We start from the raw sequence: 144,179 nt of genomic DNA, 5'->3' as shown, positions 1-144,179 counted from the left end.
AAGCCTACAGAAAATTTGCTATCAACCAAATCAGCTTTTAAGGTTTGTGAAAAGTAAAGACTCTGTGAAACTCTGGGGCATTACTGTCCAGATGTACTTGTTTTTCCCAAGCAAAAGATACTGGCTATCCTTATCAACCGGAATAGTAAAAATGCGCCATGCGTATCACTGCTTTCAGTGGGAATGGATGTCAGTAGCTTACGGGGGCTAGGAAAACAGGGTGTCGAGGGATAACTGTTATTTACTGCTCGCAGGTGCAGGACAAACCTCCATCCTCAGCCACTAGACTCTCTCACAAGTAAAATGGGGTGTTACAGGGATTAGTGCAGGGGATAAGGAGGCCCTGGGCTTTGTAACCTTCTATATAGGCTTGCTGTTTTTGAAGGGCTTCTTTTAGTTACAGGGTATTAATTAATTCTGGAAAGAGGTTTTCAGTAATCTGTTCGAATCTTGATGGGAGGTGCACAGTGGATTCCGATAGCAGTTGAGGATTCCGCCCATAAAGAGGATGGTAGATGATCCAATAGGAATAAATGATCAGTGTCCCTAGACTCAGCTACAGCGCCACATCAGAGACAGAACAAAGATGTCAAAGGGACATTTAATTCCCCCTAGTTGGCTATTTTGGTTACTATGATCAAATTCTAGAATTATTGTCCTCTTTTGGGAGAAAGAAATTCTGGCATGGTACTTTTCTGAGAAATCTTGGCCCAGGGGTGCTGCCTGGGTGGCTCAGTCAGTTAGGTGTCTGACTTCGGCTCAGGTCATGATCTCATGGTTCACAGTTGAAGCCGCGTAGGGCTCTATGCTGAGAGCTTGGAGCCTGGAGCCTGCTTCAGATTCTCTCTCTCTCTCTTTCTCTTTCTCTGCCCCTCCCCTACTTGTTCTCTCTCTTTCCCTTTCTCTCTCTCTCAAATAAAAATTAAAGAAAGAAAGAAATCTTGGCTCAATAAATGAACAGGTACAGAGGAACTAAGGAGAAAAGGATACGTATCTTTCAAAGGGCCTAGACAAAAGGGAATCGATTCAGAGATATGAACCTGTTGAGGTTTGTTAGAAACCCCCAGTATTTGAACTGTGTTACTACTCAGAGCCAGGGGGCTGCTTTATAGCAGTGGCGCTGGGCACTGAGAGCATAGCTCCAGTGTACATAGGGAGAGAAACAGATTCATTCTTAATCTGGAAAAGGGTTTCTCCAAGCCGATTAAGAGTGAGAACTGGGAAGTTCCTCGGAGCCTGTCACTGGGAATTGCGAGGACACTGGAAAGACTGAGCACAGGGCTGAAGGTGTCTGGAATGCTTAGGTTGGCTAACATCTCAAACCAGTGCCCTGGCTCTTTGTAATAATAGGAGAAAGTAGAAGGCCTTCAGTTTTGTTTAAGGCCCTTCATCTCCTGGAGTTAAAAAACAGAGAATTTTAGCAGTCTTTTAGCTGACTCGTCTAGGATATGAGCAAGCAGTTTGCCAAATTAACTAAATCTGAAGTGGACAAAATTTCCAAACCTATCCTGGTCCATTGGTCTGATTCTTTCTGGAAGTGGTCTGTTCCAAACAGAAGAAGAAACCAACTCAGCCCATCATTAAACACAGTTTGGGGTGTCTGCGTGGTTAGTTGGTTAAGAGTCAGACTTCGGCTCAAGTCGTGATCTCACAGTTGTGGGTTCGAGCCCCGCGTTGGGCTCTGTCCTGACAGCTCAGAGCCTAAAGCCTGCTTCAGATTCTGTGTCTGCCTCTCTCTGCCCCTCCCCTGCTCATACTCGGTCTTTCTCTCAGAAATAAATAAACATTAAAAAATTTTAGTAAATAAGGGGCGCCTGGGTGGCTCAGTCGCTTAAGTGTCCGACTTCGGCTCAGGTCATGATCTCACGGTTCCTGGGTTCAAGCCCCGTGTCAGGCCTATGCTGACAGTTCAGAGCCTACAGCCTGTTTCAGATTCTGTGTCTCCCTCTCTCTCCAACCCTCCCTTGCTCACGCTGTCTCTCTGTCTCAGAAACAAATAAAACGTTAAAAAAAGATAAAATTTTAGTAAATAAATAAAAGTAAACACTGTTAAATGTTACTCACGCTGGTGTATTCAATATTAAAGGAAGACCAGAATTTTCTTTAAAGGCAATTTGGAGTTGGTTCTAATAGTCATGAACAGGTTCATCAGGCTTTTATGTGCAAGCTTGAACTTGGTTCCAATCGACAGACTTAGAAGAAGCTACAGTAACTGTTCAGTGGTGATTTCCAGTGAGCATTCTAGCATCTTGCCAAATTTAGGGGTTTCTCTAAAACCCCTTCAGGATGTTCCTACTGGGCTAGTTTTATCCACTGTTGGCCTGGCCCTCAGCAACAAGCATGTAGGCTAATTTATAGAAGTCTGAGAAAGCAGGTTGGGAAGTCTGGATAACTACGTTAAATTGCTGAGCAAACCTATGGGAATCCTCAACCACGTTAGGAAACTCCTGAACTGTGGCTGCAATTCAGTCTTAGTCCAGGGAACATAAAGATCTGGAGGGGTATGGATTTGGATTCTCAAAAGACTTAACTTTGAAATTTTTTTAATGTTTTATCCATTTCTGAGAGAGAGAGAGAGAGAGAGAGAGAGAGCGAGCGCAAGCAGGGGAGGGTCAGAGAGAGAAGGAGATAAAGAATTTGAAACAGGCTCCAGGCTCTGAGCTGTCAGCACAGAGCCCTACGCAGGGCTTGAACCCACGAACCATGAGATCGTGACCTGAGCTGAAGTCGGTGGCAACCGACTGAGCCAGGCACCCCCAAAAGACTTAAGTTTGAAAGGGAGGTTTTAACAGGTTCAGGAGAGGAGGGAGCAGGCGGGAGGTTCAGAGGAAAAGGGAAGCTGAGCAGAGAATAGAGGAAAATGGCACAGGAACCCAGGCCTGAACAAGGGGTGGCTGCCTTGTGTCAGGAAACACAAGAGAAGGGGGAGGGGGAAGAGAGGCCTCAGAGCCATTTTGACTTCTTTCAATTGTTTGTTTGTCTCAGTTAATTTAGAAATAACGTACCATTCTTGAAGGGATGAGCACTAGGTATTATATGGAAACCAACTTGTCAATAAACTATTTAAAAAAAAAAAGAACGTACTATTTTGCAAAGAGGCAAACTTTGAATCCTGAAAACATTTCAAAGCCTCAAGTTACCATTTAAAATAGGTGCATTCAGTTGTTTGTTTTTATTTTAAGAGCCACAGCTTCCTAATTTAATTTTGAGTAAAATAAGTTTGGGGAGATGGGAAGTTCCCCATAATGGCCATTGATGTTCTAAATTACTTTTGGTTAAGTTGGTCCATTTCATTAGAAATGTGCATGAGGAGGGACCATAGTTTTTGAACATAAAGCCAGCACTGTCCCAGTAGGAGGTTACCCTCAAGCATTTTGATGACTTGGATCCCATTTTTTTTTTCAAGTAGGCTGCATACTCAGCCTGGAGCCCAACACAGGGCTTGAACTCAGAGCCCTGAAATCAAGACCTGAGCTGATACCAAGGGTCAGACACTTAACTGAGCCATCCAGACGCCCCAACTGGGATCCCATTTCTTAGTAGTTTTCTAGAGCAAAGAGAAAAATTCCTAAACAGCAGTTTCAACAGGAACAGCCTGTTTCCAGAGGTTCCAGACCAAAGGCCAGCACAATTCCAATGGGCACAGTCCGGTCCCAAAAAGGACTCGGACCAAGAGCCAAACAAGGACCCCGAGGAAGGACAAAGCTTTAAATAAAGCCTGTAGAGCTTGGACACAAAGAAAGGAGAGTTGGAAATCCAGGAGGAAACTTACCTCAGACTCCAGGGTCCCCGAGAAATCAGTGAGCTCAGTTGGCTCCGTGGGTGCCGGCACCTGTCGGCTCACCAGCCTCAGAGTTGTTGAGGGGTCTTCTCTGGATCCCACTCTGAACACTAACTAACATTAACCTTAAAATAAAATGGCCAGAGGCAGTGGCGCCTGAGTGGCTCAGACTCTTGATTTTGTCTCTGGCCATATGTTCACAGTTTGAGTTTTGAGCCCTACGTGGGGCTCTGCGCTGACAGCACGGAGGCTGCTTGGGATTCTTTCTCTGCCCCTCCTCAGCTCACGCTCCCTGTCTCTCTAACAAAATAAATAAATAAACTAAAAAAATAAAACAGGTACTTTATCATCAAAAAGAAGCTTATTCAAGACAAGCAAGCTACTGCACGTTGGCAAAACTAAGGAGAGGTGCTTTTTTATAGAGGAAAGGGGAGGCGTTAGAGGGGGCTGTTATAAACAAAGAGTCCATTGGACTAAACTGGGAGTTCTAAGTACAGTGGCTTCTCATTGGCTGAGTTGTGCGAGTCTCTCATTGGCTGTGCTGTTGCCAGGAGAGGAGGCAAGCCTCTCTTCCTCCCTCAGCCGTAGGGAAATAGTACCCCTGTACCAAAAAAAAAAAAAAAGCATCTCTTCCTCGTGGGTCTTGTGGGTCGGCTGTTGATAAGAAGTGATAGGGCGTGAGAACTCTCCCTGCCTTCTGATTCCATGACCCCATTCTAAAGAAGATTTCCTTTTGGGGTGCCCTGGTGGTTCAGTACGTTAAGAAGCCAAGTTTGGCCCAAGTCATAATCTCAAGGTTTGTGGATTCGACCCCCACATGCTGACAGCTCACAGCCTGGAGCCTGCTTCAGATTCTCTCTCTTTCTCTCTCTCTGCCCTTCCCCTACTCTCTCTCTCTTTCTCTCTCTCAAAAATAAACATTAAAAATTTTTTTAGCCTGCTTCAGATTCTGTATCTCTCTGCCCCTCCCCCACTTTCTCGCTCTCTCAAAAATAAACGTTAAATTTTAAACAAGGTTTTCTTTTAGTAATTTTCACACCCGTCAATGATTTCCTGTGATACTACGATTATATATATTTTGGGGTGTCTCCGCGGTTCAGTTTACCATCCAACTTCAGTTCAGGTCATGATCTCACAGTTTGTGAGTTTGGGCCGGTATAGGACCTCTGCTGTCAGTGCAGAGCCCATTTCAGATCCTTTGTTTTCCTCTCTCTGCCTCTCTCTCTCGTTTGCTCTCTCTCTCTCTCTCTCTCTCTCAAAAATAAATGAGCATTTTTAAAGAATTTTTTAAGAAAGAAATATATATTTGGTCTTGTCCCATTCCTAGCACAGAGCTCCTAAAACCCTTGGAATTTCCTAAATGATGAGAGCAATCAAGGTATCTTTTGTTATGTTAATGAGGTGGCAATTGGCCATAGGGGAGGGGGGCTGGTTGCCAGGAGAACCGGCTCTGTGCCTACCTCCATGGAGAAGAGAGGGGCTGGAGGTTGGATCAATCACCAATGGCTGATGATTTCATCAATTGTGTTCTTGTAATGAAGCCTCCATAAAAAAACAAAAGGACCCGGTTCAGAGAGCTTCTGGGTTAGTGAACATGTAGAGGTGCCAAGCTCAGAGAGGGTATGGAAGCTCCATGCCCCTTTCCCCGTATTGTGCCCTACATGTCCCTTCCATCTGGCTGTTCCTGAGTTATATCCTTTTATAATAAACCTGTGATCTAGTAAGTAAAATGTTTCTCTGAGTTCCATGAGCCACTTTAGCAAATTAATCGAAGTTAAGGAGGGGTTCCTAGGAACCTCTGATTTTTAGCCGTTTGATCAGAAGTACAGGTAAAAATTGGGCTTGAGACCAACATCCAAAGTGATAGGGGAGGCAGTCTTGCAGGACTGAGCCCGTAACCTGTGCCATCAGATGCTAGCTCCAGGTAGATAGTATCAGAATTGAGTTGGATTATAGGACACCCAGATTATTTTGTAAAATTGCTTTCTGGTATGGGAATACACACACACACACACACACACACACACACACACACACTGGAATTGGTACCAGAACTTACTTAGTTCCTCAGTGCTCCTAAGTGTGTTCAGATTTTAACATACCAACAAATGAATCAGGATCTGTCATTCTCAACTCCAGTCTGCAGAAGCACTTTCTTTAAGTCTTGTACACTTTGGAGAGGCTGAAAGAACTCACAGCTTTTCTGCAACATCCGTAATGGTAACTGAAGGACCTTGAGTGGATATATGTCCTGTATTCCGTTAGCTAGTAAGGCCCTCCGTGTAAGTCCAGTGGTGGAAGAATGTGTTACCACATTGTTTCACAAGGGGGCTTTTCACTCCCTCCTATGGGTGAAAATTCTGTTCAATATTCAATCAAGAGGTTTGGGATTTGTTTTCTGGAGAGGCAACACACTTGTTTAAACAAGATGAACATAATATTATGCTTGCATTTTGGGACAAAAACTCCTCAAAAGACCAGCATTTACGGCACTAGACAAGACTCCTTTCAAGATTTTTGGCTGAGTCTTTGATGACAACGGAGACAGTAATGAGGCATGTGACGTCTCCACCAAAGGAAGGAAGCCATGTGCTGTCAAGCAGACCAGATGCTCCCTTCCATGCCTGGATTTTTTTTCCAGTTAAAGTTATGCCTGAAAAAAAAAAATTTCAGCCATTAATGTCTCCAAAGGGACCCACCAAAAGAAAATGTTTCTTCTGATGACACCAGAGGGCGAGTAGTAGCTCCATATTGAAAAGTGTAGGCATTTTTGTGCAATTGCAGGCTGAGGGAAAGGAATAGCTGTGATTTCTGCTTTCAAATATCAGGAAGAAACGTCTGTCTCTTAGGGCAAGTGAGGTTATTGGATAGAGACACATCTCTGCTCCAAGTCATAAACTGGCTTGATCATTGCAAGGGCACAGGTTTCCCCCCAAGACGTCCCCTATTGCACAGATACTCTGTAATTTGGCAATATGAGAGGCAGAGTTGTAGAATGGTCCCACATCTGCCTTTGGGGCAGGGGCAAAGGCAGTTCAGGGGGAGTTTCATCCTTTTCAAATCTAATCTTCTCAGGAAATATACCCACACTGCAAGATACTGTATGGGGATGCTGAGAAAGAATGTGCTCTTTCAGCTTTGTTCCATGCTCCCACTGACAAGTCATTCTTATTCCAAAAACTATTATGGCTTTAGTGACCCATTATGTTCAATAATGAAACTAGAAACAAGGGCTACAGAAGTTGCATCCTGCTTTCATTTCATGATACTTCCCCAATGAGCTAAGCTTATGCTTTCCTTAAGCATTATGGCAAGGTAAGCCTTCTTTAATTTCTATCAGAGAAATTCATCTAGGTATTGATATGTGACAACCATAAATTTAGGATTAACTTATTGAGCAACCATCCCATTCCATAGCACAATTGTTTGGAATGAAATAACACCTTCCTTATATCATTTGAACAGAAATGAGGTCTCTTTTTTTTTCAAAGAGGACTTCTATTCAAAATAACAGACAGAAAACTGGAAGAAAATCACCATGCATGTATCCATGCACACACATGTATGCCTGCACGTGTGTGTGTGTATGTGTGTGTCTGATTCAAAGATCACTTGCTTGTCCACAGGCCCCGTATCTGGCCCTCCCTTCTCCTCTGTCCCAGATTAAGAAACTCCGCAATTAATATTGACTGGCCTACTGCTCATACAGATAATCGAATGGGATTGTAGTGAGCCATTCTGGGCAACCAGACCAAAGGACAGAGATTATAGTCAATATGTATCTCAAGCCCAAAATGGCCTATATTTCCCACACTTCCTGTCATTTTTGTATGACAGAGCCTTGAAGGAACTCAGCAAATGCAGCCCAGAGCAGCTCAGCTCAAAGTGCAAGCTAGCCAGCAGGCAGCACCTTAAAATGCATGCTCTCCAGTGGGCAGCAGAGCCAGTCTGCAAACCAAAGCAAGAGAATAAAGACCCTCACTGGTGGTGGGCATTGCCTAGATATCCTGCTAATAGCGCCACTTCTTGTCGTCACCGTGAAGCAGTGGGATGGAGTCCATCAGTCACAGTTAGGTTCATATGCACACACACACAAGAGGGCAGGACAAGGTGTATTCTTCAAATAACAAGGCTTTCTGGGGAGACAGCAGGCCAAGCTTCCCAAGTAGGTACAACATGTCTTAAAAGACCAAATGGAGACTGTCTTGGCTTTTATGGTGGTTAGGGAACATGGCTGGGGTGAAGGCTCCTGTCCACATGCCAGGGTTAATGTGGTGTGCATGTCTTGCTGTCACCAAAGGAAGGAACACCCAGGCTCTCTTATCATTTTGCTGAGATGTGGGTCTGAAGCAGAAGGGGAAAAGGCAGAGTTTGAAGGCTCTCAGCAGTGTGAAAGCTATCAGCATATTACATATGTGTTATTTCCTTTAATTTCCATTTTTACAGATGAGATAACAGCTTTATAAAGGTTAAATAGGTCACATAGCTCTTAAAGAAGTAAAATAAACAGGGGATCTGGAAGCCAAACTCTTGCCCATCTGACTTTCAAACCTGTTCGCTTGACCACTAGGCTACATTGCCTTTCTGGAGGAAAGTAAAGAATCCTACCTCTAACAATCTGGGCATCTCAAAGGTCACAAAGGGAGTATCAGTCAACACTGGAGGCCCCTATATGTCAACCTAAGTCAGACGTTTTAGTAATAATTGGCATTTAGGGACAGGAGCATGGGATTGGGGCTCTCCTTTAAGTAGCCCTGGGTCGTGTGTCTTGGCCTGGACCCATAGGTGTGTCTCAGAGTGAACTGTGTCTCCATTCCAGCATAAGCTATTACTGCCGCTAGGTTTAAGGGAATGGCTCCTACACTATGACCACTGTGTGTGTCTTAATCGGTAGTCCCCCGGAGGGCTCAGGTGAAAGACTGATACCCTATACAATATGCATGCCCTTTGGGTGGTCACTTATGTGGAAGAACATGCTGAAGTCATACCCCTAAATATGCTTGGACCCTCAAAATGCTTTTACTGCTGCCTTTGCCTCTGTCACAAGTTTTGACCTCACAGTTATAGGGAAAAGCACTCATGGCACCCCCATGGTGCCAAGGGTTAAATCAAATACTATATAAGCTATAGGTCCTACAACTCAATAAAACAATCATCTCCGTGGGGGAGGTCCCTAATCCTGACAATACTAATTTGAGGGTCTCTGGAAGAAGAAATGTCTAAATATTAGCAGAGTAGAGATGACCCACTCCCCACAGTATAGTAACAACCACCAGATAATGAAAATGATAACGGTGATGGTGGTGATGATGGTGATGATAATGACAATGACAGTGATAGTGTTGGTACCATCTAGATAGAGAAAGAAACAAAGCAACTGAAACAGAGATTTGGCCCATTTGGAAATCCAAAATTTACAAAAAGAATTTATAGAATAAAAAGGAGTAGATTGGCTTTTACAACCTTCCAGCATAGGTTCTGAATTAACTTTGGTATCTACTGAGATACACCAGTTAGATGACCTTCATGGCCTTAATCAACACTGAGACTCAAACTATACTTATACCTGAAGATCCTACTCAAATTATAGCCATACCTGACATCCCACTAAATTTAAACATGGTACTCCCAGGGTGCCTAGGAGGGAAGGGTTGTGAGTTCAACCCCCATGTTGGTATGGAGATCTTAAAAAATAAAATATTTTTAAAAAATAATAAACATGATACTCCCTATAATCTTATGAGAGTCACAGAACATAAAAGACAAGACCAACATGCCTCTCCTTACCATCAGAAATATTGCCTTGCCTAGATTCCCCATAGTCAAAGTGCCCATTGCCCTAAGATATCCCATAGTGGGCATGGACACTCTGATTCAAATTGTGATAAATTAAATCTTTGCCACTTACAATCAACTTAACAAAAATGAGCCCCATAGGCCTCCCTGCCCCTGGTTAAAATATTTAATAAAACCCAATATAAATCAAAACAGGGCATTTAAGACTGAAACACATTATCCAAGATCTATTTAAAGAAGGGAATGATTATCCCCATTACTGTTCCATTTAAGAATCCAAGTTGGCCTGTTATTAACCTAGGAAGGAATGAATAGTACCTTACCATAGATACTGCAATCTTAATGTCACAGTCACACCCACTGAGGCCCCCATATCCAGTATTATTTAAACTACTGACTTCATCCAATCAGCAACTGGTAAATACTCTACAGTCATAGGTATGACTGAATCTCTCCTATTCAGTGCTTATTTTAACAGCCTGTCATTCACAATTTGTCTTTGTCTTCACCATCAAAGGAACATAATACAGCTTTACCTGGCTACCCATAGAGTACCTCAAAGGCCCTGCCTTTGGACACAATGTTTGCAGGCAAGATCATAACCACAACCAATGTGATGGAACATGCTAGGAAGCTACTGCTTTCCATCCCTAATCAGGACATCCCTAAAAAAGAATGGGACCCAAGGGTCAGCATAATTCACTGAACTTCAGAAAGTTATCTTAGCACTGAATGCCCTGGCTAACACTCAGCTCTATCTGCACATGGACCATTGCCAATGGTCTGGCACTGGTCTTGCCAATGGCAGAAACAATTCCTTATCCAAGGTTGCCCCTTTGGGGTAAAGAACTCCTTGAATCTCTTGCTTCACAGATCCTCAAAATATAAATCAAGGTCACACATGTCTCTGTACATACTAAAGTCACAGTATAAGTCCTCATCAAGCCTTTTTTAAAAATCTCCTTTCAAGTTTTGACCAAAGCATTCATTTCAATTCTCAAAATACTCAATGCTGGGCTCTGTAATGATTCATTCAAAGGAAATTTTTATCTCCCTTACTGCTCTCAAGATATAGGCTCATAGAGAACTATTATTGCTTAATTAAACAAGCTCAAACTCAATTTAATGAAACATAGCACATTTCAGTTACTAGTCAGACATCAAGGGCGAATTGCAATGAACAGTCTGCCTCCATTTCTGAGGTTTGACTGATGACATCTTCCAAACCTACCCCTCCCTCTTCTACTTCTGCCCCAAATCTGAGCAAGGAAGACTAGATGCTCTCTCCTTTAAAGCCAGAAGAAAGTTCCAAGCCTACCCAACACACAAGACCTCTCACTCCAGCCTCACCCCTAGCCACCGTAAATGCTAAGTCAGTCTCCTATTCCTGCTCCATTAAGCCATTTTTGGACTGCTTGAAAGTCTGCCCTGCTCTCCCTAGAAAGTCTCATGTTGTAAGAAATACACCTCTTCCTACCCTCTTTGTACACGTATGGCATCATCAATCTTAACATCTGAACTAAATTGGGCAGCAGGTGGAGGGAGGTAGTCCATGTCATCTTTGCTAGGTGATCACAATAGTTTCTGGCATATTGTGTGTTTAATAAATGGAAATTAGTGGTGTTTTTATTTCTCTATGTAAATTGATGGATATACGTAAACCTGACAGTTTCATATTTATGCTTGGAAAGAAGAGAGACAATGTATTAGTCTAAGTGGTATCTTTGATGCCAGAAATGTCAGAAAACTTCTTTGCCAATGGCAGATCCCTCATGTCACAGGATGCTAAGAACTCCCAATAAAGAGCACTGAATGAAAGCTTAGAGGATAAGTATCTCCTGATCCAGGGAGAAGGTGGCACACCCTGGGCATTCAATAAACATATTTTGAATGAATGAAACATTTTTTGAATACGTGAAACATTTTCTGAATGAATGGACCCAGGATGTGGGATTTAAGAACAGTTGCACATACGGGAGAGAAAAGGAACAAGTCAAAAGTAATTCAGAACAAGAAAGTCACCCTGATGTGCTTCATCCAGGGGCACTTGGCAAACTTCGGTGATTAAGAGAGTAATGTTTTTAGAAAAAGTTTTGGCAGTGAGATACTCAGGAAAACCTATAAAAAAATAGCAAGCCTGGTCCTTTTTAAGACACTGTGTAGAAAGAATTCCAAAAAGATTAAAATCAGTGCAGAAACCAAGGAACCATTTTTTTTTATATCGTATTGATCATTCCAAGTGGAACTGTTAGCTATCTTAGAAAAATTGTGGTTCCGAATTGCTTTGCCTCTAACTCTGGACCTCTGTTCCTAAAGGATTGTTTCCTAAAGGAAAACAATCAACCAGAAAATTTTAGCACATCAGAATCTCTCTACAGATTAAGAAGTCTGTGTGGGACTGACTGTCTAAATTGAAAAGTTTTTGCTGTCACACTCAGGTATAAATGAAATAGTTCTTCATATCCCCTTCCTTTCTGTCTGTAGTTCACCTCTGTCAACTTCTCTCTCAGAAGTGAAATAAAATTAAAGCCCATGACACTGAGTGTCAGTCATGGAGGGACATGTCCCCAAGTCTGCCTCTACTAAAGTGTTTCCAGAGACACCTGTCTCACACTGTCTCCACTGAGACACTGAGTCGCTTCTGCTCGACTCATTTTCACATAATCCAAAAGTCATATTTCAGATGCACAGTTCCCAATGAGGTAAGCTCATTAGGCCTGGCCACCTCTGTAACTGTTTGAGAAGTCTCTTGCTTGAATGATTAGTCCCCCTCTCCAGACTGTGTGGGTTGACTTTCTCCCCATCTGGGATTGCTTGGAACAAAAATAACTACCTCAACTCCTTGTCACTAAAGCAAGAGGAGGTAGCGTTAGATTTCTCAGAACCAGATGTCATTACAGGTTTTCCTTGTTAGCTACAGGTAAGACATTTGAGTGGTCCTCCTTCTACTGACCTTGCTACACCTTCCTCCCACGTCTGGCTTCTGACCTTTCAAGGTACCGCCAGAAAAGGAGTCCGGTAACTTAATGAGGATGGAATGCAGGGATCTGGGGCCCCAATTTAAGCAACTCCCCCGGTTTCTTTTGTGCACCTTTGCTTCTAGGTAACTGAGGGAAGGCCATTCAAAATGGTGGTCAACTAGGCACCTGGGTGGCTCAGTAGGTTAAGCGTCTGAGTCTTGGTTTCAGCTCAAGTCATGATCTTGCCTCTTCGTGGGTTTCAGCCCCTCATTGGGCTCTGTGCTGGCAGCATGGAGCCTGCTTGGGATTCTCTCTCTCTTCTCTTCTCTTCTCTTCTCTTCTCTTCTCTTCTCTTCTCTTCTCTTCTCTTTTCTCTTCTCTCTCTCTCTCTTTCTCTCTCTCTCTCTCTGCCCTTCCCCCACTTACACTGTATCTGCCTCTATCAAAACAAATAAATAAACTTTTTCTAAAAATGGTGGTCAACCTTCTTGGTTGTTGGTTGACCTGACTGTGTAAACCTCATCCTCCAAATCCAAAACAAAGTTAGCTATTGGCTGGACTTCTGGTGCTGTGGAAAGGCCAGGTTTGGCTGTTAACTCGTACCCCTCAATCCTGGTAACATCACACATAGACTTGGAAATGCAAGGGAATGTGGGAAATCTGACTTCATGGATTTCCTTATTGTCTCTCCATCTTCATTCTTCTTTGGAACTAAGGTAATTTTCCTGCTTAAAGAGCTATTTTATTAGAGTAATGGGCAAAATGGGCATGTCTTCAGTACTTTCAAACTTTCATAACCATCTTCACTATTTTGGCTGGGTACCATTTGTTCTATGACTTGCTTAACATTGTTCTTTGAATCACTTCATTCTTAATTTGTTTTTTTAATCTTAAGCAATAATATCTAAAAGCTAATGAGTTTGGTGTGTTATTTATACACTTCTTTTCATAATATACATTATGCTACATACCCATTCAAATATTTTTCAAATGTTCAACTTGGTACCATTTAAAATAATCTTATGCACCATATGTAACAGTCAAGATTCAGGCAGGACCACAGAAACTGCACAAGTTTATCTTAGAATTTTTTAGATAGTATGGGAGAACTAAAAATGCAAAAAAGGAATGCTTGAGTTAACACAGAAATAGTAACTGCATGAAGCAGTTACTGAAGGAATAGAGGGAGGAGCACAGGATTATGAGAACCCAGAAGCTTAGAAAAAGAACACCTTAGAGCTGGGACTCAGACCTCTGAGGCAGAGATGATGCCCAGACAATGCTGGTCCCTGTGAATGGGGCTCCTGAGGCTGGTTCTGGGAGTGCGGGGGATGAAATGGGAAACTGGAATGACTGCCAGTGTAACCACATGCCCCTGGCAGGGTACTGCTGAGGGATGATACCCAGAAGAGCAAGCAGATAAGAGGAAAGCATCCCTTCTTCCTCCTTCTTCCCTCCAGTCTCCCTATTCATGGAGCATCCAGCTGGCAAAGGAAAAATGTAGTTCACAGATCCCCAGCCCCAGCATCAGAGCAGTGTCTAGAAGCATGGGTTAGTTGAGGGGCAATACCCTACCAACCAGCACTCCACACTTGGCAAAATACAGTAGCTCCCCATTCTCTGGGCTTTCAGTTACCTGTGGTCCAGAAGCAGACAATCTTCCTTCTGATGTATCATCAGGTCAGTACAGCCTAACACCATGTCACGATGCCTACATTCAACCTCACTTCGTCTCATCACATAGGCATTTTATCATCTTGGATGGCCACAAAAAGAAGGGTGAGGACAGTACAATAATATATTTTAAGAGAGGCTACATTCACAGAACTTTATTATTATTATAGTACATTGTTATAATTGTTCTATTTTATTATTAGATATTACTGCTAATCTCTTACTGTGCCTGATTTCTAAATTAAACTTTATCATTGGTATGTACACGTAGGAAAAAAAACCATAGTATATACAGCGTTTGGTACTATATATGGGTTCAGGCATCCACTGGGGGTCTTGGGACACGTACCCCACAGATAAGGGGGACTGTACTTCCACCAAAGATGCACAGAAGAGAAATGCGTGATTGGGCATATACGCTTGTGTGTTATAAGAGAGAGAAGTTGGAACAGGCTTTCCAGACCCCCTCAAGGCCCAACAAACAAATTATAATTTAGAAAAGTCTGGGATTCTTCACAGCTCAGCTTGTGGTGAGGGTATTAGCTTCGCAACTCCAAACAAGCTAAGCCGTCTGTACAAAACACCCTCAACAGCACCTCACTGGGAAGCCTGGAGGTGCTGAAAACATAAAGCTTTCGATTCTTGTTTCCAGCCACGGGGCGTTGAGCTGGCAGATGGGCTCTATCCAGCCCCGGAAAAGGATACCACAGACTTTGCATCCAAAGAGATCACAACCAAGATGGTAAGACATAAACTCTCAAAAGTTCCCGCAGCAGTGCAGTACAACTTACCTTGGTCACGTGCCCTGTTATTGCTAGTTGCTGCTTAAAAATCACCCATGCCTTCCAATCATACAAATTCCTTTCTTGGTTGCAAAAATGCCCTCAATTATTCACCCCTCTCCATCCCCACTCTTTACAATGTGACTCTATAGCTCCTGTCATGAGTTGGTGTCTATTTCCTCACCCCCTGGGCTGACTGTGTGACCTTCTTTGGCCAACAGAATGTGGCATAAATAATGGAGTGCCAGTTCTGAGTAAGTCCAGAGGTCTTGTGTGCTTCCACTTTCTTTTAGAACCCTCCCATCACATGACCAAGTCCGCCCAAGCCAGCCTGATGGAGGATGAAGGACCAGATGGAGGACAGCTAAGATTCCTCAGCCAGCAGGCAACCTACCCCAGAAGCAGAGGCACCTGCTGACCTGTAGCTGACTAGAGACACAGAAGAAAGCTCAGCCTAGATCACAAAACCACCCAGCTGAGTCCGGCCCACATTGCCAACCTGCAGAATCATGAACCAATACATTCCCATCATTTTAAGCCACTACATTTTGAAGTAGTTTGATATGCAGCAACAGCTTACTGTGACACATAGTCAGTGACACTGTAGAACTCTCCTGCCTCTCCCTCTCTAGCCACATTTCATTTCTCTCCCCCTCATTCATTGTTCTAATCCTTCTACCTAGACCACTCTTCCCCCTCCATCACCTACCAGCCAACTCTGACACATCTACTCTTTGGTCCCCATTTAAATAGGACTTCCTCTAAGAACTCTCTCAATCTCTAATATAAATTAAATACCTATCTCATACTTTCCCATAGAATACTTTTTCCTCCAAGGAATGTATCAGAATTTGTAATTATATGTCTAGCTGTAAGGGTGTTTGGTTAACATCTACTTCCTTCAGTCTCCTGGAAACTCTGTGAGTACCTGTCCATGTTCAGCACTAGGCAGTGCCTGGCACATAGCAGGTGCTCTGTTAATCTTTTGGAAAGAAACTATTTGAAGGATCGAAGGAAAAAGGGATGCTGCCTCCTTTTCCTAACTGTTCTGCCCATTCCTGGAACCAGCTCAGAACATTTGGAAGGGATGTGACTAATTCCATATGCAGAAGTGCCTTTCATGGACGTGGATTCCTCCTGTCTATGAACCCATGTAGCAGAGATAGCTAATTATTCTCCAGTATCTAGCCTTCGTTCCTTTTATACTTCTCCATGTGGCTTTAATGGGGCACATTGTTATCCTACTGGAATCTTACTTCTCAGCAACTGGATATGGCAATGTAACTAAATTCTCACCAAGGAAACGTGAGTGCATCTGAGTCCTCATCATTTTCTTAAAAGGAAATTTCTGGTCCTCAACTCCCTTTCTTTCACCTTTCCTATGAGCTAGAACAAGCTGGTAATTCAGCCTCACCCACACGATTCAAGGCAAAACTTCAGAGGATAACAAAGCAATAAGACAGAAGGAACCCAAGACTCAGGATGAGTTCATAGAATCAAGCTGCCTACCCAAACTTGGACCAACCCAAACTGGAACATGGGAAAGAAAGAAGATTTTATCATGTCTGAAGCACTGTATCTTAGGGCTTCTTTGTTATAGCAGCCAGCCTACAGTCTAATCAACACACTTCATCAAACCTCATGTTCTTGGAGAATCAGGACAGGAAAATGGATGGAGAACATCAAGTCCACTGGCTTTGCTCTGTGAGCAGAGTTCAGGATCCTACAATGTTCCTTTACATTCCCTCACCTAGCTTCTGTCATCAGACAGAATAAATTCCCCACTGGTCCTTCTTCCTCACAGCTTTTACATTAGAAATGAGAGCTTGGGGCACCTAGGTGGCTCAGTCAGTTAAGCATCTGATTTCAGCTCAGGTCATGCTCTCACGGTTGGTGGGTTCGAGGTCCGCATCAGGCAATTGTGCTGACAACTCAGAGCCTGGAGCCTGCTTGGGATTCTGTGTCTCCCTCTCTCTCTGTCCTTCCCCTGCTCGCACTCTGTCTCTGTCTCTCAAAAAATAAATAAATGTTAAAAAAAATTAAAAGTTAAGGCACTTGTGGGGATGAGCACTGGGTGTTATATGGAAACCAACTTGACAATAAACTATTTGTAAAAAAAAAAAAAAAAAATTAAGAGTTAAAAAAAAGAAGTGAGATGGGGCGCCTGGGTGGCTTAGTCGGTTAAGCATCCAACTTTTGCTTAGGTCATGATCTCGCGGTTCGTGGGTTCGAGCCCCGCGTCGGGCTCTATGCTGACTGCCAGCTCAGAGCCTGGAGCCTGTTTTAGATTCTGTTACTCCCTCTCTCTCTGGCCCTCCCCTGCTCAAGCTGTCTCTCTCTCTCTCTCTCTCTCTCCTAGAAATAAATAAAAAACAAAACAAAACAAAAAAAACAAACAAAAAGAAATGAGAGCTTAATTTTCACTGTCCTGGGTCCTGCTAAGACTCATTCAAGAAAGCAGAACACAAAACCATTGCTAGCATTACATTTTACGTTGCTGAGGCTGACAGTTTAACAAACGGTAGGAACTAAAATATTCTAATCTCCAACTCATGACAAGTCACACAACAAAATTCTTTAACTCATTAGACATTTTAAATCAAAACATACTTAATGTCTTAACCTAAACAGATTCAGTACCCTGAAAATCCCATATGCAGATGGACATCTGCTCTCCTGAATTTTAAGAAAATCTCCCTTAAACCAACATGCAGGACTTTTCAAACTCCTGTCAGAGTTCCTTTAACTACCAGGAAAGAGAATTTGTAGTCAAAGATGTCGGGATTTAGCATAAAGTAGCATTCCACAAGCACAGGATTTCTTTAAAGTATTATATTTTACTTTTAAATTGTAATGCAGATTGTTTGCGCTCCACTTATTTTTCTAAGTTTACTTATTTATTTTTCAGTAATCTCTACATCTAACATGGGGCTCAAACTCACAACCCAGAAATCAACAGTCACATGTTCTACTGAGCCATCCAGGTGCCTCAACACTCCACTTATTTTAATAGGAAACAATGTTTTCATTTGCTTGCCATCATTTTTAAGTAGTTGGAAGATATGTTCGATCTCACTCATAATAAAAAGAAAAGCAAATTAAAACTATGACGACATAACACTTTTCACCTATATAATTGCAGACATTTTAAAATGTGATCACTCTGTTGACAAGAGCGTGAAAAATCATTCTTTCCTGCCTGCCTGATGGGACTGTAAACTGGTACAGCCTCCCAGGAGAAGATGGTAGTCAGATGATGTGTAGCAAAAGATCAAATAAAAAATTTAAATTGATCTGCCACCCAACCTCTGGGATTTGCTTTCCAGATACTCTTGCATCTGCATGGAAGGACAGGTGTGCAAAGATTTGCATCCAGCATCACCTGCGATAGCAAGACTGGAGACACCCTGGCTGTCAATCAGTGGAAGACCGGATCCGGAGATGTAGAATGCGAGTATGTGTTGCGTGGGGTCTCCGAGAAGCAGACGTTGAGACAGAGTACAGGATGTATATCGGGGAGTTACAGCTGTGAAGGAAAAGGAGAGGAAATAAAATTGGGTGAGGAGGGCTGCCAGTAGAACAGAGTTCAGAGCTAACAAAATGTCCTCCCATCCAGAGGGAAGCAAAGATGACCTGTTTGGGAAATAGCCAGGCCCACCTTGCTATCACCTGTCCTACCACCCTTTGCCCAGCCATGGCATGCGGGCTGCCTTGAGAACACTGGCCAACTCACCAGCTGAAGGGGGACCCTGGAAAAGCTGCCAGCTTCCCAGTCCTCAGCGAGGCAGTGAGCCCTTTTTATAAGGAGAGTCTAAACAACTTATTCCTGGGTCTGACATAAGAGTCGCCCATACAATAAAGGGATAAATCTATATTACTTGCCTTGGAACAGTCTCCAGGATATATGTTAAGTGAAAAATAGATAAATAAAGTGCAAAAGAGAGCACAGTGTTTTGGAACTAGAGGTGATAGTTGCCCCACAATGTCTATGTACTGAATGCCATGGAATTGTATGTTTTAAAACGGTTAACTTTGTTGTGTGAATTTCATGTCATTTAAAAAAAAAAAAAAAAAAGGACACAATGGGGGTGCCTGGGTGGCTCAGTCGGTTAAGCATCTGACTTCAGCTCAGGTCATGATCTCACAGTTTGTGGGTTCAAGCCCCACATCGGGCTCTGGGCTGACGCTCAGAGCCTGTTTCAGATTCTGTGTCTCCCTCTCTCTCTGCCCCTTCCCCAATCATGCTCTGTCTCTCAAAACTGAATAAATGTTAAAAAAAATTTTTTTAATAAAAAAATAAAAAAAGGACACAATGTGCTACCATTGTGTTAATAAAAAAGGAAATGCATTTATGTGCATGCATGCGCAGAAAGGCATGGAAAATCTCCAGAAGGAGCCGTGAAACCCTGGTGCTGTGGCTGGCACCGAGGACAGAGACCTGATTTTCACTGAACACTCTTGGTACGGCTTACATTTTTACCACATGCATGTCATTACACCCTCTCTGAAATGCACCATCATCAACAATGTTACTTAATTGTTCTGATGAATGAATTACTTGCCATCAGGAAAAATAAATGAAAAATTCCCTGCCAGATTACTATTAACAAGACACTATTATATTGGTCTTCCAATTTCAGAAAATTCAGCCACTGTCAAGGTGCACGGACATCACATATCAGGTTCCTTTCTCTCAGGGTCAGAGTACTTGAGGAACACAGACACAGTAAATTTCTGGAACCACATGGTGAATATCGATACTTGCTAGAAAAGGATGAAAATTATATCTTACTGAAAATTCCTTCACCAGCTGCTGTATCATGCAACATTGAGCAAATTAGCATGCCTTCACAGACTTCATTATTTTAAAGATGGTAAAACGGCCAAGTCACTGACGTTTCCCCTTTCATCAGAACGTCAAGGCCCGGCTGCCTCTGGGTCTCTCCACCAATTGCTCAAGCACGTCTTTTGAACCCATTTGATGGTGTCACTCAAAAAGGGCACCTTTTTCAACTTGGCTGCCTCTTTTAGACCCAAAATAATTTCAACCATTTCAACAGCTCCAGGCTCCACCAGGTTTTCTATTATTACATGCACCTTTCACGGTGATTCTGAACTGACCTTGAATGAAGAGACAAACACTTTTTTATCTGTTTGTTTGATTGTACTTCTCAGGTATTGCTCCAAGCCAAGACTCTTCTGAGTTGCAAATAAACACAAGTGCTTTGCCTCTAAAGTCACACAAGGGGCTTTCCAATGTCTCTGTGTTTTGTTTCATGCAATCAGGGCTCAGATTTTTCTTGATGGAGAGACATATGGTTGGGCCCTTTTTAGCAACTCCATAATAAAACCAATTACAAAAATAAGTGTCTAAGAATATCTTATGCTTTTAAGATTGACACCACTGCTCATTACTCAATTGCTAGTTGTGGCTGGCAGTTCATGAAATGTCTTTGTGGTCAAGTTCACTGTGGCAAACTCAGAGGCAATGCCATTTCATAGCTAAGGGACTTTGGGTTGCATGGGATCCATTCATTATGCGGTGCATGTCCCTGATTTCAGGCTTTCGCTTCAAATTTTTAAAGCTTCTGGCTAACGTACAACTGTAAGCTTACTGCTCTTTAAGAAAGTAAATAGGGGTGCCTGGGTGGCTCAGTCAGTTAAGCATCCAACATTTGGCTCAGATCATGATCTTGTAGTTTGTGAATTCAAGCCCCACATAAGGCTCTGTGCTAATAGCTCAGAGCCTGGAGCCTGCTTCAGATTCTGTGTCTCCCTCACTCTTTGCTCCTCTTCTGCTTGTTTTCTGTCTCTGTCTCTCAAAAAATGAATTTTAAAAATGTTAAAAAAAAAAAAAAGTAAATGAAAACTGATACTAAAATCCAAAAAGTCAGAATTATCAGTAATCTTAATATATATATTTTTTCATTCATTCATTCATTCATTCATTCATTCAGCAAATATTTAGTGAGTGCCTATCTGCATGCTAGGATCTGTGTAGGGCCCTGGAAATACAGTGGTGAGCCATAAGGACAAATTTCTCACAACATAGAGCTTATGATTTAATAAGAGACATAGATGCTAGATAAATCATCAAACATATAATTATATATTGTGAAAAGTGTTCTGAAAAATGTATATTACTCTAAATGAATATAGGAGACCTACTTTAATTTGGAGCAGTAGAGAAGGGACATTTAAGGCAAGACCTTGTCTTTGTCTGTTTGAGCTACTGTAACATAACACCAGACACTGGGTGGCTTATAAACAACAGAAATTTATTTCTCATAGTTCTAGAAATTGGAAGTCCAAGTACAGGGTGTCAGCATGGTCAAGTTCTGGGGAGGATCCTCTTCCAGGTTAGATATGGCCGACTTCTCCTTGCGTCCTCACATGGCAAAGAGCAGGAGAGGAAGCACCCCCTCTCATCTAATTCACCTCCCAAAGGCCCCACCTCCTCCAAATATCATCACATTGGAGGGTAGGATTTTAACATATGGATGGGGGGGGGTACATTCAGTCCATAACAGATAGGTAATTTCACAGATGCGAAGTGGAAAAGTGTTTTAAGCAGAGGGAACAACCCAAGTGAAGATCCTGGGGGAGGAAAGAGAGGATGTAGTCAAGGAAATGGAGGAGGGTTGGGGACACAATGACTGAGGAGGGTGAAGAAGATACTACCAGAGAGGATGGCAGAGACCAGACTGTGTGGGGGATGTGGGCCACAATGGTAACTTTGAGGATGCCTTTGAAGGTTGTAATGGAGGGACTCGCTTTAGTAGACATGTGTTTGTTTGAGGTTCCTCTGACTCTTGTTTAAAGAACAGGTGAGGCGGGTGGCAAAGAAGAAGTGTGGGGGTACAGTTGAGACATGATGGTAACCTAGAGTGAGGACAATGGGATGGAAACAAGTGGATGAATTAGGGACCTGTTCTGAAGGTAGAACAGACAATTTGGAAAGAGAGTAGCTGCTTCAGAGCAGAGGGAGAGAGGGAGAGTGTCAAGACTGTCAGCAGAACAGGGGCGCCTGAGTGACTCATTCAGTTAAGCATCTGATTCTTGATTTTGGCTCAGGTCATGATCTCATAGTTCACGGGTTCGAGCCCCATATTGGGCTCTGTGCTGACAGTGTGGAGCCTGCTTGGGATTCTCTCCTCTCTCTCCACTTCCCCTGCTCGTGCTGTCTCTCTCTCTCTCTCTCTCTCTCTCAAAATAACTTTTTTAAATTAAAAAAAAAATGTCAGTAGAACAACTAATCACACTCCTTTTAGAAACTCAGTCTTCAGTAACCATCTCCAGTGTCATATATAAGCCTCAATTTCCTCCTCTATGAAACAGGAACACTGCTCCTTGCTACTTACCTTTTCAGGTTGCTGTGCTGATTGAAGGGGTCAATGCATGGAAAGCATTATGAGCAATGTTCGAAATGGCCCTCCTATAATTATCCCCTTTTTGCCCCGTATCTTCATCTTTGCCCTTTGGTAATAATGCTATTCTTCAAGCAGACCAGATGTTGTCCTCTCTTTGCTCATCCACTTACCTCCATCTAAATTTTCTTTCTTCCTTTCGAGCAAAACAGAGGTTACCCCTTCTCAGTCCGTGAATTCTCCAAGTCGTCAACTTTTAGGTCCACAGCAATTTCTTCTGCAATGCTGATCAAGAAGCTGGGGTCTCTTCCACTGTCCGCAGGTACTATGCTCTATTTAACAGTCTCAGCTTTTATTATTTTTTCAGGCAACAGAGTCAGCTGGATGGTTTTCCTAGTCTTCAACATGGTTGCTAGAGCATTTGCTCCAACAGATCAAGAATAAATGCCCTCCAACGAGATCTTGTGGACGTGCTCATCACCCGTACACATGGTTCTCAAGGAAGAACAGCCATGATGGGGAAAGTCACCTTGGGGCCCTCCCAACAAGGTGATGTCATCAAGGAAACTTCTAAAGTATAAGCGGCTAGCTGTTCTCACAGAAACTAACTGCAACTTCTTGGGCCAGGAATTCCAAAGTTTGTGGTAGCTGCTTCCGGATAACATCCCAACTAAGTCAATTAAGGATTTAATAAGTAAATGAGGCTTAAAAATCAATTGGAATGGTATCTTGCCAACATCAATCTCCTGGTTTTAACAATGTAATACGGTTATGTGAATATCACTGAGGGAAGATGGGTGATGGGTACACAGAAAATCTGTAAGTCTTGTTCATCTTACACTATTTCAAAATAAGAGGTTATAATTTTTAAAAATCAAATGCAACTCAAAAGTTAATTATGGCAATCAGTTTTGAAACGCTCTATGATTGTACTTCTACATGCTTTAAGGAAGAACAAAATGATTCACGAGTCATCAAAGCTGCAGAAGCAGAATGCAAGTCATGTGAAAATTCAGGGAGACACAACACTATAAAAATACCTCCATTGACAGAGTCTGAGTTTCCAGACAGTTATCCCAGAAGCCCAAGTGTTAGTGGTGCTCTCCAGCTCTTGTGACGAGGTTATCCCCTATCCCGGGGGTGAGGGGTGGTCTCTCAGGACACCAGTACAAGGGGCTTCCACCAAGCCAGCCAGCCCTTGGGCCCTCCCACCTTCCTTAGACTAAATCCTGAAATGTTCACTGGGACAAAAGGTCAACCACATATTTCTCCTCCCATAAGCCTTGGCACAAATGTCCTCAAATATGCCCAATAAGCTTGTGTGCCATACTGAGAATAACAATAGCAGCTAACATTGACTGGATACTTCTTGTTTTTAAATTTTCTTCTTTTTTGAGATAGACAGACAGATAGAGCATGAGTGGGGGAGGGGCAGAGAGAGAGGGAGACACAGAATTCCAGGCAGGCTCCAGGCTCCGAGCTGTCAGCAGAGAGCCCAACTCAGGGCTCAAACTCTGCAGCTGTGAGATCATGACCTGAGCAGAAGTCAGATGCTTAACCGACTGAGCCACCCAGGTGCCCCTCCACCTTCATTTCTAACTCTTCTAGAAAAACCCTGCTCCTCCTCCTCCGAGGTTGAAAAATTTGTAAGTGAAAAATGACCCCATTTTTCTCAAGGGTGGAGGGAGAGGAACAATCACAGTCGCCTTCAACCAAAAGTGTGGGGGAAAAAAGCATCACCAAACCTGAGACAGACTTTTTAATGCCTTTGAAAAGATGTACAAATCAAATAGCTTTTGTCCATCTCTCTGCTCTTCAGAATTACCGTGCCTGCACCTGAAGTTTAAGCAAAGAAATCCATTAAACAAACCTAAAATCATGAAACCCAGATTTAGAGATGTATCCCCTTGCTCTAATGAATGTCCAATTCAAAACACCATTTTGTCTTCAAAGAGCCCTGAAGGTTCTCATCCTTATCTTTCTGTTCTGGTAGCAGAAATATTACATCTTTGAAAAGAAAAAAAAAAAACATTATTCTGAGAGCTAAAACAGAAAAGGCTTTGAACTATTTAGAGATAAATCAACTCATAGTTACCAATAAACCAAAAAGAAAAAAAGAGACTATTTCAAACCAAGTAGGCCGCTGTTACATATATTCAAATGTTAATTTCCAAATCAGCCTTAGACTAATATGCATTCACATTCTGCTGAAATGTCATACAAGCCCCCATTCAATCAGTTCAACAATTAAATTCTTTCTCTGAGGAAGGAACCAGGTCGCCAGAGAAGCAAACCTCAGGTAAAGCTTCTACACCCTGATTCAGGTAGCTATTACCAGGCACATATAACCTCTTTCCACTGGATGGCATTCCTTAGAACTCATACACAAATTTACCTTAACTTCATTTAAATTTTAAAATTCTTCTTTCAGCTGAGTTGCTGGGTTTTGTAATGAGGAGGAATAGCAGTTGCCCTCAGGGCCTCCAAGGACAGTGGGGCTGTGTGTGTACTGTACAAAGGCACTTGGCCAAGGTGATGAGCTGGGACAGAAATCCAGTCCTCCCTCTGATCACTAGTTAAGCCGTCTGGCCCGGTCCAAAGGGCTTTAGACAAAGGAAAGGATGCCTTTTGGTAATTTGCCCTCCTCCACCATCCTGAGAAGGCACTTCTTAAAATTCGCCTTTATGGAAGTGGCATTTCTTTGTAAACCACCTAAAAAAAACTAGAGGAGCCAGTTGTGGTTCTAGACATCACCCATTTGTGGGGCTGTATCCTTAAGATGATCTACATACCACTAGAAGGTAGATCTGGGCTTTTGTCCAGACTTCCTCAGCTCTCAGCTGTGGCCCTTCCCTACTCATATCCCTCAGGCTTCACCTTTATTTTTTTCATTTATTTTTAATGTTTATTTATATTTCAGGGAAGGAGAGAGACAGAGAGACAGAGAGAGGCAGTGGGAGAGGGACAGAGAAAGATGGAGACAGAATCCAAAGTAGGCTCCAGGCTCTGAGCTGTCAGCACAGAACCTGATGCAGGGCTCAAACTCACTAGCCATGAGTTCATGACCTCAGCCAAAGTGTGATGCCTAACTGACTGAGCCACAGAGGTGCCCCTTTCTTAAAGTTTATTTATCTTGATAGAGAGAGAGAATGAGCAGGGGAAGGGTAGAGAGAGGGAAAGAGAGAATCCCAAGCAGGCTCTGAGCCTTCAGCACGGAGACTGATACGGGACTCGAACTCATAAACTGTGAGATCAAGACCTGAGCCAAAATCAAGAGCTCAACCGACTGAGCCACCCAGGCGTCCCACTTCATCCTTATTCCTTTTCCATACATTGCAAGTACAAGACCCATTCTTTCTGATTCTTAATCTTACCTAGAAATTAAAGTACAGATGTTTCCTGGAATACTGAACCTTGATACATATAGATTGTTTTATAAAGCACATAATGCTATTTCAGGGATAAAGAAAATGTTGCATCACAGATGAACACTATAGAACCTCAGTATCAGTAAACTGAATTTATTCTTACTCAAAACTGGATAGTGCCTGGCTAATCTGGCAACTCTACAAAATTCAAGTTTTTCCATACATGCCTTCTCTTTTAAATGGCTGTCACTGAAATACAATTTGCACACCATAGAATTTACCCATTTAAAGTATATAAGTCAATTTTTCTGTGTGTGTATTCAGAGTTGTGCAACCATCACCACTACCGAGATTAGCACATTTCCATTGGCCAAAAAAGAAACTCTGTACCTATTAATAGTCATTCCCCATTCTTCCCTTCCCCACCCCCCAAATCTTGGCAGTCACTAATTTACTTTCTATGTGGATTCTAAACATTTCATAGGAATGGATTCATAAAACAGGTGGTCTTTCATGACTGGTTCCTTTCACTCTACGTACTGCTTTCAAGATTCATCCATGTTGTAACAGGTGTCAGTATTTCATTCCCATCATATGGATGTACCCCATTTGTTCACCCATTTTCAGCTAAGGGACATGTGGGTTGTTTCCACCTTTTGACTATTATAAATAATGCTCTGACTTACCTTTGTAAAGGCTCGTTCCAATTGCTGTGTTGAAAACAGAATAGAATGGCGCATCTGAGACAGTGAGAACAGCAAGGATGTTCTTGCAGGGATCTGGGTGAGAGTGGTTGGTGGCTCACACTTGGGTAAATATGTCAAAAATGGCCACTTTCTGGTGTATTTTTATATAACCTGCTTCTGAAGCTTCCCCTGCTTCTTTTTCTTTTTTAAACCATCACTACACTTACTTCACTGCGTTTTTGCCGACTTACGGGATCACAGGTATAACACCTTGATGTAAACACTTACAATTATCTTTTTGCTGGGTATGTATTAGATATTTAACAAAATCTTAGCTCTCCCAGGGTTTGTCTGCATGAACCAACCAAATCAAAATCTGCAAAATGACAACTCTCCAGTGTCTCTACAGTTTTGCTGTAAAGATTTCACAGCCTCAGCCTCTAAAATTATTTCATCAAGTTCAATGGATATGTGTTCAATTCTTTGCTAGCCCATTTTTTCCAACAATGTTGCTAACAATATTTCTGTAGCAGCCTTCTTGTCTAATGTACTAGTTGAAATGTCAAAAAGCACAGGGTTTAAAAGCTTTTCTCCAATGGAATATACTCCTTCACATGTGACATGGCAATGTGATCCAAACAATGTCGTAAGGGCATTTTCTTGGTTACATAAAATTTTGTTTGCATGCATTTTTCGATAGCTTTCAGCTACTGAATAGCAATATATATAAGAAGCAGCTGAGAGACTTATGTAATCATATTTTGTATGTCCACAAACATCACAGCTCCCTGAGAAAGCTGATCTGTGATAACAGAAAGGACCTTACTCTGCTGGGCACCTGGACAAGTCTGTCAACAAGTTTGGGAGTAGAAGTCAGAAAGAGCTAGAATTCTTAGCAAAATGGACAGAGAAAGAATTGAAAACCCAGAGGAAGATAATAGCCAATGAGAATGGGCATCACAAAATTGAAGAGTGAATTCAAGAAAGAGCAAGAGCAAGGGACAGGATCCCTCTCCGGAGCAGAGAGAGCTGAGGATGTACAGGAATGCCTGCTGGATAGGTTAGTCATTTGTTGTGAGGCGTGCAATACCAATCCCACTTTGGTCTCCCTACTGGAATCATCAGTGAAGTCTAGACTGTTGTATCCACTATCTATTGCTGCATAACATGTTACCCCAAAATGTAGTGGCTTAAAACAACCATGTTTATTACGTGGGTTTACGTGGGTCATAAATCTGAGCATGGATTAACTGGTCCCTTTGCTTCAAGGTCTCTCCCAGGTTGCACTTAAGGTGTCAACCAAGTACGAACGATGCAACTTCATGACGTCAATAACAAACTTGATCAGATAAAATAGGGCAGCATTAATTGACTTGACTCGGGCCCTGCTTGAAGTGGATAACTATCTCAAATCAAAGGGATGCTAGAGAACCTTCTCTAGGATTCCCCTTGCAGTCTTTGGAGGGTGCATTCTTTCATAGATATTTTTAATGGAACAGTCAGGTCCCAGGAGGAAATGGATGGCACACTCCAATGAGGCTATTGAGGACAATTTAATGAAGAAATTATACAGAGGTGTGGGCAGGGGTAAAAGAAAACTAGAAATGTGAAGTACCCTAGAATTATCAACAGTGGGAGCCCTTACCACTCACATCTAAGAGGGAAAGGAGGGGTGCCTGGGTGGCTCAGTCAGTTAAGTGTCCAACTCCTAATTTCGGATCAAGTCATGATCTAATGGTTCAGTTCATGAGATTGAGCCTCATGTTAGACTCTGTGCTGAATGTGTGGAGACTGTTTGGGATTCTCTCTCTCCCTCTGCCCCTCTCCTACTCTCTCACTCTCTCTCTCAATAAATAGATACACCTTTTTTTAAAAAAAAAAGGGGGGGGGAGGGATGCAAGAGGTTTCTGGAACCCAGGAAGTGATAGCTGTAAGAAAGTGCTATTTTCTTCAAGGAGGAACACACTGCTAAATCTCAGGCTAGCTCCAAAGAATTGGGGTGCTAGAACTTTAAAAGCATGTTTACAGGGTTCAGCATCATTGTATATCATTTCCAAGCTTCTGTTCTTTCATTTCTATAACTAAGCAATTGACAACACCAGTGTGGGTGTCTGATTATGGGAATGGTCATGGGCGAGACACCAACAAAGAGAAAAGCCCCCTGCACCTGTGCAGAGATCAGAGGAGTCCTCACAAGAAGCCCTATGACAAGGCATTGCTGGGCACCGCTTAGAAACTGAGACTTGGAAAGAGCGTATTGCTATGTGAGCAACACCAGACTATTCAAGGGGACTACAGGTCCCTCCCCACATCCCAGAATTCTTGCTCTGCATGATGCTAAATCAGGAGGAAGAAAAGCAGGAGCCCATACTGGCTGCCCTGGGGGGACAGGAGGCATAGGCCCAGTTGGACAAGCAGAGTCAGGTACCCAGAGTCAGTTGGGTATGACTCAGTCTCCCTGAAGCCAAATTCCCAAACAAGGAAGGCCCCTGGAGGGCCAGAGGATCAAATCTCTCATCCCCCGTGCCCCATAAGAGTCATCCCCAGAACAAGCTCAGGGCTCAAGGAAAAAGTCTTAAATATTATTGTGCTATTTTGTCAGCTGTGTAAAGACAGTTTTCAAAACCACGGTCCCTGTAACCCATCAGGCCCACAGGTGCATCTGAGTTTGATTCAGGGTAGTGTGGTGCTGTCTGGGGCCCTGTGGAGCCAGGATCTCTACTCTACTTGTTACAGAGAAAATAGCACTTTATGATCAGCTGCACTTCAATACAAAACAATTTTCAGATGTCCAAAAATTAAGACTAGCAGAGAAGAGAAGCCATTCTAACCAGCTGAAGGTATCAGAAAATCCAACCCAAATTTGTTCATGTAACTGAATGGACTGAGGCAGATCTATAGGTATGGTTTGATCCAGGCTCTAAAAGCTTTTACCAGAAACTGGTTTTGCTCACACCTTTTTTTTGTTTACTTATTTATTTCTGAGAAAGAGTGCACAAGCGGGGAAGGGCAGAGAGAGAAAGGGAGACACATAATTTGAAGCAGGCTCCAGGCTGTCAGTGCACAAACCCACAGACCATGAGATCATGACCTGAGCCAAAGTCAGAAGCTTAACCAACTGAGCCACCCAGGTGTCCCTGCTCACACCATTTCTTAATTCCATTCCTTCACAGCTTCTCTTCTTAGCATTTCAAGATGGCTGGACAGTTCATGTCCAGAAGGAAAGCAAATCTGTTTTTCTCCCTCCCTTCCTGTCTCTATCTCTGCCTCTCTATGTCTTTCTGTCTCTCTCCCTTCCCCCTCCAATAATTGAATAAAAATCCATGGCCTGGGAGTACCTGGGTGGTTTAGTCAGTTAAGTGTCCATCTCTTGATTTTGGCTCAGGTCATGATCTCAGGGTTCCTGGGTTTGAGCCCCACATCAGGTTCTGCACAGAGCCTGCTTGGAATTCTCTCACTCCCCCTCTCTTTGCCCCTCCCCTGCTCATGTGTACCAGTGTGCATGCTCTCTCTCTTTCCCTCTCAAAATAAAAAAACTTAAAAAAAAAATCCATGGCCTGGCTGTCACTGGCCCATCCCTCAATCAATCCCTGTGGTTTAAGGAATGTGTTACACTGATTGATTTAAGAGAATCAGAGCCCAACCCTGGAGCTGAAGGTGGGATTCATCTCACCTAATCCACATGAGTGACAGCCCCAGAGGGATGTTTCCCCAAAGGGAATTCAGTCTTGTGGGGAAGGAGGAATTGATGCTGAGTCATTATAAATGGCAAGTGTTAAAGATAAATAAACATACCAGGCCTCCCTCTTCACAAAAAGTAAAAGATCCCCTAGGGAGAATCAAAAAGGAATAGGACACCCATGCAGAGAAATGTTAGGTTTCCAGGCTAAGCTTACATTCCAGAGCTAGACTGTTTCAGCCAAACAAGGCTGCCTGTTTCTCAGCTCCTCATACGTGGCCGGCATTTACCTACCCTGCACTCATTTCCCCTTATTCTGTGTATTTACAGTTCGGGAGGTCAGAGGTCTGAGCAGGACTCAGCTGGATCCTCAGCTCAGGGTCTCACTGGTGAAAGCATGCTAGGGCTGGGGTCTCATCTGAGGTTTGGGACCCCTTGCAAGACTGCAGGCTGCTTTCAGACTTTACTTCCTTATTATTGTATGACTGAGGTCTTCACTCTCTTGCTGGCGGTCAGCCAGGGACCTCTAAACTCCAAAGGTCCACGCTAGGTCCTTGCCATGTGCCCCCTCCACAGGCTCTCTCACACTGAATACCTCTGACTTCAGGAAGGGCCTACTTCTTTTAAGTAAATCTGGCCCTGGTTAAGTCTGGCCCACTCAAACAATCTGGGTTTTTTTTTATGTTTATTTATTTTTAATTTTTTAATTATTTATTTATTTTGAGAGAGACAGAGAGAATGTGAGTGGGAAGGGGCAGAGAGAGAGACAATCTCAAGCAGGCTTCATGCAGTCAGTGCACAGAGCCGAATGTGGGGCTCAAATTCATGAAACCGTAAAATCACAACCTGAGCCAAAGTTGGATGGTCAAACAACTGAGCCACCCAGGTGCCTCAATGTTTATTATATATAGAGACAGACAGACAGACAGACAGAGACAGAGACAGAGACAGAGCGTGCATGAGTGGGGGAGGGGCAGAGAGAGAGAAAGAGACACAGAACCCAAAGCAAGCTCCAGGCTCTGAGCTGTCAGCACAGAGCCCAATGCAGGGCTCGAACTCATGAACTGCAAGATTATGATGTGAGCTGAACCCAGAAATGAGCCCACCTAGGTTCCCCAATCTACCTTTTTATTAAATCAACAAGTTAGTAAAAACTAATAGTCTAAGACTAAAGTCAGGAGTGACATTCCATCACACCCACAGGTTCTGCCTGTACTCAAGGGGAAGAGATTACACAGGGCGTGCACACCAAGGAGCTTAAGGCCACACTAGAATGCTGTCTAACACAGTTTGGTAACTGAACTCTTCCAGAACCATCCATTTCCTATTCAGCCAGTATGACTTGGGGTAAAGTGTATCATCTTGCAATCCACAGCATGGGACCAGCACTGTACAAAGGAGGGCATGTTGAAGACACGATGTATACGTTAGCTTTGGCTGCAGTAACAAATAACCCCAAATTCTAAATGGCTTCCCATAACAAGTATTCATTTCTTGCTCCTGAGTATTCAGTTGGCTGTGGCTCTGCTCGGTTCTGCTGATCTCTGTGTGGCTCCAAGCTGCAGGATGGGTTCATGTCTATTCTATATGTCTCCTCATCTATACATTGATGCACAGGGAGAAGCAACTACCAACAGGTCAAGCCAAATAATGTGAGCTCATATAAGACCACCGCTGGTGGAATCTATCATTTCTGCTCACATTCCATCAAAGCCCAAAGTCAGCAGTGCTGAGACACGTGGATATATAACCCTAATAAAGGGAGTAATCAAAGGAGTTGGGGATGGTCATCTAGTCCACCATACATGGGAATGTTCCAGAGGGTTTCATAGACTGAAAGCAATTTCTCAGTCTTCTCCTAAGGACAACCCTCTCTCCAGATTTTATCAGCATATGTCCAGTCTGAGTCATCAAAGGCCAGGATGGAGGTAAAAGTCAGTAAGGTCTTCACCTGCAGACAAGTTGCAGATCTCTCCCCAAAGGTCAGACAAGCCCATGATGCTTTCTGAAATAATCAGTGATGGAGGCAGTAAAGGCAGAGAAGTAAAAAATGAATCCCCGGGTGGCTCAGTCTATTGGGTGTCCAACTTCAGCTCAGGTCATGATTTCACCATCTGTGAGTTCGAGCCCCATATCGGGCTCTGTGCTGACACCTCAGAGCCTGGAGTCCACTTCAGATATTGTGTCTCCCTCTCTCTCTGCCCCTTCCCCATTCACACTCTGTCTCTCTCTGTCTCTCGAACATGAATAAACATTAAAATTTTTTAAATAAATAAAATAAAATAATAAATAGAATGAATCCCCTATGGTGGCTGAAAATCCCAGGAATCACTGGATGCCTGGGATGGATTTATAGAGAGGGTATTCACCCTAAGACACACTTTGTAGATGTCCCGCCTGTTCACTCTATGACCTGGAAATTCTGCAGTGTTTAGTTTTATTTTTTCTATTATACATATGTTTTCCATGGAAACAATACAGACGTTTTTAAAGGTAAGAATGGGCAACAGACTTAAGGACAAAGGAATATTGAATATTTAATACTAAGTTCTTTACTGTGTTATCATTCTCCATCATGACAGCATTTTTAAAATAAAGCCAGGAAACCACACACACACACACACACACACACACACACACACCAAGACACAGCCACCTTTCCTTGGTAATGGAACCCATCTCCAGCAACTGTGGTGACTCCCTGGGCACCAGGACTAGAGAGAATGATGTATTTCTAGGTCCCACTGAAGTTTCAGGAAGACTTCCAGCCCCCACAAGCTATGCTCAGCATCTGGAGTGGACCTGAAGGTGGGGTGATATTCAGATATCTGACAACCAATACGGCATAGGTTCTGACCAATCAGGACCATGGCCAGCACACCACCATCACGACCTGTGTGCTAGTGACTGTGATCCCTGCCTCCAGCTGAGGGGCAAGTTGTAGAAGATGGAGGCTGGGAATGCAACGGCAGGGTTGACATTGAAAGGTGAACAGCAGCAGCACCTGCCAGGGTGACCCGCTGCTTCCCTGCACGCAAAGGACTGCACATCTCAACCTGAGACCCCAGGGGTCCTGCAGGGCATAAGCTGGATTTGTCTTCCTGCCTGAGGCAATCACCAATTATAAGTGCTGTGAGGCAAGCTGGCCTCCCGCCAGAGGAGGAGGTGAAGGGAGTTACAGAATCTCTCTCTGATCTAACTTATTGGAGAAATTAAAAGATACTCCTCCAGGAGACAGCACAGTGCGAGGTAGAAAGTCAAGACCCAAAAATCTTCCTATCTGCAGGGTCTTAAACCACAGTTCTTTAACCTCTTGGGCTCAGTCCCCTCATCTGAAAATGGGAATCATAACTGCACCCAACTGGCAGTGTCGTGACGACAACGAAGTGAGCTAATGATACAGGCAAAGCCCCTAGAGCAATGCCAGATGCAGAGCTGGCCCTCCAGACATCACTGTCACCATCCAAGATGGGAGGAAGGGTCCAGGAAGTCCTTCAAAACCAAATGATCAGAAGGGAAGGTGAGACACAAAAACTCCACGACATTGACAGCATGACGCCTGACTCAACGGGAAGTTGTTTTTATTGCTGTTCCCCAGGAAAATTCATGGCCGAAGGAAAGCGGGTCCTGAGCTGGATCCGAGGCTGCTTGGACCCAACCAGAACCTGCACAGACCCATTCTCATGCAACGCCCCTCTCCAATCAGCCAGTCTGGTCCTGCTACACCGGGGGCTGGTGCTGTTGCTAACAAGATTGATGATCTGTGATTGAGAAGCAACACGAGCTGCCATTTCCCCACCAGGATGAGAGAAGAACCAAATCAGACCCTAAGTAACACCTGCAGGTCCACACCTTCCATATGCCAGCCTTTTCATTTTCTATAATAACTGCATGTGACATCTGAAAATACATCAGTCTCTATAACACCTACCCATACTGCATTTTAAAATCCACCCACCTCTCATGGAACACCAGAGATTTTTGGAAACTCAGGCAGGCTTTTCTTCTTATCTCCAGATGAGATGTCTACTGTGGATATGCATGACCAGGAAGAGGATGCGGGGCGTGCTGGTGGCGGAACAGAAGTGCCCAGGGTGTCTAACTTGCTCCCTAAGGGATGTCATGAGAAATGACTCTGATTGCTATTTCTGAGACGGCATAACACCTGGGAGGTAGCACAGCACACCACCATTGCCCTTCCTGAGCCTGAGGCCAAGAATATCCTGCAAATTTCCAGAAGTAACTCCATCCCAGCCTTCAAAAGTATTGGGCCAGTGGGCTGACTTTGCTCTGCTGTGCTATAATCACATGCGTGACTGACTTGCACTATATATTTCCTTTTATTTCAACCCATCCCCAAAGCCCAGAGCAACTTAAAACCGGAAGAGCCACCACCTTTGTCACAAAAGGAATGTTTTAAAAGCTTAACGGATAACTCCACAGCCATTCATTCAACTGACTCCCAAAGAAATGGAAGGCATCTGGAAAATGTATTTAAAAATTGATTTAACGTTGAGCCATGTTAAATGTTTTAATTTCCAGGCAATGCAATGCCCACCAAAACATCAATTAGTCCCAGCAATCAGGCAGGAGTATTGGCTTCTGTTGAGGGATTCATTTATTTCAGCTCTGCTAAATATCTAAGAAGGAGAAATCCAATGTAGCCTATAGCTCTGAGGAAGAGACATTAAGCCAGAGAAGAAGCTAGATCAGGCCCTGGATAAAATGGTACCATTGCCAGCACCCGCCACTCCTTACATACAAGTTACCGCCCTCCCTCCAGAGAGAGATGCCAGGAACTTGTACGTAAGGTCCTCATGCCCTTGATAGAAAATACCCTCCCCTCCTCACAGCTTCTCTGTCTCCAAGCTGGAAAGCAAGCGAGGCTGAATCGGGGCAGAGAATGTCTCTCTGCTGATGAGGACACAAAGCAGCTGAAGAACTTTTAAAATCATTTTTAAGAATTATTCTTCCTTTTTGTGCCTTTGAAATTTCAAGGCATGGGGTCTCCCCATCCCAGTGGAGGCTGTGGGTTGGGGTAGGAGTCTCACAGTCTGAAGTGCCTCTGTTTCCACACACCCTGGGCCGGCTGCTTGGACGCTTAAGGGCAATGTGCACACGCCGCTCATCACACGATCTCGGCCAGAAGAACCAGCAGAGGACAGCCGAGCCAAAGACCCCAGGCGTCAGGAGCTCCTAAAATGAAACAAAGGTGCACAGGAGGCCTCAGCAATCTGCAGTGGGGGGAGGGGGACGTGAGGGGCACATGCATCATGCCCAGCTCCCCGAGTCTCCCTCTGGCCCATTCATGTGATCCCCCAGAATGCTGTTTGCTCTTCTCTTCCTGGGAATTATGACCCCAAAGCAGGGAGAAGTGAGAATTCAATGTCATTATGTGAATCAGCTTGTACCAGAGTTTCCTCAATCCTAAGAGTCACCTGGGGAGATGGTTAAAAATACAAATCCCAGGATCCTCCCCCTGGAGATTGTGATTGAGCAAGTGTGGGATGAGGCCCAGGAATCCGTATTTTAAGGATCCCTCCCAAGTGATCCTGATAATGAAGCAAGTTTAGGAAATAAGAGAGTAAGGGTATTCCCCTCAGGAAGGGGCCTATGGGACGAATGGAAGGAGAAAGGCATCTGAGGTCCCACAGGGACACCGCTTTCTGACACTGTGGGTTCAAGGAAAAACTGGTCCTGCCTCTCTTCAGGAGATTTGGTAATATCTATCAAAATTACAAATGCACAGACCCTCGGGGCACCTGGGTGGCTTAGTCGGTTAAGCCTCCGACTTTCGCTCAGGTCATGATCTCGCGGTTTGTGGGTTCGAGCCCCGCATCGGGCTCTGTGCTGACTGCCAGCTCAGAGCCTGGAGCCTGTTTCAGAGTCTGTGACTCCCTCTCTCTCTGACCCTCCCCTGCTCACGCTGTCTCTCTCTCTCTCTCTCCTAGAAATAAAAACAAAAAAACAAAAAAACAAAACAAATGCACAGACCCTCTGACCTAGCAACCCCACTTTGAAGACTTTAACCTGGAGATATACTTGAACGGATGCAAATGATAAAAAGGTTATTCCCTGCAGCCTTGTTTGTAAGAGTTAAAAAAAATAATAAAAAAGAAAACACTGAACTATCCATCTGTAGAGATCAGGTTAAATGAAGTTATGGTGCAACTGGAAAACCAACAACTGCCTGGTCCTATGTACAGATACAGAACTGTCTCCAAGGTATATTGTTAGGTGAGATATGCAAGGTGCAGAACAAAGGGTATAATTACCCTTTTTAAAGCGCAGAGATAATCAATGGATATGTGCCGGCTGATGATCTCTGGACAGATACACAAGAAGCTGGTAACACCACTTGCCTCTGGGGGAGGGAAGGTGATGATGGGACAGGGGACAGACAGAGGGAGACATTTCAGTGCATTCCTTTTTAGACCTTACCTATTTTGAACCCCGTCCATTAACTCTTGTGTGTATTACATAAAACACACAAAACACAATATTTAACAATAATTTTTAAATGTATGCACATTCTATTTTAACGAAAAAATTTTCAAATAATAATAGTACATCAAAGGAGTGCCACCTCTGGCCACTTGTGGCTGCAGAAATTGGGAATCCCCCAGTTCTCCATCCCCAAGGGAAGGCTGGGGTGGACGGAGGGAGATATTCACACCAGGAAAAGGCAGAGTGGAGGTCTTGAGCACCAAGTTCTCTTTGCTCTCTGGGTATTTGCTCACGCTGCTCCCTCTACCTGGGACACTGTCCGTGGGGATGAGTCTATAGTCTCCCCAGTCTGGGCTGCAATTTAGACATTACTGTTTTTGGGAGGTTTCCATGGGCACTTCCCGATACCCTCAAGCCTATGTCAGCTGTCTCGCCCATGTGTTCCCTCAGTGCCTGTGTTCCCCATCACAGCACCTGTCATTCTGCCTCATGGTCGCCTGGCTACGTAGGTCCTCCCTCACCTGCATGCTTGACTGACAGCTCAGTGAGCATGGAGGACACATCTGGCTTGCTCACGGCTGTCTCCCCAGAACCCAACATCATGCTCAGTCCAGAGACGGTGCTTAGTACAGATAGGAGGGGTCACAAAGAAGTGACAGAGTGAAGGGAAAGGAAGAGATGAGTAAAGAAAGGCAAGAAAAGCCACACACCTCTGACCCCCTTACCCTAGCTCAGCCCTAGTCACCATCACCTCCCTCTGCCTCCTTCCTTCCCTGGTCTTCCCAGATGTGAAATCATCGTGTTCATTTCCAAGACAGCCTTAGCTGTCTGGCTCACCTCCATGCAGGCTTGATGCACAGAAGGTGCCCAATATATACTGGTTGAGTTTACTAATTAATACGACTTGGTGAGAAGAAGGCAGGCTCCAAAGGAACAGGTGAAATGTATTTACACTTGAGAGATTCTGATTCAACGAGTTCTGGGTGGGGTCAGAGAAACTGGCTGTTTTCAAAGTTCCTGCCAGGCACCTGGGTGGCTTAGTAGGTTAAGAGTCCCAACTCCTGCTTTTTGCTCAGGTCAGGATCTCCCAGTTAGTGAGATGGAGCCAGTTGTACAACGGCTCTGCGCTGGCAGCATGGAGCCTGCTTGGGATTCTCATTCTCATTCTCTCTCTCTCTCCCTCTCAATAAATAAATATATAAACAAATAAATTAAAAAAATTTTAAGTTCCCCCAGGTGACCTCAAAGCACAGGCAGAGCTGAGGGTCATTTACAGACACCTGCTAGGGGACTTGGGATTTTTCTACGAATGTAGAGTCTCGGAAGACTGTGAGAGACCCCACTTTGAATCTTAGGACCCTCCCCGCCCAAGAAGAGGGAAAGGGGCTAAGGGGGACCAGGCAGAGTGCCGCCCTGCTCACCTGGAAGAGAACCAGTGGAGGCGATCCGGGTGGGGCTGGCGCTCGGGGGCGTGTCCAGCCAGGAACGAGTCTTGGCGCCATCTAGCGCCCGCTGGAGGCTCTGCAGCTGCAACATGCTGAGCTGCCGGCGCTGGGCTGGGGTCACCGCCGCTGCGTTCTCAGGACCCAAGGAGGCAATCTGCTCCGCGGACAGCTCCTGCAGCCGGGCGGGGTGGAAAGGGACAGCGCCCTCAGTGGGTCCCCTCCGCAGGTCTCCCAAACCTCGGTCACCCGCCCAGGGCCCCGCACAACTTAGCCATACCCGTGTACCCTTTCTGCTCCTCTTGAGGATCATTCCCTAAAATCGCATCGCTCTTTCACTATTAGAATAAATTTATTTTAAAAATGGAAAATTTTAGGTGGAAATTTCCAAAAATGGAAGACCAGAGTGACTTGCCACCGGTAACCATTAACAATAAGGCCAAAGAAATGAAACATTACTGAATTCTAGCTAGACTTGTTGATCAACAATGTCTGAACCATGGTCTCTTAAAAAATAATAAAAAGGAGACTTTAAGTGATGTAGAGGTGTTAAAGACCTTTTAGCTCCACACTGAGACTTCCTCCTTGAAGTAATCAGCTTTAACAGAGTGTTGAAGAGAGTCATGATTTTCTCACTGTGTGACTTAATGTTGTTTAATTCAGTGCAAGGTGCCTCCTCCGGGGCTCAGGTCCCTCACCTGAGAAACACTGATGCAGAGAAGAAAACACAAGCCTAAAGGCTAAAGATCTGAATCTGTGTCCCAGTTCTGCCATGTACTAGCTGTGTGACCTTGGGCAAGTTTCACAGCCTCTCTGGGCTCTGGACTAGATGTGGAAAGGCACAGAGAATTCATCTCTTGTGTGGATTCTGGTCCTTTGGCATGACTGCCCGCACACCATGGGGGTGGAGACTTTGAGTGCTCAGTAGAGGAAAGGTGTGGTAATCTATTAGTGACATCTGCCATCGACGCTGGAAGTGGGAATTTCTCGAAGGACACCAGGTCTTTGAGGACCCTGCAGAAGATGTTTTCTGGTCACTTCTAGCTCAGAGGTCATGGTGGCTGGTTCCAGTGGGTCTGGAATGAGGTGGGATGGTGGGATTCTGAATTCGTAGAGGGGCTTCTAAAGTCATACTGCTTATTTTCTAAGGACCCCAAAGATTCTGGGAAAGGGGTTATGCCCCCTCATCCCCTCCTCTTCTTTCCTTCACCCTCTTCTTATTCCCTGAGGAGATGCTTCCCTGGAATCATGTGGTTCCCTTACTTAGAACCCTTCCCTGCCCTCCACTTCCAGGACACAGTTCTGGCTCCTGAATGTGGCAATGGGGACTTCACACTCTGGGCCAAGCCCAACTCTCCAGCTGCCTCCCCCACCTCTCTTCATTGCAGGAGAATGAGCGCCTATATTTGTAACCCTCAGGAAAGCCCCCTTTCCCTGCCCGTCTTTCTGCATGCCACACCGGTCCTCCCTCTGACCTAGCTGACCTTGCCGCCCAAGGTCAGCATAACCTCCTCCCTCAGACACACGGACACACCCAACACAGGTACTCCTCTGGCTTACACCTTGCATCTACCATTAACAGAGTCTGTACTATAGAAATTATCTATCTTTCCAATGGGGTTGACCTGCAACCCACAGGCCACACTGAATCTCTAGGGCTAGTGGGTTCTGTTTAAAAAAATAATAATAAATTCAAAGTGATTGCCAACATTTACTTATCAGGAGGTTTCACATGAAAATGGAGACCTCAGGAATCTGTAAAATAAAATTTTTAAAAAGGGAGATCTGGTAATAGTGGGCCCAGATTGTCACTCTGCACTGATGTGCCAGAGATGAGGCACAGCTTCCCCGTTTAGACAGGGCTAAGCTTACACAGTTCACCTGGGGCTTTACCCAGGCCACTGCACTCTTTCATGTAACCTTCTGAGGCCCTGCATGCACTGGGTTACACCCCAGGGGCACCTCACCTGGAGCCCATCACAGGGGCGATAGTCAGTAGGGATTTCTGAAATAAATACCTGAACAAGGAAGCAACCACAAAGCACACCCCAAACAAGACAAGGAGAAAGTGCTCAGCAACGTGCCAGCATCCAGAACCAAGCTGCCTACCCCGTGCACAGTCCCCCAGAGGGGAAGCTCTGTAGCCCAAAGGACTCCAATTAATTTCCCAAAAACAGCTGGGGAAGTGTCAATGCTGGGATCTGTCCTGTGTTCTGAAGTCATTCGAGGTCTGCCATCTGTCTTGAAATGAACCAGTGAGGTGGCATCGCGGGAGTCTGTCCAGCTTCGTTTGTGTGCCTTACACGGTTGTGGTGGACAGAATGTATTTCCAAGTTACCCAGCAAGCAAGAGAACCAGGGCCACTCCTCATCAGAGCACGCTGTCCCCTCCAAACACTCCCCTAATCTTGTACGAGGACACGAAGCAAGGGACCCTCACTGACTACTCTGCTACAGTTGACCCAATGACACCCTATCAACTTTTTCCATAGCATCGTCACCTGTCCTTTGAGGTTTTCTTCTTTTTTTTTAAGTAATTTATTGTCATATTAGCTAAAATACTCCTTTGATGTTTTCTTAACATGTTTCCTTAAACCAACTAAAATACTTTTACTTAAATTTATTCAATAGGGAAATGTTATGGGGTGCCTGGGTGGCTCAGTCGGTTAAGCATCCGATTATTGATTTCGGCTCAGGTCGTGATCTCGTGGCTTGTAAGTTTAAGCCCCATATCGGGCTCTGTGCTGACAATGTGGAGCCTGCTTGGGATTCTCTGTCTCTCTCTCTCTGCCCCTCCCCAGCTTGCAATCTCTCTCTCTCTCACTCTCAAAAATAAATAAATAACCATAAAAATAAATAAACAAAGAAACAAATAAATAAATAAATAAAAATAATAAGGAAATGTTATATAGGTCCACAATCATTGTGGCAATTCCAAAATCCAAAAAAGTCTCAAAGCTGAAAGTGTTTTCCAAACTTTAAGACAAATTTCTTTGCCTGTAAAACCTGGATTGATAGAAGCCCATTTAGAGTCTCTATTCCAATTAATGTGATGTCGTTGATTTCTTGGCAGAAGTATTAACGCGTAAGGTGCTTCCCCAGACACTGCTGGGGGTGTTAAGTTACATAGTGTAGATTCACAGAGTGATCTTTTATAGAATCTGGAAAATTCTGAACTCTGAAATATATCTGTCCCCAAGGGTTTGGGATTAAGAAATATGAACCTGTCATACCATCAAAAATAGAAAATCAATACCACTTGCTAGGAAGGGAAGAAAACCATAAAAATAAGCACAATTAAAACATAAATTAAAATTTTAAGAATAAAGTTTTTTAACCCAGAATTATTATGTGACCCATTCATTGCTGGCACACAGCTCCCCTCTGGCCCTTTCCACAGAAGCCTGGTTGCAAGCCTCTAGAATCCAAGGCCTGCCATCTGTTCTTCTCTGTGATGTGAAATGGGGTCAAGCTCCTATTCTCCTTGAAGAACTGAGTACCTACTTTGAATATCTCATCAGGAAGGCATTTGATTGCTGATGGCTGGAAATACGGCATCAAATCCTTGTCCAGCATTTGGAGCTCTTCCTTAGTTAATCCAGCTGGGGAGGAAAAGGAATCATGAGGGTTTAGATCCAGCCATTGGAACTCTACTTGCTTTATTAATGGTGCTGCCTAATATACAGATCTGTCTGTTCTGGGCAAGCTGCATTCCTTCCCAAAGGCCCTGAAAATCACACTGGAGGATCAAGTTCCTTAATCAACTCAAAAAAAAAAAAAAAAGAAAAGAAAAAGAAAAGAAAAGAAAAAAAGTGGGTCACAGTAGTCCTGATTGGTCTCCTACAAGGAAATGTATGCCCAGAAGCAACTTCACTTTATGCAATTTCAGATTGTGTATGAAACTAGTTAGGAGCCAATTAAATCACATCCTAAACGGATTTAGTGTGCACAAGAACCACTAAGAGAGCCCTCTGCAACTTCAAGTCATGAACCTAGGTTCCACTGTAACGTTAGAGATGTCCACTACACACAGCCAAGGATTCTATTATTATTATTATTATTATTATTATTATTATTATTACTATTTGCTTTTGTCCACAGGTTTAAAGTTACAAAGGGAGAGAAGGCATGTTCAAGGTGCCTCTTACCTGCAATGGTCCCGAGCTCCTGCAAGACAGGGCCAGACCACTTGCTGGGATCCCCAAATACAACTTCTGCCTTCCTCTTAAACTCGGCCAAGACATGGGTGCTACAGAGCAAGGTTCCGATTCTGGCCAGCACCACCCTAATTAAGAGGAAGGATATAGTGTGAGCCTGGGAGACTCTTCAGACACAACGGATGTGCAGAAGGTACGTAGGCTTGGGCATCTGAGCAGCTCAGTTAATAAGCATCTGACTCTTGGTTTCAGCTCAGGTCATGATCTCATGGTTCGTGGGATCAAGCCCTGTGTCAGCACGGAGCCTGCTTGGGATTCTCTCTCCCTCTCTCTCTCTGCCCTTCCCATGCTTGCTCTCTCTCAAATAAATAACTAAACATTAAAAAAGAAGAAGAAGGTATGTAGGCTCAGCATCCAGAAAGGATCCAGCTGATTCCAATCCTTGTTTTAACCTAGAAAGGTGGCAAAGCATCAGGAAGCAGAGAACATCTTGCTGAATGAATGAACTGGTCAATACATCATTAGCCATTGTGCACACTACTGGTTTGGTTACCTGAATTCTGAGATTTTTATAAGTGAGATTTCAGTGCTGTTCATAGTACACAGGGTTGTACCAAGTCCTACTAAGTGGAAACTCTTCAGATCCTGGATACGATAGCCTGAATCCTCCAGGAATCCTTGCAGAATGGATTTAGCCTATAAAAATAAGGAAGAATAAAAGATGAACTATCCAGAGATTAGGAAGGCCTGAGGGAATAACAGCTAGAGCAGTAGCCTCCGGACCAATCCCCCACCCATACTCCTCTGGACACACTCCCATTCCAAAGCACCCTAACCACTGCCTCCAGATTCATGTCCCTAAGGTGCTTCTTCTACTGAGTGTGTCCCTTGATCCAGGCAGTGTCTTCTGGCAGTGAAATGCTTGTAACCTTCACCAACATTAAAGGAACTGTGTCCCGTATCTGTGTCCGCTAGCTTATTTTCTTCAGTCAGTCATGACCTTCAGATAATTTGCTCACTTAAGTTTTTCTGTATTGGGTTCCAAACTTTTCCAGCATCTGTTTCCAGCACTTTCTCACAAACCTTGTAATATTCTGCTCCTTTGCCTTTGCTCAAATAAGTCCCTCCATCCGAAATGCAATTCCTGCATTTCCAACTGTTAAAATCCAACCAGCTTTTTATTTGGAGGGGGTTCAAGTCAAATGTTACCTTCTTCATGAAGTCTTCCCTGAATATCTTGACCATAGGGAATTTTCCTTTCTCTAAAGTCCTACAGAAATAGGTTTGTCCCTCTTTCTTCAATTCCAGAGAGTAGTATATCAAATGCTTTGGTGTTGAAAACCACAGAGAGATGTCTTTAGTAAGCTTTGATTCAAAGGGGCTGATGTGGATGTGTAGGGCTCCCTGAAATTCTTCCGCAGTGGCCATTTATTGTTCACAACTTTCCCTGGAGAGCCACCCCTCCCACACTCTTACTTCACATGGTTCATCTGAAGCTAACTGCCTGCTGAGTTCCAGAAGTGATGATATGGCCCAGTCCTGACTAGTCACATCATCCCTTAGCTTGGCTGCCATGATTTGTTCTAGACTGGTCATGTGATCCAGTCAAAACCAACCAGGACTTTGGCTGGAAAAATTAGGGATGTCCTAACTGAAATAGGGGAATAAGGCAGTCTTTCTCTGGACTGGACCTTGGAAAGATAAACACCTGAATCTGCTAGAATTCACCTCATGGAAGGAACCTGACTGAAGCCAACACAAGGGAAAGTAGGGTCAAAAAAGGGTGAGAGACAGATTCTTTACAATATTGTTGAAGACTCTGGATCTAGCCATACCTTCACTCTACACTTGAAACTTTTCAGTTAAGGGAGCCAATAAATTCCCTTGCTTGGTCAAGCCATTTTGAGTTGGTTTTTCTGCCACTTGTAACTAAATGAACCCTGATTCTTTTGTTCTACCTATATTGGACCTGAGGAATGATTCAAGTCAATCTTTTGGAGATTAGCTATATAATAAAGTCTGGATCCCTCAGTGCTCATCAGGGCAGGAGCAAAAGATTACAAGAGCTCACAAGGCAAAGAAGGGGAGGAGACATCCAAGGACAAACATCTGAAAGGGAGTGAGGTTCACATGGATATAGTGAGTCTTCCCATCTCCTTTTCTTTTACTTTTTTTAAAAGTAGGCTTCACACCCAGCATGGAGCCCAATGTGGAGCTTGCACTCATGACCTTGAGATCAAGTCCTGAGCTGAGATCATGAATTGGACACTTAATCCACTGAGCCACCCAGATGCCCTATCCCTTTTTAATGTCAGTTCATCCCTATCACACAGTAAGAATCATTACAGTGTTCAGAGAAAGGGTTGACAAGGATTGTGAAATGTTGCAGTGGGTTTCTACTTTTCATGTCTGCTGCCTCCCCATTCCTTAGGTCTGTTTATTTATTTTATTTATTTTGAGAGAAACAGAGAAAAGTGCGAGCTGAGGAGGGGTAGAGAGAGGGAGAGACAGGATCCAAAACAGGTTCCATGTTCAGTGCAGAGCCCAATACATGGCTCGATCCCACAAAACCTGAGATCATGACCTGAGCTGAAATCACGAGTTGGACACTTAACCAACTGAGCCACCCAGGGACCCTTCCTCAGGTCTGCTTAAATGCTACCTCTTCCCCTGATTCCCCTATCTCAAATAGCCTCCCTCCTTGACTCTTTCTATGAACACGTTGCCCATTTTCTGTTATCAATTATCATCATTTTATTTTTTTTAATGTTTATTTTATTTGTGAGAAAGAGAGAGAGAGCATAAGCAGAGGAGGAGCAGAGAGAAAGGGAGCCACAGAATCCGAAGCAGTCTCCAGGCCCTGAGCTGTCAGCGCAGAGCCTCACATGGAGCTCAAACCCACGAACCAGGAGATTATGAGCTAAGCCAAAGTCAGACGCTTACCTGACTGAGCCACCCAGGAGCCCCATCTATTATCACAATTTTAAAACATTTGTCACTATGACAATAAACTATTTGTAAAAAAAAAAAAAAAAAGGAAACCAACTTGACAATAAACTATTTGTAAAAAATAAAAAATAAAAAAAATAAAACATTTGTCACTGTGCTCACTTTTTTGTCTGTGCCACCAAGTAGAATCACCAGAGACACACAGCATATCCAGCTATTGTATCCCTGCCACTTGGCACAATGCCTGGCACACAGTTCGGTTCAGTAAGTACTTTTTAAATGAATGAATGAATATCTGAGTGAGTGATCTACAGAAGTTGTAGGCAATAGGTATCCCCTTTGAAGTGGCATCAGATTGGGGCACCTGGGTGGCTCAGTTGGTAAAGCATCCAACTTCAGCTCAGGCCATGATCTCACGGCCTGTGAGTTCGAGCCCTGCATCAGGTTCTGTGCTGATAGGTCAGAGCCTGGAGCCTGCCTTGGGTTCTGTGTCTCCCTCTCTCTGCCCCTCCCCTGCTTGGACTCCATCTCTCTCTCTCTCTCTCTCTCTCTAATACAAATTAAAAAAAATTTTTTAAATTTTCAAATGGCATCGGATTGCTGCCTTCATGTGATGGACTGGTTTCAGGGAAATTTCCCATGTTCCTGCAAATGAGACTCATGAGGGTCTTCATGAAACTGCCCTCAGTGATTACCAAGCTCACAGGTTCTGTAGGGGAATTTCGATAATATCACACTCAGACTTAAAATGTCTCTGACTAAATGCGAATGTGTGTCCTAAATAATAATAGCTAATATTTACTGAATGTTTGCAGGTACCAGCACTGTACATACACCATCTCATCTGGCCCTCACAACTGCCCTATGAAGTATTAATTGTATTCTTTTTCTCACAGATGAGGAAACGAAGGCACAGAGAAGTAAAGTAACTAAGCCAGGGCTACCCAGCTGGTAAGTAACGGTTATAGGATGAAAACCCAGGCGGTCGGACTCCAGAGCCGGTACTCATAGCCTGTGAAGATGTCTGGGTAGGAAGAGAAGATAGACATTCCAGGTAGCTTTTGAACTTTTCCTATTAAGGCTTCCCAAATCAGGTTTCACTAGTTGACTCCTAACAATGTGTGCTCCTCAACGATCAGGCGTGCCCATTTTAAAATGAAAGTGCGAAAATACAATTCAAATAAAATTACCTTGAAGATGCAGTATTAAATTGTCCTCACCACTGGAATCTGGAAAATGCAAGCTCAGCTTGCAAGGTGATAAGCCAAAATATATTTACTTGAATGACTGGACTAGTGTATCTGTAATGATTCCCAGACAATTAATACTAACACTTTGAGGCAATATTAACCCTCTGAAAAATGAATAGCTCTAAGATTTCAATCTCCCTGTTCATCCCTCTGGCTTCTCTAATAGTTTTTTTCCCCTTATATTGGTTTTTAAACTGAACTCTGTTAATGTAGTTCCGCCAGGTCTGACTATTAATCTAGAAACATGCATTTAAGGGTTTGATTGGGAGCGAAAGTTGAGGAACTGACTGCAAATGATCTATGCAAATGTTAGGTTTTCATATCCTCCTCAAACATATTGATAAATCTCACTGGCATCCATGGGAATTAAAATTGGTGCAAAGGGAAAGAGATACTCTAGTCTCTATGCTGGATATATTTTTCTGTTTTCTCCCAGACTGCAAATAGAAGGATTTTAATATCTAAAGGCTGACGTGGCACTTCCCAAACCAGTCAAAACCAGTCATTATGGAATGTCAGGATAGAAGGGACCTCTGATTGCTGGGTTTAGATCATCTTGGAAATGAGAACTTATTTTTTTCTTGTCTTTTTTTGAGGCAACTTTTAAACTTTCAGAGAGAGGAAGTGTGGTGGTGGTGGTGGTGGTGGTGGTAGTGGTGGTGGTGGTGGTGGTGGTGATGATGATGATGATGGTGGCATCGGCGGCCATGATAATGAAAACAATTACTTTCTGGGCCACCTGGGTGGCTCAGTTGGTTAAGTGTCCAACTCTTGATTTTGGCTGAGGTCATGATCTCACAGTTCTGGGGTTCGAGCCCCATGACAGTGCAGAGCCTGTTTGGGATTCTCTCTCTCCCTCTCTCTCTCTGCCTCTCCCTTGCTTATGCTCCTCTCACTCTCTCAAAATAAATAAGCATTTTAAAAAGTGCTTTAAATTTTTTTTAATGTTTTATTTATTTCCGAGAGAGAGAGACAATGTGAGCAGGGGAGGGTCAGAGAGGGGGATACAGAATCTGAAGCAGGCTCCAGGCTCTGAGCTAGCTGTCAGCACAGAGCCCAATGCAGGGCTCAAACCCACGAACTGTGAGATCATGACCTGAGCTGAAGTTGGGTGCTTAACGGACTGAACCACCCAGGCACCCCTAAAAAGTTCTTTTTACTGAATATATGCCAGACATTGTTCAAAATGTTTGCCATGTATTGACTGGTGTAATCCTCACGGCCAGGACCTCCATGCTGCCCAGCTCCGGAGTGGGGTTGATGCAACTCACGCTGGGTTCTGTTGGAATGGTGCACTCAGAGTAGGGGACGTGGCAATCCTGATTTCAAAAAGCTCGTGCAACTACGGGACACGCAGTGTATTTACCTGCCCAGCACCCATCCTCCCTTTGTTTGAAAACACCATGCTTTGATGAACTCCCCTGTATTTGTTTCCTCTTGCTGGTGGAACAAATTACCAGAATCAGTGGCTTCAAACAACACAAATGTATTCTTTTAGAGTTCTGGAGGCCCTAAGTCCTAAAATGGGTCGGCAGGGTGTGTTCCTCCTGGAAACTCCAGAGAGAATGTATTTCCTTGCCTCTTCTACCTTCCAGAGGGTGCCTGTAGCTGCACCCTCCCTCTTCAGAACCAGCAGCCTGGGGCCTTCAAGTTTTTTCTCTGTGTCCTTCTGTATCTGTGGCCTCCTGTCTCCTTATAAGGACCCTTGTGATTACGTTGGGCTTACCAGGAGAATGTTCCCACGTCAAGATCCTTAAATTAATTATCTCTGAAAAATCCCTTTTGCCACATTGAGGGAACACCTTCTAAGGTTCCAGGGATTAGAGCATAGATGTCTTTGGGAGCCTCTAGGCAGCCCCCACATTCCCATTCCCCACTGTCGGTTCATAGGGTCATGTTGAGATGGACTCCATCCCTGATGCATGCCTGGTCAACAACATGCTCTCCTCCTGACCACAGTGACTGGGGTGGGCAATTACAGTCAATGCTGGGTTATTTTTCAAAAATTAATGACAAAAGGGGCACCTGCATGGCTCCGTTGGTTAGGTGCCTGACTTCGGCTCAGGTCATGATCTCTCGGTCCATGGGTTTGAGCCCATGTCAGGCTTTGTGCTGACAGCTCAGAGCCTGGAGCCTGCTTCTGATCCTGTGTCTCCCTCTCTCTCTGCCCCTGCCCCACTCGTGCTCTGTCTCTCTCTCAAAAATAAACATTAAAAAATTTTTAATGCAAAATAGGCACTTTCTTATGGGGTTGTTAATTAGGTAATATGTGAACCTGGTGTTGGAAATGACCACTGAGGGAGGGCTGCCAGAGACTGAAGACACCACAGAGCAGCTAAGCCTCCCCTTTCTAGCAATCCAGTGGGTTAACTTCCCGCCCAGCTGAAGCAATTAAATTCTGGGCAGAACTTCTTCTTTAACCCATGAAGGATTAACTGACACAGGATACACCCTCCCTCCATAAACAATGAGAACACTGAACAAATACATGAAACAATTGTATTCAGACACTGGACAATGGAGAACATAGGACTATAATCCTGAAAGAGTGAAAACAAATAAGGAGAGCCCGAAAGTCGCCCTTGCTTACTGCCCAGAAGTAGTTTGCAGTCCAGGGAGCAGTGAAGGGAACACAAAAAAATCCCAGTGGCCCATCTGAGTTGAAAATACAGAGATCCAAGATCAAGGAGGGCACCTGAAATTTGTGGGGGAAAGTACTGGAGAAAAAGAAACTTCAGAGAGAGAGAACACCAGAAGAGAAACCTCACAGAAGAGAAAGAGGTCTTCTCCAGTCTGGCTCAGTACTGACCTATCTATACAGGCCAGGAGTGAAATCCACACAAATACCAGGAAGAGGCATCAGAAAGCAGCAGGCTGAACAATTCTCAGGCTCATATGGAGTTAGAAAGAGAACACACATTCCCACCAGCCAGAGCAGAGAGGTCTTGAAATACATACAGCATTGGACAGAAGAATCTTCCCCAGAAGAATCATGTCTGAGTAATGGAGACAAATTAACTACATAATTAAGGTCACTCTGGAATCACCCTAATCACGCTCAAAAGGAAGCCTCAAAAGGACCAAACTGATTTGAAAGTAATTTAAAGGTATACCAGAACAAAGCCAAATACTCTTCAAAGGAATACAACTAAATCAAGAACTCAGTAAGGTAAAATTCACAATGCCCATCAGCCAGTCAAAATTACTAGCCTTTCATTTAAGAAAATAAGAATACATGAGCTATAACTAAGAGAAATATTAGCCCATAGAAACAAACTCAGAAATGACTGATGATGTAAATTTAGCAGCAAAGATTTACAATTTTTTTAATGTTTATTTATTTTTGAGAGAGAGAGACACAGAGCACAAGTAGGGGAGGGGCAGAGAGAGAAGGAGACACAAAATCTGAAGACAGGTTCCAGGCTCCGAGCTATCAGCACAGAGCCTGACACGGGGCTTGAGCCCATGAACCATGAGATCATGACCTGAGCCAAAGTTGGACGCTTACCTGACTGAGCCACCCAGGCACCCCTGGCAGCAAAGATTTTAAAACAGTTATTATAAATACTGTATGTTCAAGGACATAAAGGAAAATATACACAAAATTAAGATAAAAATGGGGTATTTAAAAGATCCAGCAACATCCACCTACCTGTCCTGGGGTCCATTCTGTCTGCTGGCTGAGGGAAGCCACAGTGTCAATGGAGCTGAGATCCAGCTGCTCCAGCTCACTCTCATTCAGAGCCAGAGCAATGCGCCCCAGGGAGACAATATGGTACTCTTGCCAGTAAGAAGGCTTGTCCCAAAACTTCAAGCCAAAAAAAAAAAAAATCCAGATTAGACTGACCATTACTAATAGTATTTTAAACAGACATAGGGTAAATCTCTTTAATATATAAAGTTCTCTTATAAATCAACAAGAAAAGATGACCGCATTTGTTTTACTTAAATATATATATATATATATATATATATATATATATATATATACATGCAAAAGACATGAAAGGAACAATTTTATATCACAGGAATGGATTGGTCTGATTTCTTGGCCCTCATCTTGAATTGNTATAAAGTTCTCTTATAAATCAACAAGAAAAGATGACCGCATTTGTTTTACTTAAATATATATATATATATATATATATTTATATATATATATATATATATATAATATATTTATTATTATATATATAATATATATATATATATACATGCAAAAGACATGAAAGGAACAATTTTATATCACAGGAATGGATTGGTCTGATTTCTTGGCCCTCATCTTGAATTGGCCACATATAGGGTCCTTGGCCAGTGGACTAAGGCTTTGTCTAAGATGACAAAGACAGCTCAGGGGAGGTGGGAGAGAGTGCTCTTATTTTCCCTGTTGTAGTTAGAGGTTTTGATGTTTTCTGGGTAAAGAGGCCATTTATCTTGTAAACACAAGACATTTTTGCTTCCTCTAGTTTTCTCTTAATAGTGAAGGAATAGAAGCAAAGTTTTGCTGACTTTTGGGGAAAAAAAAAGATATGAATGAGAAATTCACAAAAGAAGAAACGTGGGAAAAAATTCAGTCTTAGTCATAACCTTTTAAATTGTACATTAACAGCAATCAAAGAATACCATGTTAGCTGATTATATTGACAAGGAATAAAAAGAATGATCATATATGGTGTTGAAAAGATAGGGGATAAAGGATACCCTCATTTGTGGATGTTGAGAATATAAATTGGTATGTAATTTTTGGAGATGAATTTGGTCACATGTGTCAATACCTTTTAAAATATTTTATACTCTTTGACCCAAAATTCCACCTCAGGAATTTAGCCTAAGTAAGTAATGAGACAAGGATCCAAAGAAATATGTACAAATATGTACTTTGAGGCATTAAACAAATATAAGCAACCTAAAAGTCTACCAGTTTGCTAAATAAATAAAGACCAGGGAAAAAAGGGCCAGCCATAAAATGAAATATTGTATAACTATTTAAAATGCTGATGTTAATTTATATTTTTGATAAAGAATAATATGCATATATACTGTTGGGTGTGGACAGCAAGTTATTGAATAGTGACTGAGCATGATACTATTTTTTGTAACATATATGTATAAGTATACATGAAATATATGCACAAAATACATAAATACATAGGGGCGCCTGGGCGGCTCAGTCAGTTAAGCATCCATCTTTGGCTCAGGTCATGATATCGTGGCTCATGAGTTCAAACCCCACATTGGGCTCTGCGCTGACAGCTCAGAGCCTGGAGCCTGCTTATGATTCTGTGTCTCCCTCTCTCTGACCCTCCCCTGGTCACTTTCTGTCTCTCAAAAATAATTAAAGATTAAAAAAATAAATATACAAATATATATTATACACATATACAGAATACTGGGAAGCTTCAGGTGACTATACCAAAATATTAACAGTGCTTATCTCTGGGTAGAGGATTATGACTGATTTTCTTCTTTATTATTTTCCCACCTTTCTACAATAAACTTGGGTCATTTGTATAGAAAAAAAGAGTTATAAATATAATTTTAGGGAATTTAATGTCTTAACTCTACAAGGGTAACTAGATATTCCACAACCATCCTAATGGCTGAAATGAGCTACTCAAAGGGACCTTTTTATAAAGATGGAAAATGACTTCTAGTCATTTTTTTACTCCTTTCTGCTGTTTTCAGACAAATGTGTACGGACTCTGAGAAAACCTGCTGTAAGCAGCAATCGAGGTCCTCCACATGGAGAAAGAAAAGGCACCATTCCTGGAAACTGTCTCAGCCAGAGGCACCAGGACATCCACAGAACTTTTTACTGAGTGTCCATTAGATGCCAAGACACACGTCAGTTCTCTGCCACAGCCCTAAGAGAGAAGAACTAGAAATTTCTCAGATGCAGAGAGCACATCTATGGCACTGGGTTTATATGGAGAAACTGCAACAAGATAATGCCAAGTGCAAACCCCCTGAGGTGGGCTCTGTGCACAGAAATGCTGGGACCATCCTTCTGGGATTTTCTCTCTGCTGAATGCTCTGACCCTGAGGTGGGCTTTACCTGTACTGCCTTCTCCTTCAGGATAATCAGCTGAGGCTGGCTAAAACCCCTGACGGCCCCCAGATGCTCCACGTTCCTGATGAATGTGTGTTCCTCCATGCAGAGCAGGTCCCCCGGGGCCCAACAGGCATTGGCTTCGGCCAACGTGAAGATGTCACCAGAAGAAGGAGCCACGACTCTGTGGCAGCCTGAAGAATGGGGAGAAACAGAAAAGAGAGCTTCAGGGATGTCAGTCTATTTCTTTATTGAAAAGAGTAATCTTCTCCAGTCGGGTTTATTCACGAGAGGCAGCTCAGCGGAGACACTGGGAGCAGGGACGCACAGAGCAGCTTGGAATCCCACTTCTGCCACTTCTTGTTAATTACCTGATAATGAAATCACGGAAATGCCAACTTTTTGCACACCACATGCACACCATAGGAGCTCTGCAACATTTCAATGGGGCTCCAAACTGCCTAGAGGACAGTAGGAACTGGTAGTGAACCATTCTGGGTTCAGATTCAAATCCAAAACTGTGTAACCCCTCTCTGTCTCAGTTCCCTTTTCAATAAAATAAGGATAAAATTACCTCATGGAACTTTTGTGAGGACTAAATATATTATTATATCCGAGGCACTTAGAATAATGCCAAATATACGGAATAGCTCAATACATGTTAGTTATTTTTATTAGCTATGTACCTGCAGCCACCATTGCATGCATTTGAGTTAGCAACCCAGAGTCAAAGCTTCCAGTATTATGAGGAAGGAGCACTCGGTTCTAAGTGTGGGAAGGGAGGATGATTTGACGTCCATAAAAATCATTGTGGAGGCTACGGCCTTCCCACTTCCTCAGAGAGAGGAGAAATGGACCTGTTGCATTTTCCTTCCCAACAGGAGAAATGCATCCATTTCAGTCTTGGAATAAGATGACATCATCAACACGCAAATGAAATATGTCTCCTAGATATGCCCAACCTGGGAGAAAACTGCATGCTCCTTGTCTTTTTTTAAAGGATATCCTCTCTCTCTTTTTTTTTAAGTGTTTTATTTATTTCTGAGAGAGAAAGAGAGAGAGAGAGAGAGAGACAGCGGGAGCAGGGGAGGGTCAGAGAGAGAGAGGGAGACACAGAATCCAAAACAGGCTTCAGGCCCTGAGCTGGCTGTCAGCACAGAGCCCAACACGGGGCTTAAACCCACAAACTGTGAGATCATGACCTGAGCTGAAGTCAGACGCTTAACTGACTGAGCCACCCAGGCGCCCCATCTCTCTCTTTTTTTTTAATGTTTATTTATTTTTGAGGCAGAGAGAGACAGAGGATGAGCGGGGCCAGAACAGAGAAAGACAGGGAGACACAGAATCCAAAGTAGGCTCCAGTCTCTGAGCTGTCAGCACAGAGCCTGACGTGGGGCTCGAACTCACAGACTGCAAGATCATAACCTGAGCTGAAGTTGGATGCTCAACTGACTGAGCCACCCAGCCATCCCTCCTTTTTTTTTTTTTTTTTTAAGTTTATTCATTTGCTTTGAGAAAGACAGTGAGCTGGGGAGGGACAGAGCAAGAGAGAATCTGAAGTAGGCTCCACACTACCAGCAGGGGCCCACTGAGGGGCTCAAACTTATGAACTGTGAGACCATGACCCGAGCTGAAATGCAGAGTTGGACACCCAACCAACTGAGCCACCCAGAGCCCCCAAGGCTTCTTGTCTTAAATCCCAGATTTCCTGTCTTTGCAGCTGTCCATCCCTGGGGCTCACAGACTCACCAGCACCACCCTGGCCAGGGCATTCCCAAGCCCTGTGGCCATTCCCATACCAATGGCAACTCACTGGACTCCAGTAAAGAGGGGAAATCAGACCAGATCAAGGGCACTACGTGTGGTCCTCAGGCATCTTTACCACAAAAGACACCTCCTTCCTAGACTCCCCATTCCACCCCATTTTCCCATGAAAACAGGATCCAGTAATAGTACAGAATTAGAGAGGAGCAGAATGGTTAAATAGTGCAGGAAGGACTCGCTTTTATCATTGCTGTCTTCCCAGCCTGGCACATAGTAGGCATTTGGCAAATATTTGTTGAATGAATCAACACACACATATAAATTAACTAAAATAGAACCAAGTAGTAAGTCTGCTAATCCATAAATTACTATAAGCACGGCAGTAATTGATACCCAGAACCACTAAAGAAAATTCCGATGGTGCGCTGGTAACAGAGCCCCTCCCCAGTGTGTGACACGTCTTACTTTCACACACCCACGCGCACAAAGTAGGAGCCTTGTCTCATGACAACTGCATTGCTAGGTCATAAGGGGGGAGGACGATCACCACCGGCTCTGGGTACAAATCCAAGAGCTGCCATTACTCACTCCATGACTTTGGCCAAGTCTCTTAATCCCCCTCTGAACCTCAGTTTCCCATGTCAAGAAAATGGGAGCAAGCACAGCACTCACATCATGGTACAGAGGTGAGGATGAGACAGGGCACGGAGAGGACCACCCGAGGTGAACATACATCAGATCGTGACACTTCTTTGCTTGATACCCTCATGAGACCCCACACCAAGGAAAAAGACAAAGTCCTTAGGGCTTCCCTTATATGGCCCTACGTGGCCTTGCTTCTCGTGTGCTCCAGCCACACTGGCCTCTCATTTTCCATTCCTTCCCGCTCCTGTCTATTTGCCTGTAAGACTCCAACGCTACATGTCCACACAGCCCATGCCCACACTCCCTGGGTCTTTACTGAAATGTCACCTTCTCAGTGAAACCCATGTCCACCGTTCTTTTTTCAAATTATAATCCCCCACCCCACACTCCCTGACTCTCTTCCTTCCCTTGCTTTATTTTCTTTCTTGGCACTCATCATCATACAGTCTACTACGTCTTTTACTTACTGTGTGTGTGATTTATACTTTTGGGCACCTGCCCTCGCCCCAGGCCCCTTGAAAGCAAGCTCTGCCAGGGCAAGGATTTTTGTCTGTTTTGTTCACATAGCCAGCACTCAGCAATTATTGTTGCAGGAGAGAAAGCAAGCTTTGACTGCCAACGATTATTATTACAATTATGATTGGGTCCGATTAACCTTGTCTCCTCCTGCCTGGCACAAGTCTGTGCTTCGTGGGTGCACAAAAATCATAAACATATCTAACACTTACTGAGCACTTCCTACATGCCAGGCACTGTTGTGAACATGTTTACAGGTTTAAATCCATTAACTCTCATAATAACCTAATGAGGTAGAGACTTTCATTGTCCCCATCTTACAGAGGATGAACACTGAGGCACAGAGAGGTTAAAGGACTCACCCAAAGGCACGCGGCCAGTAAGCAGCAGATCCAGGGTTCACACCGGGCCAGCCTGGCCCCTGCAATGCAATGCAGTCACTCAGCCATTTAGACCCTTTAAGTCAGTCTTTTTGAAATGTGTGTTGCACAGGTTCACCATTTAACCCACTGTCCTGGGTAAGGAGTGCAGGATGTGATTCCAAATCACTTTACCATAGGTGTAATTCTTTGGTCTGTGGCTTTTTGCCACGCCACTGCTTTGCAAACAGTTCATCCAGTCCCCTGGACAAGGAGGGCTCTTGATGCCAGGGACTCAGCCCAAACATTGCCGACATAGCTCCAGCTCAGACACCCCGGAACACACTCACCAGGGCTGGGTTCAGAGCTGAGGCTCTTCTCACTGCTGTTCCGGACAGATTCAAAGACAGCCCAGAGGAATTCTTTGGGGACCAAGGTCCCAGCCATCTTGGAAGCTGTTTGTTGAAGGAGATCAGGAAACTGTGTGGGTGGGGGGAGAAGAGGAAGGAGGAGGAACAAATATTAATTAAAGCACATTAAACACAGACTTAAACTGTGATACTACTTACTCCCTCAGGGGCTGTTTTTCTTTTATAGCAACTTCTTATATAAATTTATCTCCTGGCTGAACTAATTTGGTCTCTACAAAGAATCATATAAGATAATACTTAACCCCAATAGCATCCAATAAATGTTCAATAACACAAGTATATGTTGTTTTTCACCCATCAGACTGCCAAAAATAAAACAAAGCGATATTACCTAGGGAAGAAAAAAAAGATAAAGTGCTAACACTTAATGCTGAACAAATGCAGGAAATACACACCTTTATTTTTCTATGGGACTGTTAAATGCTGCATCATTTCTGGAGCATACCTGATAATTTTTATAAAAAATGTACGTGAGCCTACCCCATTTTGATCTGGTACTGTTTTTAAATATTTACTAAACTTTCTATTTATCATTAAAAAAGAGGAAAAGAGGGTTATCTCTGATCCTCAGTAGAAACTAGCAATGAAGTGACTTCTGGCTGCCCTGGAGAGGTACCATTTCTTATCTAGAACCAATGCAATTTGTCAAGACTCAGGATCTTGTTGGTAGGCGTGCCTGTGAGTCCAGAGCATTTGTCAAACTCATTCACACAGCTGTGCACCACTGTGTCTCACTCTGTCCAAAGAGAATGCACCACAGGTTTATAGAGTTCCTCTTTCTGTTCTAACCTTCAGAATTTGAGTCATACTCTATAAATCCAGTACTTCCATCCTGGCTGTAGGTGACAATCACCTGGGAAACCTACACACACCCAGGCCCTACCCCAGAGATCCTAAGACCATTGGCCTGGGGTGGGGGCCCTGTATGTGTCCTTTTAGAATTCTCCCAGTGATTCTCATGGGCAGCTAAGGTCACATGCAACTCACAAAAGACATGGCTAACTTGTAAAAAGCAAAATGCAAAGCAGAGTGAATGTTATTTTCCATTTTGTGTTTTTTAAAGGAAAAACACATATAAGCATGAGGAGGATCTGTCTGGAAGGATTCAGAAGAATCTAGGAAGAACAATCGTCTTTGGGGAGGCAGGCTAGGGACCTAGAAGTGGGGAGTGGGAGGGAGACTTAATGTCATCCTATAGCTTCTAGTATGGTCGAAATTTCTTAACCAGGAGCATGTATTACTTGTTTTATTAAACATTTTAGTCATTAAAAAAAGAGTAGAAAGAATAATACAACACAACACCCATGTATCCACAACCTAGCTTAAAAAATTAAACATCACAAATATAATTGATGGGTCCTGCCCTCACTCTTTGGTCTCCTTCCTTCCCCAGAAGGAATGAACCATCACCCTGAACTGAGCACTAACCATTCTCGTGCACTCCTAAACTTGTCTTACATCTAGAACTGTTTTGCATGTGCTTAAAATTAATGTAACTATTTTCACAGTGTGGGAAAAACCCACCATTAAGGCATTTTCACAGGGAAAACAAAATTTAACTAGTACTTGCTGACTTAGTATCCTACTATAAATTTTCTTTTGCAATTTGCCTTTTTTTTTAACCCTACACTGTGTTTTTAAAATGTAACCTTATGGAGACAAAACTTTTTCCATTTCAAAAGTTGATCTTTAGAAGACAAATATATAATATATATATGTATATACATATTTCTGCTGCTTATGACTACATGTTTGGAGATACCAGAAGATGATTCTACCATGCCTGGACACAGGAATGCATGCTGTGCCTGTGTATGAATCTGGGTGACATGCCATGTTCAGGTCCTTCTGTGCATGGGTGACAATGTACATCTTACAGGCGCACGTACAAGGATGAGAATATGTGGATGTGCCTTGCAGTCCATCTGAGTCTTGTCTAGCAAACATTCACTCCCTCCCCACCCTCCACTTGTGCATGAAGGAGATCACTTCCTAGCCCCCCACCCCGCGTTGGACTTGGTCATGTGACTTGATTTGGCCAATGGAAAGTAACAGTGTGCCATTTCCCAGGGTAGGCATTAGAGAAAACTACGCTTTGGTGCTCCTTTTTCTGGAGTTTCAGACCTTCGTGATGAGAAGAACAAGTCCCAGGTAGCCTGGGCCCCAGAAGCAGAGCTGTCCTGGTGACACACAGACCAGTCAGCAAGAAATTAATGCTTATTGTTGTACGCCAGTGAGATTGTGTAGCTTCCTTATGCAGCAAAAGATGACGTGTTTGTGCTTGTTTGGCATAACTCTTAGTCTATACTAACTTTTGGAGCTAACTTCCAAGCAAAGTGAGTGCCCAAAGGCAATGCTCCAGGAGGATCTGGTTCTGGGTTAAGTGTGTTTGTGCATGTGATTACACACACTGGACGTAAGTGTACATGTGCCCATGGCACTGGAAAGCGTAAGCCCTTGAACAGGCATGCGTGTGGGAAGCTCACAGTTAGCAGAGTGGTAGCTAATGGACAGCTCCCGTCTGTGCACCTCTGTTTGAAGGGTCATGTGAAAAGCCCAGAGTTGGATTTGCTGCTGCCTCACTCCCTTTCCCCAAACCTCTGACATCCTGGAGCAGAGCTGGAAACATCTGAGCCCTTTGAGGCAGAGAGGATAGGTTCTAGAAAGTAAAGGGGCAGTAAACCCAATGGGGTATAACTGACTACACTTTCTCTCCCTTTCAAACTCCTTCAGTCTTCTAAAGATGGAACACAGAAGTACCTTTGTAGCAATAGAGCTTAATTCATCTCCTGAGAAAAGTACTAGAAAGGGTCCCAAGTCCTTCGTAGTCTCAGCCGTCCAGTTCCCAGGGAGTCTATGAAGAGATGATAAGCAGTGAACTGAAAAACCATGCTGTTTTTCCTCTCTCCCAGCATCCTTTTCTTTTTTTTTAATTAAAAAAATTTTTTTAATGTTTATTATTTTTGAGAGAGACAGAGTGTGAGCAGGGGAGGGGCAGAGAGAAAGGGAGACAAAGAATTAGAAGTAGGTTCCAGGCTCTGAGCTGTCAGCATAGAGCCCGATCAGGGCTCAAACTCACAAACTGTGAGATCATAACCCGAGCCGAAGTCAGACACTCAACCAACCAAGCCACCCAGGTGCCCCCTGACCAGCATCCTTTTCTTGCAGGAACAGACCGACTTCATACCTGGACAAGTCCCACTTCCCCGACCAAGAAAACAGGCACGTGATGCAGGACATCACATGCAGGACACCGAGTCAGCCATGGGGATTTTGTTGGAACTACTAGAGAAGCTCTCTTTCTTTTTTTTTTTTTTTTTTAATATTTTTTAATGTTTTTTATTTATTTCTGAGAGACAGAGAGAGAGACAGCATGAACCGGGGAGCGTCAGAGAGAGAGGGAGACACAGAATCTGAAGCAGGCTCCAGGCTCTTAGCTGTCAGCACAGAGCCCGACGTGGGGCTTGAACCCATGAACCGTGAGATCATGACCTAAGCCAAAGTCGGACGCTTAACCAACTGAGCCACCCAGGCGCCCCAAGAAGCTCTCTTTCTTCTGGTATCCCTAGCAGTAAAGAGGAAATTGGAAGCTGGCCCTATTACCAAGTGGAGAAAATTAAGGCCACACCAAGGAACACAGAGCTGAGGGATGGGAGGAGCATATTCCCAACAACATCACTTGAGCCTCTGGATCCAGTCATGTCTGAAGTATACCCTTGGAGTTTTCCATTACATTCTATTTCTGAACTCAGTAAACTCCCCTTTTTTGTTAGCTTGAGTTGTTGAATTTCTGTCATTTATATCAGAGCCTTTCCTTCCTCCCCTTCCTCTTCCACTACTGTCTCCATCCTACAGATGTAGAAATTAAAGCGCATGGGGTGCCTGGGTGGCTCAGTCCGTTAAGCATCCAACCCTTGACTTCAGTTCAGGTCATGATCTCGTGCTTTGTGAATTCGAGCCCCAGCACTGGGCTCTCTGCTGACAGCACAGAGCTGCTTGGGATTCTGTCTCCCTCTCTCTCTGCCCCTCCCCTCCTTGCTCACTATCTCTATCTCAAAATAAGTAAAAATAAACTTTAAAAATTTTTTAAAAAGAAAAGGAATTAAAGCTCAAAAAGATTAAGTAGCTTTTCCCAGATCACATACACAATAGATGATACAAACAAAAATTTAACCCAAGGAGTTGGCCTCCTGAGTCCATGATCTTAAATTCTATATACAAGGACAGTGCCTGAGACACAGTCATTATTCCAGAAGCATTTGCTGTTAAACTGTGGACTGATGGTTAGGCCCTGCTCAAATATCTGCCCTAACATCAGAAGACTCCACATGAGAAAGAAGAGCTCTGTGTTCCCCCAGAGAGCTGACAGTACTTCAATTAGTTGCATTATTATTACTGCCATTGTTATTTCACAAGAATAATAATGCCACCTCCCTGCATTGGTAAAGTGCCATTGTCCCAAACACACTTGCCCTTTACATAAGCCAAGATGTACTGGTGACAACCACATGAGGTCTACAGAGCAGCCACTCTTTTTTTTTATTTTTTATTTTTTTAATTTTTTTTTTAAATGTTTTATTTATTTCTAGGAGAGAGAGAGAGCACGTGAGCAGGGGAGGGTCAGAGAGAGAGGGAGTCACAGACTGTAACAGGCTCCAGGCTCTGAGCTGGCAGTCAGCACAGAGCCCGACGCGGGGTCGGACCCACGAACCGCGAGATCATGACCTAAGCGAAAGTCAGACGCTTAACCGACTAAGCCACCCAGGTGCCCCCAGAGCGGCCACTCTTACTGTCACTTTATATACTGTCACTTATAGAGCATCTGAGGTCAAAAAGAAGGTCCCATTTCTAGAATAAATGTAAGCTAGACCTTTCTAGAATAATGTAAGCATCTAACCTTGTCCTAAACTAGAGACTCTCTCTTGATTTTTTTGTTTGTTTTAATGTTTTTTAATATTTACTTATTTTTCAGAGAGACAGAGCATGAGCAGGGAAAGGGCAGAGAGAGAGAGAGAGAGAGAGAGAGAGACGGAGACACAGAACTTGAAGCAGGCTCCAGACAGCTGTCAGCACAGAGCCTGACGTGGGGCTCGAAATCACAAATCATGACCTGAGCTGAAGTCAGATGCCCAACCAACTGAGCCACCCAGGCACCCTAAGATTCTCTCTGTTTTAAGGGCAGGAGCACCAGGGCCAGCACCCCACCCCAGAGCCGAGCCCCAGCCCCTCCTCACCCATGCTGTTCCAGGAGCCTGAGCCTCACTGCAGCCTTCTGCTCGGGGCTGAGGTGTGGGCAGTCTCGGAGTCCATGCAGAGCTGTGGCCCAGGCCCGGAGGGAGATCCCACGGTGGATGATGGCTGCTGGCAAATGGCAGAGCAAGTTCCCCACAATGTCTACCATGTACTCGTCAGCAATGGAGTTGTTCTGAAACCGATAAGTGGAGGATGGGAAGATCCAGCAGGGTTCAAGATCGTGACCCCTCAACCACACATCCTGACCCCAAACCTCGTAAAGGTTCCAGGATGTGAACCACCCGCCCCACCACGGACAAGTAAAGGCAGCACAGGGGGTCTGGTTTTACCCCAGGGATGCAGGCTTCGGGAGTCTAGAAGGCCCCACTAGGGTCCTGATGTGAGCAGAAGACTTGGTACTCAGTGAACACTCCATAAATGAGGGCTCACGTCACCGTTAGTGCCACTGCTCGGAAGTTACCCCAGAGTTCAACAACGATTCTAATAACACTGCAACAATGATAAAGACAACACCTCAAACTGTGTATAGGCCTAGAAAGCCTCTAAGGCTCTTTCTCCAAATGACCAAAGCAGATAACATTTGAGTGCTTAATATATGCCAGGTGTTAATCCTCATCTCAGAGTAACTGTAAGAGATAAAGACTAATATCACCTGCTTCTTAAAAAATGTTTTTAATGTTTATTTGTTTTTGACAGAGGCAGAGCACGAGTGGGGAGGGACAGAGAGAGAGGGAGACACAGAATCTGAAGCAGGATCCAGGCTCTGAGCTATCATCACAGAGTCCAACTCAGGGCTTGAACCCACAAACTGTATCACCCACTTTTTTAAAGATAAACCGCCAGCCAGTGGCAAGGCTAGGATTCACACTCAGTCTGCCCTTTGGGCCTTGGCACTGAACAATATATTGCCTATTTCATGCCCTCGTAACTCTGTGCAGTTGGTGCTCTTGCACCCATCTCAGGGATGAGAAGGCTGAGGCTCAAAGAGAGGAAGTGGCTTGCTGAAAGCCACATAAACAGTCACTGCCAGAGGCCAGCCTAGATCCCAGACTCTATATGTTGTGATCTTTCTAATCCCGCAGAGCAGCCTCCGGTCATTCAAGCCCCAGGATGATAGTCCTCAAAACCAATGGCTAAGACTGTCCCAACCAGGGCTCCAGGACCAGCTTGGAGACCCACAAGTCAGATTTCTGGCCATCACCACAAGCTCACGATTGCAGCCAGATTCCCTGAGGGCTCCCCAGGATGGCCAGAGACACCCATAAGGGAAGGGACACCAGGGAAAGTGTCAGCCAGGAAGAGTTTCCTTACCAGGCACTGCTGGACCTTCCTAAGGACTGAATTCTTCTTGTGGGAATCTAAAACCAAGGAGTCCAACTGACTCTTCCCCAGGCTGATCAGAAAGGGTACACACTGGGAAGTGGGGACGGAAGCCAGGTAGTGAGCCCTGGAAAGAGATGGAAGAATGAGAGAGGAGGGGAAAATGTAGTTGTTCTTCATTAGCCCCTGAAATCAGCCTTCACATGCCCAAGAGCTTATCCCAGGTCCATTCTTTAAGCATCTGTTTTCCACAGTGATGTGGCTCTTTTTGGCAGGTAACAAGCCTCGCACTCATTATGCTCCTCTTCCCACCATGCCCCTCTCCTATAGGCGGGAAGCCAACTCTCATCATGCTCCTCTTCTATGCCCCAGTAGCAATTATCAGAGAATGAGGTCTCCATAAACATATGTTGACACTGACTGATGGACCGGTTGAGGAGAGATGAAGGGAATGAAAGGGAAAAAGCAGAAGTAAGAGACAAAAAGAGAAAATAAAACAGAAAGTGAGAAAGACAAGGAGAGAGCAGAGAAAGTAAAAGAAATGACACCGAATTCTGGCATCTCCAGTTCAGAATCCCCCAAACTCTTGACCATGTATTCTTAACAGAGGCAATATGGCCCCCAAGGGGGAAAAACTGGTTCAGGTGGAGAGAAGGAACAAAAAAAAAAAAATCTTAGTTATTACAATGATTTGTGACCCACTAACGCTCAACTCTATTCAAGAAAATCTTATTCCTGGTAACTTCTCTCACTCAGGAGAAATTAAATTGTTCCCTTTAGGGAGGCAATAATGAAACAAAGGTTGAGAAAGACTGCTCTAGACCCATGCGGCCTACTCATCATGACCACTAGACTGTTCCAAAACCAAATTCTACATGTTCTTCCTCCTCTACACCATCCCAGATGTCTTTTTCCCTCTGTCTCGAAATCTGTCATCGCTACCAACTTAACATTACTCAAATCTGTTCTTCCCTTTCCATTCACAGTACTGTGGTCTTATTTATCTCTTCATTCATTCAGCAAATATCTGCTACATGCCAAGCACTGTACTGGGCATGAACATAACATGAGGGGCAGGTTCCTGCTCTCAGGATGCTTCATCCTAGTAGGGTAAAGACAACAAAAGCCAGTGAAGAAAACAGGCCATGTCAGCCAGTGATAAATGAAAATGGTTCTGCAGTGGAGAATGATGGGAAGGACAGCTGGGGAGCCTGTTCTAAGACAGAGGTATTTAAGCTGCAATGTGGATGAGTGGAAGGAAACAGGCATGCCAAGGTCCAAGCTATAGAAACACGCTTTCACTGTTTCCCTGCTTTCAGCCAGGCCCGCTGCATTCCATCCGCTACATGGACAGAGCTAACGATCTCTCCAAAACATAAATCTGGGGATCTGTTCCCGGAATACAGGAGGGATACCTCAAGGGTGTCACACAAGCCTTCCCTGACTTGACTATCCCTTACCTCTCTGGCCTTCTGTCTGCCAACTACTCTGTAGACACACATCATGCATTCCCCAGAGCGCTTCTCTGAACCAAACATCTCTTGTGCCCCTTTCTGGAGTGTCCATCTTGAACTCTGAAACCCCAGCTCATTCTCTGAGCTTTAGTTTAGTCTCCTCCAACTCTCCAGTCTGAAGAAAACACGTCCCCCTCTTTGCCCTGTGCCTTTCACTCCTTCCCATGGTAGCAGTACCTGGCTTTCTAAGAGAATCACCCCCTTTACTTGAAAACCTTATGGTCTGGAGTGGACCCTCCTTCACTCTTGGCTCCAGGGTTGCAATACCAATCTAGGTCAGTCAAAGTTACCCACCTCCCCTAAACTCAGTCAAACTCAAAACTTGTTGAGAAGGATGAGGAGAAAAAGTCCTTTAACCAGGATATAATCTTGGGTCAGCCAGATACCACCACAGAGAAAGAAGTTGTCTGATACAGAAGCCTACAGAGGAAAGTTGAGTCAAAAGACTGATAGATGACCATTGAGCCCCTGGATCCAGCCATGCCTGAAGTCTATCCCTGGACTTTCCAGGTATCTGGAACCAAATCTGCCTTTTACTGTCCAAGCCAATTTGAGATAAAGCTCTATCCCTTTCAATCAAATAGAATTGACATTATAATTGACTTCATGCTTGTCCATTCCCCTTCCCCAAGACTGTAAGCTCTTGTAAGGGGGAAAATAAATTATCTTTGAGGACTAGTACACAGTAAGCACTCAGTAAATATTTTTTGAATAAATGAAGACAATTAACAGCAAGAGAAAGAAGAGGGAAATAAAGAGAAAAAGAAGTGTTCAGACCCTGTTGGAAAAGCGGGGCTGCCCCCTCCCAGGTCTGAATGCCCACAGATACCAGGAGAAATCCCCACGACTCACATCAGCCCTGATCATTCTGGAGCCTAGGCACATCTGAGAGGCCAGCCCAGATGGGACCCGTGTCACAGTCATTCACTCAAGCTCAGGTTGCTTTGGCTTTGGTTTTTAAATAACAGAAAAAAGCAAGAGCATCTGTCTGAAACATCTATGTGGGATTCAGAATTTAAATCCTGATTCGTGAGGGCTTAACCATGGAAGGCCCTCTCCACTCTGTCTCTGGTTCCTCACAAAAATCCGGGGACAGATGACTTGGATGACCCCCACCAATCTCACTCTTGGGCCAGAGAGGGGAGCCAATGTTCACTTACGGGAGGGCAGCCAAGAGGAAGGGCGGCATAGAGGATCTGGAGACCTCCCAGTATTTCCACGCCAAACAATTAACCTGAAAGATTAAAGCAGTTCTAGGAATTTAGTCCAGTAGTAATAAGAGCAAACACAGACTGTGCTTTCTGTGGGCCAAGCACTGTGCTAAGCACTCTGTATATGCTTACATTATATTTAATAGAACACTCTATGATGTAGGTACCAGTACTGCGCCCAGTTTATGGATGAGAAAACTGAGGCAATCACAAAGGAAATACAGAAATGTAAGTCTGAGAAGGCTCCCCTGTGTCCTTATAACTGCAAGGAAGTAAGATGTTAGATTAATAAGAGAAGGAGGCCATTAGACTATTGTGGCACTAATGACTCGGTGCCCTAGGTGAGCACACCAAATTCTAAGTCGGTAAATGCCTCAAGGTGATGAAATCAAAGCACTGACAGCAGCCATCACAAAGAGCCAACTAGGCTTTAAGCTACAGCCAGGCAAATAATTTCCTTTCTATGCCTCCACTTTCTCTACATAAGTGTTTCCAGGGCACTCCAAACCACTTCCTGTTCGGTGCTGCCCGATTCCAATTTTTGTTCAGATTAACTCTTAAAAATTTTAATGAGCCTCAGTTTACTTTTAACAGAGATATAACTTGACTGTCTCTGGGTTTGGGATTGGTGACGTAAGCTGTGGTATATCCGTATAACCGAATGCTATGCAACTGTTTTGTTTCAATAAGGTAGATTTGTATCTATTAACACTGGAATGATGGTCATGTCCTATTTTATATACATAAAGCAGTTTTCTACTCACTAGATGCCAGTGGCATCTCCCCCCGGGAGTGACAACCAAACGTGTCTCCAAATTTGGCCAAACAGTCCTCTGAGAATCACTGCTCCAAGGGAAAGTGGGGAGACTTTGCTCTGTCTATATTGTTTTATTTTTTTTAATTATAATTCAGTATTTTCAGCAAAAACATAAACAATAGAGGCAAATCTTCTAATTAACTGGTATTTGAAGGTCCTGAGACTGGAAGGATTGAGGTCAGGAGCTTTGTCAGAACAATTCTTCCTCCTTGAACATGTAGGTCTTCCTCAAAGTGGGTCTGACCTCCATACATTGGATCAGTGTGATGAGTGTAAAGGACACAACCATGCCAGGGTCCAGGTTACAGAAATAATTTGCTTTCCTCCCTGCCTGGGCAAGACTTTAATACAGTTCAATAGTTCTCACCAGGGAACTGCTGGAAATGTCAATTAGGACGCTTCATCCTGGACTTACTGTAAGGGAAGGGAAATTGCCAGTGAGGCTTGGTGATCTGTGTTGGTTTTTCTTTTTTTAATCTGTGTGTTTTTAACAGCTTTACCGAGGAATATTGATATGCAAAGACCTGCACATATTTAATGTGTACACTTTGATGAGTTTGGATTCATGCAAACACCATGATAGCATCACGACAATCAAGGTAACAGACACATTCGACACCTCCCAGAGTTTCCTCGTGTCCCTTTGTCTCAGTTTTGTGGTATTTGTCTCAGTTTTGTGGTAAGAGCATTTAACGTGAGATCTACCCTCTTAACAAATTCTGAAGTGCACAATACCATATTGTTAATTATAGGCACACTGCTGCACACCATATTTCTAGAACTTATTCATGTAGCAACACCGAAACTTAATACCCATTGAACAACTCCAGCCTTCCAGGTAATGCTGATGCTCACATTTGAGAACCACTGACACAGTGGATACTCCAAGGGAATGGCAGAGCTTTGTGAAATCTTTGCACAGTTCTCCAACAACCTCAAAGGATTATATACCAAGCTTTATGCTTACTTCCTGGTTCTCAGGACAAGAGTTCATTGGCTAGAAACTTTTCATTCATATCTGCAACATGCCGGGCCTGAGTCAGGAAGATGCCTTGTATATCTGCCTGCTCACCCTCTCTGGACCCCGTATTGCCAATGATTTCCACTTCCAAGCCCAAATGCTGTCCCCAAGGTCTATCTTTACTTGCTTAGATCCAGTGAAAAGTTAGTAGTCTCCCCAAAGGGTTAAAGAACCTCCCTAACGACTTGGAAAATTAAGTATTAAATGAAGAAGAAAGTACTCTTAATAGAGTATTGTTTATTGTTCTATTCCAGGTTACCTCTGGAAAGGCTGGGAAGGAGGGAATGACCTTCAGTCTCAGGGGGACTTAATTAGGAGTATGAGAAATGGTATACCCTACCACCAGATTTTAAGGTTCAGATCTGAGTATGGAATAACCCATCTGTTGAAGCTCTGGCTGTAGAGATGGGTTATCTGGACCTTTTAAAAGAGAAACCGGAGAAAATCTGGCTCAGTATTTGGCCCCATGTCATCACCTGCATGGGAATAATCCTGACACAAGTATCTTAAGCCACCACAGTCCATCCAAGCCCACGACTGGGGCCAGGAGAATTAGAGGTGCAAATGTGCTATGATGGTACCTGATACGGTGAGAGCAGGGAGAGGTTGTTCTCAAAATAGTGGAAATGGGCCAGAAAGGAGTCCGCACTCATGGCATCAATATGGGAGCACGTCACTCCTTTGACCAGCTGCCCTGTTCTGGAAAACAAAACAAAGGACCCGGGAGAAGAGGGGGTGGGGATTGGGTGCCTCAGTGCCTCAGTCAGTTAAGCATCTGACTCTTGATTTCGGCTCAGGTCATGATCCCAAGGTCATGGGATCAAGCCCTGAGTCAGGCTCTGCGCTGAGCATGGAGCCTGCTTGGGATTCTCTCTCTCTCTCTCTCCCTCTCTCCCTCTCTCTCTCTGCCCCTCCCCGTTCATGTGCATGCTTGCACATGTGCACTCTTTCTCTCTCAAGGAAAAAAAAGGGATTGGGGAAGGGAGAGGAAAGAAGGGCTAGAGAAGGCAGGTCTGATGGGACACAGGCTGCAGACAGGACTGCCCAACTCTCCCTCCTGTGAAATTAGGCTCGAAAGGGCCTGTCAGCCCCCAGGCCAAGTATAATCGCCTACCTCAGTAGCTCCTCAGGCCTTCTGGTCGTCTTTGACAGAAGCTCATACAGGAACAAGGCCTGAGGGAAGAGAATAGTTGACATCATGGATGGAGCACTCACTCACCATGATGAGCATAGTGTGTGCTCAGTACCATGAGGCCCTTTGAGGAAGACACCCCATTTTACAGATGGGGAAAATGGAGGCTTAACAGGCTATGCTATTTAGCCAGGCCCACACAATTGCCAGGTGGTAGAGCTAGGATGTGAACTGGTGTCAGAGTACTTGCAGAACCCATGGTCTCACACCTGGGGGATTCCCTATGCTCTAGGACGTGAATGAGGATCAAAGCCATTAGGCACCAAGGCTGCAGATTTACTTTCTATGCTTTATGAAGCCACTGACCCGGTGAGGACCCTCCGTAGCCCCTATTTCCATGCCCACCTGCTAGCTCCTGGGAACTAAAAGTGGAAGAGACAGATAAACCAGGACAATCTAGAAACTACCATCAGTAAAGTAACTCCTGCTTGCAGCACACGCTCCACTCCCACTCTCCCAGATGGGCACTCTAGAAGAACAATACCTAGCAGGCAGGGGAGCCGTTTGTTTTAAGGAACGTAGTTTTACAGAGCACCTAACTTGCAGATGCAATCAAGTATGACATCCATCTATTTTATAGACTCTGAAACTTTGAACATAATTCCCCAAACAGAATAAATTATGAGCCAGCATTAGGCAGAGGCACCTGTGGCGTGGCAGCCAGGGCCAGGAGAAAGGAATAGCTAGGGAGGGAAGTTCCCGAAGCTCTGTGTGTGACCCTGATATCTCCTTGGGCACAAGATCAAATTCTGGGACCCTCCCACAGTCTTCCCCACTGCAGGAAATGGTCACTCCATCATCGCAGTTGCTGAGACAAAAATGTCTGGAAGACACCTGTGGCAGGATGTGTTCTCCAAGTACCCACAAATTATGCTCTTCTAGAACCTTCTAAACCACTGTCCCACCAAGAGGCGGAGTCTATGTCCTCTCTGCATGAAGATTTGGGGGGGGGGGGGCGGTGGTGGCTGCCTCCACAGATAGAGCAAAGCAAAAGTGATGTGATGTGACTTCTCCAAGGCGAGGTCACCAACTGACACAGCTTCTCATGGATCTTTCCCCTAGGAGTCCTGAACCACCCACAGAAGGCCAGCTCCCCTCATGGGAATGCATGCAGTTCCTAGGGCTGCAGTAACAAATTGTCATGAACTTGGTGGTTGAAAACAATAGAAATCATTTGTTCAGAGTTCTGGAAGCCAGAAGTCAGAAATCAAGGTGCCAGCAGAGCTGAGCTCCCACCAAAGGCTGTAGGGAGAATCCTTCCTCCCTTCTTCTAGCTTCTGGCGGCACCAAGCAGTCCCAGCTATGGCTACATCACTCAGGCTCTGCCTTTGTCTTCACAAAGACAGGCCTTCGGTGTGCCTGTCCAATCCCTTTGTCTCTCTACTGTCCGGATTGTCGCCTCTCGTAAGATCACTTGTCACTGGATTTAGTGCCAGCTCAGATAACCAAGACTGGTCTCATCCTGAGATGCTTAATTGAATTAAATCTGCAGAAACTGTTCTTCCCAAATAAGGCCACGTTCCCACGCACAGGTTTTGGGTGGACATATATTTGGCGGGGGCACCATTCGGCCCATGACACGGAGAGACCACACGCAGGTGGAGAGAGATGCCCCCAGCCCTTTGAGAATGCATCCAGAATGCGACCACTGATCCCCACCCGTGTTGCCACCACCTGTTCCAAGCCACTTGTTTTTTGTTTTGTTTTGTTTTGTTTTTTTTACAAATAGTTTATTGTCAAATTAGTTTCCACATAACACTCAGTGCTCATCCCCACAAGTGTCCTCCTCCATGCCTATCCCCCCTCCCCCCCACATCCATCAGTCCTCAGTTTTTGTCAGCATTCAAGAGCCTCTCATGGTTTGCCTCTCTCCCTTTCCCCCACCATTTCCGCCCTTCTTCTCCCCCTTGTTCCTCCGTCAAGTTCCTCCTAATCCTCCTATACGTGCAAACATATGATATTTGTCCTTCTCTGCCTGACTTATTTCGCTCAGCATAACACCCTCAAGGTCCATCCATGTTGCTACACATGGCCAGATTTCATTCTTTCTCATTGCCTTGTAGTATTCCATGGTATAGATAAACCACATCTTCTTGATCCATTCGTCTGTTGATGGACACTTTGGCTCTTTCCATGTTTTAGCTATTGTGGAGAGTGCTGCTATGAACATTGGGGTACATGTGCCCCTATGCCTCAGCATTTCTGTATCCCTTGGGTAAATTCCTAGCAGTGCTATTGCTGGGTCATAGGGGAGTTCTAGTGTTAGTTTCCTGAGGAACCTCCACACTGTTTTCCAGAGGGGCTGTACCCGTTTACATTCCCACCAACAGTGTAGGAGGGTGCCCGTTTCTCCACATCCTCGCCAGCATCTAGAGTTCTCTCCAAGCCACTTGTTTTATCAGGATTATACAACAGACTCCTGACTGGTTCCCTTGCTTCCACTTGTGCTCTCCATTCAGGCCCCGTGCAGCAGCTGTGGGATTCGATGCAGATGAAAGTCAGAGCACATCTGCCTCAACCCTCCAATGGCTCCTTGTCTCATCCAGAGTAAAAGGCAGTCCTCACGGTGTCCCCCAGGGTCCCGAAGATCAGCCCCTCCATAACCTCTGAGCACAGGGAGATCATGTGCAGCTACCCTATCGAAAAGAGCACACTGCCCACCTTCTCAAGCCCCTTCACCATTCTGATTTAGGTCTTCCTTAGCATACATCATCGTCTAGCAGAGCATGGGTTTTACTCACTAATCTTGCATCTCGTCTGTCTCCCTCCCTCACAGGATGGAAGCTCTGGGGGGGCAGGCCATTTCACCTACTTTGTTCAGGGCTGCATCGTCAGCAACATGAACAGGGCCTGGAATCAACTTTTGATGAGTGGATAAAAATGCAGAGTTGGTTGAATGAAAGTCCATAGAGCTCAAAGAGGCTTGAGCCTCCAAAGCACAGTCCTCCTCATGCAGCCTCAGCTCTGGCAGCGCTTAATAATTAAAATATGTGATAACTGCCAATAGTTAGAGTGCACTGCCACGTGCCTGGTGGTATAAAGATACATCTTGTATCACTGATTCTCATGAAATCATCCCCATTTCACACATGAGAAAACTGAGGCCTAGTGAAAGAAAGCAACCCCAAAGTTAACTAACAGCCACACCCAAATACACACTCAGGTCTTGTCCAACTTCTTAGCACTTCGCTGTTCTGTCTCCTGAGTTTAATCACATGGAAATAAATTTCTTTTACCAAATTAACCTTAACACAGAACTTTCCCACAAGGCAGAGAGTCAGAAATCCAGTAGTGATCTGGGCAATGCAGTGGTGACATCATGATTTATTTTCTTTCTTTTTTTTTTTTTTTTACAAATAGTTTATTGTCAAGTTGGTTTCCATATAACACCCAGTGCTCATCCCCACAAGTGATTTCTAAGATGTATAGTATTCAGTTTAAAACCCTTGAATTTCCTAAGTGAGGAGAGCCATCAAGGTGTCTTTTGTTATGTTAATAAATTACTTCTTGAAAGTGCCTGAGGTTGAGTGACATTGCAGGAAGAACCAAACATGAGAGGGTTGGAACTTTCAGTCCCATCCCCAACCTCCAGGACCAATCATCAATGGCCAATGATTTACTCAATCATGCCTACATAATACTGCCTCCATAAAAATCCAAAAGCACTGGGTTCCGAGGGTTTCCAGTTGATAAACATGTGTAGGTGTTAGGAGGGTGGTGCGTCTGGAGAGGGTGTGGAAGCCTTTCCCTCATATACCTTGTCCGATGCCTCTCTTCCATCTGGCTGTTCCTGAGTTATATCCTTTTATAATAAACTGATGATCTAGTAACATGTTTGAATTCTGTGAGCCAGTCTACCAAATTAATCAAACAAAAGTGGGGGCAGCAGGGTCATTGGAACCTTCAACCTACAGCTGGGAGGTCATGGGCACAGGGGATAGCCAAGATTGGTGACTGGTACCTGCAGTTGAGGGCAGGGGTTTAGTATTGTAGGACTGAACTCTTACCCTGTGGGATCTGATGCTATCACCAGTATACAGTGTCAGAATGGAGCTGAACTGCGGGACACCCACGATTCTCCACTGATGTTGGAGAATTCCTTGTTGGTGTGGGAGTCCCCCTACCCTCAACACACACACACACACACACACACACACACACACACACACACATCCAAATTGGTGTCAGAATCCTTAGTGGTCATACCTGACTCCTCTGAAGCTCCTTTTCCTTTAGGACTGTAGTGTTATATCCGGGTTCCCTCCGTAAATCGAAGAGAGATACTTCCTTAAAGAAAGCCCCTTGTATTTCCACAATGCCTGAGGCAGTATCTCCTGCTTCACTCATCTGCCAAGAGTGAGAATAAGCGCAATGGCAACCTCAGAGAAGGTGCACTGAACTTGGCCCTAGGCCCAGGCACTGTGTCAGTGATTCACAGGCCATGAATTCAGCCTCTGCTCAGCAACCCTGTGAGGTGGGGGACTACCCTTACCCTCATTTTTCAGGTAAGAAAACTGAAGCTTAATAAGTAATTGCTTGAAAGTTGGTAAGATTCAAAGATTCAAGCACAAGTCTTATTCCAGAACACATACTATTTTAACCAGACGTGCTATAGCTATCAGCCAGGTGTTGGTGTTTTAAGCCAGACTCCTTAAGTTTGGTCTCCTAACAGATTTTGTAACTGGACATAGCAGGTCTGATATAATAGGATGCCCAAAGACCCATTGCCAAGTGAGAAAGAGTAACATAGGTATGACTTCGGATCATGGAAGGGGCTTTCAGAAGCATTCTGGGAACCTCAGAATTCATTTTTAGATCTGAAAAACAAACTTTCACAAAATTATTGTATCAAGAAACCTAATTTAAGAAAAGTCTTCCAGAGTCAACTGGTGAAGGAAAGCACCAGGGTCTAGGAAGAAATATAGTGTGACCCAAGGGGCTCTTTCTGGAAAGGAGGAAAGGTGGGAACCAGGAGAAGGCATCATCTAGGTTCAGAATGCTCCCTCACCAAAGGCTGAGCTAACCCCATCCCTGAGTCGACAGCCCAAAGTCATAGCCCACTCACAACACCCCAAAACCACATACTCTGAGCCACATGGCTGAAGATCAGATGTCTTCCTCTCACCTTGCGAAGGACGCCTTGCTGCTGGGCAGGTGACAAGTCGGACACATGCAGGGAGATCGTGCTTCTCAGGACCTGCAAGAGGTCCCTGCGATCCATGCTGTAGAAGGCCTGGGTGCCAACCCCAGCCAGCAGCACACCCATCTGGCTGATGTTGTAGAAAGACAGCACCTGGCAAGCCCCGCCGTGAGGAGCGTGAGGTTCTGTTCTGATTTCTCACCTGGCAGACACTTGCCCCACTGCACGCTGGGTATCTGGATCGGCGCCAGGGGCACCATGGTGAACAGGACACATGCTGCCCTCCCAGACTTTCCTTCCATCAGAAAAGGGAGGTGATATCAAAACACAACACAGGAGGCAAGTGCCCTGCCAAGGGAAGTACCCTGCTGTCTGAAGCCACAGTACAAATATCAAAAAGCGATGATTGGTGCACCACAGCCGGGCAGGCAATAGGCTTTTGTATGTGTGTTTGATTTGAACTAGCTGACAACATTTAAAAACTGAGGAGATTTGGGGGTGCCTGGGTGGCTCAGTTGGTTAAGCGTCCGGCTCTTGATTTCGGGTCAGATCATATCTCTCGGTTCATGAGTTCAAGCCCCAAATTGGGCTCTGCACTGACAGTGTGGAGCCTGCGTAGGTTTCTCTATAATCCAGGTACATATATATATAAACTTAAGAAAAATTTTTAACTGGGCAAATTTTCATTAAAATCCAGGTTTGAGTCTGGTTTTTTTAAAAAATCTGAACACCAGGCAATACTGGGTCCACATTGGCAACAATTGGCAAGACCTGACCAGTAGCTGCCCCTTGAGATTGGGTCATGGGGCTCTCAGTTTACCCAGTGCCACTCACTTGCACAGTGCCCAAGGCAGCCTGGTTTTCTCATTATGTCAACTGCCATAGCAAAGCCCTATGCTCATCTATCTCCATGTAGAAGCTCTGAGTTGAAATAAAGAAATGTTTCAGCAAGTGCCTGGGTGGCTGGGTCAGTTAAGCGTCTGACTTCAGCTCAGGTCATGATCTCACGGTTCATGAGTTCAAGCTCCACATCAGGCTCTGTGTTGACAGCTCAGAGCCTGCAGCCTGCACTGCATCTCCCTCTCTCTCTGCCCCTCGCCTGCTTATGCTCTCTCTCTGTCACACACACGGAAGAAATAAACATTATAAAATTTTTTTATAAAAATAAATGTTTCAGGATCTGGGTCTGATACTTTATGACAAATATGATTGTAGCTGTCTGCCCCATCAGAAACTATGCTTGTTTTTTTCTCCTTCCTTTAGAGTAAAGATGTTAGATGGTTTTCCATACAAACGAGGACATTCATTCCTTAGTTCTATAAAAAGCTAGTTGAGGGGCACCTGGGTGGCTTAGTTGGTTAAGCGTCCGACTTTCGCTTAGGTCATGATCTCACGTTCGTGGGTTCGAGCCCCGCATCGGGCTCTGTGCTGACTGCCAGCTCGGAGCCTGGAGCCTGTTTCAGTCTGTGACTCCCTCTCTCTCTGACCCTCCCCTGCTCACGCTGTCTCTCTCTCTCCTAGAAATAATAAATTAAAAAAAAAAATTTAAAAAAAAAAAAAAAAAAAAAAAAAAAAAAAAAAAAAAAAAAAAAAAAAAAAAAAAAAAAAAAAAAAGCTAGTTGAGTAATTTCCCTGTTATGCTCTGTAGAATGGATAGTTTCTACTGTCCATTTCTACTGTCCACAAGGAAGGCAAGACCTTATGAGCTCTTGGCTCCTTCATAACAGTAGTCTGACCTATTTGCAGGAAGAGATGGACACTAGGAAAGAAACAAGCCACTTTGTCCAGGTTTGGGAGAAACAAGACAGTTTAGTCTCCTTCAGCTCCCTAAAATCAGATTCAGAGAGAACTGTGCTGGTAGACTCATGTGGCCCCAGTCAAAACAGAGAAGGGCTGCAAAGATGTCAAACTAAAGCTGCCTGAGGCTAAAAGGCACAAAAAGAATGGGCTAGCCTTGGCCTTGAGTCAGGAAGTGGATTCTGAAGCCAGACATCCTGTGTCCCTTTTATGTGACCTTAGCAATTCCCTTATACATTCTGTGCCTCTCATGAAAGACATGGAAAATAAAGGTTACAACACACTCCTGATTTCACAGAGCTGTTGGGAACATTGAACAATGAACTCACTTAGACTTGAACCTGGCACACAGTAAGTACTTAAGGAACATTTGTTATTATTATTGTTTTGGAATTGGTCCCAATCCAATCCTCATGAACCAGTTGCATCCTGGGACATGGCAATGAGACAGAAAGAGCAGGACATCAAACTGTTTAGGGGCGCAGGTCTCTGGAGCCTCTTCTACTAAGCGCAGGGCAGAGATATGATTTCCTGAGGAAAAAGACTCATTTCCTACCCCAGGAGCATCTAGAGCATAACTAAGGCTCCTGTCCCCTCCAAACAGAATTTCTTATGAGGATAATTCCCTCCCTGCAGCCCAAGATGTATAAAATAGCATTAACTCCTCCCAAGATGAGGGATGTGTTCACAACCTCAACAACAAGCAGGGAAATACTGGGATGGATCCCATGCTTTGCAAACACCACAGCAGTACCTACTACCACTCCCTGAACTGATTCTCAAGGTCACATGTTCCAACCTCTTCCTGTGTACTGACTCACATAATCCTTGCAGCCATCCTGCAGCAGAGGTGCTACTGTTATCCCCATCTTACAAATAGGGAAACTGAGGTAAAGAGAAGTTAGGCCAATTGTCCAGTGTCCCACAGCTAGTAAATGGCAGAACAAGTCCCCCTCGGCACTCCCTTCTTCCTGATTGGCCACCCTCCCTGGGTATCACTGGCCCCCAGGTCTCAGAGCATTAAAAAAGAGTTCAAAGCTCCAACTGACCTTCTCATGGGCCAAGTATTTGGCAGACAAGATGACGACCTGGCTCTTGGCCCAGCCTGAGACCTGGTTGAGAGTAGAGATGGCGCCATGCACAGCCTCGGGGGAGAGGGATTCCAGCTGACTGTGGGTCAAGCCCACAACCGCATCCGACAGAGAGCCCAGAGTCTCATTGAGGGTGTGGTTCTCCATGGCAATGTCCAGGAGGTTGGCTTTGAGCTAGAAGGGGAGCAAGCTGGAATGAGGGTCAAGAATAAGCAGGACAGTGGCTCCCTCTGACTATACCCTGGGGTTGTCACAGCATCACCATCACCCCACCTTCCCACCCCCTCCACCCTGCCGTCAAGCTCTGGCCAGACAATGAGTCGCCCCACTGAGAACACCACCTCCTCTGGCCTTGACCTTAACATGCCGCAAATTCACTTTGTGCTTCATTTAAATATTAATTTTCTATTAAATCAACCTTAACGCGTGGCAGAAGGAAATTTTGTTCACTTTATCCATAATTCTACCACATTCTCATAGCATCTATTTTCCTTCTGTGACCTTGAACCCTGCATCCATACACGTTTGTTTTTCTTTCATGAAATATCCATGGTGTATAAATAATTCTTAACAGTAACAAGAAAGTAAAAGTCTCCTAAAAATCTTACCTCATAAAAATAACTATAATTAATTAAACTAATGGGGTGTAAATGTGTCTAAAGCTTCTGATGCCTTTATAAATATATACATTATAAGCAAACTACAGCATGTAATTTTCACATAGTTGTAATATGAATGGAAGTGAAATTTTCTGTTTTTTACCGAAAACTGTCTTTATACCATGTTTTCACATTTCTGGGATCTCCTTAACAATTATTTTATTATAATATTTTAGTTATATAGTTAAATGTGTTTCCTAACTGCTTCCAGTAAAGGTAATAAAATTACCTATTGTAACATGAGCTCTGTACAAACAACAACAACAACAACAACAACAACAAAGGCTCATGTTTTAACACCTGAAGTTGTGGGAATAGATTTCTCAGACAAGGGCACCTGGCAATACTGAAATGGCCACTTGGGGGCAGCAGAGAGAAGTGAAAGAAACAGCTGTCACAGCCTCTGGGTTCTCCAAATTCCACAGCTGTCCTTCCCTAGAGCTCAGCTTCCACACCTGTAAGACCGAGGCATGTGCTAGAGCAGTGCTTCTCGAAGCCCTGTGGTCCTTGACGAGCAATATCACCTGGATACTTGTTAGAAATGCAGATTCTTGAGCCCTGCCCCCGCCCTCCTGAACCAGAGACCTGAGCAAGAAGCCCAGCAACTGGTAGTTTAACAAGCCCTCCAGGTGACTCTGATGCACCCTCTGATTTGAGAAATACTGAACTAGATGATCCTAAAGGGAACACTCATCTTAATTTTATTGGGCTTCCTTTTTGTGTAGCCATGGCTATGCCTGTGGCCTTAAACTACATTTATTTTATGTTTGCTTTGAGCGTGTTTGGGAGGGATTCTTTTCCTTCAAAATAAAAATATGTGGGGTGCCTGTGTGGCTAAGTCAGTTAAGCACGTGACTTTGGCTCAGGTCACGATCTCACCGTTCATGAGTTTAAGCCCTGTGTTGGGCTCTGTGCTGACAGATCAGAGCCTGGAGTCTACTTCAGATTCTGTGTCTCCCTTTCTCTCTATCCCTCTTCCACTTATGCTCATTCTCTCTCTCTCTCTCTCTCTCTCTCTCTCAAAAATAAATAAACATTTTTAAAAATAAATTTTAAAAAATATGCACTGATCAAGATAATGATGACTGTGTCAAATGGGATTGCGGATTTTATAGTTACATGTGAAAAGCTGCTGTGGGATTATTGATGGAATTATCAACCTTTTCTTTAAGATTGTTCTCACGCCATCTTTTCAATTAAAAAAAAAATGAGAAGGGCCAAAAAAGTGAGAGAAGCAGGGCAGAACTGAGACTTTAAGGGAAGAAAGGAGAGAGAGATGGAGGGAAAGGGCACATGAGAAACAGCTTGTGCCAGTGTGTCCAGAGCTTTGGTCTGGGAACTCAACAAATACACTCCAATCTGGTCATCTGAACCAAGGCTGCACTAGAATCATGTGAGGAGCTTTTAACACATACCATTCCCAGGCCACACCTCTGGCCAGTACCTAGAAGATCTTGGGATGGAGCTGGCCGAGTGCTACTAATGCAGAGCCAAGCCTGAGAACCTTGCTTTTATCTCCTTGCTGCTCCCAGCAGCCACTGGACCTGCGGCTTCGGCATCACCTGGAGGCTTGTCAGAAGTGCAGTCTCCACCCAGACCCACTGAATCACAATCCACATTTAAGACCCTCAGGCGATCCTTATGCACAGTTAAGTTCAAGGTGGCCAGTCTGAATCCTGATCTATCCCCGATTCTCCCCTACACTGTTGAAGCTCATCCCAGGATTCAGGACACCATCTGCTGTGGGTGGACCTAGATACCAATTATCCCCATGTGTTTTCTCTCAAAGGCCATACAGGATTGTCCTCTCCAATTCTCTGGCCATTTTCCCAGGGCCCTGCGTCCCATCCGCACCTTCTGAACCCCAGCCTGGAAGCCCCTCAGGTGGCTGCACTTGATCATCTGGTGAAGGAGGACTTGAGCCACTGCAGCATCCAGCAAGTCCAGGTCATCGTAGAAACAGACCAGCAGCCCCAGCCTGTATGGGAAGATAAGGGTGCTGGCAGGGGGCTCAGAGCTGGGGGGTCACAACCACAGTCCCGTCCCACATGGAGCCAAGAGTCATGGTCAGAGCAGCTACCACATGCCAGGGGCTGTGATGAACCCTGTACCCGGATTACCCCATTCAGCAACCCTACAAGGTAGATGCTCTTAGCCCCATTTCACAGAAGGGCAAACAGATTCAGCGTGATCAAGTGACTTGCCCAAGACAAGTAGACCCAGGACTTAAATCTAGACCCATCCAACTGCAATTTCTCTTCCCGGGGCAGTAAAGGGCACAAGGGAAATGTGATCTTGAGTTACCACAGAAAACTAACCATTTTACACATGGAGATAAAGGGTTTGTCCACCCTGAGGGTTTCTCTGAGGCATATCTATTTACAAGATGGTTTACGACCTACACTCCTAGATGATGGCGACTTCAAAAGGAAGGAAAAAGGAGGCAGAACAGTGTAAGGGCAGAAGTGGGATGTGAACCCTGGTCTAGCTGGGAGCACTGTATTTAGTGGTTAAGAGCATAGGTTTAGGCCAACAAGAGTTTGAAGCCCAGCTCTATGGGATGTTTGATCCAACAAATTACTTACCTTTTCTGCAAGGTTACTGCATAGTTGAACAGTGCACACTGTGCACTACTGTACAGAGTGGTCCTGTCTCTCTGAGCCTTTAATAAAAGGGAGGTTGGCTTTGTTCATCATAGCATATCACAATAAATATGATGAATGTAGGCATCAGGAGTTCTGTGAGAGTTCAGTGGGAAGAGCCATACCAACTGATTAAGTATACTTCCTGGTAGATACCAGGGACTGCTTCATTAATGAATGCTCTGAGAATTAGTATGAAATCTACTCAATTCAGCATGGCTGGACCACCAGGCTCAACCTGGATCCACCCTCTTAGAATGACACTGACATGCTCAGACATGTCCACAGAAGAACAACCAAGTCAGGGAAGGATTTGTAAAAGTGTCAGATAAGAAAAGGAGGGGTCCCTGGGTGGCTCAGTCGGTTAAGCATCCGACTTTGGCTCAGGTCATGATCACACAGTTCATGGGTTCAAGCCCCGCATTAGACTCTGTGCTGACAGCTCAGAGCCTGGAGCCTGTTTCAGATTCTGTATCTCCCTATATCTCTGACCCTCCCCTGTTCATGCTTTCTCTCTCTCTCAGAAATAAATAAAACATCTAAAAAAATTTTTTTAATAAAAAAAGAAAAAAAAAGGAAAGAAGGAAAGACTGAATAACTAATATGTCTTGAGCACCTACAATGTGCCAGGTGTGCATAATCCTTACAAGGACCTTAACAAGGTAAGCAGATTATTATCTCCCATTTTACAGATGGGGAAGTGGAGGCACAGAGAGGTAAAGTAACACAGCCAAAATCACGCAACTTGTAAGTGGCAGAGCCAGGATTAAACCCAGGAAGTCTGGCTCCGGGTCCCATGTTATTAACCACTAAGCTATTTTTATGAACCCCGAAAAGGGGGACCCAAGCTAATGGGTAAAAATTAGTAAGGATGGGGGAAGAAGGTGTAATAGTTTCATATAAGAACATTCCCTACAAATGACTGATAAAATTTAACATAATACAGTAATGTCAGGGGAAGCACTGTGACATGTGTCCCTGAGACATGGAGAGATGGTTGAACAGTGCTCACCACCCCTCCCTACTGCAAACTCCCTCCCATTAACATTCAAACTTTCCTGGGGTCACCAAGTACACAGCTCCTGGCCCGCCTCTGCTGGAAAGCATCCCTGGAGGATCATGTTACAATCACTAAATAGCTGACATCATCTGTGGACCTCCCACCTGAGAAGCTGGGTAACAAGAGGCTCACGAATAGGGGGAGCCTAAAGCTATTTCTAATACTTGACCCACCCTAAATGGCAACTACACGTTTACCTTGGCATAGACCGAGTTCCAAGTATTTAAAATATTCTATTTCTATACCCAGAGCTGGAATCTTAGCACTTAATAAGGTTGCATTAAATGCCTGGCACAGGAGATGCTCAGAAAGCATTTGTTCTATCTCAGTTCACTTCTGAACCCTTTCAGAAGGTGTTTCTTTGGGGAAATGCCCCCTTTCACATGCATGAAGACATGGGGCTGTATAAAGAGATAGACCAGCCACGTCCCTTCACTCTCAGGGTCTTCTGCTGCTCAGAGGAAGCTGTCACTTAGATCACATCCTGGGAGACTGCTGCGAGGACCCAGAGCCCCCACCCCTTGCCTGTGGATGGTGGACGTATTCCTCATGTCAAAGCTGGAGGAGCTGATCCTCTCCAGAAATGCCTGGGCCAGGTCAGGGGTGATGTCATAAACTGTGTCCAGCTGCTTGGTGGCATTGTCATAGCTGATAAACAGCCCAATCTGGTGGAAAAGGACAGGACCAGTGAAGAGGGTTGACACAACGGCCCCAAACAGCCCCACCCTGGAGGTCTGCACTGCACCCCATCTCAGAGACTCTGAGATGCCCAGTTCTTATGGTCATGGGTTTCTCAATAGTCTCTAACAAGTATTTTGGTTTCCTCTTCAACCCAACTGCTATTTAGGAAAGTATTATATTTTAATATCTGAGCAGCTGAATTCTTTGAAAGCTAATATTTGCACACTTATTTGTAGATTTGTTATATGGAGGTCAGAGAATGTGGTCCACAAATGTTTCGCTTTGGGGAATCAGGGTTTTTTAAAGTGATGAATGAGTTTACAAATGGGCCTCAGGTGATGAAAAAGAGTGTGTGTTCCATTGGTAAGATACAAATATATAGAGAAAAAGATAGATGAATAGATTCAACCTTCTCACATGTACCATTCAGATTCTGTTCTTGTTCATTTTCTGCCTATGTGTCCAAGGGTGTCAGGCTGAAGTCTCTTATCTTTCTATTCACTGCTATTCTGTGCTTATAAAGTTGTCTCTCCCTTGCAGAGTCTACTTTTTGTCCATATAAATTCCCCCTTCATGTTGGTACTCTGTGGCTTCGCCTCTCTTCTTTACACTTTTAGATGATGAAGAAAAGTTGTGAACGGCCTCTTGATCTTAGAAATTCCTTCCCAGGAGCCCAGCTTCCATAACAATTTACTCTATCTGGCTTCTGGAAATTCACTCAATATTGGGAGAGTAAAAGTGAGGTTTAATCCATTTTATAACAGGATTATAAATTGAAAGTTAGGGGCACCTGGGTGGCTCAGTTGGTTGAGGGTCCGATCTCGGCTCAGGTCATAATCTCACAGTTTGTGGGCTCAAGTTCCCCATCATGCTCTGTGATGACAGCTCTGAGCCTGGAGCCTGCTTCAGATTCTGTGTCTCCCTCTCTCTCTTTGCCCCTCCCTGCTCACACTCTGTGTCTCTCTTTCAAAAACAATTAAAAATAAATAAATAAATAAATTGAAAGTTATGTGAAATATTCTTAGCCTCCTGGGTAAAAAGAGGAACCTACATGTGTCAACTGTACTGTAATTAAAATTTTTTGAAAAGAAAAATCTGGTTCTGCCTCTGGTTTCATAATAACCAGACATCGTTGGGTCAATTGGCCTTGAACAAGTCAGCCATCTGACACAAACACTTCTCTCATTGGCCAGGAGAAAGTCAAGGCACACAAGGGAAAAATTGGAGGCAAGCCCCAAAGTCTTTATGAATGCCTCTCTGTTGGCAGAGTGTTTTGGAGACCACTTTCCAGAATCATGATGCCCAGGGATTTTAGTGTCACTGGGTCAACATCAGGAGGACAGAGACAGGCTGGCCAGTGAGTTAAGTAACCTTAGAACTTAAAAATTTCTCAACTGTAAACTCTATAGTTAAAACTCAATCATTGCTCATGCTGAAGTAGCAATCAATAGAAGTAGCTATAAATAGGGGTGCCTGGGTGGCTTAGTCGGTTAAGCGTCCGACTTTCGCTTAGGTCATGGTCTCGCGGTTCGTGGGTTCGAGCCCCGCGTCGGGCTCTGTGCTGTCAGCTCAGAGCCTGGAGCCTGTTTCAGTCTGTGACTCCCTCTCTCTCTGACCCTCCCCTGCTCACGCTGTCTCTCTCTGTCTCCTAGAAATAAATAAAACATTAAAAAAAATTTAAAAAAAAAAAAGAAGTAGCTATAAATAGAAGTTGCTAGTAATCCATGTTTCATTTGATTTGAGTTCATGCTTCCAAGAACCGGAAACTCTATAGCTATCATTCTTGGCCTTTCTTGAGTGCAAAAATACCCTAAAATGATTTTTGGTTCACAGCCAACATTTTCTTTATACAATGTTTGTTCACATCAGAGCCATCTTGGTTGTCTACAGTTCTTTTCTTGGCCCTTCTACACTAAACACAATCTGATGACCAACCACATGAGGGCTTTCTTTAGAGACTCAAGATATATTAGCTGAGGGGGGTATCCAATTTTCCAGGCACCTGGACTGGCTGGCTAAACATGAGAGGTTTAGAATACCCCTTTCCCCAGATGGCTTGGTGATGGGGACATGTGAATGTACTTTTCCAACTTACTTCTACAGGACTAATTTTCGTAATTTCTTCAAATGATAGGTGAACCATATATCTGCCCAAAATCCATAAGTTTTCTGCACTGACCCATGAAACAGAGTCATCTGCAAAAAAATAAATGAATAAATATGTTAAACAAATAAGTAAAAGCTTTTGCACTGGTATGTGAATAGTCAAAAGCATCTTTGATGTCAGGACCTCCTTCTTCTTGTTGTTCATTAATTCATTCAACAACTATTCATGGAGCACCTCCGACCTATGAGATGCTATGCCACACATAGGCAAATTACAGGTGCCAGCCACCTGAGGCTTTGTACTCAGTAGTGTGGTCCCCGGACCAACAGCACCAGCATCCAGGGAGCTTATTAAAAGTGCAGATTATTTTTTAATAGTTAAGATCACAAAATAAGCTTTTTTTTTTCCTTAGTTCACTTAGTTACTAAATAGTCTGGCAATTTGAAATATATTTGACTCTCTTTTATTACTCCCAGTAACAATCATTATTATCCTTATTGATTAGCACCACCAGGTTACTGTACTTGAGTCAAACCAACTACTCCTCCTCCTTCCTATGCACCTCAAACGTTCTCCAAATCTTCTCTCAAGTGGGCCCTTCTTATCAGCTAGAATGTCTTTGCCCTAACTCTTCCGCTCCGAAATCCCATCTTCAAAAATGACCTCAAACATTTCCTCCTTCCTAACGCCTTGTCTTGTCTCCTCAGTCATCAGTAATTTCTCCCTCCTTTGAAATCCCAGAAGACTCTCTGTCACTCTGTTCAGACATTTGAAATTGCTCATCAGTGGGATGTCAGTGGGACTTCAAGAACAATCATGTCCAGGATCTATCTGGAATTCAAGTTTCACTAAGTTAGAATCGGCCCCCATTGCCTCTACTCCTCCAGTAAAAGCCTTACACACAACAACACTGTGTTGGTGGCATTTTTGGGAAATGGAAGAAGCAGGGGAGCATTCACAAGGTACGGTGAATCCATCACCAAGAGCTGCTGCAAAAAGCCATAGGTGATGACTACATGCCCAGATGAGATGGTAAAGTTGGCTGCTACACGGGCCGGGTCACAAGAACAACAGGGTGTCTCCCCAGCCCAGGAATCAGAGCTGTTGGGGTGAGCACAGGTAAACACTGCAGGATTCTCTAAATGAGATAAAGACACTGGACATCTGACCTGGTTATTAGAAGGGTGGTCCCAAAAGACTAGAGAGTTTGGGAGGGGGAGGCCACTAAATCCATCAAGAACCAAGTTGAGATGTTAATTTTAAACTAATTATAAAGCATAAACTGTATGTCTGCAGTTCAAGGATCTCCAAGATTGGATTTTTCTTTAGAAACACTCTTTTTTTTTTTTTTAAGTTTATTTATTTTGAGAGAGAGAGAGCTAGCAGGGAGGGGCAGAGAGAGAGGGAGAGAGAGAGAGAATCCCAGGCCAACTCTGCACTGTCAGCACAGAGCCTGATGCGAGGCCTAAACACATGAACTGTGAGATCATGACCTGAGCTGAAACCAAGAGTTAGACACTTAACTGACTGAGCCACCCAGGTGCCCCCAGGATTGGGATATTTTTAACACCCAAAGTATTTCCAGGTACCTCAAGGAACTTCATGAAAAATAAAGAGCTTAAAGTCTAAACAGAATTTGTTTTAATTCACTTTAATATAATAATGAAACATAACGTAGAGGAATTTTAGAAGGAAAGTCTGTCTCTAATTAAATTCTAGCAATTAAGGACTCTGGAAGCCTAGAGGTTGAGTGTCTGTCTTAGGGCTGCACAGGGTAAGATTTAGATTTCTGGGGGCCATAATTATGCATCAGGCAGAGGGAATTCTGCTACGCACTGAAGACATTGATTATTCTGTGGTTGAATGCTCCTTACATACAAATCTCAGAGCTTAATTCCAGGAAAAGGATTGATTGGCTCTCAGAATACTCCAACCCCACAGGCTTTCTTTATGTTTCCAAACGTCACAGAGCTCATTCCTGCCTCAGGGCCTCTGTATTTGCTGGTTCCCCTGCCTGCCACGCCCTTCCTCCAGAGCCTCACGGGACTGATTCCCTGTCTCATTTTGGTCTCAATTCAAATGTCAGGTCATCTCTGATTTCTTAGTCTACAGGCTGGCAAACCACAGCCCACAGGCCAAATCCAGCCTGCCACTTGCTCTTGTAAAGGCTGAGAGCTTGGTTTTTACACTTTTAAATAGTTGGAAGTAAAATCAAAAGAAGAATATTTTGTGACAGGTGACAATTTTGAAATTCCAATTTCAGTGTCCATAAAGAAGGCTTTGCTGGGACATGGCCACGCCTGCTCATCTGCTGTCAATGTCTGCGTTAGCGCCAGGACATCAGAGTTGGATAACTGAGCCAGGCTACAGGCCCACGAAGCTTAAAATATTTACTCTGACCCTTTAAAGAAAACGTTTGCCAAGCCCTGTTCTGGTCAAAAGCACTCAGCCTCTCCATAGCGTTTATCCATTTTATTGTCTTCACAGCAGTTATTGGCACCTGAGTTCTCTCTCTCTCTCCCTCCCTCCCTCTCTCTCTCTCTCTCAATTTGCTGGTTTAAAACTTTTCTCCACCTACTCTCCCCCAATAAAACAAGACCTCTATGAGAGCAGAGACTTTTCTTATCTTATTTTCCTCTTGTATCTCTAGTGGCTGATACAATAGGATTTGCTAAGTGTTTAAAAAGTTTATTCTGTTTACATTACTTCCATTATACACTCAACAAATTGGGCACCTGGGTGGCTCAGTTGGTTAAGCATCCAATTCTTGGTTTCATCTCAGATCATGATCTCATGGTTCATAGGATTGAGCCCCACACTGGGCTCTGTGCTAACAGTGTGGAGCCTGCTTGGGATTCTTGCTCTCTCCTCTCTCTCTGTCCCTACCCAACTTGTGCTCTCTCTCTCTCTCAAAATAAATAAACTTAAAAAAATATATTAAAAAATAATCAGCAAATTGAAGCCATCTGAGACTGTCTGCATTACTAACATACATAGCCATCCTTTTCTTTTTTTAATTGTATTAAAATAAACATAACCTAAAATTTACTAACTTCACCATTTTTAAGTGTATGGTTCAGTGATGTTAACTTTGCTGGGCAGCCATCAGCACCATCCATTTCCAACACTTTTTCATTTCGCAAAACCAAAACTCTGCCTCCATGAAACAACAACTCCCCATTCCTCCCTCCCACCCCAGCCCCTGACAACCACCATTCTACTTTCCGTCTCTGTGAATTTGACTCCTCTAATACACATCTGTAAAATAAATGAATCTTGACCTATTTCTGCTTTGGTTGCCAGGAAACTTAGTGCTAAATTTCTGTGCTTTATTGCCTAGAATTCCTTTTAAAAATTTATCGTGTCCCACTTTAATACAGATTTATGATACACATTTTGAACTTGTGACTTTATTAAAAAGGTTCTCTTTGAATCTAAGATACCATCATTATTTCTGTTCCACTTGCAAATCAGGGCTCCCCTTCAGCATGTGAAAAGCACACTGATGAAATGGCGTGTGTGTTTTATTCCATAAGCTACATCAAACCCTTTTTGGAAGGTGGGAAGAATGAAGAGAAATCATACATAACAATGAAATCAAATCCCTATCTTCAGAGAGGAAGCACCACTTTTAAGGATGGATTCCCCCTGAAAAGTGATCCGACCTCAAAGCCCAGGCTCACCAGTAGCATTGGAGGCTGTCTGTAAAATCCCAGTCATCCAGGCATAGAGAGCTCTCTGGGAATGAGCCGAGGTTTGGTCATAGAGATCTTTGAACACTGCAGATCTAAATGACAAACATGGACATCAGTTAAAGAACAAACAGGTGGAGGCCTTGAGATGGGTCAAAACCGCAAATGGATCCAAAACTATGTCTTGTTTTAAAAATCCTTCTCACTCCCTTGCTACATTTGACTATTTTCCGATTTCTCCTTCACGTCTAAATGCCTTCCTTCCAAAGAGTGCTCTCCACTTTCTCACCTCTTGGTCACTACTACCACTACTACCTCTACTACTGCTGCTGCTGCTGCTGCTGCTGCTACTTCTTCTTCCCCTTCTTCTTCTTGCTCTTCTTCTTCCCCCTCCTCCACCTCCTCTTCTTCTTTTCTAACAGCTTTATGGAGATACAATTCATACACCATACAATTCACCCACTGAAAATGTACAGTTCAATGATGTTGTTCCCAACTGTGCAACTGTCACCACGATCTATTTTGGAACATTTTAAGCATCTTCAAAAAAAACAAAAAACAAACAAAAAAAAAATAGACCATCCAGCTACCACCCCCCAACCACTAGTCACCCCAAACCCTAGAAACTACTAACTTACTTTCTGTCTCCAAAGTTTGCCTTTCTGGGCATTTCAGATAAATGGAGGCATGTGACATGCCATCTTTGTGTCTGGCTTCTTTCACTTTGTGTGATGTTTCAAGGTTCATGCGTGTTGGAGGTGTTGGTGCTTCGTTCCTTTTTACTGCCAAATACTATTCCATTGCCCAAACCCACCCCATTTTGTTTATCTCTTCATCAGTTGATGGACCTCTGGGTTGTGTCTATCTTTTGTCTGTTATGAACAGTACTGTTGTAAACATTCGTGTACCAGTTTTTGTGTGGACAGACGTTTTCATTTCTCTCGGGTAGATAACGCAGAAGTGGAATTGCTGGGTTACATGGCAACTCTGTGATTGGCCTTTCGAGGAACTGCCAGACTGTTGTCCAAAGAGGCTGCACAATTTCATGCTCTTACCAACTCTGTATGAGGGTGCTGATTTCTCCACATCCTCACCAATACTGGTTAGTATCTGACATTCTGGCGGGGTTTGGGGTTTTTTTTTTTAGTTTTTATTTAAATTCCAGTTAACTAATATACAGTGTAATCTTAGTTTTAGGTGTACAGTATAGTGATTCAACACTTTCAAACAACACCTTGTGCTCATCACAAGTGCCCTCCTTAATCCCTATCATCTATTTAACCCATCCCCCACTCACCTTCCCTCTGGTAACTATGTGTGTTCTCTATATTTAAGAGTCTGTTTCTTGTTTTGCCTTTCTCTCTTTTTCCCTTTGCTCCTTTGTTTTGTTTCTTAAATTATACGTATGAGTGAAGTCATATGGTATTTGCCTTAGTTGACTAACTTATTTCACTTAGCATAATACTCTCTAGCTCCCTCCACACCACTGAAAATGGCAAGATTTCAGGATGCCTGGGTGGCTCAGTCAGTTGAGCATCTGACTCTTGAATTTGGCTCAGGTCACAATCTCACAGTACAAGAGACCAAACCCTGCTTTGGATTTTCTCTCTCTCCCTCTCTCTCTGCCCTGCACATTCTTTCTCTCTCTCTCAAAATAAATAAACTTAAAAAAAAGAATATGGCAAGATTTCATTCTTTTTATGGCTGAGTAAATATTCCATTATAGATAGATAGAGAGGGATATATACATATATCACACATGTTCTTTATTCATTCATCAGTTGATGGACACTGGGCTCTTTCCATAATTTGGCTATTGTAGATAATGATGCTATAAACATCAGGTGCATATATCCCTTTGAATTAGTATTTGTGTACTCTTTGGGTAAATATTTAGTAGTGCAATTGTTGGATCATAGGGTAGTTCTATTTTTAACTTTTCGAGGAAACTTCATATCATTTTCCAGAAAGGCTATATCAGTTTGTATTCCCACCAACAGTGCAAAAGAGTTGGTCTTTCTCTGTATCCTCACCAACACCTGTTTTCTTGTGTTGTTGATTTTAGCCACTCTGACAGGTATGAGGTGATAGCTCATTATGGTTTTTACTTGTATTTCCTTGATGAGGAGTGATGTCGAGCATGTTTTCATATGTCAATATTTTGGCCACCCATATGTCTTCTTTGAAAAAATGTTTATTTGTGTCTTCTGCCATTTTAATTTTATTTTTTGAAGTTTATTTATTTGAGGGGCACCTGGGTGGCTCAGTCAGTTAAGTGTCCAACTTCGGCTCAGGTCATGATCTCACGGTTTGTGAGTTTGAGCCCCGCATTGGGCTCTGTGCCTGGGCTGATAGCTCAGAGCCTGGAGCCTGTTTCAGATTCTGTGTCACCCTCTCTCTCTGCCCCTCCCCCTCTCATGCTCTGTCTCTGTCTCTCAAAAATAAATAAACATTTAAAAAATTTTTTTTTTTTTAAATTTTTTTTTAATGTTTTATTTATTTCTAGGAGAGAGACAGACAGCATGAGCAGGGGAGGGACAGAGAGAGGGAGTCACAGACTGAAAGAGGCTCCAGGCTCTGAGCTGGCAGTCAGCACAGAGCCCGACGCGGGGCTCGAACCCACGAACCGCGAGATCATGACCCAAGCGAAAGTCGGACGCCCAACCGACTAAGCCACCCAGGCGCCCCTAAAAAAATTTTTTTAAATGAAGTTTATTTATTTGAGAGAGATTGGGACAGCTCAAGTAGGGGAGGGGCAGAGAGAGGGAGAGAGAGAGAATCCCAAGCAAGCTCAATGCCACCAGCGAAGAGCCTGGCATGGGGCTTGAACCCACGAAACCTCAAGATCATGACCCAAGCCAAAACCAAGAGTTGGACATTTAACCAACTGAGCCACCCAGAAGCCCTCTCCTGCCTATTTTTAATTGAATCTTTTGGTTTTTCAGTATTGAGTTTTTTAAGTTCTTTATATATTTTGGATACTAACCCTTTATCAAATATGTCATTTGCAAATATTCAGAATCTGACATTTTGATTATAGACCATCTGCTGTGTGTGAAGTGTCTTGGTCACTAGAGCCTGGTCCCCTCCCCACCACACATCTCCAGTCAACAATGACTTCCTTGTTGCCAGATGCAGCAGTCCCATTTGGTCCAAATATGACTTGATCTTATAGTAATGATATCAAAATTACTTTTTAAATAAATGGTAATTTAAAAGAATGAGTTACTAAAAAAAATGTGAAGAATAATACCAGTGGGGCGAGGGGGTACCTGGGTGGCTCAGTCAGTTGACTATCTGACTTGGACTCAGGTCATGATCTCATGGTTTGTGAGTTGGAGCCCCGCATCAGGCTCTCTGCCATCAGTGCAGAGCCAGCTTTGGATTCTCTGTCTCCCTCTCTCTCTCTCTGCCCCTCTCCCATTTGCTCGTTCTCTCTCTCAAAAATAAATAAACATAAAAAAATAGTACGAGTGGTGTACAGATATGGCAAAAATTGTGAAGATGGTACTAGAATGACTGACATTTGGGAGGCACTGTTTTAATCATCCATTTCTAAATTCTACAGATGTTAACCTGTTCTCCCCACCTTCTCCCCTCTGCCATCCATCTCCTCTGAGGAGTGGGAAGTGGGGTTCAAGGGCCGGGGGAAGCACTTACAGGTTCTTGAAAGCGTCCTCTTGCAGGTGCCGGGGGAGCTTCTCTGGGATATCTGGCTGCAGAAAACTGCCTGAGGATCCCCTCAGTACCTTTCCCAGGATCTCCACACACTCCAGGGAGTTCAGCACCTGGAAACACCTCTCCAACGTGATGAGAAATAGGCTGCGGTTCACGCCAGGACTCTGCAAGGCTTGTTTCCGAATCTCTCCCAAGTCAATAATGACATCCTCTAGCTCCTAAAGTACAGAAAGAAGCTAGGGTTGTCTTGAGAACAGCCTCTGGATTTGGAAGCCCTGAGAGGGACTTCAGGACCATTGTTGAATACCATGCTGCTATGTTAAACCTTCTAGAACTTACCATCTCCTACAGAACGAAGTTGAACTCTTTACCTGCCTCACCAACACTAGGCAACTTCTCACTTTCCAGATATACCATGTGACTCACACCTTAGGCATTTGCTCAAGCTGGAATTCTCTCCCCACCTCTTTCCCCTAGCAGAATCCAGCTCATCCCTCAAGGGTAAGCTCAACTGTCATCTCCTTCTTGGTGACGGCTTCCTGAGTGCTCTTCTACTTTTAGTCAAATCACCTTGAGTCCAACTCTATTATGCATTAAAGATGCTTATGGGCCTTTCTTCCACACCAATGGTTCTCAACCATGACTGCACACCAGAATCACTGGGGAAGTGATCCCAGCATCACCATACAAAATTTGATTTAACTGGGCTGTGGTGGAGCCCAGGTGCCTGACTGTAGTATGCAGCTGTGACTGAGCTGGGAAAGTCTTTGAGGTCCAAGCCATGTGCCTAGTGGAATGCCTGGTACCCAGAAGACATTGAGAAAGTATTTTGGAATGAATAAATGAATGAATGAATGAATGAATGGCTCTTCTGAACCACGAAACCCAGGAACGCTGACAGAGCTTAGCCCCAATTTGATTGGCACCTCAGTCTTTCACCCAGCACACCCTGCAAATATAATAACCACCATTTATTAAGTAATGACCACACGGGTAGTCCTTCATCTCTGAACCCAGTGTCCACTGATGCACAGGAATTATTCATGGGTATTTATCAAGCCAAACTATTAGAAGCTCCTCAGTACCCCTCATTTCTTAGTACCTATAAATGTATAAACTATAAGGCTTTTTATTTGAACTTTGAAGAAAGTAAGTGAGAAAACCGAGGTCTCCAAGCTCCTGTGGGAGGGGGGTTGCAAAAGGAGAAGATGGGAGGAAGACATAAACAAGGGCCAAGGCCTGAGTCAGGCTCAGCTGGATTCACCTCAACAAATGTCAACTGGCCTTGGACTTCCCCTACTCCCAGGATGCCAAGAATGCCTCACCAAGAGGTCCTTCTTGTCTTCCAAGAGGAATTTCATGGCGGTGTGGAATTGCTGAGCATCTGTTTCCTTCAGGTCCTCCAACAGCTTCTGGGGCTGGTGCAGACGCTGCTCCAGGTGGTTTTCCATGGCTGCCTTGATATGGAGTATTGAGAGGTACAGTGAGGATGGGACAGGAGCACCTGGTCAGCACCATGGCCAGCAGCCCAGTCAGGCCACCTACTTCCCTGCAGAGACCACAAGCTGGCAGCTTGTAGCCATGTTTGGTCTGGCTGGCTCCAAAATTTTGCATTAGCTGCCAACATTTTAAAGTAAGGGGATTCCCCACAAAAATCCAGACTTCCAACTTCCCTTGGAAAACATAAAGATTTGGCAACACTAGGCAGGTATCCCCTTCCTGGTGATAATCAGCAAGCCGAGGGCCAGCTGCTCCCTGTAATTACACTGCTGCTCACCACCCACCCACCCAGCCAATCTCCCTGTGACCTGCCTGATCCCTATAGGTGCTTGAGGTTTTAAGTCCAGGGCCACTGGCTTCTGTCCAGGAAGTTTAACCACCCCCAGACTGGCACTGCTCAAATCCTCTCCCACGCCCCAAGCTACCAGAGTAGAAGCAAAATTCAGACAGCATGAACAAATTCCCCCTTAGTATCCTTTCTAAAGTGAGGAGCAGAGGCCAGCAGCCTTTCCTAAAAGAGATTACCTCTGATGTCTAGGGAATTATTTTCTAAATCTCTTTTAAATAAAGGTGCTCTAGAAAGGCAACATATTGTGATGTCATGGGCAAAAGGTGGGTTCTAAAACCAGACAACCCATGTGCATATCCCCACTTTGCCACCAACTAGCTGTGTGGCCTCGGACAAGTTAATCAACTAGGACTGGTAGATAAAATATAAGATGCCTAGTTAAATTTGAATTGGAGTTAAATAGTGAATAATTTTTTAGCATAAGTATGTCCCAAATATTGCATGGGACATATGCTAAAAAAATTATTCATTGTTCATCTACAAATCAAATTTAATGAGGAATACTGTATTTTTAAAAAATAATCTCTACACCCAACATGGGGCTCGAATTCACAACCCCCAGATCAGGAGTTGTATGCTCCACTGACTGAGCCAGCCATGTGCCCAATGTTGGTTATGAGGATTAAGTTAGTGTGTGTAAAGCATTTTCAATATTTCCCAGCATACAGTAAGTAGACAATATGTGCTACCCATTATTCACTATCCTGAATGAGTTGAATAATTATTTACTCCGTGACTATCCCTCTAGAATGAAAGGCCCATGTGGGTAGTCATGTGACTGCCTTGTTCTCCTGTGTCTCCAGTGTTTAGAACTATGCCTGGCAGAGAACAGTCTAGATAAGTAGATGTTGGGGGGAGGGGGGGAGGGGCATGGAGGAGGGCACTTTGGGGATGAGCACTGAGTGTTATGTAGAAACTAATTTGACAATAAACTATTTGTAAAAAAAAAAAAAAGATAAGTAGATGTTGAATGAATAAACAAATTTCTACATAGCAAGAGAGAGAATATATCTACCGGTCAGGTTAAAATATATACATCTTGGGGCATCTGGGTGGCTCAGTTGGTTGAGCACCCAAACTCTTGATTTCGGCTCAGGTCATGATCTCATGGTTCTTGAGTTCAAGCTCTGAATTGGGCTCTACACAGGCAGTGCATAGCCTGCTTGGGATTCTCTTTCTCCCTCTCTCTCTCTGCCTCTCCGCTCCATCTGCACATGCACACTCTCTCTCTCAAAATAAATAAACTTTATATATCATGAGAAAACTTATTGCTAGACAGAAAAGGGGCAGCCATTAGTTCCCCTTAGGTTGCCACAGACTGATGAACAGAAGAAAGAAAGCAGATGCTATGAATCCAACAGTCACCTCCAGCTAATGGGTGTCCTGGTAACTAGTTAGCAACCAGCTCTGTAAATGTAGTTCTCATATCAATGTTGGTTGATATTTTCATTTCACTATAAAGTAAATAAGGTGCACCTGGGTGGCTCAGTTGATTAAGTGTCTGACTTTGGCTCAGGTCATGATCTCATGGTTCATGAGTTTGAGCCCCGCTTCGGGCTCTGTGATAACAGCTCAGAGTCTAGAGCCTGCTTTGGATTCTGTGTGTGTCTCTTCTGCCCCTCCTCCACTAGTTCTCTCGATCTCTCTCAAAAATAAATAAACATTAAAAAATTAAGTAAATAAAAATTGAAACAATAAAGACCTCAGGACTTCATTCATCAATGACATGACTTCTCTGCTAAATCAAATAGTTTTTAAATACTGAAAGAACATTTCCTCAATTTTCTGTGCTATTCACAGTATAATGGTAAAGATACGGTATACCACACTGGGCTGATGTTCATGCTGATGAGGCATGTGCTCATAGTCACAGTCCAGTTTGTCACAGTTTGTCACAGTTCCCACCATGCCCTACTGCTCTACAAATATCATTGCCATCTATTAACATACTGTGCTACTGTTTTTCTTACAGTAGAGTTAAAAGGGAAGAAAAATATTTCTTGGATCCATGATCAAGAGACTGATAATTATGCCCAAATATCCACCTCCTGCATTTCCATTTAGCAACAGAATCCCACAAGTTTTAGCTGGCTACATGGCTTCTCAGAAAGGCCTCTCTTCTTACTCCTCTGCAGCAATATGGGACTGTGGACTATGAGCCAATGGAATGTGAGCAGGACAAAATGTAAAACTTGCAGATCATGTCTTTAAAGAGAAGATGCTCACCTTTCACTTCCTCTTTCCCATCACCCCCATCCTGGGTTGGAGAATGGATGTGCTGTTTCAATCATGTGGGCAATAGCTCCTTCGAGGATGACAAAGCAACAAGACTGAAGGAACCTGGGCCCCTGGATGGTCTTTTGAAATGGAGCTTCCTCTCTTCTCTGGATCTCCCACCCAGCTCTGAATTATAACATGAGACAGAAATAAACTAAACTGGGGGTGCCTGGCTGGCTCAGTAGAGCATGCAACTCTTGAGCTCAGCGTCATGAGTTCAAGACCCATGTTGGGTGTAGAGATTACTTTTTAAAAAATTAAATTAAAAAAAGAAACAAAATTGTTTGAGCTGCTGGAATCTGGGGCCTCTCTGTTACAGCAGCTCAGTCCTACACCCTAACACACCACGTCTCCATCAAACGTAGAAAAGTGGAAAAACACAAAAGTTTCAAAACAACTGGACATAACATGTTTCTTTGTAGAAGTGAAGTCTATCTCTATACCTAGTCCATTTCTCCATCCTACCTGGCCCCTGAGTTTACAACTCCTCACTGAGCACTGAGAGGTGACTATATGATGGGGATGAGTCTCAGGTACACACCTGCAGGCTGGGGATGGTGAAGGCAACATTCCGTGAATTCAGATAGGCCAGGACTCTGTGTGACAGGTCCGCTGTCCACCCATGGGAGCTTCATTTGAAGACAGACAGGAGAAGGTCACAATGACAGGTTCCCCTACAATGAGTAGTTTCCCTACTTGCCAAGAGGCCAGGGGACCAGAACTCAGACAGGATGTGGGAATGGGCCAGGGATGCTAGGAACTTTGTTTTTGGAGGAGGCAGGAGACTTGTTAGCCTGGCACAGTGGTGGGGGAGTTTCGAATTCTAAGAATCCTCCTGGATCCCATTCTCTCAAAGACAATCAATTTCTGAGCTATGTGCAATATGCTAATTCCCATAACATTTCACTTAGGTTAACTACAGTCCAAATAGACGAACTTGGAAAGATGTCCTTACTAAGTAAAGTTTAAAAAGCAGATACATAGGGTGCTTGGGTGGCTCAGTTGGTTAAGCGTCTGACTTCAGCTCAGGTCATGATCTCATGGTTCATGGGTTCGAGCCTTGCGTTGGGCTCTGTGCTGACAGCTCAGAGCTTGGAGCCTGCTTCAGATTCTGTGTCTCCCTCTCTCTCTCTCTGACCCTCCCTTGCTCATGCTGTCTCTCTCTCTCTCAGAAATAAACAAAACATTAAAAATTTTGAAAAAATAATAATAATGAAAAGCAGATACAGTGTATATCATGAAAGGCTGGAATAGCACAGTTTAAGAATGTGAGCTCAAAACTTGGATTTGAATCCTGGCTCTGTAACTTAATTGTGCGGTTTTGGGCAATTTATTGAATTTTCCTGTGCCTCAGTTTCCCTTTCTAGGCAATATAACTAAAAATTGTGAGGATTCTATTTGTTCACACATCTTAAGCGCTTAAAACAATACCCAACACATAGAAAATGTATAATTTTGTTCATACAGCCAAAAACTGGAAATGACTCAAATGTCCAACAACAAGTGAAAGGTTAAACAAATATTTTAACATTTGTTAAATGTTATGGTACATCCATTCCGTGGAATGTCACCCATCCATATAAAAGGAACAAGTTGGACTTCAGCTTCCAGCTATAATGGTATCATGGCAGCAGATAAATCCTTCTGCCTTAAACAGTTGGGAAATTTTTGTTACTAAATAAGTTGATGAATTAATGAATGCAAAGAGATACATAGACAGACAGACAGACAGATTTTAGCCTGAAAGAATCCAAAACTATCAACTAGAGTTAAAGTTACATTAGAAAGAAGAGTGTTTATGGGAAATCTTTCCCTTTAAAATAATTGAATGCTCCTGTCATGGGCTCCCAAGCCCCCATTTCTTCTCCTTCACAGTACTCATCGTATTAGAATTATTGCTAATATTTGTCTTTTCACAACACTCTCTAGTGCCCTGCTCCACAGCCCCAGTATAAGACATGCCAGAGCAATGCATCTTGGAGCCCTGCTGCTCCCCCACACTGCCTGGCTGCGTGACTTTGATTCACCCTCTCTGTGCCTCCCTTTCACTGTTCTGTCCAATGAGAAACAACAGGACCTTCCCTGGGGGTGCTTATGAAGATTGGCTATGTTTCTATGCACAAAGTACTAAGAATATTATTGTTACATAGTAAACCTTCGATAAAGAATAGTACTTGTGCCGAAGCAGAGAGGAATAAAAGTTTGTGAAACAATGTATCTACTTTCAAACACCTATGCACTAAGTGCTATTTTTTTGTAATGAGTTAAGCATGCATGTATTACTTTTTACAATTAAGAGACTTCCATTTAAGATTTTTTATGAAACATCTGTTCCATCCCTTCCCCTCCCCTCTAGGGTGGGTTACCTTTGAAACTGTATGAGATCCAGTAAGGCTACATGGGAATAAAATGAAAAGACAACTTTAAAAGAATCATTCCAGAGAGATCACAGGCACATTCTGTTTGAAATTTTTAGAGGCAGCAAAGTGGGGACAGAGTAGGGACATTACCATTCAGATAGCTTCCATCTATTATTTCTTCCTAAAAGGCAAAGAAATAACGTCAAGTAAAACACCCAAAAGTTGGCAGTTCCAGTAGAGGAGAATTTGATTCAGAGAAAATGGGATACTCACCGCCATTTTTTGCAACAGTGGATGCAAATCTGTAAGAAAGCCATTGGAGATATAACTAGAATTGAATGGTGTAATCTTCAGAAATATAAATATGGGTTAGGAAAAGAGCCCCCCGCCAAAAAAAAAAGTCACTCATGAAGGAAAATTATAGTGAATTTTAACTTTACCTGTGCCAATATGTGCCCAGTTTGAGAAAACTCTGGTTTGATAAACCCTTTTAGGGGCACCTGGGTGGCTCAGTCGGTTAAGTGTCCGACTCTTGACTTTGGCTTAGGTCACAATCTCACTGTTCGTGAGTTCAAGCCCTGGATCAGGCTCTGCACTATTAGCACATAGTCTTTTTGGGATTCTGTCTCCCTCTTCCTCTGCTCCTCTCCCCCACTTGCTCTCTATCTCTCTCTCAAAATAAAATAAAAATAAACTAAAAAAAAATGACAATGAAAAACCCTTTTAGGATAATTCTGAAAATCCTACATATATATGTAGATGGACACACACACTCACACATATACACACATCCCCAAACACTTCACAGCATCATGTACCTACGCTGATCCATCCCCACTACATTCCCTAAGATGTGTGGAAACTATGGTAGATTGTTCCTCCCTCAGGACTTACCCTGCCTGGAATCTGGAACTCTATGACTTGCCACTCCATGGCTCAGAGAAAGAAACAGGAAAAGAACGTATGTCCTAGGTTCCTGGGACATCCTCCTGTAGTTAATTCAAGCACAGAAGTAATTCAGGTTTGCACTTTAAAAATATATTTAAGAATGTTCAGAAGGCAAAAGTGAAAAACAAATATATCCAGAATCCCTTGAGGTTTTTTTTAAAAATAAATTTTAGTGAAGGGCGCCTGGGTGGCTCAGTAAGTTGAGCATCCGACTTACACTCAGGTCATGATCTCAAAGTTTGTAACTTTGAGCCCCCATCAGGCTCTCTGATGTCAGCGTAGCACCCATGTCAGATCCTCTTTCCCCGCGTCTCTCTGCCCCTCCCCCCTCTCAAAAATAAACATTAAAATAATAGTAATAATACTAATTAATTGGTTGATTAGTTTTAGGGGTGCCTGGGTGGCTCAGTCAGTTGGGCATCCAACTCTTGATTTTGGCTCAGGTCAAGATCTTACAATTCATGGTTTGAGCACGTGAATCCACGCTGGCAGCAAGCCTGGTTGGGATTCTCTCTCTCCCTCTCTTTCTCTCTCTGTCCCTTCCCTACTCACACTCTCTCAAAATAAATAAACTAAAAAATAATAAAAAATAAATTTTAAATTCCATGTTCTTTGCTCCATCTAAACCCCTATGCTAGTCAAAGACATGATCATCTCTCTCCTTGATGATAACAGTGGCCTATTTATATTCGCACACCTGCTCCCTTCCCCTCAAACCAGCAGAGGAGTGGGCTCTGTGATATCTGACAAGGGGTTTATATCTAGATTCTAAAAAAGAACTCTTACAATTCAGTAACTAGAAGATGGGCCAGAGGGAAGAAGAGATACAACTTCATTTTAAACAACAACAACAACAACAACAACAACAAAATGGCCAGTAAACTCATAAAGATGATCAGCATCATTAGTTATCAGGAATATGTAAATTAAATTCGCAATTAGATACCACTACATAGGGGCGTCTGGCCTGATCAGTCAGTAGAACATGCAACTCCTGATCTCGAGGTTGTGACTTCAAGCCCCATGATGGATGTAGAGGTTGCTTAAAAATAAAATCTTAGAGGGGCACCTGGGTGGCTCAGTCGGTTAAGCGTCCGACTTCGGCTCAGGTCATGATCTCACGGTTCGTGGGTTCGAGGCCTGTGTCGGGCTCTGTGCTGACAGCTAGCTTAGAGCCTGGAGCCTGTTTCAGATTCTGTGTCTCCCTCTCTCTCTGACCCTCCCCTGCTCACACTGTCTCTCTGTCTCTCTCAGAAATAAATAAAACATTTAAAAAAATAAAATAAAAATAAATAAAATCTTAGAGGCACCCAGGTGGCTCAGTAGGTTAAGCGTCCAAGTATGGCCTGGGTCATGAACTCATGGTTCATGAGTTTGAGCCCTGCGCCTGGCTCTGTGCTGGCAGTGCAGATCCTGGAGCCTGCTTCATATTCTGTGTCTCCCTCTCTCTCTCAAAAATAAATTAACATTAAAAAAAATAATTTTTTTTAAGATACCACTCCATTCACTAGAATGGCTGAAAGTTTAAGACTGACAACACCAAGTGCCGATGATGAGATGGAGTAACCAGAACTCCTCCACTGTTGATACAGCCACTTTGGAAAATGGTTCCGCGTGTCTTATCAAGTCAAGCATGCAATAAATATTCTATGATCCAGGAATTCCACTGCTAGGTATTTATCCAAGAGAAATTAAAACTTATGTCTACACAAATACTTGTAAAGTTTCATTCATAATAGCCAAACATTGGAAACAACACAAATGTCCACGCACAGGTGAAACTTTCAACAAATACCTTTCAATGGAGTGTCACTCACCAAAAAGTAATAAGTTGGACTTCTGCTTCCAGGTGGAAATAATTGGCAGTAGATAAACCCTTCTGCCTTAAATAGTTCAAAAACCAACCGAAATAATGAAGCAAAGGGTTTTAGACATTGGACAACAGGTAGCATAAGACTGAGATCCTAAGAGAAAGGAAACTAAGATTATCAAAAATAGGGGCGCCTGGGTGGCTTAGTCAGTTAAGCGTCCGACTTTCGCTTGGGTCATGATCTCGCTGTTCGTGGGTTCGAGCCCCGCTTCGGGCTCTGTGCTGACTGCCAGCTCAGAGCCTGGAGCCTGTTTCAGTCTGTGACTCCCTCTCTCTCTGACCCTCCCCTGCTCATGCTCTCTCTCTCCTAGAAATAAATAAAAAAATTTTAAATAAATAAATAGACAGATAGATAGATAGATAGATAGATAGATAAATAAATAAATATTGGTCTCTGCCCTGGGTTCTTGGCACAGAGCTCCTAAAACCTTGGTAAATTCCTAAGTGGGAAACCAAATAGTAGCACCCTTTTTCCCATGAGGCATCTGTGGGTGGGCTCCAGGTTGGCTCCTGGCTGGGAGCTCGTCACCAGAAAAAAACTGAGCCATGATTAGAAGCTCAGAATTTTCTAGCCCCATACCCATCTTCCAGAGAAGAGAGAGGGGCTGGAAATGGACTTAATAATTGATGGTGTCTATGTGAGGAAGCCTCCATAAAGTCCCAACAGTAGAGGCTGTCACACCCGGAGGGTGACACATCCCAGCTCCACAGGGAATAGAAACTCTTGCTCTTTCGACCCTCCCAGACCTTGTCCTATGTATCTCTTCATCTAGCTGTTTATCTGCACCCTTTGTCAGATCTTTTCATAAACTGGTAAAAGTCAACGTTTCCCTGAGTTCTGTGAGCTGCTCTAGCAAACTGATCAAACCTGAGGAAGGGGTTGTGGGAGCCTCCTATTTGTAGCTGTTCGAACAGGGTTAGTTAGGTTGTGACAGATGCCTGGAGGCCAGCAACAAAGAAGTCCTGGCCAGCCAGGGGGAAGGTCAGAGTCCTGTCCATGCAGTAAGAAACTGGATCCAGCCAGACAGGCCCAAGATGGCAGAAGCCACGACAGGAAACTCCTGGCCAAATTAGGAAGAAAAAGTGGGAAACTCTGCTTCCCACCCCAAGAAATGAATATGCCCCCTCCCCCACCACAAGTTAGCAACTATCAGTTAAAGATAGAAAGTCAACCTGCCAGGGGTACTGCTCTCTCTCTCTTTTGAGCTTCCCAGCTCTCATTTCTCAAGAGTGTGTTTTCGCCTTAATAAACTTTCTCCACTTGTGTTACTCATCTGCTGTGTTGCGTGTCTGTCCCTGAATTCATTCTCATGACAAGACCAAGAACCTCTATTTTTCTAAGTTTGTTTGTTTATTTTGAGAGAGAAAAAGAAAGAAAGAGAAAGAATGCACGCATGCGAGTAAGCAGTGGTGGGGGGTGGGGTGGGGGTGGGAGCAGTGAGAAAGAGAATCCTAAGCAGGCTCTGAGCTATCAGCATGAAGCCCTACCTGGGGCTCGATCTCATGAACAATGAGATCATGACCTGGGCCAAAATCAAGAGTCAGATGCTTAACTGACTGAGCCACCCAGGCGTCCTGACAAAACCAGACCCAGGTCTGGCTGGGTTGAGGCCTTAGGGCCCGGGGTCTCCCCAGTTCATGTGGCAACATAGCCACATCACACAGAAGTTGTAGGTAACCTGGAGACCTACTATGTGCAGCTGGTACTGAAGTGGAACAGAAGGGGACCCATCTTCTGGGTCTGAGCCCTTAACCTGTGGGATCAGACTGTACCTCCAGGTGGATGGTGTCAGAATGGAATTAAACTGTGGGACACCCAGCAGGCTTCAAAGAATCACATTTTGTGAAGAAAACCTCCGCACCTTTGGTGACCAGAGCATCAAAGTCAAGTGTTCTGTGTTGCATGCTTTGTGCGGGTAGTAAAGGAGACACTCAGTTTCAAAGACTCACAAGAAGAAAAACAAAGAAGGAGGTGGAGAACTGGGTTTCCCTAGTCAGGAGGGAAAAATGAGGTTCTCCCTTATACAAAAACAAGCACGCTGGGCCCTGCAAGTGCTGCCTGGAGTGGGCTTCCTTGAAATGGCTTCTAGTGCAGGAAGGGTGGCCACAGAGTACATTCCAAGGAGCAGGGAGGGGTTGAGGGGCCTCGAATTACCTGGCACCAGCTCACAGGTCCACGACAGTCCCGTCATCTCTCAAATGACCCCCTCCAACAAGGGGTCACCAAACCACAGCCCCAGTTCACACAAGCTGCCTGGTTTTGCTTGGTTCACAAGCTAAAAGTGGATTTTACATACATACATATTTTTTTTAATGTTTATTTTTCAGAGAGAGGGAGTACAAGCAGAGGAGAGGCAGAGAGAAAGGGGACAGTGGATCTTAAGCAGCCTTTGTGCTGACAGCAGAGCCCGATGTGGGTTTGAACTCACAAACTGTGAGGTCATGACCTGAGCTGAAGTTGGACGCTTTACCAACTGAGCCACCCAGGCGCCCCTAATGTTTACATTTTTAAACAGTGTTTAAAAAACCAAAAGAGCAGTATTTCTTGACCTATAACAATTTCATGTGTGAAACTGAAATGCTAGTGTCCATACGTAAAGTTTTATAGGAACACGGCCATGTCTGCCATTTCTGTGTTGTCTATGGCCGCTTGCACACTGCCAGAGACTGTGCCATCTACAAAGCTGAAAATATTTAGTCTCTGTTCCTCTGCTGAAAAGTTTGCCAAGCCTGCTTTGGGAGCTACACACTTCCATATTTACAGAAGAAATGGGTTGGAGATGGCTTGAACATAATAGGGGAGGAAGTGGGTGGGAGGTGGCTATGGGTTGCCAACTAAAGCTGAGTGATAAGTACATGAGGTTCGCTACATTCTTATGTCTACTTTTGTAGGTGTTTGATATTTTCCACTTAAATGACTCTTAAAAGAAAAAGCAACAGAAGAGACTGTGTGATTTTAGTGAAAGAGGGTGGAAAGTGGAGTGCCTGGGTGGCTCAGTCGGTTAAGCCTCTGACTCTTGGTTTCAGCTCAGGTCATGATCTCCCGGGTTTGTGAGTTCAAGCCCCACATTGGGCTCTACGCTGATAGTGTGGAGGCAGCTTGGGATGCTCACTCTCCCTGCCTCTCTCTGCCCCTCCCCCTCTCGAGCTCTCTGTCTCTGTCAGATAAATAATTTGTTTAAAAAAAAAAAAGAGGATGGAGAGATGAGGGGGAAAAGGGAAGGGAGCTGATAGGAAGGCAGGGTGGGGGTGGGCATCACCAGGAAAACAGGTGGAGATGGGTCTTTCGGGTCAAGTGGAAGGGGTGAAGGGACCACTCAAAATCCGTTTATGGATCAAATCAGATGAAAACTGGGAGCTGTGCTTTGCTTCATCTCATTCTCAGGCAGCCCACACCCCAGTCACAGGATATCACCCTCTTGGGGGTACTAACAGGAACTTGAAGGGAACCCTCATAATGTACCCCCATGGTTTCTTGAGATTATTTTATAGGCACCCCAGCATTCTCTCATAAAGATTGCCCTGGTATTGGTCATGATCTCACGGTTTCTGGGTTTGAGCCCCGCATCAGGCTCTGTGCTGACAGCTCAGAGGCTGGAGCCTGCTTCAGATTCTGTGTCTCCTTCTCTCTCTGACCCTCCCCTGCTCACACTGTCTCTCTCCTTCTCTCAGAAATAAATAATAAAAACATAAAAAAATTTTCCTGGTATTGTCTAGCTTGTTGAGCAAATGGGTTCTTTAACTCCCAAGGGCACATCCACAATAGCTTTGCAAACAATTATGCCCATTTTACCACCGGGGTAAAAACAAACTGAAACTTTTGAAACATACAAACACCAGAAGGTGCACACTAACAGGTTTGGAGGGAAGAGGATCCCCAAGCACTTTGTAGACCTGTTCTGCCCCACCAATCCCACCCCCAGGCTGGTACATTCAACTCTCATAATAACTCTTATTGGGTTTGGGTCTTTTGGGGTTTGGGGAAACTTTGGCCCTTTTTTCTCCCTTCCCTTTTGGTCAGCTGCCCTAGGGCATCGACCTCATTCACGTTTCTCCAGTTTCCCAGACAATGAGGCTTCTTGTGCTTATTGCCAAGCATCTCCCATTAACTCTACGGAGAGGTATATGATTACTGAAACAGATGCCCCGCTTTCTGTTGCACATAATGTCCTCGTTCCAAGGAAACCCCAGAGCATCACCAGTATGGGATTTGGTTTTAATTAAAAGCTCTTTGGGTCATTCTCTTTTAGGAGGCTGGCCAAAAGGATTGAATGGACTGTGCAGAGCAATGATTTTGGGGTTGATCATTTTCTCCATGGGCCCCTCCCCTCCCCACCTCAACTTTGGCTCAGGTCATGATCCTGCGGTTCCTGAGTTCAAGCCCCAGGTCGTGCTCACTGCTGTAGGCCTGTTAGCCCAGAGCCTGCTTGGGGTCCTTTGGCCCCTTCTTCTGCCCCTCCCCCACTTACACTACCCCCCCTCAAAAAAAGATAAATATTTTTTAAAAAAAGGAAAAGTAGCAGGGAAAGCAGGGTAAATTGGTCACCCTGCAGCTGAGAGTCATTTCATCTTCTATGAAACTTGCTGAAATGCTGGGAATTTCCACCAATTTTGGCACATCCCATCCCAGACACAAACCAACAATTCACAATTATATGGAGTTTTACTGTCTGCAAAGCAGCCCCATTTAAGGTCTGCATCATGGACACATATATATGGGCCATACAGATACTTAACTTGGAGATTTTTCACACACACAAAAAAAATCACAGTACAATTTTCATTGCTATTAATGCAAAATGGGCTAACTTGTCTGGCTTGTAGAATAACAGGCTGATTGAACTGGATTTGGCGTTAGAATGGTCCGGCTTACAGTCAGCACACAAGTCAAAGGAGTGCTTACTTTCTGGACTAGAAACATGGAGGCCTGAGCTCTTGTCCCAGCTCTGCCTTTGAAGGGAAGACTCTGGACAGACCTTCGCCTTCTTCTTTGAGTGTCAGGGGAGCAAAGTGTAAGGTTTGGGATTCTGTGATCAAAGGAGAGGAAGAAAACTTTCACTGAGCACCTACCATGTGCCAGTCTCTGGCCAGACCCTCCCTTCCACTTACTCTCTCCATCAGTAAACCCAGGTTTACTACACTGGGTTTCACAGAGAGTTCAGTGGAAACACGAGGTCACACAACAAGCGGATGACAGAGAAGGGGTCCCAAAGCAGGGCTGCCTGACTAATCATAATCCCAGCAACCATCGAGTGAGAGAGAACGATCTACACACCCCCCTAAATACTCTGGCTCACTGAATCCTTGCAGAAGCTTTGACACAAATATTACCATTATCTCTCCTTCCCCGAGGAGAAAACTGGTTGCAAGAAGTCAAGCCACCTGCCTAAGATCACACAGCTTGGAAGGGCTGGTTCCCAAACCCAGAGCCCAAGATCCCAAGCGCTGACCAGATTTGCTCCCCAACCTCTCTGCTCAGTACCTGGAACCTAAAACTCCAGGTGGCTAGTACCTTCTCAAGGGAAGGAGCTCCACTTTAATTTGGACCACTCAATTTGTGCTCTTGAACAAACTCCTTAACCTCTCTGGGCTTGCATTTCCTCCTCTATACAACGGGACGGCAAAAGTACCTCCCTCAGGAAAGCTGTGTTAGCATTTGCAAAGTTCATCAATTTATACAAAGCGCAGTCGGTGCTATTTGCTTTGCGCGCATTTTCCCATTTCTGGCTCACACCAGCTAAGAGGTAAAATATGGGAAATACATAAAGAATTGCCTTGTATAAAAAACAGGTAAAGAACTGAGCCAGCACTGGCACAGATAAACACTCAGTGAATAGGAGCTATTATTACTAGTGCTATTGTTTTTGCGGCTGCTGTTATTACAAACGTTGCCATCCTTGCTGTTCTTATTACTGTTATTAAGTGGGTTTGAATCCCTTTCCGGAAGTTTCCGCACACATACTCTGCCCCATCAAAAGCCCTTAAAGCCGCTGTGTCTGCCTTTGGCTCGCTGTCCTTTCTCTCGGTCCCCACGGCCGCCCACCACCCCCGCCCCAAAAGCACCCCTTGGCCCCTTCCCTGGGGAGACCCCACGGCGCGCCCCCAGCCCGCGGACGCCCCCTGCGCCCACGCCCGCCGCGCGCCTCACCTGAAGTGCCCGCACGCCGGCTGTGAGTCTCGCGCTCGAAGGGCGCGGGGCGTGGCCGCAGGGCTCACCAGGGGCGGGGGGAGCCGGGGGGCGGTGCCAGCTGGGAGGCGCGACCCCCGCCTCCGCCGGGGCCGGGTGCAAATTCCCGCGCGCTGAGCCGCGGGGACACAGACCCGGCCTGAGCTTTCTCTCCTGAGCCGGGGGTGCCCCCGAGGAAGGACAGAATACACTCTGGCGGCTCACCGCTCTTTGAGGGAGGGCGAAAAGTTAAGGACGGAGCCACCAATTGCAACGTAGGGACTTTATTCAGATCCGGATGCAAACAGTTAAAAACTTATAAGACTGTTGGAGCAACGGGGTCACTGGATATGTAAAGGCTACGATTTTAGTTGTGAGCATTTGAATGCGGTTCTCTCAAAAGTCCTTATCTTTTGGGGGCGCCTGGGTGGCTCAATCGGTTAAGCTTTCGACTTTGGCTCTCACATCATGATCTCCCAGTTTTGGGGTTTGAGCCCCACTTCGGCTCTGTGTGGGTGACGCAGAGCCTGGAGAAGGCTCGGATTCCGTGTCTCTCCCCGCTCCCCCGTCTCTGCCTCTCCCCCACTCCTCGTCTCACCGTCTCAAAACTAAATTAACATTTAAAAAAAAATTTTTTTTTAAGCCCCGTGGGGAGCCGGGTAGTTTAAATAAGCATCTGACTATCGCTCAGGTCATGAGCTCATAGTTCTCAGGTTTGATCCCCATGTCGGGCTCTGTGCTGACAGCTCATAGCCTAGAGCCTGCTTGGGATTCTGTGTCTCCCTCTCTCTCTCTCTCTCTCTCTCTCGCTCTCTCTCTCTCAAAAATAAATAAACATTAAAAAAAAATTTAAGTCCTTATCTTTTGTAGCTATATGTCTGCAAAGCTGAAACAAGATGTCTGGAATTTGGAAGTAATATGAACCATCGAGTGGCAGGAGGTTGGGTGAAATAAGATTGGGCCTTGTGCGGGTAATTGTGGAAACATGTGAGGAGGGCTAATCATTACCTTTCTTCTTTTTTATGTGCTTGGGAGTTTCCATAATGAAAAGGTTTTTTGGATCATAAGAACTATAAATATGTTCAGACCAAATGGTCTGCAAATGTGACCTGGTTTATCTGAAGGAAAAAAGAAAAATTCCTCCAAAGTAAAAAAAGACTTGTGCACCAAAATATTTATTGCCACATCGTTACACACACACACACACACACACACACACACACACACACACACACACGGGTGGTGGTAGTGGAAAAAGACCCAACTTAAGTGTACACCAGTAAGGAAATGGTTACATAAACTGTGATACATCAGCTCTATGGGTTACATAGCCATTAAAATGAACATTAATAGGGGCATCTGGGTGGCTCAATCAGTTGAGCTTTTGACTTCGGCTCAGGTCATGATTTCCAGGTTTATAGATTTGGCCCCATATGGGCCCCATATTGAGCTCTGCATTGACAGCTCAGAGCCTGAATCCTGCTTCAGACTCTGTGTCTCCTTCTCTCTGCCCCTCCCTTGCTCACACTCTGTCTTTCTCAAAAAAATAAACATTAAAAAAAAATTTTAATGGGCATTAACAAAGACCATGTAATAGTAACTCAAGGAAATGATTTTATAATTTAAAAAAGCCAAATATTAAGTAACATGTGCGTGCACTTTTATTAAAACTGGAAGTACACTGAAGTGTTAGGTTTGCATGGTGGGATTATACAGAACTGTTTTACATCTTTTCTAGTGAAAATATATTGCAGACTCTAGAGATTTCCTGGCAATTGTTCAACTTTAATGAAACACATCTCAATACATGAACATTTTTTTAAATTTTTTTTTAATGTTTTATTTATTTCTAGGAGAGAGAGAGAGAGACAGCGTGAGCAGGGGAGGGTCAGAGAGAGAGGGAGTCACAGACTGAAACAGTCTCCAGGCTCTGAGCTGGCAGTCAGCACAGAGCCTGATGCGGGGCTCGAACCCACGAACCGCGAGATCATGACCCAAGCGAAAGTCGGACTCTCAACCGACTAAGCCACCCAGGCGCCCCATGAACATTTTTAAATAGCTAAAATGCTTAATGCTGACATTGTTTTGTCAGGAGCAAAATTAGACCTTCTCTTCAGAAATGGCCACCTGTACTGTTCTGTTCCTCATCTGGTCGATATCTATATCATACTAGTGTTCAGTGTTCTCAAAAAATCCTTTTATCCCTTGGGTTAGTCCTTTAAAGAAGAAGCTTACTCTCAAGTCTTAAATGGTGGGAAATGTCTTCCATCCTTTGTCAACTTTTGATTTAGAAAATAGGTTTCACATAACTCATCCTGGAAGGATAAAATTATTCTTTCATTTTTACATTTTCTAGTGTTAAAAGTTTATAAATGTGTGTGTGTGGCACGGGCATAGGAAAAAAGCCCAGGAGGGCATATACTAAAATGTCAGGTTTGTAGATAGGTAGTTTATTTGCGTTTTCTTCTTTTCACCTGTCTGTAGATTTACTTTTTGTGTAACAAACATGTAACTTTTATTTTTTTCCCTTCACAGTTTATTGTCAAGTTGGTTTCCATATAACACCCAGTGCTCTTCCCAACAAGTGCCTTCCTCCATGCTCATCACCCCCCATCCACTCCCCCCCATCAGCCCTCAGTTTGTTTTCGGTATTCAAGAGTCTATCATGGTTTGCCTCCCTCCCTCTCCCCAACTAATTTTCCCCTTCTCCTCTCTCATGGTCCTCTGTTAAGTTTCTCCTGATCTACTTGTAAGTGAAAACATATGGCATCTGGGGCGCCTGGGTGGCTTAGTCGGTTAGGCGTCTGACTTTCGCTTAGGTCATGATCTCGCGGTTCGTGGGTTCGAGCCCCTCGTCGGGCTCTGTGCTGACAGTCAGCTCAGAGCCTGGAGACTGTTTCAGAGTCTGTGTCTCCCTCTCTCTCTGACCCTCCCCTGCTCACGCTGTCTCTCTCTCTCTCCCCTAGAAATAAATAAAAATATATATATAAAAAAAGAAAACATATGGTATCTGTCGTTCTTTGCCTGACTTAATTTCGCTCAGCATAACACCCTCTAGTTCCATCCATATTGCTACACATGGCCAGATTTCATTGTTTCTCATTGCCATGTAATATTCCATCGTAGAGATAAACCACATCTTCTTGATCCATTCATCTGTTGATGGACATTTAGACTCTTTCCATGACTTGGCTATTGTTGAAAGTGCTGCTATGAACATTGGGGTACATGTGCCCCTATGCATCAGCACTCCTGTATCCCTTGGGTAAATTCCTAGCAGTGCTATTGCTGGGTCATAGGGGAGTTCTGTTGTTAATTTTTTGAGGAATCTCCACACTGTTTTCCAGAGAGGCTGCACCCGTTTACATTCCCACCAACAGTGTAGGAGGGGGCCCGTTTCTCCACATCCTTGCCAACATCTATAGTCTCCTGATTTGTTCATTTTCACCACTCTGACTGGTGTGAGTGGTATCTCAGTGTGGTTTTGATTTGTATTTCCCTGATGAGGAGGGACGCTGAGCATCATTTCATGTGTCTCAAACATGTTACTTTTAATATGAAAACACCAAGGGCTTTATGATCAGTCACAGTCACCTTATAAATAATAAAAGCAAGGTGGCAGGGGCGCCTGGCCGGCTCAGTCTATAGAGCATATGGCTCTTGATTGTGGGGTTGTGAGTTCGAGCTTCATGTTGGGTGTACAGCTGATGGTTAAAAAAAAAAAATAAGGTGGCAAAATCAAGTGTAAGAAAACTGTTTTGTTCAACTGAGTATAAAAAGGATTGCTAATATATTCTCAACCACCTCAACTCTAATGCCATTTGAAACATTTTGGAGCTTCAAGGGCATTTAAAACCAATATTCTGGGGGCACCTGGGTGGCTCAGTTGGTTAAGTGTCTGACTTCAACTCAGGTCATAATCTTGCAGTTCGTGAGTTTGAGCCCCATGTCGGGCTGTGTGCTGACAGCTCAGAGCCTGGAGCCTGCTTTGGATTCTGTGTGTGTGTGTGCATGTGTGCGTGTGTGCGTGTGTGTGTGTCTCAAAAATAAATAAACATTTTTAAAAAACCCACCAATATTCTGTGTTGAATCCTAAACAGGATATAAGAAAACAGCATCTGGGTATTGTATCTGTTCTTAATTATTTTCTAGGACTTAAGAAGTGCAGGTATACAAGACATTGCAATTTTACATGGTCATTTATTTGGGGGGAATCTTCATTTTTACATATACAATATTGAAAATGATTTTTAAATGGTCTTGTAACAACAATACAGTATTTAATTCGTGAGAATACAGCATATTGAGTCTAAAATCCAGAGGGAAATCTTAAGTTCTAGTTATGTAATAATACTCTCCTAATTCTCCAAAAGTATAAAATTTCATAGCTAAAAAGAAGTACTTTGGTATCAGCATGGATTCCAATTCAGTGATATCAATATAAATAGCAAGACACAAAGCACCAATTACTAGTAAATGAAACCCAAAGCCATACAAGTTGTGCTATAAAAACAAATCATTAGGGAATCCAAAACAAAACCAGGAGATAACGCCTCACATCCATTAAGATGGCTACTATCAAGAAAAACCGGGGCACCTGGGTGGCTCAGTCAGTTGAGTGTCCAACTTTGGTTCAGGTCATGATCTCATGGTTTGTGGGTTCAAACCCCGTATCCTGCTTTGTGCTGACAGCTCAGAGCCTACAGCCTGCTTTGGATTCTGTGTCTCCCTCTCTCTGTCACCCCTCTCAAATATGAATAAACATTAAAAAAATTTTTTTTTAATAAAACAGAAGCCAACAAGCATTTGGGAGAATATGGAGAAATTGGAGCCCTTGTGCACTATTAGGAGGAACTTAAAACAGTGCAGCTGCTATGGAAAACAGTACAGCAATTCTTTAAAAAATTCAACATCAAATTGACCCAACAATTCCACTTCTGAGTGTACACTCAAAAGAAGTGAAAGTGGGGCGCCTGGGTGTGTCAGTCGGTTAAACGTCGGACTTCGGCTCAAGTCATGATCTCACAGTCCGTGGGTTCGAGCCCCGCATCGGGCTCTGTGCTGACAGCTAGCTCAGAGCCTGGAGGCTGTTTTAGATTCTGTTGTCTTCCTCTCTCTCTCTGCCCCTCCCCCACTCATGCTCTGTCTCTCTCTGTCTCAAAATTAAATGAAACCAAAATATACATTTAAAAAAAATTTTTTTTTAAAGTGAAAGTACTTATCTTGACAAGCAGAGTAATAATATGGAACTGTAGAATCACTGTATTGTACACCTGAAACTAATATAACACTGTATGTTAACTATACTGGTAAAATTTAAAAAAAATTTTTTAAGTGAAAGTAGTGACTCACCTATTTGTATAGTCATCTTCACAGCAGCATTAGTAACAATAACTAAAAGGTGGACATAACTCAAGTGTCCATTGATGGATGATGAATGGTTAAGCAACATGTGGGGGGGGGTTGTATATATATATATATATATATATATATATATACACACACACATACAACAAAATATTTTTTGCCTTCAAAAAGGAAAGAAATTTTGACACATGCTACAACATGGATGAACCTTGAGAACATTATGCTGAGTGAAATAAGCCAGTCAGTCACAAAAGGACAGATACTGTATAATTCCACTTACATGAGGAACCTAGAATAGTCAAATTCATAGAAAGCAAATTGTGGTTGTCAGGGACTAGAGGAAAGTGACTAGAGGAAAGGAAATGGAAAGTAATGGTTATGGAGTTTCAGTTTTATGAAATGAAGAGCTCTAAAGACAGACGGTGGTGATGGCTGCACAGTATGAATGTACTAAATACCACTGTATACCTAAAGATGATTAAGGAGGTAAATGTTATGTGTATTTTACTACAACTTAAAAAAGTGGAAGAGAGGGGCACCTGGGCATCTCAGTCGGTTAAACATCCAACTCTTGGTTTCAGCTCAGGTCATGATCTCACAGTTCGTGGGATCTGAGCCCATGTCGGGCTCTGTGCTCACTTGTCAGCAGACTCTGTGCTGTGTTTAGGATTCTCTCTCTCTCTTCTCTCTCTGTGCCCCCCTTCAAATAAATAAACTTTAAAAAAAAATTGGAAGAGAAATAATGGTACTGTCAGGGAACACTAATAATTTTTAAAGTAAGCAACTAAATGGGATATGGTATTCTGAACTGGCTCCTAAAACAGAAAAAGTTCATTAATGGGAAAATGGGCAAAATCCCACTACTCTGTAGTTTAGATAATATACCAATGCTAATTTCTTAGTGTTGGCAAACATGCCATGGCCATATAAAACATTAACATTAGGGGGGCACCTGGGTGGCTCAGTCAGTTAAGTGTCTGACTTCTGCTCAGGTCATGATCTCATGGTTCCTGAGTTTGAGCCTTTCATCAGGTGCTGTGTGGACAGCCTGGAGTCTGGACCCTGCTTTGGATTCTGTGTCTCCCTCTCTCTGTGCTCCCCTGCTTGTACTCTCTCTCTCTCTCAAAAGTAAATAAACATTAAAAAAATTAACATTAGGGAAGCTAGGTAAAAGGTGTACGGGAACTCTGTACAATCTCTGAAAAATTTCTCTCAATCTAACATTATACCAAAATAAAAATTTTATTTAAAAACAAATTTTTAAAAAGTGACAACTTGAAAAACTTCAAATTAATTCATACATAGAAGACAAAACACGTATACTAGAATCGATAAAGGAAGCAGTGAAATATGAATGCCTATACATAGCTACAGTAGATATGAAATTTTAATTTTTATTGTGCTGTTCATTGTTGCCTAACTGTTGTCTCATCATCCACTAACTGCAAAATGGCAGGCTGTTGAATTTTATATTGCAGCAATATTTCCTTAATGATTCTGGGTGCATATTTCCACTTAGATTACAAATGTTTCTTAGGGTGGATACCTTCTACCGATTCATCATGGTGTACGTTTGTGGGCATCTGGTTTCAAGTCAGCTGTAAGTGTGAGTATGTGCTCAGTGGGTGCTAGGCAGTGTGAGTCAGACCAGACCAGCCGTTTTCCAGCCAGGATGTGCATGCACTGGCTAGAAGCTTATTTGGGCGGTACTTAGCCATCTGCACAAATGTGCAGATCACTTCAGCCACTGAAGGTCCACGCTGAATATGTGCTATAGTTGTTAGAAAAGAGGATCATGAAACATTTTTCTATCAGTAATCAAGTAGTGGGGAAGCAACTGATGAAAACATCTTCAGTATGAGTCTATTTAAACACTGTGTTCAGAACCAAGTGAAAATAAAGCTTTAATCAGAAAAAGAACTTAAGGGGTGCCTGGGTGGCTCAGTCAGTTAAGCATCCATCTTTGGCTCAGGTCATGATCTCATAGTTCATGGGTTTGAGCCCCACGTCGGTCTCTGTGCTAACAGCTCAGAGCCTGGAGCCTGCTTCAGATTCTGTGTCTCCCTCTCTCTATCCCTCCCCTGCTTGCTCTCTCTCTCTCAAAAAAAGAAAAATAGATAAACATTTAAATTTTTTTTTAAAAAAGAAAGAAAGAAGACTTGAAACAACTAAGTTTTACTTTGTTTCCCAGCCCAGCGTCTTTTCTATTGAAGGTCAACTCTGTAAAAACTGGGAAGATATACAGAAGGGTAAAATATACTATCACTGGTAACTACTCTGCACAAGGGAGCAATGACTGCGGGTATTGTACCTTCTCTCCTTCCCTCCTTTGTAATCAGCAGCCTGAAGTCTCAAGGGGTTTACACTGCAGGTAAGAGGGGCTGGGAACAGGTGCAGCTTGCCTTGACTTTCCCCATGACCTTCCAGATCAATAGGTTAACTTGCTTTGACCACACATAGAGCTCCTAATTTCTCTAGCACAACCTTAAACTTGATATGAAGCACTTAAACAAGGAATGGTGCAGAAAAGAAGGCAGCTTTATTGTACTTCGGGGAAAAAAACAAGATTCCATTCAGGTGGGGAAAAAAAAAAGCCTTGAATACTCAGTAAGCAATACTGCCACCTAGTGGAGTGGTGACACCCCAGCAGGATTTTCAAGACCAGGTTAGCAAATGTGATCAGAATTTGATTGTTTAAATTTTCATCATAAAACGGAACTTTTAATATGCTGGTCTTCAGAGAACCTCAGATTGAGAAACAATTTGTATCTGTGCCATGCATAAATGAATGTGCTTGCCCTGCTTTTTTTTTGATAAAGAAGAGAGGTTTTTATTTTTTTAATAGACCATCAAATTAATTCTTAATTTCAAAATTATAAAACTTTGCAGCAACCTGCCTCTTTGAATATCCATCACTCTTGCACTCTTGTTTGACAGTCTAAACAGCAAGATTATGGCAATTTGTAAAGAAACAAAACTCAATGATGTAATAACTACATTAAGTTCACTCATTTCCTCTATTTTTATAATCTAGGGTGCTAAGTATTTGCACTTCACTTATTTGAATTCCTGGAGGAAAAAGCACTAGAATGCACCAATAACAATTTTGCATAAATCATATAACCCAACTCTCCTTATGACAACATGATAACAGTGAAAGATATTGGTGTGAGGATGTGGGAATGCTGTTCTTAATGAATAATAAAGTAATTCTTCTCAAGGATTTAATTCTCCTTTATACCCAGGTGTTTCAGTAAATGTGTTGACTTGATGACTTCTATGAGCATATAAATGAGAATATTTAATGAAACACCTGGCTGGAAAAAAAAGGAATAAAGTCGTGCGAATAACATATTGTTAATAACCACAATCTCGAATCTGCATCTCTGTTATTACTGAGATTTTAGATTCTGGGTTAAGTGCTCTGCTCTCTTTGGAATACGCACAATGGTTATTGATCTTGATAATGAGTTCCTCTATTGCAACATTTGTGGGTATATGGTTGGAGGCGCTCACGGATTCTAGAATGTATAAGTCTGACATGGTCTTTCTTCATCAATCCATATTCTTGGCAAATAAAGTCAGTGAAGGATTTCAGGAAGAACCAGGTTCTGGGAAAGAGGTATACATGTGTGGAGTAAGAAGCTGAACTAAAACATTTTTAGGTAGATTGCATTTTGTCAGAAGACACAAGTGAATGTTTCAATTCTGAGAGCCTGAGATCGTCCAGAAAAACAAAAATTCTGAGTAGGATGGAAGTTATCACAGAGCCAGAAGCCAATGTTTTGCATTTGCCAAAGCAACAGGCCATGGGGGTGGGGAGTGATCCCTGAAGTATGAGATCTGAATGAGGTTGTTTGAGGGTTAGTCTAGACTGCCTCAGGGTTCACCACAATTTGCAATAATCCTCCCGGCTCCCACCCAGTGAAGCCTTTCTTTACTGCAAGTCAACCGAGACCTTGCACACAATGCTACTATTTGGGCATCCCTGAAGCCAAAGCAAAAGAAGATCCTACGGGAGCCTTACATCCACTCAAACAGGATGCCAGAGTCATCTCCAAAAAAGTTTATTAGCATGATTAAAAACATTTTTTTGAATAATGACAAAGAATTTCTAAACATGAAAGAGTATCAGTGGCTATACCTTATAACCAAATATTTGCAATCAAATGGACAGCTTTATTGCCAGTCTTCATTTTATTAAAACATCCATATTTATTGGTTCCATGTGAAGTCGTGACTATTGCTTTGACTGGGAATGAGTCCCTACTGCAATTAAGTATAAAAAATATCTTCCATAATTGGAGTGTGGCCTGTATTTACTGAGTAAAGAGTTGATAAAAATCGTCAAAGAGTTGGGCTTTTGTTTTTTAAAAACATTCCTTTTACACACTACAAAGAAATAATTAGTATTTTGGCTTTTTAAATTCCTACATGATATTTAGAATGGCAGTCCCCAAAGGTCCTCCTTTTACATAATCACAACGCAGACCCTCTTCTGAAGTGTACATTCTTGGGGTGGGCTCTGAAGACGTGGGGCTCCACGTGTTTATACTGGTTTAAGAACAAAGACGGCATCATCCAGGACGTAGTAGTCATTGTACATGTCGCCTTCACACAGGTATGGTAGTCTGGTGAAAGCTTCGATAACAAAACCAGCTTTTCTGAAAACTTCAGGCAGACTATTCACTTGTTCTTCCCAGTTCTGTCCCTTGATTTCTAAAATTTCTGATGGCTTCTCCCACTTGCCACCTACTAAAACAAATAGAAACATTAAGTTAAATTCTTGAACAAACAACTTATTTAAAGAGAGAAGGGAAGAAGGGGTTGTTAGGTGCCAAACACTGGGTGCTTTGATGAGTCATCTCCCTGGCTCCCCCTGAGGCATGAAGACAAAAAGCTGAAGTTTGAGGGGGCGGGGGGAGTGCTGAGGAACTCATCCAAGCTTGCAGGTTCCTGAGGGTAAGAGCAGAAATGTAATCCGAGGTTTATCTCGATCCAAAGCCCATACTTTTACCCTCCCTGACAGTTTTAGATATTAGCCTCCGTTAGATCAACTGGGTTGTAATAGTTAATGGGTCTTGGAAAATTGCTCTGTAAGTACTAGAATATGGAAGCAGAGAGTTACTCATAAAATGTAAAAGAAGGTTTGAGACAAATGCAAGAAAATATACTCCTGATCTAGTATATGTATGCAATGTACTGACTAGAAAGGTTTATCAGGCTGTAAATAGACTAATGAAGGCTTTTAATTTACAAAGACAGATCATCAGTGTGTTTTTCAAGGAAGCTGATTCACTCTCTTTAACTTTTTGTAACAATTCTATGAAAGTTAAGCTCCAAGACCAGAGAGATGTAGAACACTAGAAAGGGTGAGTCAGCCTAGCATTTCTTGGAATAGTGGGTGAAATCTGTACAGTTATTTCAGATGCCTGAATGGGGGTGGAGGGGGGGGTTGGCTGGATAAGGTCTTCAGGTCTTCAAGTTCACACCAAGCAGTGACTACAGACACACAGACACACACAAATAATGGTATATGTAAATTCTGGGGTGCTTTAAGGTATTGTGAGCACATATTAAAAATATTACTAAATTCTGACAGAGAATAACTCTCTGTGAGAAAATAGAAGACCAATAGGTGCCTAGAGTACAAGTACTACAGTGGAAAGAGTTTTCACTCTTCTTGGCGTCCCAGGACCTGGACCCTCTTCCTAGAGTCTTATGGGGGGAGGCAAAGCCTGGGGAAGCAGTCTTCCCCCGCTGTTCCTACAGCTAAGGCATTGGCACATGACCTAAGCTCAGACACACTCACCTGAGACATGAAATGAAAAGCTAGTGACTGAGAAAAGTGAGACTTAGGCTCCTTTTCAGGGGGCGGGGGGAATGGCCATGAGACCCAGCAGCTAGGGCAGCATCAAGTGGAATGAACAACAGAGTGTAGTCCATGCCGTGGTATCTATTGCTTGGCTACAGACCCCACACAATTCTCCAGTCTTCCTAGTGACTATGTGAGCCCCTCCCCTTCCCCCTGAATCCTTTCAATAAATTCCCTTTCACTTAAGTCAGTTGGAGTCAGTATCTGCTGCCTCCAAGGGAAAAACCTGACTGATAAGGCCTCCATGGGTCAGGAGGGGAGAAGAGGTAGGTGCAACAGAGGGCCCATGCTTTATTCCAACAACACAGCACAAAGGGATTACACAAAACTAAGGGAGAACTAGTTACTGTCATGAAACACAGTTCTTCATTGTCCCACGAATGTCACTAATGTTTCGCTTGTCTCTATATGAAGACACTTCCTTCTGCTTCTTCTAGCTTGCCAGCAGTTACTGGCCCAGCATCGGGCACACAGTAGGCGCCCCAGGGCCAGCGACCAAATTACTCTGGAAGTTTAAAGCACAAATTAGCTGTCAAACAAGGCCCTTTCCTGGGAATACACACTACATGGAAACCAAATCCCACTTAAAACACCTAACATCTATGAGGATCTGTAAAATCTAAGAAAAAAATCTATCACCTGAACATTTAGAAATGTGCTCTGGGCTAAAATCTCAACTTTCAATGGTGAAACTGGGTTACAAACAATCTTTACACAATTTCACAAAGTTCCCGATTGTGGTTCCTTAGTAAGAGTTCCTCTCTTCAGTTGTTCCTTTCTAAAGAAAAAGAGAGAGAGGGAAAAAAAAAAAAAAAGCCAACTCTTTTCAAACACACATTCCCACCACCACACGCGCACACACAACTCCAGAAATGGAGACTCTGAAGAGAGGCAAGACCATCCTCGGCCTGGAAATCAATCTGATTCTCTTTTATGTCGGTAAGGTCTTTTCTTTCTCCTCCATTTTATTTAATCAATTGCTATTTCTCACCTAATGCATTTATATTTTAAGCCCCTACAGATTAGTTTTTAAATGTCTAACACTATGGAGATGATCTTTTTCCCCCCAAAAGAAAGAGGTTAATAAAATAATAGCTGAGAAGAAGTTTCAGATTAACCTCAAAAATTCCCTTTGTTGCCTTAGAGGAGAGCACCTCAAAAAAACAGGGTTTGAAAATGTTCTTAAAATTGCATGTGCTGCGGGGCGCCTGGGTGGCTAGGACGGGTAGGTGTCCAACTTCGGATCAGGTCATGATCTCATGGTTTGTGGGTTTAAGCCCCGCACTGGGCACTGTGCTGACAGCACAGGGCTTGCTCTGGATTCTGTGTCTCCCTCTCTCTGCTCTCCCCTGCTTGTGCGTGTTCTCTCTCTCTTTTCCAAAAATAAATAAACATTTAAAAAAAATCTTTTTAAAAATCGCATGTGCTGGTCATCAACAATGTAGTTTCCACACAGGCAAACACGTTGCACATGAGAGGCACTGAACAATATCTGCTGAATATTTTCAAAGAGCAATGTTTTTAAAAAGCCAAAGTGGTGCAAATTTTAAAAGTACTTCTTATTTAAAAAAAAAAAAAGCTGCCTTCCATACAGCATAACCATCCCATATCTATTTTTAAAATTATGTCTATACTGTTTTTTTTTCTCTAGGAAAGAGAAAGTGGCTCTCATAATCTATCTTATCATAGTTGTGATAAAGCTAATAATCTCAGAGTTGCTCACAAAGTCTGGGTCATAGGACAGGGAAGGTGGCAAAAGTTCTTAAAATTAATTTCTTTTCTCATCTGTAAAGAAATACATCAAAATGTTAACAGTGGTTATTTTGGGCAAAAGGACTGTGGGTGATTTAAATAGTACTCTGATTTTTTTTCTAATCCGTATATATGGCTTTCATAAACTATTTTTGTTGGTGTTATTTTAAAGAAGAACCTTTATCTTTTAAAGATATCCTCTTACAGATGTGAAGAGAGGATAACTAAGATTTATCTAAAACCGAGAAGGAGCAGGCGGGGAGGTGGGGGGGAGATGGACAACTCTGGGACAAGGAAGAGCAGGGGTGGCTCATCATGCTAGCTTGCTACTTCTGCCTACCCTTGAAATTCTCCGTAATAAGTGTCGAATCAGTTTCCTATTTATTTTCCAGCTTGGATCACAGTAAAGTGATCTTTTTTTTATTCCCTCCAACAGTAAGATAATTCAGGGGGTCCTGCATTTAAAAAGAGAGAGAGAGAAGGAGGGGGGAGAGAGAGAGAGAGAGAAAATCCTATAGAATATGAGAATTCTTAAAGAGACTTTTGTAGGACCAGACTTGAGGTGACCCGTTATCCAAACTTCTCTCTTTTGTGAAGATGTTGCTTAACTGGCGTGGGGGAGGGGCGACGGTTTCCTCACCAGTCAGGCGCTCACAGAGGAAACTGCTGACGGCTCTCATCTCGCAGACCAACCGCTCTCAGACTGACCGGGTACAATTCGGAAATACTGGAGATATGCAACTCCAAAGTTGCAAATATTTCTTTCTCCCTGGGGCCTTAGTTCTTCAAAATGTTTAAAAGTCAGCTTCCCTTTTAAAAGGCTACCTGAATTCAACCGAACTTCAGACTGTTACACCGTGCTGGGCCCGGCTCCATTTCAAATCCCCAGTACAGACTGAGGATTATTCTTTGCGGAAGTGTTTGTACTTCTAGGGGGCGTCTCTGAGTAGGAGACGGGAGTGAACCCAATCCCTCAGCTGACGACCAGCGACAAGCCTGCTGGATTCTCCAGGTGGCCTTCCCCTCTGTTCCGGCCTACACTCCCAACTCATTTCAAACTGTACATATACTAAAACCATGGTGAGAATATATATGCATCACAAACGCCAAGATTCAAATTTCAATTTCTCTTCTGGATAAAGAGTATAGGAAAACTGTTAAGTTAAAAACAAAACAAAACAAAAAACTTGTCTGAAATTCAACCATCAGAACACTGGATTACTTTTCAATTTCATTTACAGCAGGAAAGGACAAATTCAGACAAATAAGACCATGTGGAACACATAACCAGACAGAAGTCAGGCTAAACACCTGCATAAATTCCAATTTGTTTCGACTAATACTATTTTATGTAGGCCCTCCTTTACCCCAAAAACGGTTCAGGGCAGATCTTCCCATTTAGAAATTCCAGGCTGGCTTTCCAACTCACAGGGCCAAGATCAGAAGGCCAAGGTGGGGACCCAGCCGGTGTAACTTGGCTAAAGTGCACAGCAAAGAGACCAGTAGACTCTGGGTGGGTGTCTACTCCCAGTCTTGCTGACACCTGCGGAGATGCCCAAAATTATCTCTAAAATGGGCATCTAACATCATGGGAACACAAGTGGTGAGAACAGTGGCAGCAGAAATAGCCTTTCAAGTGCTTATTAAGACTTAGCCAAGGAGGAGCGCCTGGGTGGCTTAGTCAGTTAAGCATCCGACTTCGGCTCAGGTCATGATCTCACGGTTTGTGGGTTCAAGCTCCATGTTGGGCTCTGTGCTGACAGCTCAGATTCTGTGTTTCCCTCTCTCTGACCCTTCCCTGCTCACACTGTCTCTCTCTCTCTCTCTCAGAAATAAAAACATTTTTAAAAATTCCAAAAAAAAAAAAAGACTTGGCCAAGGAAACATTCCTTATGCATCAATGGTCTCACTAAACTTCACACTAACTCCACAAGCTGCATATACTTCCTCACTCTGCTACACACCACAGAGCTAGGATCCGAACTCAAGTCTGTGCTCTTTATCACAACATTTTTCATCGAACAAGATAGAAGCTGTTAGGGACTACAAAGTACGGCACCAGTGCTGGGAAGAAATCATGTCTGCTTAGCTGTGACCAAGCTAGCTCACTAGGCCCCTGCTCAGTAACCAAATACACTGTAGGCTAAGCCAGGGATGTATTTCCCCAGGTGTACACCTTGTTTTTTCTGTTTCCCGTAGGGACAGCCAGGCTTACAAAGGAACAATTGTGAACTGCCATGAATTCCTAGCAATCCCAACCCCCACCAAGGCAGAAAAAAAAAATTCCCTTGTGCTCCTGTGTCCTGTGCTCAGTCATCAGCAGTGACACCTGCATGAGAGGCTTTGATACCCGTTACCACACTGACTACAACACTGTGAGGCCAGAGGTACAGAGGAAACAGGCTCTGAGAGATCAAAGGAAAGCTTGTGAGACCACCAGGAGTAAACATGGGGACCCCAATTTCCTGACTCCGGATCTGTGGCCATCTCAGCCTGCAATGCTGATTCCACTGGCACCTCTCTGTCCTCAAGTAATCAGATGTCACAGCAAACCAGCAGGTGAAGGTCAGGAAATGTGGGGAGTCAGGAAAACTGAGAACCACTAGGGTCTTATTAATAGTCTCACTTGTGCTGAGAACGGGGAAAGAAAAAAGAATTTGTTTGGGGTTCCCTAGCCCCAAAATTTCAGTTAAATAAAAGCACAGGCAAAGGGAAGTGAAAAGTCCACTAAATATGGCTCGTTTGCTTCCACCCACAGGTGTTGCTAGTGACTGCATAGTCTCAGTCTCTCAACCACCCTACCTTGAAGTGGCCCACACCCAAGAGGCCATAACCATTCAGTGTTCCTTCTCCCATGTGGGGTGCCCTGAAGAGCAACCAAGAAGCCTGTGGTTTCGCTATGGAGCTCACCAGCCGGAGAGCCTCTGCGTGGACGGATGCACCAGCGATGCGGGCAAGTTCACAGTGAAGGAAGCCCTGACACAAAATCAGGTTTCCCTCACTGTGAACAGGGTGACTCTCAACGACAGTGCGATCTACATCTGCGGAATAGCCCTTCCCCTTTCAAAGCATCCAGGAGCCAAGCGGACTGGAGAAGGGACCGTGCTGGTGGTAAGAGGTCAGTCAGCTAAGGCTTTGCTTGGCTCTTTAAATGCATGAAATTACTTATATGTGGAGAGTATGAGATAAATGTGCTAATTCAATCCCCTAGCCAGTGAAGGGCATGATCTGATACGAGCCGACAGCAAGTCTGGATTGAAGCACTACTCTCCAGCCCCATCCCCAGCCTGCACAGACACAGTCAGGACTATGTCGGGTGTCGCTCTCCTTTTCGGTGTCTCTTCACTAGACTCTGCTAGTGAAGGCAGGCCCACGGGTCCTCCTTTGGTGAATGGCAGTGATTAGTAATGTGCCAGGTCCAAAGAGAAACTTGGGGTGATTAGCAAACAGCTTGTGCAGAAATTGGGCTGGCACTGCACCATCTAGAACAAAGCATAAGTGACCAACAAATTGGACCCAGGAAAAAAATGCAATATGGAGAATAAACACAAATTTGAGGAAAGCCACAGGGAGACTTCTGATTGAACCCATTCTGCATGGACAGAAGAACAGAATGGGATCAGTGTGACTCTGGCTTCTTGAGATTTGCTAAAAACCTATGACCATTTTCCTTATTCAAGTGAGGATACTGAACCTAGGTACATCTTACAAATCAAGATATTAAGAAATTTCAGGAAAAAAGCTTCACACAGAGAAGGGAAATAAATCCTTGACTTTTCCTGACCTCTTCCTTTAAAAATGCCTCTGGTATGATGAGCACTAAGATCATTAAAATATTAACTCAAATCAACAAATCAACTCAAAATTCCAAAATAGGACGTTAGGGACAACCTGAGATCATCCTGTATTATAATTCCTGCTTTTAATTACCAGGAGTGTTCTAATGGGCTTTTGGTATCCCCACTGTCATTTAACCTTAGTTTATTCTCACCTATAAGATAAATTATAAATGAGTTAGTACACACAAAGCACTTTTGATGGTGTCTGGCTTATAGCAAGTACTCAGCTACCCCTGACATTTTTATATAAAAATAAATTTTTACACAAACAGCCAAACAGAGCAAGTTCATGTCCTACCTTTAACACTTGTAGCTCCAGTTATACTTTATATATGTGCTTGCAATAGTATGTTTCAATAGTGACTGCGTTTTTTTCTGTTTTTGTAATTAACAAAGAGATGAAGGGACTCCACAGTCTCCTGATAGCTGTTCTCTCACTGCTCTCTATCTACATTACCGTTCTTCTTGGGATCTTCGTGGTCCTCTCCAAAGTAAGTCAAATTTCCTTGCTCTAGATGTTCCTACAGCCTTGAATATTATAAGGAAATAATTTTCACCTCTCCACACATGAGCCTCAGAATTAGCTCACCTAATTAACATCCTCCTGTACATCTGCAGGAAACACCACCTGCAGAAGTAGTCTGTATAAGTGTAAATTTTCATCAGTGAAATTATTAACTGGAGTACACAACTTACAATGTTTCCTCTTTATAACCAGTAATATGGGAATAAGAGATCCTTCATTATAACTATCTTATATGCTATCTTTCTGCTGGGGGGCATTACAGTTATCTATAAGAAGCTTAATGGTCTTTAAGAGGAAAAAGGAGGTTACAAAGAGACTAGAAGCTGCCTTAAAATATTTTTAAAAGGCAGGGCACCTGGGTGGCTCAGTTGGTTGAGGATTAGACTTTATTCAGCTCAGGTCATGATCTAGTGGTTCATGAGTTTGAGCCCTGCGTCGGGCTCTGTGCTGACAGCTCAGAGCCTGGAGCCTTCTACGGATTCTGTGTCTCCCTCTCTCTCTGATTCTACCCTGCTCACATTCTGTCTCTCTCTCTCCCTCAAAATAAATAAAAATTTTAAAAAATTTTAATATTTTTAAAAGGCCTGAAGGTCTTGAGAAGGAGTATCATATGTTATAAGAGGCTAGTCATATAGTATAAGAGGAGATATATATGTGTTAGATTAGGATTACTAGAAATCCTATAATCAACATCAGTTTGAGTTGTTATTAATATAATAAAAGCATCTCAGAAATGCTTCATAGAAATTAACTCTTACTGTATATCATTTAAATAAGATACCTGCCACAACTGTTTTTGAGTGCATAAAATGTCTAAGACTATTTTCCTTTTCCTCTTGACAGTCAAAATTTGACTCTCTAAGAAACAAAGAAACAGAAGACTCACCAAAGGTACAGACCAATGCTTGTCAAATACTTTTAAAATGGTGGCTGGTTTTAACTATTTCAAACCCAAACCCGCAATAAATACAGAGAATATCATGATAACTTTCAACCATAGATACCATTTTTAAAAATATCTTTATTTATTTTTTAGAGGGGGGCAGAGAAGGGGGAGACAGAGGATCCAAAGAAGGCTTTGCACTGATAAGGGGCTCAAACTCAGCAACCGTAAGATAATGACCTGAGCCAATGTCAGATATTTAACCAACTGAGCTACCCAGGCGCCCCAGATACCATTTCTTTCTCTTTTTTTAAATTTCTTTTTTTAATGTTTATTTATCCTTGAGAGAGAAGGAGAGGCAGAGCGTGAGTGGAGGAGGGGCAGAGAGAGAGGGAGACACAGAATCCGAAGCAGGCTTCAGGTTCCGAGCTGTCAGCACAGAGCCCGACATGGGGCTCAAATTCACGGACAGTGAGATCACAACCTGAGCTGAAGTCTGTCACTTAACAAACTGAGCCACCCATGCACCCCCCCCCAGATACCATTTCTTATTACTGAGAAACTTGAAGATAATCTCAAGTGGTAAACTATGATTTAAATTAGATTGTTCTGAACTACAAACCCTACCTCACACACTCCGAATACAAGAGTTAATGGGAAGTAGAGTGAAGGGGTAGTTCCTCAGATTGGCAGCAATAACAAAAGAAAAAGCTCAGAGGATATTCAATAATAATCACTTCTAGTCCTAAGAGAGACCTGCATTTTTCCCCCATTTGTGTTTACAGAAGAAGAGTGCTCGGCCTATTTTTCAGGAAACTGCTCAAGACCTATATAATAAGGGACCCGTGGAAACAAGACCACAATCTGTAAGTGTAAAACATCAGAAAGACATAATGCAGATATAAAGCATGTTTTTTTTAATTAAAAAAAAATTTTTACAGTTTATTTATTTTTGAGACAGAGAGAGACAAAGCATGAGTGAGGGAAGGGCAGAGAGGGAGACACAGGATCTGAAACAGGCTCCAAGCTCTGAGCTGTCAGCACAGAGCCCGACGCAGGGCTCGAACCCACGAACCGTGAGATCATGACCTGAGCCCAAGTCAGACACTTAACCGACTGAGCCACCCAGGCGGGCCCCCACCCTTTTTTTTTTTTTTTAATTTCTTTTTAATAGTTTAAAAGCATATTTGACTAAAAGAGCTAAGCTGCCAATGGGCCGTCGATAATCATGTTTTCCTGGAGAGGAGGAGTCTGAACGGGACTCACACATATGATGCATGTTTTTATAGAACCTGTTTTGATAAATACATAACAAAGGATATTTGACACAGTATTAAATCAAGACCAGACTGGCCTCTTAGTGACATGGAATCTTTCAGAAACACAGTGTATAGGTAATGCTTTCAATTCAGACAAGGATGCTTTTGTGGATTCCGAGACCCTTTCTATAGTATCTTGCACACAATAGTAGGAAATAAGTAGAAGTTCCAAACATTTGGAACTTGGGACAAATTATAGAAAACACTAGTTGTTGCTAGTAAGGCAGAAATAAATTCACATTAGAAAAGATGAGCTAATTAAAATAAAAATTAAGTATTTCTTCAGTCTTAGTATTGGAGGGGCAAGAACAATACATCTGACAGTGTCCCTTTAAAGTCCTATATAACAGGTTTTTTCAAACAAGATGCTGTTTTAGTGTTAGCAGAGCACACACTCAGTTTCCATGATGCACAGTCAGGCTCCTCAGATTTCAATTAAAATGCATACAAAATAATGAACTTATATACTACTAAGGATTTTCCCTCTTAACCAGGAGCCAAGAGGGCAAATTTAATAAGTGTCTGATACCAGGTGTAGGTTTTTTTTAAACCCAATTTTTGAAAAGGATTTTCATCCAGGAGAGATTATGGTCTAAGTAGTCATTTCATACTTCAGTGTGTATACAAATATGTCAAGAAATGGTCTAATTACCTAAGACACCATCTGAATTAATTATAAATGCCTGCTCACTCTTCTTTTGCTGAAGCTGGAGCATTTTCTTCTGCAAACAGGGAAAGATAAGTGTCCTGAAGGCAAGTCTAGGAGTGAGTATTGTAAGCCAGAGCTCTCACAAAAGCATCTGAACAAGAAAATTAATTTTCAGCAGAGCACACAGGAACATCAGCGTAGCCCAGACTGGAAAACACTACAGGCCAAATAACCCTGTTACTTCAGTGACAATAATGGACAATAAAAATGCAATGAATGGAATCTTAATACATTTAATAAAACAAAGAATGAAAAAGTGCTTACAAAAAAGAAAGAAAAGAAATTTGATTTTCAGTTCTCACATCTTACTCTAAATATAGGGACACTAGTAACTGGACCTTCTAGATTACTGGAGGGTACTTGGGGCACAATGCAAGAGGGCATAGTAGTTTATATGTTGCTTGCAGTGGGGCACCATTGGTTACATAATCTTAATTATGGCTTGTTATTTACTATTGCAGGAGAAAGGCAACACTTATGAATAAAGAAGAACACTTTCCAACTATGAAAAACCATAGAAATGTTTCAGTTTTCAATTAAAATCCAAATCCAGAAGTTGTGGCAGTGTTAATGGACATACAGGGCTTTACAAAAACAATCACAAGTAAATGGAAAAGATAATTCTCTACAAGGAAGGATGCCACAGTACAAGGAAATCACCACTAAATGTAATTATCAAAATTCTAAAACCCTACAAAATATAACTGAAAAATACTTTCCTAATTTGCCAGGAAAATTCTGAGTAGGCTAACATTTTAAAAACTTCCATTTTCATAACACATATCCTATATTTGTTTCATTCAACATATGAGGTACGTGATGACTGTTACCCTGAAGATTAGAGGGACATGAGTGGAAGAATTGTCTTTATGGGTGTGACAGTGACGGGCCAATGAGACTAAGCTGGGTGGGAGGGAAGAAGGCAGCAGTGAAATGCCAAAGTCTGAATTAGAGAAACCATGGAGAAGAGAGGGGAAGGGGAGAGAGGGGAGGGGAGCGGGGAGGGGAGGAGGGGAGGGGAGGGGAGGGAAAGGCATCTTGAAAAGTACCTTGGAGATATTACCTCTTCTGGTGGAGAACAGATAAGAATATGAGCTAAAATATAGAAGATCCACGCAGAAGGTTAGACAGAAAGCCTCACAACCTCAGAGCAAATAAGCCACAGCCGACTCTAGGTGTCAGTGTTGTGCCAAGTAACAGCACCAGGGGAGCAGTGGGCAAGGCAGTACAGGTTTTTAGCCGATTTAGGAGGGAAACATCAGATTAGGGTTTGGGGTGCAGCAAAGATGTTTATGAAATAATTACTGTCTCACCGAGAAAACATGCTATGAATGGTTCTTTAAAAGCTCCTCAATTGAAAAATCTATTTCAAGTACCCACAAGTGTGCATTCGTTATTAAAAATGAATTACAACCTATTTTTATTTCATTAAAGTGTTTCTTTTAAAATGGTATTAAGTGAAGTGTATTCTATTTTTAAAACCCAGACAGAATTTTAAAATATTTTAAAAATGTTTCAGTGGCTCGGTTAAGTGTCTGACTCTTGGTTTTGGCTCAGGTCATGATCTCAAGGGTTATGAGTTTGAGCCCCGCATTGGGCTTTGTGGTGATAGTACGGAGCCTTCTTGGGATTCTTCCCCCCAACCTCTGCCCCTTCTCTGCTCACACACATGCATGCTCTCTCAAGAATAAATTAAAAATAAATAAAATATTTTAAAAACACTTTGAAAATGTTTTTGCAATGATGGCTTGAATCAGTGATCTCCAACATTTGTAATTACATGTGCCAGGAAAAAACAGAAAGCAGGGGGGAGCACATAAACTCCTTTTATTTGTGTGTTTATAATATATATGTGTGAGTGACTATGTTGTAGACTTGTGCGTGTTGAGTATAGTGTGTGTACTTGTATGTACGTGTATATATGTGTATATGTGTAACCTATACACAAAAGTAAAAATTAAACTGGCATAAAAAGTCGTATTAATAGACATGTTAATATCTTCTTATAACCCAAAATAAACGGTCTTGTGTCTTCCTGGGTGTAAAGCGCCACTTTGAAACCGCTGGCCTGGATGAAATAAATGAATTTCTAAGTTGGATGGCAAAAAAGAATAAGCACTAACTATCTCGGTGAATAGAAAGTTCTGGATTACTTTTCCTTTCTGGGAGTCATTATATTTTGGTACTCTCAGGCTAATATATTGTTCTTTGTGTAACTTAACCAGAAGACAAAATCCCTGAGATACATCAGTATTTAATGTAGAATGAGCCTTACCCAATGCAAGCAAGGGCTGTGTTTCCAAGATTGTTGTTTAAGCTCAAATTTGGAATACATTCTCCTTTGGAAAAGTAGTTATTACATTCTCTCAGGTCCTATGTCACAGTGACTCATGCATATATTAATATTCATCTTTTTATTCACCCATCTAGCCAACAACAACTATTGGGTGCTACACTATTATGCAGTCAAAGGCCTTTCTTTCATGCCGCCCCTGGTTCACATTACCTTGTCCATCCCTAATCCCACCTTGTCCACACTCTCCTGCTTTTGCATGTGCTGTTCCCTCTGCCTGGTAAAATGCTTCCCAGATACAAACACAGCTCAAATGTCACCTCCTACATGAAATCTTCCATAACCGTCCCTAGCACTTAATGGGTCTTCCCCTCTCTAAATCCACAGTACTCTGTCACGTTTCTTATCAGACTATCCTGCCACTGTCTGCTTACATGTATCTTCTGTGTGATTCTGCAAGTATCTTAAGACCCGAAGCAACTTTTACATTATCTTTGTATATCCACTGCCTAGTGTTGCTTTTTAAAAACTAGGCTCTCCAACACTTTTATATGAAAACAAGTGAACACTGTTTCTATAGAAAAATTTTTTTCAGCCTGTCAACTGAGATATGAAGCGCACTTCACTCCCTGGCCATCAATCCTCACCCCTCTCCGTAAGCATTATTTGTTGAATCCCTGGAAATATTAATTTTCCTACTAGCTGAGCATCCAGACTTTTCACTGGAAAAAAATGAGTTATAGCTTTCTGTTTAGCTTTGAGTTTCCAATGGCAGTGAAAAGAGAATAATACTGAAAGACATCCCAACAAGACGGAAATAACGAAAGACGTGGTTCTAGTCTCTACACACTCTACCCTCTAGACAAACGCACTAAAACTACATACCAAAAGATGTGAGCAGGATTTTCAGCATAAGTAATTTCTTTTTCTCTACTACATAAGACCTGAGTGAATTGGAGACGCCTGGCTAACAGGCATATAGTTAAGTCTGTGGAGTCAAGTCACATAAAGTGATAAAGAATGCACACTTTGAGATGAAGTTACAATGCATTATGAGGACATCAGGGGCGCCTGGCTGGCTTAGTCCGAACAGCATGAGACTCTTGACTCAGAGTCATGAGTTCAAGCCTAGGTGCAGAGATTACTTAAATGAACAAATACTACAATGCATCAAATTGTGATTATTATTGTTAAAAGGGGGTGATCTCAAGTAGGTCTGAAGGACACTGATGAACATTTCACACTAAAGGACTGTTACACAAATAGGATCAATAAAGCCACAAATAAAAACGAAGTAACAGAACAGAATCGGATGAAAGATCTAACATGTATAAAATATCAACACTGAGACAGACGCAGTGAGGCGCTATCCCATACATGAGGTTATTTAATACCCACAACAAACCCCAAGCTAAGCGTGAGCCCCACTCTTACAGATGAAACACTAACCTTAATGAGAGGCCTGTGTTTCAAACAGGACCAGCCCTCAAAGCCCAGGCTCTTTCTGTGAAACCGTCCTATCTGAGTTTTGCTTATTTCTATTGAGACTTATGGGAGTTTTAAGACTAAAAACGTCAAATTCAACCAGAACAATGACCCTAAAAGAAAGTGAGAAAGTTGCCAAAGGCTACTTCTCCAAAGGCCCAGGCCTAACTGCTTTCCCAGGAGAATTCTACCAAACTTTCCAAGGACAGAGAACCACATGCAATTTAAACTGCTCCAGAGCACAGAAGAAAAAACTTCTTACAAAGCCAGCAGAACACCGATACCCAAACATGACAAAGTTAATATCCTCCACATAAATAAAACATCAGATATTTTTTTAAATTTTTGTAAATATAGTCCACTGATACATTACAAGACTTATTCCATAAGCCCAGAAATGCAAGGGTTGATGTATATTATACAAGTACTATTAATTTAACAAGTCATAGGAGAAAAAACAGAATGACTATCTCCATAGATGTTGAATATACAGGTAACAAAACTCAACAGCAATTCCTGACTTTTAAGCTCTTAATAAAACAAGATTTAAAAGAATATATATTTCACGCCAGACAACAGCAATCTCAAGCTAAAAAACAGCATCATATTGAAAGCAGAAATATTCTCATTAAAGTCAAAAACAAGACAAAAACGCCCACCATTTTAAAAAACATTTTCTGGAATTAACTACCAATTCACTGGGGGGGAGGGGGAGTCTAAAAACGAAAAGGAAGTAGCAAAGCCATTTGTAGATGCATCAAGGAAACGTAAGAGAATTAACAGAGAAGCTACTGGAAGCACCAAAATAATTCAATAATGTAAAAGATTACAGAATTAGTACATACACAAAAATTCAACTGCTTGTGTTATGTACACTTACCATTCACCATTTGCAACAACATGGATGAAAGTGAAGGGCATTATGCTAAGTAAAATAAGCCAGACATAGGAAGACAAATACTGCATAATCTCTGATCTCACTTATATGTGGAATCTAAACAAGTCAAACTTGTAGAACCAGAGAGTAGAACAGTGGTTGCCTGGGGCTGGAGGGTGGGGAAAATGGGGAGATATTGGTCAAAGGTCACCAACTTCCAGTTATGAGTAAATTCTGGGGATCTAATGTATAGCATGGTAACTACAGTTAATACACTATGCTGTATAACTTAAGTTTGCTTAAAAAAAAAAATAGATCATTTAAGTGTTATGACACACAAAAAAAGACTATATACGGTGATGCATGTATTAATTAATTTGTAGTAATAACTACAACATACACATATATTAAATTATCATGCTGTATACCTTAAATACATACAATATTTATTTGTCAATTTCCCAAAAAGCTGGAAAAAATTTAAGAGTTACAATGATGATAGAAGAAAAATTTCTATTTAACAATATTAACACAAAAACACACCATTAGAATAAATCTAGCAAAAACTGTACAGGACCTTTATTAAGAAAATTTTATGTTACTAAGGAAATTAAAGAATTCAGGGTGCCTGGGTGACTCTATTGGCTAAATGTCTGACTCTTGATTTTGGCTCAGGTCGTGATCTCACAGTTCATGAGTTCAAGCCCTGCACTGGACTCTGCTGACAGCTCAGACAGAGCCTGAAGCCTGCTTCAGATTCTGTGTCTCCCTCTCTCCTATCCCTCCCTATGCCTGCTCTCTGTCTCTCTCAAAAATAAACATTAAAAAAAAGTAAAGAATTGAATAAAATGAAAGACACATCCTATTATTAGCTAGAAGATTCAATATTACCTAAATTAATCTATAAAATTTAAACTAGACCAACTAATGCTAAAGTTGATCTGTTAAATAAATAAGCAAGAAAAATCTGCAAAGGAACTAATAAAGGAGGCTAATGCTATGACATTAAAATGTATGATAAGCTTGGGCCCCCCTGGGTGGCTCAGTTGATTAAGCATCCAACTCTTGATTTCTGCTCAGGTCATGATCTCCTGGTTCATGGAATTGAGCCACCTGTCAGGCTCCTAGCTGTAAGAGTGGAACCTGCTTGGGATTCTCTCTTTCCCTCTCTCTCCACCCCTCCCCCGCTTGTGCTCGCTCACAAACATGCTCTCTCTCTCTCTCTTTCAAAATAAACATTTTTTTAAAAATGTGTGATAAGCTACAATAATTAAAATAGTTTCGTACTGAGGCATCTGAGTGGCTCAGTTGTTAATAAGCATCCGACTTTGTCTCAGGTCATGATCTCATGGTTCACGAGTTCATGTCCCATGTCGGGCTCTGTGCTGACAGTTCAGAGCCTGGACGGAGCCTGCTTCAGATAATGTGTTTCCCTCTCTCTCTGTTCCTCCCCCACTTGTGCTCTCTCTCAAAAATAAAATAAACACTAAAAAATTAAAAATAATAATAATAAAATAAGTTTGGTACTGACACATGGAAGGATAAATCTTAATAGAATCAAACCCATATGGGACTTCAGTCTATGATAAAGGCCGCATTTCAGAGCACTGGGGAAAAGATGATTATTCAGTAAATGGGTTAGGATCCCAGGCTAGCTATTAGGACAAGTCTGTCTTTCACAAGCAGTTCTACTCCTAGATATGGATCGTACAGAAAACCTTACACTTGATTTCCTTCAGATTTCTTTTTTTCTATGTCACCCTCTCAGTAAGGTCCTTCCCTGAGTACCTCTTTAAAATTATAGCACCCTGGGGCACCTGGGTGGCTCAGTCGGTTAAGCGTCCAACTTCGGCCTACGTCATGATCTCACGGTTTGTGGGTTCGAGCCTCGCATTGGGGTCTGTGCTGACAGCTAGCTCAGAGCCTGGAGCCTGCTTCAGATTCTGTGTCTCGCTCTCTCTCTGACCCTCCCCTGCTCACGCTGTCTCTCTCTCTCTCAGAAATAAACAAAATATCAAAGAAATAAAAAATAAATAAATAAATAAAATTATAGCACCCAAACCCAACTCCCAATTTTAGATGCCCCTTTCTTACATTTATTGTTTATTTTCCCCATAATATATATCACCAACAGCATGCCATTTGTTTCCTGTCTTCCTCACCAGAAGGTAAGCTCCATGAGCACAATGATATTTGCATGTTTTCCACGCACTGTGTATCTAGCATCTAGGCACTCAGTAAATACTTTTTAAAGGAATGAAGATATTCTGTGGCATAAAAGTAGTCAGCACCAATTCCCTATCACCTTCTTTGCTTAGCCTAACAGTGTAAATATGCTCAGGGCAGAGGACTCCCTCCCAGACCCAGAGAGGGCATAGTGACTGTTCTATGCCCCTGACTGGTGCTGCTTGGGCAGGAACGTGTGCCCCATCTTTGCCAACAGGCCCTAACGTGATGGGAAGATTTCTGGGGAAGGTTGCCTTCACTAATAAAAAAAAAAAATGATGTTTGGGGATCCTCTCTTTTCAAGATTTTGTCATGTCTACACAGGACACTTGGCACCATATCAGCCACTTGTCAATTCTGTGGGGAATATCACCACACTGAAGATGAAGAAAAGCAAGCAAGCTCTCAACTTCAATGGATTAGCTATATCATAGAATTAACCCAACCATGGAACTACTTTTCTAAAATGAACTCTTATTTTTTAAAAGCGATTTTTGGTTGCTCCTTCTGTTTCTTAAAGCAGGGAGCATTCTGATACATACTTACATATGTGAAAAGACCTGCCTACCAGTGCTCATTTCACTATTATTTATAAAGCAGACTCCTGGTCCTTAAAAGCACATCAACAGGGGCTTCCTCAAAGAAAGTTCTACATCCAGTGATGTGCCGGTAAATGTTTACCAGACAGCTTGGAGAAAGGAGAGGCTATTGTAGTGTTTGCCAGTCTCCGAGATCTAAGTGCTCCCATCACCGACCACACAATGGTCATTTTCAATAACAACCATGTTTAAAAAACAGGTCACTAAATTCACAATATAACAATCCACTCTCATGAGGCAGTAAAACTGGCTCCAACATACCACTGCTTATATCCAGATGGTGATGCAGGTACATATATGCTGGTAATGAATAATTTCCTAGATACACTTAAGTGGAAAGGGCAACAAAAGTATTTACAAAGGGGTTTAATAATATAATCATTTTTTTCATGTGCAGAGTTATATTTGCATAAATGATCTTTATAAGAATATTCGAGAGACCTGAGCAAGATTGTGGAACTGGAATAGATGAGAAAATTTTCATTGTATACCTCTTGCTGGCTGTTTTAATTCTTTTCACCATGAATTATGTTCTTTATTAATATCATACTTTAAAAAAAACTAAACATGCCACTAAATTTTCATTTTTGCAGTATAATTGTCCTTTTCTTTATTATCTACTCTTCCTTATTTGATGCTTAAAACAATTCTCACATAGATTTAATGACCCTTGACCAAAACTGGGTCAGGAAACCAAATAAACAGGAAATTGAATTTAGAAAGATGTATTTTACATTTTTTCCAGATTCACCTAAGAAACAAAATTGCTGTGATAGGGCTTAAAGACAAATCAAAATGCACAAAAAATCATTTCATCTATAAGTGCTTTTTGTTAAAATATAGATTGGGCCAAGTATGCAAAGCACACTCCTAGTTCCTTAAAACAGCCCAGTATTCATGAACTCACACACAGATAGCAAAGGTCACTTTGCAGCTCACAGTCCTCACATCGCATCACATGGAAATCATCAGGATCTAATTAGTGACTTAAAGGAAGCAATAATAGATTGCCGTGGAGCAACATGCAAAACGGATAGGTCAGTAAAGGTCACCCACAGCAAAAAAGCTTCTTGTTCTCATGTTTGCTATGTGTATGTGCCAGTTTCCTCGGACTCAGTAGGCAACTGCACGTCCACAATCAAGGAGCTTTTTGTCAGGCCTTACTGGGGACTGCTCTCTTGTGCAGTTAGTCCTCTCAATTTGTAGTGTGAGAAACGTAAGGAAATAAAATTCATGGTTAGATTGATGTTTCTTCCCCTGCTCTTCCACCTCCTGCTATGCCAGGAAATAGCACTAAAATTCTATCATGTGGTTGCCCAACAGGACACAGGAAACCAGGGCCTTATAATCTGATAACTAGTGATTGCAATGCAGAGATGGAGCTAAGGCTTAATTACAGAGGGAACAGCACTGACAACAAGTCAGGTTGCTGAATTATCAAGGACATTTACTAGGATCTTCACTGTACTACATGTACAAACATAAATACACACACACACACACACACACACACACACAAACATACTTTTACGCATGTGTGCACGCTATACAGGCACTCACACTGGAAGCAATTTTTTCTATACCACAACCAGTGATTCACCAACAGGAATGTAAAAATGGAGAAGTTCAATTGGCTATCTGATCTACCTGCACTCCTTCCCACCCTCCTACATCTAAAGAATTCTGCATTTCCCCATCTAAAATCATCTAAAATCACTTGGTAAATTTAAAGCAAGTATTTAATCTGAAGAGACTAAGACCTAACGGGGCTAAAAATAAGGACAAGAAGAAATAAAGGAGTAAGTCAAATCCATGCTTATAAGCAAACATGAACAGATTTTCACAGATATTAACTACAAAGCTTACGAGTTATTAATGGATTTCTCAAAAATGTCTTCAAGCTCTTAAGGGTTTTTGAACCCAAGGCTGAACTAGGCAGTAAAATGGAAAAACTAAAGATTTTTAAATATTACCATGTATTACTTACATAATAGTTTTTATATTGCTGCACATTATTAACTTAGAAAAATGCAAAACAGAGGCTTAAAATCGTAACTTCCACCATGACATGAAATGTAAACTACGTGAGCTAAAACCATGAGTTAACATGACTATAACGAGGTCACAGTAAATATGAAATAATATGAAATCAAACCATTTCTTTTAATATATTCTTCATTCGGTATTGTTCAAGAACAAGACTGTGCAATCAAAAACCAAATGTCATACAAAGAAATGACTCATGCCGGGACACAAATGGTCTTCACAAGGGTAAACAGAACAAGAGATGTAAAATATAAAACAGCTGTAACACTCGGCAAGTATATGCAGGTATATTAAAAGGCATCACTTATTTCTTGGCTCAGCTGATAAACAAATGGCTCAGGCTCCATTTCAGAGCAGAAAATATAGACACATTTTAGGTTTTCAATTCCAAGCAAACAGACCCAGCTGGGTATTCACTATTACCACTGCAACGGAATACCAGAGTTCTATAAAATCCACATTAAGATGAACATTAACCACAGTGATATTGTACATGGATTAACCATATACCTTTAAATTCCAGGCTATTCTAAGAAAACAGAATCACAAATACCAGAAAACATCTATGCTGGGTAAGAAGTGACTTGACCACACTTACCGTTTTCCACATAGGGATGAAAGGGTAAAACTAGGGCAAGGATAACCCTGCCTCTAGTCGGCTCCAAGACGCTTCTGATATCTTTTAACAAAGTCAGGGGCTGATCACAGCGGTCCAGCAAATTCAAGCAGCTGATGACATCATACTGGAACCCTGTATTCTGCCATTCATTTATACCAAGCACTCTGAAAACATCAGAAAGAATCTGATTGATATAAACCCCCTTCAAGACATCTTTAAAAATAATTGAGATGCGAGGCAAACCATGAGAGACTCTTGAATGCTGAGAACAAACTGAGGACTGATGGGGGTGGGGGGAGGGGAAGGGGGGGTGATGGGCATGGAAGAGGGCACTTATGGGGATGAGCACTGGGTGTTATATGGAAACCAACTTGACAATAAACTATTTTAAAAAATAACTGAAATGCCAGTATAGGCTCTAACTTCGTCTTTTTTTTTTTTTGATTATTTATTTATTTATTTCTGAGACAGAGAGAGAGAGAGAGAGCACGTGAGCAGAAGAGGGTCAGAGAGAGAGGGAGACACAGAATCTGAAGCAGGCTCCAGGCTCTGAGCTAGCTGTCAGCAGAGCCTGACACAGGGCTCAAACCCACAAACCTTGAGATCATGACCTGAGCCGAAGATGGATGCTTAACCGACTGAGCCACCCAGGCGCCCCTCTAACTTTGTCTTCTAAATGAAAGTAAATGCAAGATCTTTCATTTATAATTTATACTTGCAGTAATAAAATGGCTAGGCAAAGAAAAACAGCAAGCCTATTTCTTTAAATTTAGCATTCACCTATTTCCAAATCTAAAACCACATACTTCCTTTATAAGAACTAAACATATATTTAATAAGAATAAGTTACAAGGTGGTAAAAATGGTTACACAAATAGGGCATCAAATTCCTGAACACAAAATGAAATAAAATAATCCTACTTTCTACCTCACTGGAATGTAATCATAAAATACATCACATATTCATGTTTTATATTCCTGGGGTCCCTCCTATTTTTAAGAATGGCTGGGGGTATTCTTATGGTTGGGTATCTTCTTAAGAAGATACTTTCTATTTACAACCTATAGCCTTTGAGCACACATCTCTGTTTCCAGGAGACAGGTACTATTCATACTCTAGAATTTCCTATCTGAATAACTATACAGAAAACGATAAAGCATAGGGCATCTTATTAAAATCGGAAGCTAAGAGCACAGTTAACACATCACTCTCACCCCTCCATCTCTCTTTCCTACCATCCATCTCTTAGATCATTTCTAAGTCCTTTACAATGTTTAATCCACAGAAAGAAAGAATTCTCTTATCACCAGTCTTTGTTAGCCATACCTTAAGGCAATTCTGTAAATTACTCATTCCTGCTTGGTTATAACAATCAGAATGTGGCAGACGGGGCAGGTTAGGATAGAGGCAGGAAAGAAAAGGAAACAGGAAAAAGGATCTTTGGTAAACAAGTCTTTGATAATGCTGAGCAGATACAGTAGAGTTATCTTAGAAAATTCCGAAAGTATAATGAGAGCTGTTTTAAAAAACTCATTAGCATAGTGATATTTGAGAGCATTTTCGAATAATAGAATAAAGGAGCACAAACCACTCAGCTACATCTTGTTTTCAGTCTAGGTTTTTGTACTAACTAAAGCCTCTTCCAAAACAATGCTCTAACCAACTTCAAGGGACTAGTCAGATTCCTTTGTTGCTTGAAATAAGTAGGGCATTAGGGCTCCAAAATCACTTGATGATTTTAGAAACTGGATTTAGCTCATTCAAACTATAAAGGTCTTACTTTGGGGATAAAAGTACTTTCAATTCCGGGGCCCCTGGGGAGCTCAGTCAGTTAAGCGTCCAACTTTGGCTTAGGTCATGATTTTGTGGTTCATGGTTTCCAGCCCTGCATCAGGCTCTGTGCTGACAGCTCAGAGCCTGGAACCTGCTTCAGATTCTGTGTCTCCCTCTCTCTCTGCCCCTCCTCCACCCATGCACATGCTCAGTCACTCTCTCAAAAATAAGTAAACGTTAAAAAAAATTTTTTAAATACTCTCAATTCCCATTTTAAAAACCAAAATGAAGAGCCGAAAAGGACTATTTGTAAATTAATACCTCAGTCAAACAGCCTATTTAAATTCATAGATTGTAAAAAAAATATATATATATATATATACACACATACACACATATACTTGATTTTAAAAAAAACAACAAAAAAAGTCTTAAGCCCATATATAAGGAAGCAGAAGCCAAACATTATCAACATGTTTTAATATAGAATAACCTCACTAAATCCATCTCTGAATCACTTGCAGATTTTGAAAGACATGCTCCAATAGAAAATTATGGCTTTAATAAGGGACGGCTAACAGCTACATGTTTAGAAGCCCATCTTCATCTTTACTTCTGTTTGGTGATTTTTCACTTGTAAACTCAGCTACACCGATGAAGATAAATGTACTGGCCCCAATCAAATTGCGTATTAGCTCAGGAATCAAGACACGTGGTTAAGATTTCCTTCTCTTACTGTAAACAGTGGAAGAAGTGACTTGCCCAAACCATACTGCAAATCTCTGGCAGAGTAAAAATTGCAACTGGGAAACTCCTAGTGGGCTATTTAGGGCAATGAATCCACTCTCCCAGCCTAAGGGGAGAAAGAGCCTGACAACCCGTCTGTGAATCAATGCTTCCCGGGTGGTGGGTTCAGAGTGAAGAGCACTTCGGTCTCCAACATCTTTTCATCAAAAAACAGAAAAAAGCCTGGACAGATCAGTTGGTTAAGCATCTGACTTAGAGTGAGGTCATGATCTTGCGATCAGTGAGTTCGACCCCCACATCGGGCTCTATGCTGACAGCTCTGCTTTGGATTCCGGGTCTCCCTCTCTCTCTGCCCCTCCCCTGCATGTGCTCCATCTCTCTCTCTCTCTCTTTCTCTCCATGCCCTCAAAAATAATCATTTAAAAAAATTTTTTTAAGAAAATAAAGGGTGTTAACATGAGAACTATAATTCTTTTTTTTTTTTTTAATTCTTTTATGTTTGTTTATTTTTGAGAGAGAGAGAGAGAAAGAGAGCATAAGCATGGGAAGAACAGATAGAGGGAGACAGAATCCGAAGCAGGCTCCAGGTTCCAAGCTGCCAGCACAGACCCCAATATGGGGTTCTAACTCACAAATTGTGAGATCAGGACATGAGCTGAAGTCAGACACTTAACCAACTGAGGCACCCAGGTCCCCAAGAAATAGAGTTCTTAAACTATATTTTCTTTTTAAGAAAGATCCCATGGGGCGCCTGGGTGGCTCAGTCAGTTAAGTGTCCAACTTCGGCTCGGGTCATGATCTCGCAGTTTGTGGGTTCGACTCCCGTGTCATGCTCTGTGCTGACAGCTAGCTCAGAGCCTAGAGCCTGCTTCAGATTTTGTACCTCCCTCTCTCTCTGACCCTCCCGTGCTCACGCTGTCTCTCTCAGAAATGAATAAAGCTCACTGCTGTCTCTCTCAGAAATGAATAAAACATTTAAAATTTTTTTAAAAAAAGAAAGATCCCAAATCTACATATAATGGATTAAAGTTAAGCAGCTTTCAAATTTACACTGAAGATCTTTGTTTCTCTGGTGTTAACATGTACATACAATTCCTTTTTGATTACTCATGTGTGAAAGGTCTATAAGGATTTAATTCTAAACCCAAACCCTTTACAATTCAGCATCTTGCCACACCTTTATTTCTTCTAACATCGAACTACCATTCAGAACAACTAATTTTACCATGAACTTTTGTTGAAGCAGACTGAGGAAGGAACACATGCTACCAAAAGTTTTTCTGGCCACAGGTTTTTTTTAATTTACTGTCCCTTGAATTGTGGAATTGTTCATTAGTAGACACAATCAAAAATTAATTATATAATCCTTTCCTATGCCTGCAGCTTTTCTAAAACAGTATTTCTAACCCTGAAATTATTATTTTCAAGAAAATGAGTTAAGTACTAGTTTATCTTCCAGGAGGATAGAAAATATATTTTCCTTACAGAAGGGACAAAGCAATCAGTATTTTGATAAATCCTATACAAAAAGCAAAACACCAACAGTATAAAAGAATTGCTGTTTTCTTTTAAAAACCCAAGCCAGATCCTGAAATTTTACAACTGGGATTTCTGGCATAAATAATGATACCTTGGCAACAAAGAAAAAAACTCGGCCATTTTCTGTGTATTTTTCATAAACTCAGATATTGAAGAAAAACAAAAAATACCTAGTCCCCAAGCCAAGAAAATAAGGTATTAAGCTAAAGTCTGCCCTGCCAACAGGATGGACAAACCCCAACTTCAGTAAGATACTACTTCATTAAAATCTCAGACTGTGCCGAAAAACACCAGTTTCGTGAATATGTTTTTATTTAATACTAATAATATTGTGGAGGGAATATCAACCAGTATGAATTTCCTATTTAGGTCAAACTGCAAACTTTGACATACGTGCTATGTATTAGGAAAAAGAGAGGTGCCTAGGTGACTCAAGTCTGTTGAGCATTCGACTTCAGCTCAGGTCATGATCTCACAGTTCGTGGGTTTGAGCCCCACGTCAGCCTCTGTGCAGATAGCTCAGAGCCTGGAGCCTGCTTCAAATTCTGTGTCTCCCTCTCTCTCTCTGCCCCTCCCCTGCTCATACACTGTCTCTCTGTCTCAAAAATAAACATTAAAAAAAAAAAAAAACTTTTTTAAAAGGAAAAAGAACTAAGTATTTCTCATATGGTGATAAGTTTACTAGTAGGTTACATAGCATGTAAACTCTAGATACAATCAATTATTAATTCAGATATCTAAATTTTACTGATAATTCCTTTTAGGCATTTAGTCTCAAGAAGGGCTTCAATGGCAAACAAGCAAGGGAAGGAGCAGGGGTGAGTAGGAGGGGAATGAAAATGTTTCAAACACTTTCCTCCCTATATCTACTTTCTTTTTTTTTTTTTTTTTTTAATGTTTTTATTTATTTCTAGGAGAGAGAGAGAGACAGCGTGAGCAGGGGAGGGTCAGAGAGAGAGGGAGTCACAGACTGAAACAGGTTCCAAGCTCTGAGCTGGCAGTCAGCACAGAGCCCGACGCGGGGCTCGAACCCACAAACCGCGAGATCATGACCTAAGCGAAAGTCGGACGCTTAACCGACTAAGCCACCCAGGCGCCCCTCCCTATATCTACTTTCAAACAGATTTTTTTTTGAGTGGGAGAAAGGCGTCAGATTAGGACTTTGGTATGATTTAAACCATTATTAAAACAAAGGTCAAAACATTTTTAAGTTTTCAAATGATGAATTAACTTTTTTTTTTAAGTTTATTTATTTTGAGAGAGAAAGAGGGAGAGAATCCCAAGCATACTCCTCACTGTCAGCACAGAGCCCGATGTAGGGTTTGATCCCACAAACCAGGAGATCATGACCTGTGCCGAAGCCAAGAGTCAGACGCTTAACCGACTGAGCCACCCAGGTGCCCTGAAAAGTCTCTACATCTGATCTCCCTTTTCCAAGTTGCTCCTCACCTGCCCTTCTCCTTCTACAGTGCCAACTCCTTTAGTCCAGAAAAATACTGACAAGGAAAGATGATTTCTCTCTAAAGTTCTACTTAACAGTAATATGGAAAGTTTAAAAATTTTTCTAATTATGGAAAACTGTTTCTAATTCATGTCCTTTAAATAATATACTCTCAAGAAGAAATACATCTGAAACCAAGAAATATACCCCAAACCATGTCTAAAAACTATACCTGTATTTCTTCTTCTGAAGCTGCCATATCATAGTTTCAGACAGCTCCGTGGCATAAATTTCTTCAAAATGAGGGCTCATGATTTTTGTGACTTCTCCATCTCCAGCACCTAAATCAAGAAGTCTATGGGTTTTCCAGTCGGGATTAATTTTTAGCAGTCTCTGAAACTGATCTGGTGAAAACACAAACATTGAGCCTCTTCCTAGCAACCTGGAAGAAAAAAAAAAAAGACAAAAATGGAAGAATCTATGCAAATTAGGCACCCCATACACATTCAGAGTGACTGCAGTAACTCAGCACCAACAGCCTCCTGAACTTACAAAATGTTTATTTTATGTGATTATTTGGTTAAATTACATGTTACCTCTTATACGACTTACAGGATTAAAAGCAAAGTTACTAATATAAGAAAATACCTCTAGATATCATTTGGCTCCGAGGCTACAAATAATACCCCATAAAGAGTCAGGAAAGGAGCGGAGCAAAAGGTAGAACGGAAACAGGATGGGAAAGGAAGGGAAGGGAAGAAGAATGAGAAAGAAATTAAAAGATTAATGTGAAGAATTTATGTCAAAATAGGAAGGAGAGATGGACAGAGTAACAGAAAACATATTTATCAGTTAAAAAAGATGGTAGTCCAACAGAATCCAGTCAAGCACTAGCCAATAGCACTAAGCAGAAAAATCACATAGGGGAAAAAAAAGCTGCTATTAAACTAAACAATGTGTGAAAAAAAATAGCTTCGATGTCATAGATTTTCAAGAGACACTAGAGAAAAGAATGGTCCCTGCCGATATCAGTTAATTTGTATCAAAAAAGTAGATTCATAATTCCATCTGTTTATATATTACATGATCGTCTAGGTCTTATTATTTCTAAAGATCCTAAAAAAAAAACACTCAAAACCACAGTAACGCCTTTTAAAAAAGAGCTTGAGAGGAGTTAAATGCAGATGAGGGAGAACTCTCAGAACAGCAGCTGTGGCTCAAACCAAGCCTCACAGAAGAATCATGGTGGGGAAGAAAGGCACTCCCCACTCAGACTAGGTTTTCTAGCTCTCAAATCCTAGTGTCTCCTGGGCAGGGATTCTCCAGCTCCCTTTCTGGAAATGAAGCAGAGCTCAGAGATACCGTAGTAGAACCGTAAAGAGCTGCTGCAGAAAGAAGGCCGAGAGCCCTGGAGAAGCTGCCATTTCCAGGCCTTCCCCTTCAGCAGCTCCTGGCGCACTTCCTTTCAGACCCCAGAACACAGTTTGAAAAGTAGGTTAAGTGTCTGATTTCAGTTCAGGTCATGATCTCAAGGTTCAGGGGTTCAAGTCCCACTTTAGAATCTCTGTGGTCAGCACAGAGCCCACTTCAGATCCCTTGTCCTCCTCTCTCTCTGGCCTTCCCCCCACTATCTCTTTCTCTCTCAAAAATAAATAAACATTAAAAAAATTTTTTTTAATGAAAAGCACCAGTCTGGGAAATGGCAGAGAAATCTGTACTGACTGCTACTCTGGAAATAATCAGACAGCACAATATGTCACACAGTGACTGGAAAGATGTGTGCAACCTGGCGCTCCTGGTAAAACCAGTTTTGGGAA

At 43.0% G+C, this 144,179-nt stretch overlaps 3 protein-coding genes across 5 annotated transcripts in view; 1 reads left to right on the top strand and 2 right to left on the bottom strand.

The window, feature by feature from the left end:
- Window positions 1-35,044: 35,044 nt before the first annotated feature.
- Window positions 35,045-98,447, bottom strand: OTOA (otoancorin). Its single transcript, XM_039234443.1, has 28 exons — window positions 98,357-98,447; window positions 97,736-97,764; window positions 97,613-97,643; window positions 97,469-97,496; window positions 95,644-95,731; window positions 92,302-92,433; window positions 90,959-91,194; window positions 87,290-87,393; window positions 83,595-83,695; window positions 81,344-81,483; window positions 78,971-79,094; window positions 76,416-76,631; window positions 73,555-73,722; window positions 72,636-72,776; window positions 68,352-68,410; window positions 67,819-67,936; window positions 65,349-65,422; window positions 62,666-62,801; window positions 61,336-61,526; window positions 58,862-58,955; window positions 56,021-56,150; window positions 52,393-52,580; window positions 49,990-50,145; window positions 42,692-42,834; window positions 42,130-42,266; window positions 41,486-41,583; window positions 37,962-38,157; window positions 35,045-35,289 (listed from the first exon to the last, which is right to left on the bottom strand). Exons 1-28 carry the CDS (start codon window positions 98,445-98,447, stop codon window positions 35,222-35,224), a joined length of 3,417 nt encoding a protein of 1,138 aa, XP_039090374.1. The 3' UTR covers window positions 35,045-35,221.
- A 17,417-nt stretch (window positions 98,448-115,864) lies between these two features.
- Window positions 115,865-144,179, bottom strand: part of METTL9 (methyltransferase like 9) — a 46,911-nt gene continuing 18,596 nt past the window's right edge. For 2 of the 3 annotated variants that reach the window (XM_039234395.1, XM_039234393.1), the window contains exons 3-5: window positions 142,595-142,804; window positions 136,841-137,025; window positions 115,865-116,568 (exon numbers count right to left, since the gene is read on the bottom strand). In XM_039234395.1, the coding sequence (XP_039090326.1) occupies window positions 116,363-116,568; window positions 136,841-137,025; window positions 142,595-142,804 (601 nt within the window). In that variant the 3' untranslated portion in view covers window positions 115,865-116,362. The remainder of the gene's footprint in view (window positions 116,569-136,840; window positions 137,026-142,594; window positions 142,805-144,179) is intronic. The other variant, XM_039234394.1, reaches the window with a different exon arrangement.
- Window positions 118,477-127,271, top strand: IGSF6 (immunoglobulin superfamily member 6). The gene is given in 6 exon segments (XM_039234396.1): window positions 118,477-118,627; window positions 122,199-122,558; window positions 123,676-123,770; window positions 124,649-124,696; window positions 125,474-125,554; window positions 127,178-127,271. Coding segments are annotated over 6 exon segments (708 nt in total). The 5' UTR covers window positions 118,477-118,560; the 3' UTR covers window positions 127,235-127,271.

Source organism: Hyaena hyaena, unplaced genomic scaffold (genome assembly GCF_003009895.1).
Source record: "Hyaena hyaena isolate Hyena2069 unplaced genomic scaffold, ASM300989v1 scaffold_88, whole genome shotgun sequence".
In the NCBI taxonomy this organism is placed as follows: domain Eukaryota; kingdom Metazoa; phylum Chordata; class Mammalia; order Carnivora; family Hyaenidae; genus Hyaena; species Hyaena hyaena.
This window is presented reverse-complemented; position numbering and strand designations above follow the sequence as displayed.

Coding starts and splice junctions, on each gene's coding strand:
- OTOA (XM_039234443.1), bottom strand. CDS start 98,447: ATGTCCCAGGAACCTAGGACATACGTTCTTTTCCTGTTTCTTTCTCTG. Junction 91,195..92,301: donor AAGACAAGAAGGACCTCTTG/GTGAGGCATTCT, acceptor TCTGTACTTTAG/GAGCTAGAGGATGTCATTAT. Junction 41,584..42,129: donor GGAGCTCGGGACCATTGCAG/GTAAGAGGCACC, acceptor TTTCCTCCCCAG/CTGGATTAACTAAGGAAGAG.